At 49.3% G+C, this 141,799-nt stretch overlaps 3 protein-coding genes and 1 long non-coding RNA gene across 17 annotated transcripts in view; 2 read left to right on the top strand and 2 right to left on the bottom strand.

Annotated features, from left to right (window-relative positions):
- Nucleotides 1-4,127, bottom strand: part of LOC103557505 (uncharacterized protein C2orf72-like) — a 10,407-nt gene extending 6,280 nt beyond the window's left edge. The window contains exons 1-2 of one of the 2 annotated variants that reach the window (XM_070620144.1): nt 3,466-4,127; nt 412-525 (exon numbers count right to left, since the gene is read on the bottom strand). In XM_070620144.1, coding sequence (XP_070476245.1) covers nt 412-525; nt 3,466-4,054 — 703 coding nt within the window. In that variant the 5' untranslated portion in view covers nt 4,055-4,127. The remainder of the gene's footprint in view (nt 1-411; nt 526-3,465) is intronic. The other variant, XM_070620143.1, reaches the window with a different exon arrangement.
- Nucleotides 4,128-22,507: 18,380 nt separating this feature from the next.
- On the bottom strand, nt 22,508-43,630 carry SPATA3 (spermatogenesis associated 3). Of its 4 annotated transcripts, XR_546490.2 has the most exons (5): nt 38,355-38,817; nt 34,240-34,414; nt 31,959-32,101; nt 28,885-29,025; nt 27,133-27,236 (listed from the first exon to the last, which is right to left on the bottom strand). XR_546490.2 is itself a non-coding variant. In XM_008530048.2 (4 exons), exons 1-3 carry the CDS (start codon nt 38,686-38,688, stop codon nt 31,996-31,998), a joined length of 615 nt encoding a protein of 204 aa, XP_008528270.2. In that variant the 5' UTR covers nt 38,689-38,816; the 3' UTR covers nt 26,031-27,236; nt 31,959-31,995. The 4 variants fall into 4 exon arrangements, 2 of the variants coding, with proteins under 2 accessions (XP_070474633.1, XP_008528270.2); XM_008530048.2 differs by lacking the exon at nt 28,885-29,025 and having other exon boundaries at nt 26,031-27,236; nt 38,355-38,816; XR_011539822.1 differs by lacking the exons at nt 34,240-34,414; nt 38,355-38,817 and adding an exon at nt 42,759-43,630.
- Nucleotides 38,868-120,997, top strand: GPR55 (G protein-coupled receptor 55). 10 transcript variants are annotated; one of them, XM_070618526.1, is made up of 7 exons: nt 38,868-39,055; nt 39,541-39,655; nt 65,810-65,928; nt 67,483-67,563; nt 67,679-67,788; nt 67,883-68,082; nt 117,323-120,997. In XM_070618526.1, exons 6-7 carry the CDS (start codon nt 68,064-68,066, stop codon nt 118,321-118,323), a joined length of 1,020 nt encoding a protein of 339 aa, XP_070474627.1. In that variant the 5' UTR covers nt 38,868-39,055; nt 39,541-39,655; nt 65,810-65,928; nt 67,483-67,563; nt 67,679-67,788; nt 67,883-68,063; the 3' UTR covers nt 118,324-120,997. The 10 variants fall into 10 exon arrangements, 7 of the variants coding, with proteins under 7 accessions (XP_070474627.1, XP_070474626.1, XP_070474629.1 ...); XM_070618525.1 differs by lacking the exon at nt 67,483-67,563 and having other exon boundaries at nt 67,911-68,082; XR_011539821.1 differs by lacking the exons at nt 65,810-65,928; nt 67,483-67,563; nt 67,679-67,788; nt 67,883-68,082; nt 117,323-120,997 and adding exons at nt 49,981-50,135; nt 51,809-52,536 and having other exon boundaries at nt 39,541-39,651.
- On the top strand, nt 74,618-99,440 carry LOC139083258 (uncharacterized). The gene is made up of 3 exons (XR_011539823.1): nt 74,618-74,861; nt 88,717-88,874; nt 97,569-99,440. It is a non-coding gene; the product is annotated as an uncharacterized lncRNA (long non-coding RNA).
- Nucleotides 120,998-141,799: the final 20,802 nt, after the last annotated feature.

Below are 141,799 nucleotides of genomic sequence, written 5' to 3'. Positions count from 1 at the left end.
TCATGCAGTCAAGCCTTTGTTCATGTCACTGTTTCTCCAGGTCTTCCCACTTCACCTCAGAAAAGCCCCAACCCCAGTTCAAATGTCACTTGCTTCGTGATACTCCCAGGATCCTCAGGGGAAGATGGAATGTGTTTGGTTCCATGCGTCCCACCACACACCAGGCTGACACCTGCATCACAGCCCCGCCCACACCGCCTTCATTAATCAGACTCCTGGGGCCACAGCCCTGCTGACCCAGCCTGTGTGCTGGCTGCCTGATGACAGGAGCACCTCACATTGCTCATCCGGCACAAGGCAAGTGTTTCATGGATGTTGGTCCACTCTATCCCCAAGGTCCCTGTGTGCATGTGACCCCTCCCATAATCCCAAGCACCAGGGTCCAGGAGGTCAGGAAGGGGACACACTCACCCTGAGCTGGGCCACTGGGGGAGATGGCATCTGGGTCCTTCCCCCGGCTCCAAGGACCCAAGGAAAAGCAGGCCAGCAGTGCCAGCAGGCCCGGTCTCTCCCAGGCTCCTTCCGCTAGAAAGAACACCAAGTCCCAGAGGCAGCAGGTCAGACGGTGCTTGACACGACTGAGAGATTTTCTGTTTAGTAAACCAAGAGCTGCAACTGCCAACTGCCCTACTTTCAACAGTCTGATTAAAAAACCAAAGATTCTGATGTACAAAAGGGGGTGAGGTTTTGTACTTAAAATAGAACAATAACAACAACAAAAAGATTGCTCTCTATATAGTGACTTACTTAATCCTCACAAAAACCCTACTACTATGTAGGTACCATGTTGGGAAAACCATAGTAACAAAAAAAGACATGAAATTATGTGCAATTACACAGCACCAAAGAAAGTACTCAGAGAGCAGTAATTTGCCCCTGATTTTTAGTTCAAACTATTTCTTAACAGAAATAGATTGAATCTTTTTAGATAATCACACACAAAATAATTACATGTTGATTCTGGTTTCCTCATTATGGTACCACCTCAGTTATCTGGAGATCACTCAAGAGCCCCCAAATTCTGGAATCAGGTCAACTGGAGCAAAGTTTAAAAAAAAAGTAAGACTCTGAGAAGCCCAAACACAGAATATCCTGGTTCATAATTCTTTACTCGGGGTTTATTTACTCCTAATTTGCATCCAATCCTAACAAGACTAGATTCTTAGTTTTTCAATCCAAAGGCAAGTGGGTTAGGCATAAATTGGATCAAAGGACACTGCCAAGAGGCAGGCAACCTAAAATATAAGACTAGCTATCAGGCATGGAGCAAAAAGACTGGAAAACTTTAAAAAAAAAAAAAAATAGCCATAACTGCTAGCAAAACCTTAGCAACACGAATCCCTTTGGTGTGATGTGAGGGTCATGGTGCAGCCCACCTCAAGAGCCCCAAAGAAATCAGTGGATGTTGAATTATAATTACACTCATGACCTTGAGCCACAAATGAAAGGTTTCATGTTGTTCAGTATGCTTTTATAAAAGTAGAAGCGAGTTTAACAAGTGGAGAATGATTCCCTTGCAAAATGTTAAAATTTCCTAAGTGTTAGGGATTAAAAGGAGGCACAGATTCTGCATGCCAGGCAGGGTGTTGGGAAATGGGAATAGAGTCATGCACCGCGTAACGATGTTCTGGTCAACCACATCGCATATAACGACAGTGGTCCCATAAGATTAGCACCATGGAGTCTACATATGTAGTAGCCTATAACACCTAGGCTTGTGTAAGTACACTCTGTGATGTTCACACGACAAGAAATTGCCTAATGATGCATTTCTCAGAACATATCCCTGTCGTTAAGTGACGCATGACTGTACAATGCTGATGGAACTCACAAATGAAAGTGACAAAACCATGGGGTAAGAGCTTAGAGGGCAGCAGCGGGTTCTGGGATTTCACTTGTGAACCTGCAAACAGGAATGGGGAGGGTCATGGAAGGCTTCCTGGAGGAGGAAGTCCAGTTCTGGAAATGAGATGGGATTGGTCAGGCAAAGAGGAGCATGGAGGAAAAAGATTTTCATTCCGAGGCAACTGCAATGTGTACAAAAGCTTAGGAGGCCAGAGCAAGCTTGGCTCTGGGGAATTAAAAGTTGTTCCTTGGGAATGGGAGCCAACTAGGAGATTAAGGGCTCAGAGAATTTCCCAGGCACCAGTTCATTAGGGGGCAGAAAATTTTCCCCCTTGGGGCCAGATCAGCAAAGGGCCTGGCATCAACAATCAGACGGACAATCCACCTCGAGCTATTCCTGAGGTCTTTCAGGATGCTGGTTGTTGAGTTTCAAATTTAGCCAGCTTCCTTACAGACTCCACAGAAGGGTGTTGAGGGCTAGGAGGGAGAGGTTAGGACATTCTCCACAGCTTGACAGGGATGGCCTTCCCCCAGGCAGGCCAGACTGGCAGGTGGGTCTGTGACATCAGAGGTACCAGGCCTCCTGGCTGGAAAAGGCTCCCCTGCAAGTCTGGCATCTCCCATTTGCTGTTAACACATCAATGCCTCAGGGAGGTAGAATACAGCTTCTGTCTTCATTAACTCTTTAGCGAGAAGAGCTGGCAGCGCTTGGAGGCGGGGCTGGTGCTGACAGTGGGGGCGGGGAGGGAGCGGGGAGGGAGCTGGGAGGGTAAAGAACGCTCCTGCATCTCCCACTTTTGCCAGATCCAGCTACACTTGAAGTTCATATTCTAATCCTGGGACACTGGAAAGCTCCTGTAAAACCTGTGTACCAGGATGCAGGAGATTCTGACCCTTCTGCTGATGGCAGCAGTCACAGGGGCTGGAAAAAGATCCTCACTCCCCTCCCCACACTTTAGGAGAGTGTGACGGAAAAGGTGGTCTCAGCAGACCATGGGGGAGGGAGGGAGACACAGCAGTGGGTACACAACCAGGTGGGTAACCAAGAAGGACCTGAAAACTCTGTGCCCTCAGCCCCTCCAACCCTTTCCTCTAAGTCCTCTAAGCATCTAAGTCCCTCTAAGTCCCTGGTATCTGTTCCTTGCCTTCTTCCTCGCCTCGGCACTTCCACAATGAGCCTCCACCGTCGCATCCTAGAAGTTCCGGGCACCCCCAACTCCCTAGTCCCAGTTCTGCCCCTCTCCCATGGCAAAACTTGCGCATCCCAAGACTTTCGCCTCTCCTTACCTTCCTGCCCCTCGCCTCTGTCTGGCTCCCAGATCTTGCCCAGCCCAGTCCCACCCTTCTCTCCACCAGCCTCCCCCCGCCTTCTGCACGTCCCCTCGGCTTTCCTAAGCCCTTGCATCTCCCATGCACTCCAGATCTTCCCGGGACAGGCTCGACCCCTTGCCCAGATCCTGCTGTGCACTAGCTGGGAGGCCCAGTGCTAGGCAACTCCCCTCTCTGGGCCTCAGTTTACTTCGGTGCACAACGAGGGGCGCTGGCCTAAAGAGTTCCAACTTGAGGGCCTTCCCCCAGCCGCCGCCCGCCCGCGCCTTCCCGGGCCTCGCGCCCCCTCACCTGGTCGCGCGGGCCCGACGGCTTGCAGCGCCCTGCAGGCGGCCGCCTGGACGGCCAGGCAGGAGGCCGGGCGGCCGGGACAGTAGACGGCCGCCTGCACCGGGCCCCCAGCCTGGCGGCCGAAGACGGCGCGCAGCAGCGCCTCCAGCAGCCGCAACCCCGGCGCCACCGCGTCCTCGGGCCCGGCCTCGGCCACCAGCACCCCGACCAGCGCCGCGCCAGCCCGCCGCCGGCCGCGCACGTCCCGCAGCATCTCCCGCAGGCGGCGCCGCGGCTCCCGGGCGGCCAGCGACGCGGCGCGGCACAGCACGAAGACGAGCGGCGAGCGGATGGCGCGCGTCTCCGCCGTCCCGGGCGCCCTCCGCGCCCCCGGCGCCCCGGGCCCCGCGCGCTCGGCCGCCGCGCCCCCCGGCTGGCCGGCCGCCGGCTCGGCGGGGAACAGCGCCCGGGCGAAGTCGCGCAGCTGCGCGCGGCTCTGCTCGCGCTCCCACAGCTCGCCCACCAGCAGCACCTGCCCGCGGCCGCCCGCCGCCTCCACCAGCGCCTGGAAGGGCGGCTCGGCCGGGCGCGCCTCCAGCTCCCGCTCCATGCTCGCCGCCGCCCTGCCGCGCCGGCTGCCGGCCTCTCCCGGCGGCGGCGCCCGGGTCCCGGAGGACACGCCCCCGAGGGCTGCGCCCCGCCCGACCCCCGCGTCCTCTGAGGGTGGCGCCCCCCGCAGCCCTTCTGGCAGACTCGGGGAAATTGCCCTGTGGCCGTTCGTCCATCCATCCATCCGTCCAGCCAGCCAGCCAGCCAGCCAACAAACGCTTATTGAGCACCTACTAGGTACAGAGCAGCCGAAGGTGGAGGAAGACAGAATTATTATGTGAACAAATATACTGTCACAAATGAGCTCGGTTTGAGACCTGAAGCAGGTATTTCTGAGGAGTCCGTGTGGTTCGGGGATAGGGACTTTTGGAGGCAGGGCCTGCCCCTAACTGTGCTGCTCTGGAGTGAGAGGGGGGCACCAGAGAAGGGGCTGCAAAGAAGGGGGTAGGAGAAAAGAGACGAAGCAGGGATTTCTTCCTTTGCTTCTGTCACTTAACTCACCTTTTGTGCCTTCGGCGTTTAACAAAAACCAACTGAGCGCTCATTCTTGCAACATACACTTATTACCTGCAGGGCACTGGTGTCTGCACTGGGGGTGAAAACCAAGAAGGAAGACAGTGCTGCTCCCTGGGGAGCAGAAAGTCGAGGGCGGCAGACATGGGGCATGGTGGTGCTCTGATCTGTGTGGGCCCCTGGGGACAAGAGGATGTCAGGAGGCCAAGTCAGAAGCAGGAATGCATTTCCTTTCTTCTAACGGTCTATATAGAACATTGTCCGATAGAACATCGGTGATGTTGGAAATGTTTTATATTGTCTGTACTGTCCGATGCTGTAGCCACTAGCCACATGTGGCTATTATCGAGCACTTGAAATCTGCCTAGGGCAACTGAAGAACTGAATTTTACATTTTATTGAAGTTTAATTAAATGTAATTAGCCTCATGTGGTTAGTGGCTACGTTATGGGACAGTGCTGGCCAAGGCTCTTTATTTCCCCTCTGTTACACAGTATAGACCAAAGGCCCCTTTGGGTCAAGAACATGTTAATACTCAGCTCTTTCCTTCACCATATAAACCCCAATCTACTCTTCTAGTTACCCTATTCCCTGCCCCCTATAACTATGCTGAACCATCTCCTCCTGGAGAGTTCTAATGTCCAGTCAATAAAACAAACCTGTTTTGAGTACCTACTATGTGCAAGCAGCCCTGCCCTAAGTCTGACCATCCAGCAGTTGTTTCAGCCAATGCTAGGGGGAAGGGCCCCATATCTCTGTTGGAGTCCTAGTTAATACGACCTATTGCCTCTGGGTACTATCTTTGCCCAGGGCAGAGATCCAGGGGCTTGGGTGGGAAAAGCCCAAGATTTGGAGCAAGAAGCTCTGAGCTGGAATCAGGTTTGGTTCCTGCACCAGCTCAGTGACATAGTCATTCAGCCTGTACTTATTGAGTATCTCCACCATGCACTGTGCCCAGTGCTGCGGAGACAGCTGGGAATGGGACAAGTTCCTCCCTTCATGGAGCTGACGTTCAGGTGGCGGCTGGGAGAAAGAGAAACAAGTAAACACATACATAACAGCTTCAGATGGTGATTGGTACTATGAAAAAAATAATGCTTCGATGATAAACAATATCATCAAACAGATGATATTGTCCTGGAGATGCGGGCCGCTTCCTATGAATACAATCTTGAAGATGTCACAGAAGCAGGGGGAAGGTTGAAGAGGACTGAGACACTAACGTAAAAACCATGAGAAGCATCCTCCGCCTACCTCCTTGGAGGCAGCAGGTGGTTGGGTCGTGGTGTGTGGGAAGGAAGCAGAAGCCCCTTGCAGATGAAGACTGGGTGCCATGTATGAGAACAGGCTGAGTAAACACCTTGTCATGTGCTCTTTTCTCTGCCCACATTGGCCTTCATAGATCATTGCCCAGCCCCAGCTCATTCCCACCTCCACCCCCACCACCATTGCCATGATGCTGGGAGGCAGAAAACAGCTGTGCCAGCCAGTGATGTTAACATCAGGCTGAGGAAGAGGAAGGAGGAATCATTATTTCCCCTTCGCAGCTTCATGATCTAAGGTGGCAGCTAAATCTCCAGCCATCACATCTGTTTTCCAGGCAGCTGGATAGTAGAAGATTGAGAAAGAAACAAAAATCAAATTGACTTCAGATTTCTTAATAGCAACACTGGCTTTAAGAAGACAGTTAAATAACATTTTCAAAGTATCAAAAGAAAGAACTTTGAAACTAGATTTTTATTTCGAGCTAAATTGTCAGGTATGTAAGAGATCAGAGGGTCCATCATATATAGCCCTTCTTTGAAAACACTGTGAAAGGAGACACTCCAACCAGAAGCAAAATAAAAATAGGCGTGCTCAACAGCAGCCAGTAAGAGGGATGAAATCACCTGTATAAATTATTCTCGTCTAAGTGAATGGCACAGGGCAATGCCAGCAAATCACAGCCGGCGTGGGCATAAGTTGAGGGGGTGGCAGAGCTAGTGGGAGTCCTACCAAGTGAATGGAAAGGAAATTTACCTCATCTAGGGCATCTCTTTGAGGAAGACATAGCAGCTGACTAGAGAAGAACCCTCAGATGGCTGGTATTTTTGTACTTTCTTACAAGGCTTGCCTGAAAGTGACATGCTCTGCCTCTTGACCTATTTATTCCGGGGCTCTAAATTTCCAGGTAACAATTCCAAACTTTCCAGTGATGGGCTGGAGGATGGATCAGAGAGGGGGCGGGTGTTAAACAAAGGTCAGAGTCCAGGGCCAGTGAAGTTTATCTTTACCTGTGTTATTTACATGGCAAAGGTTCAGGTATTAAATTAACAGGAAACTACGAAGACCATAAAAAAAGGCAGGGTATCAAAATCTTTCTTCCTCTTCTCTGTCCACGCCCTAGAAAATATCATAAAACAAGTAGGCTTTTTCTTATTTCCCTGGTTTTCTATGGAGATATAAAGTGAAACTAGGATTTCTGAAACTATTTGCTTCTTCACGTTCGCTCAAAGCCCAACTTGGTAGAAAGAGTGACAGAAAAGTGCTGATTTGGAAAATAAGGAGTAAACCTGGTCTAGTTGCTGGTACGCCCTTTCTCTTCTTTTCTCCTTCTCTTTCATCCTATTCTCCTTTCTTTCTCTTCTCTCCTCCCCTCTCCCCTCTCTTCCCTTTCCCTTCCTCCACTGACCTCTTCCCTTCCCCTCCCCTCCCCTCCATTTCCCCACCTCTCCCCTTTCCCTTCCTCCCTCATCTCTTCCGGTCCCCTCCCCTCCCAGCACTTTTCCATTCTCCTCCCCTCCCCCACCCCTTCCCTTCCCTGTTCCCCTCCCCTCCTCCATCCCTTCCCTCCCCTGACCCTGACCCCACCTTGGGCTTTTTTCCTTTTCCATCACTCTTTTCTCCCTTCTTTCCTTCCTCTCTTGTCTCCCTCCACACTCTCTCTTCTCCCCTAAGACAATCGTTTTGGGGGCGATGAGGAAGGTGGGATCTGGGGAGATTTTATGGACTTCCTGGGGAGCCAGATAGAGAGAAAAAGATCTTAAATGTTAGGAAGACTATGGAGGGGAAGGAAATTGGGGGAGCCCCCCAGGACCCACAGAGCAATGAGGTTAGGGTGGGAGGAAGTTTTAAAGACTGGGTCTGACCAGGGGCTGTTATGTCTAATAATTAAATAGACATAAGACAAATTCACAGGAGAAAAACAAATTTAATTGTGTACATATGGGAGCCCCACAAAGACATGAGACTCAAAGCAGTTGGGCAATTGAGGATCCCACGCTCTCCTGAGCTGAGGAAAGGGATAGGGGCCTGGGGCTTCTAAGGGGAGGAGAGCCTTTCACTGGAAGACAGAAGAGCAGATGTTCTGTAATCAGATGTTTACCCTGCCTTGCAGGCAAAGTCTTTCAGATAAAAAAAAAAGTTATTTTTGGTAATAGCTCTCTATCTGGTACAGGCCCCTTATCTAAATTCCTTTGGGCAGCTAAGGGATTAGGTAAAAAGCTTTTCCTAAATTTGCTACAGCTTGACTGCCTTCTGCTCAAAATAATCCTCATGCCAAAGTAACGCATTTTGGGGTGGCATATTCTGTTTCCCCTCATCATCTACTTGGCCAGGGCTGGTTCCCACCAGGACACTGGGAATGCAGATGTCCGTGACAGCGGTCTTCTTATGAGGGTCAAGGATCTCAGTTTCACCTGCATTTTAGGGGGTCTAATGAAGATTTGTTAAGAAGGCTGGGAGGAAATGCTGTGAGCCAGAGGCATTGGCTTGAACCCCTATAGTACCCCTGCTGGGCCAGGATGGGTCAGCAGTGTTGGGAGGAGCAGAGGGCAGGTCCCCCAAGGCCAAGGGAATCCTCCATCAGCAGAAACTTGTACTCAGATTGCCCTTGAGCCATCCCGCCAATATCGCAACCCCACCGTCCACTGAGGGCCACACAGGGGAGGACCTGGGAGGATGAACTGAAGGAGCATCTGTGTGAAGCAGGGGCCCCAGCCAGCTGTGCTTGGCATCCAGGAGCAGGTGACAAGCTCACCTGAGGAGAGCCAGCACATCTGCATCTTCAGTCCAGTGCAATATTGGCAAAGTACAGCTTCAGTATGCACCTCGGAGAGAGTGTCTACACCTGCTGTGCCAGCCATGGCTTCCAGGTGACTTCATGAGATCTGTCAGCATCTGAGCCTCCAGCAGGGCAGGGAGGGGAAGAGCAGCTGATCTGTCCTGTAAGGACATATGGTGACTTTGAAGCCATTCAACTTGGTCATCCTTTAAAATCCACCTGGCCGGATCAAGTAACGCTTGAGCACGAGTCTCCCAAGATCCACCCTCGCTGGAGAATGGCGCTGGCCAAGAGGAGCCAGGAAGTGGCCAGGATCTTTAAGAGCTGGATGGGGCCTTTACTGCCCCCAGGACATGAATGTACCAACCTCACCCAACTAGGCACCCTTAGCTGTCCGATCCCTCGAAGTTAGAGTGGGTCAAAGGACAGCTATCGTGGGATGCATCCCCATCCATCAGGCAAGGCTCAGAGCAAGCACCCCTTTATAGACTATCAGATACAATGTCGGCTGTGTCCATGGGGGGAGCTGAGAGCCAGTGCTCACCATGGACTCCCCGGCCCTGTACCTAAATGTCTCATTCTGTGCCCTTTCTGCAGTCCCTTAGTCCCCGGCTGATGAGATGCAGGAAGTGTGTTTGGAGAATATGGGCAGTGGGTGACGTCATGATCGCTGTTCACAGGGGGCCTGGTACAGGATAAGGTGGCCATTAAATATTAATCTTATGATAGCATTTCTTGCTCAGTCCAGCTCCCGGCCGGCACTTCTCCTGCCCAGAAGGATGGATCAAGGATTTAGTCAGGATGGGCTTAGTGAGTGCATGGAAACACAGGTTTCATTGCCAGATCTGTGTGTTCAGTGGCCCCCACAGGTCAGAAGGCTTCTGGGATCTCTGGCTTGGAGGCTGCTCAGCTCACCAATCTCAGGCTGTGCTGGGTGAAGGCCATGGCAGCGTTGCCAATGACGTGATGGTGGCATGGCACTGAGAGGACAGTGACACTCTCACCTCATAACTTTCGGAGAAGCCTCTTAACCCTGGTAGTGGCAGCTGGAGAAGCAGTGCACGCCAATAGAACTTTCTGTGCTGATGGAAATGTTTTCTGTCTGTGCTGCCCAAATCGTAGCCACTAGCCACATGTGGCTGTTGAGCACTTGAAATATGAGCAATTGTATTTAAAATTTTATTTAATTTTAAATTAAATTTAAATAGCCACATGTAGAAGATACACTATCACCATTTCGTATAAGGATGATTTCCATGGCTTTATTGACAACTGGACTTAGATTGGTTTTCAACATTGGACGGTGAATGGATGGGGTACTGGCTGTGACAGACACTGTTCGTTCCCTCCTCACTGACACTCATGCTTATTGAGCCCTGATTTTGTTACAAAGGCAATGGGCCCAGCCTCAGAGGTTGAATCACAAGTAGATTAAACCACCTAGGACACTCCTGTTCCTATTTGCCAGTAATTGGTCTCGGGGTGGGCATGTGACTCAATTCTAGCCAATCCAACACAAGAGGAAGTCCCCTGCGGAGACTTCTGGGAATGATTTTCTTCCCTGACTGTGGAAGGTGAATAGTCCTTTTTGGCCCCTCATCTTCCTCCTTGCTTGGGACACTGTTGCGTGGATTTCATATTTGGAGCTGTGGCAGCCATCTTGTCATCACAAGATGATCCACATCTTTCTAAAAGTTGTTGATGATCTTTCTATGAACTGTTGATGATCTCTCTATGAATTGTCGATGACTGACAACATTGTAGTCAATGGTTGATGACAATATTTGGCAAAACTCAGTGAATCCATGTACTCAGGGTGTCTGAGGCACCTCACCAAGTCTAGGCATGCAGCGGGCCAGCATGATGTCCTGTAGGATGGTGAGGTGGTCAAGGTCCATGCAGCACAGAGGTCAGAAGCAAACCAGAGGAGATGTGCTGCTGTCGTTTCCCTCCCCACCCTGCTTCTGCACAGGCCCAGTGGGAGAGTTACATAGGGCCGTGAGAGGAGCCACCCCCATACACACACACAACTTCACCTTGCTCACAGCAACACTAACACCTGGGCTCCCTCCTGGGACGTGGTTTTGCTTTAGATTTGCTCTTTGTTGGGGAGGGGGGCTCGGAGGGCTTCCCCCTCACCTTTCCTGTCCTAACAGCCTTTACTGTGTTGGGTCACAGAGCCAGTGTGGGGATTCTGCCTGAGGTTTAGGGTATCTGTTCCAACCACACCCAGGCCCTGGAGAAGAAGTGGGTTCAGGAGTCTGCCACTCCTACACTACCAGCAGGACTCCAATCACAGCTCCGTTTATCTCCCAACCGGTGGTGTTCTGTCCCCCAGGGATGAGAGTTAGTTCAGAGCTAGTATCTCAAATCCTCCTAAAGGTCTGGATCATCCCTTTCCCCAGGGCACAGTTTCCCTGACACATGGTCACATCCCCTGCTGGAAAAGCAGGAGTGAAACAGACAGAATATATGATGTTATCAACTGGTCCTTTCCTAAGGGGACCCAGTCTCCATTCACTGCAAGGGGCTGTGAACTGACACATCACAGAAGCCACTCTGCCGCTCTGGGATCTTCTGCTGAAATCAGAGAGATCATTTTGAGGGTAGTGTCTCCCCAGGAACATTCGGCTTAGGACGCTGGCCCTGGCATCATTGCTGCTGGCCCCCCAGGATTAAGCTGTTGGACTCTTGACTCTGCTGCAGCCACTGTGTATATTCTCTGATTGACCACAGGGCCTTTGTATCACTTCTTCACGATTTGAAGTTCTTGGCAAGAGCACCTAATTAGCTAAGTTTAGGTACCTGACCACTACGAGTTATAAAGAAGCTGGGAAAGAAAACATTTGATTCTCTTTTGGCTTCCACAGAGGGGACTAGATAAGAGCCTTGCCTTCCACCTGCCCTAGGGGCTGGGCAGCCAAAACATTGGTGACTTTTACCTTCATTTTTTGCTTATCTACATGGTTGGGTTTTCCTTCTTTTATTGAGGTATAATTGATATATAACATTATATTAATTTCAGTTGTACAACATAATGATTCAACATTTGCATATATTGCAAAATGATCACCACAATAAGTCTAGTTAACATCCATCACCATACATGGTCACAAAACTTTTTTTTCCCTTCAATGAGCATTTATGATGTGTAATTTTTAGAAAGGAGTCTGCCATTTTGTATATTTTTCAATCAACCAGTCCTAAAGTTACAATCATTATACACGTTTGGGAAGGGGGCATTAAAAGTGGTTCTTGGACCTGAAAAGGTCAGAAATACTAGCCTAAGAATTTGGAGCCTCAGGGCCGGCCCTGTGGCCGGGTGGTTAAGTTTGCATGCTCTGCTTTGGCGGCCCAGGATTTCGCTGGTTTGAATCCTGGGCGCCGACACGGCACCGCTCATCGAGTCATGCTGAGGTGGTGTCCCATATGCCACAACTAGAAGGACCCACAACTGAAAATATACAACTATGTACTGTGGGGGGGTTGGGGAGAAAAAGGAAAAAATAATATCTTAAAAAAAAAGAAGAATTTTGAGCCTCAGTCATTTGTGTGTGGGGGGGTGAAATTGAAGTGGCCTGCATGGGTCCTGCCTGACCCCCCTCTGGGGGGCCTTCTGGTAGCTTCTATTCAGGTTTCTTGACTAGAAGGGGTTGTTAACCCAGCTCCCAGCTGGGCTGCCTGTTCAAACTTTGGGGTCTGCACTTAACCAGCAACATAGAATATTCTGGGTTCTTGTCAGCTGGAGCCACAACCTCAAACTCACTCTTGTTTGATACTTAGCAAACATTAGGTTGAACTAAAGAATATTTAGGAAGACTTGTCTGAATGGCAGTCACACATTCATCCATGCTGAGAGCTCTAGTCCTTGTCAGCATTTATTTTGGGATTGAATGCTACATCTTGGATGATCACACGCTTTCTGCCCCATTGGATTGTTTTATTTGAACCCAGGTGGAGTCATGCCGTTGACTTAAAGAAGGGAGATTATCAACACCAACCCTCTGGCACTCATTGTTTTATTTGCTATAAGAATGTTTTTAGGGCCTTGTTCATTATATTACACAGGCCCTTTGGATGAAAACACATGGAAGAACTTCCTTTCTGGTCTTGGAATTAAGCACTTGATTTGTTTTTATCTAATGGACCTTGTGAGTAATACAGCTGGTCTTGTTTCTTTCTTTGCATGGGCTGCTAGGAAGCTCAAAGTCAAATTGTGGCCCATATCTAGCAACTATGGAGAACTTTCATGTATATTAATCTCATTGTGTATTGTATAAACTTTTTGTGTATTAATCTTATTCCTGGCTTCGCACCATTTCTCCTGACCTAATTTTCCCTTCTTCCTAATGTCCTCTGGGACTTTTTAGAAAGTATTTTATTGGTATATTTTGTAAGCAAGCTTAAATATTTTTTCTTTATTTTTTTAGGCAGGGTGAGATAAAAGTAAAGATACACACAAAATATTTAAAATGTTATATTTTCACTTGGACTCTTGAACTCTATGCTATTCTCTAATCTGGGAAGCTTGAGGGTTTTATTGGGTTTAAAGTTTTCACTTCAGTCTTTGGGAATAATCATTTTGTCACCACTTCTGTGATTATTGTGGTGGAAAGAGTTTGCATCCACTTGCATTCTTTCAAAACTCCTCTTCTGCCGTCTAACGTTTCTTTGATACTTGACGCAATAGTTGTGGACTTATCTTTATTCTCTGGACAGTGGAATGAGACTCAGAAACTCATAACCTTGCACAGTTTTAGAATCCTCTAAGAAGAATTCTAAGAATTTTGAGTTTTTAAGCTTGTTTTTTTCCTTTTGGGCATGGATCTGGGACATCAGAAAGTCACTAGTTTGTCTTAGAGGCAAAACTGAGAAGACCATCTACAGTCAACGTGGCTCAACAGAGCCTTCATTGGCCTCCAGCTCCCTCAGCCACCAACAGATACAATAGGGACCTAAAAATCCAGTGCTTGCTTACAGAAGAATTTATGCATTCATTGTGGTGTAATTCTGAAGGCAGCATCATAATCCTCTTCTCAACACATTTCTTGTAGACAAAAAAGAAAATATAAACAACAACAAAAAAGAAAAAATATTACCCATCTTCCTATTGTTAGCAACCAAGGGGTTAACCTTCTGGGTTTTAAACAAAGTATTTATTATATTCAACAAATCCTTGTCGAGAGTCTACGAGGTGTGAAATTGCTGTGTTATGTCCTGAAATAGAGCAGAGTTCAAAACCAGACACAGTCCCCGCTCTATGCCTCCTACATAGATCTCACAGCCCACAACACATTTACAAAGGGCACCACTCAGTACATAGTGTTCTGACACCTGCTTCTCTCCCTGGACCATATATTCTGGATATCTTTCCAATGTCAACACCTACAGACTGATACCGTCATTTTGAAAGGCCAAATAGTATTGTGTATATGATTAACCCTACTTTATTTGAAGGTACCCTAATGTTGTGAACTTTTATGCAATTATAAAAGGCACTTCTGTGCACAACCTTACCCATACAGACTTGGGTACCGGTCTTATGATGTCAGGATGTTCTTAAATCATCCTCAGATGCACCAGTGTGGAAAATTGGTCCCAAGTCTCCCATAATCTTTCTGGCTTTTCTAGTTCAATGACTTCAGCTGTCCCTGGGTAATCTTTTTGTGCAAGAAGCCCGACTTGCTCACATTCAGGTCTAGCTGACCAGGACTGATTGTGAGATGATTGGAGAGAGTATCTGGCTTCATCTCTACAATGACCTTCCTTTCTACAGTGGCAGCATCATCTCACTTTGGTCTTATAGTTAACGATTGCATTGCCTCGTTGCTTCTGGTGGTGGAAGAAGCTGACTCCCTTTCTATTTATGCCATGCTTGAGACCTGGCACCCTCTTCCTGCATTATCCTGGTGCTCATTAAGTGTGTATCTGATAGATGAAAGCAAGAATGAACAGAGTCCAGGACTGGAGAAACCATGTGGGTGAGGGACAGACAATTCACAGGTGGGAGGTGACATGTGGGGGTGGTAGACAGTCTTGAATGTAATAACATGGATAAGCTAAAGATGCATGTTTCAATTTCTAGAAAAAAACAAAACACACTAGAAACAACACCAAGAAGCTTAGCTAAAAAGCTAATAGATGAGGGGCTGGCCCGGTGGTGTAGTGGTTAAGTTCGCATGCTCTGCTTTGGTGGCCTGGGGTTCGCTGATTTGAATCTTGGGCACGAACCTACACACCACTCATCAAGCCATGCTGTGGTGGCATCCCACATACAAAATAGAGGAGGACTGGCACAGATGTTAGCTCAGCGACAGTCTTCCTCACCAAAAAGAAAAAAAAGTTAATGGATGAAATAAATGACATACTAAATGATATTCAATTCACCCAAAATATAGCAAAGAAGGATGAACAGAGAAAAAAACCATATGGGACAAAAAGAAAACTAAACCAAGATGGTGGACTTAAACCTAACTACCTTAATAGTTATTTAATATCAATGAACTAAATACTTTTATATAAAAAGCAGAGACTGCCAGATTGTATAAAAACGCATATGGAATATTCAGCAAGATAGACCATGTGCTGGGCCATAAAACAAGTCTCAATACATTTCAAAGGATTGAAAACATAAAGGCACTTTATCTGAGGTATTAAATTAGTCATCAGTCACAGGTGTTAAATTAGTAATAACAATAAGATATACAGAAATTCCTCAAATATGTGGGAATTGAGCCAAACACTTTCTAAATAATCCGTGGGACAAATGAAAACATCACAAGTGAAATCGGGAAATGTTTTTAATTGAATAAAAGTGAAAATAAAACACAAAAATTGGTGAGATGCAACAAAATCAAGATGTAGGAAGATTTGTTTGTTATCACTATGGACTAAAGATTATTCTGTGCCCCCCTTTGCCCTCAAAGCTTTGAATGAGAGAGTGTGTATTGCTTTTTCTGTCTCTGTCTCCCTAGTATTTGTCACCGTTCACAGGCCTCTGCACCTAAGGAACCATACCCCAGCAGGTGCATCTGAGTAACCACGCCTGGAGAGCATCATGCCCACCTGGATCCGGTTTTGATGGTGAGATCCTGGACTTCAAGCCTGAGTGTGATGCTAGAGTGGAAAGATACTTTGGAAGTTTTCTTTTCTTTTGAGGGGCGACTCTATTTTGCAAGTGGATATGAATCCTTAGGAGTTAGAAGGCAGACTGTGGCAGATCGTTACACTGACGGCCCCCAGTGAGCCATGCCTTCTGGTATTCACCTCCTTGTGGAGTTCCCTATTGACTCAGGGCTTGGCTAATGTGACATTAGCAAGAATGATGCAAGCAGAGACTTGATGCGTGCCTGCGCAGTGGCGCTTGTCCTCGGGGAAGGCTCCTTGGATTCAGCTGTCACGTGTAAAGAAGCCCATATTAGACTCCTGAAGGGGGAAGGCAGTGTGGAGAGAGACCCAGAGGATGAGAGGCAGTCTTGGTGCTCTAGCTCCCACCGAGCTCCCCGCTGAATGCACCTGCATGAGTGACCTCAGCTATACCACGAACCACCCAGCTGAGCTCCGTCAACCAGAGATTCATGAGAAATAACAATCATTGTTTTAAGCCACTTTGTTGTAGAGAGGTTTGTTACGTGGTAATAGATGACTGGAACACATAGGAAGCTTTGAAGCTGGGATGGTCTTTCAGAGTTGTCTCAAAATGAAACAGGAGTCCAGGTCCTTTTACCCCCGCATGGACCTGAGTGGGAACAGAATATGCTACCCCAAAGTGTGCCACTTTAGCATGTGGATTATTTTGAGCTGAAGGCAATCAAGACCCAGTGGACTCAGGAAAAGGTTTTCCCCTCACTCCTTAGCTACCCAAAAAAATACAGATAAGGAACCTGTACCAGAAAGAGAGCTATAACCAGAGAGAAGTTTTTTTTTTAACTGAGAGACTTATCCACCAGGCAGGGCAAACATCTAATTGTCAAACATCTGCTCTTCTCATTTTCCTGTGAATGGCCCTCCTCCCCTTAAGCCCCAGGCCTCTCTCCCTTTCTGTATCTCAGGATAGTATATAATCCTCAATTGCCTGACCATTTTTGAGTCATATTTTTATGGGGAATCCATTAAGCACAAAATTAAATATGCTTTTCTCTTGTTAATCTGTCTTATGTCAGTTTAATGATTAGACCAGCCAAAGAACCTAGAAGGAAAGAAGGGAAAATTTTTCTGCCCTTACGGACCTGTCATCAGGTTTATGTTGCCTCTTGGGAGGTTATATGATCTTGGTTGAGGCAGCATTTTTTTAGCCAAGGGCAATTCCTGGAGATGGATACAGCTGTGAGCAGCCAGCAGCCAACACCTCTGAAATCTGGGGAAATGAGTGTTTGGATATGGGTAGCAGAGAAGAGCATTTACTACAGTCATATTTCTATAGACTTCCACTGTTTTCCCACTGGTGGGATACAGGAAGGGGGCTACAGATAATTTATTTGATGCCAAGACAACCTCCTGGCAGGATGTGCCTGGCTTAAAAGAAGGAGTAAAGAATTAATCTAAAGACACATGACAGGTGGGCCAGTGAAGGTATCCGACCAGGATTTCTGGCCCTAGGGGAATATTCTCCAGCTGTAATTGGCTGCTGCGCAGTGAGAATTGAGTATCATATTTCCCAACCCTAGAAGGCCATCCTGACTCATTTTTATCTTCATTATTTTGGCTGTTGAGGTCATGATAAGTGACAATGTCAGGCAGCTTGTTCTTGGGACCCCAAATATGGAGAGAGAGGTGTAGGGCAAGTCTGAAGAGGGGATTGCGGGCCTTGGAAATCAGAGAATGGCATTGAGAAGCAATCCTATGTAAAAAGGTGTGTATGTTTAAGGATGTTCATTGCAGCACTGTTTTTTTGTGTTTATTTTTTAGGAAGATTAGCCCTGAGCTAACATCTGCTGCCACTCTTCCTCTTTGCGCTGAGGAAGACTGGCCCTGAGCTGACATCTGTGCCCATCCTCCTCTATTTTATATGTGTGACACCTGCCACAGCATAGCTTGCCAATCGGTGCCATGTCCGCACCGGGGATCCGAATCAGTGAACCCCGGGGCACCGAAGCAGAACGTGCGCACTTAACGGCTGCACCAACCGGGCCGGCCTTGTAGCACTGTTTATAAAAAGTGAAAGATTGGAGAAACTTATATATCCATCAGTAGGCAAACTTTGAAAAAGGAAAAACCAAAAACTTTAAAAAAGGAAAACCATCAAGGATGCAAGTGTTGATCACCTTCCCAGCATTCCATGCTTCCTTAGTAAAATTACCTAATTTTCATTTAGATATTCTGCCTCCCTCAGGCAGCCTACTCAGGGGAAGCTAACCCTAACCCAACTCATGCATGGGCCCTGGGTGGTATAAGCCAATCAGCACACTCCACTCCCCTGGTCTTAATCATTGGTGGTCATGTGACCTGGGATGGTCCAATCAGAGTGAATCAGAGGACTCTTGCTTGGAATGCTGGGAAATGCACAGATTTGTGGGCACTCTCTCTGGACGTGGACAAAGACTCATTGCAACTCTAGGGGAGGAAACATTTGCCTTCTGTCCTCGTAGGGTTTTTCAGCTGGGCCTGAGAATTAAACTGACATAAGACAGATTAACAAGAGAAAAGCATACCAATTTATATCAATTTTACATAACATGGGAGCCCTCATAAGGAAATGAAGACCCCCCCCTAAGAAATGGCAAAACCTACATGCTTTTATATTAAGTTGAACAAAGAGAGGCAATTGGGGGAAAGTTACTAAACTGTGTGGGGAGGCTAAAGAAGAGGAGAATTATTTTAACAAGGTCTGCTTGTATAGAATTCTCTTACTCTCAGCTTCTTGCCCTTGGTGATAAGAATTTACTTTCCTCCTGGTACAGGGAAGGCATCTTCCACATGAGAGTGTTTATCATGAAGAAAGGAGGAGATTAGAATGCCCTTCTTTCATCTGCTGTTTTTAAAGTGCTGTTAGCTCAAAATAATCCTTGGGCCAAGTAGCATATTCTGGGGTGGCACATGCTGCTACTCTTCATAGCCCTGGGTGCTGTTGGCAGGCATCTTACACCACAAGCAGAGTCAGTCTTAGTGATACCAGCTCAATTAAAGGTTGACATAAGGGAAGCCATATTGTAGAAAAGAAACTATATTGTAACTTTGAGTGACCTCTGATTAACCAACCCTGACATGCTTTGTAGATTTTATGGCCCTTCCCAGCTGCTATAAGTTGATAATTTTGTTGTTTTGAGTTCCTTAGGAATGTGATGACCCCCAGGAAGAGAGTCTATGCTGGTAGCCATCATCAATGACAACTGAAAGATCAGGGTGTGGGGCATTGCTCCAGTCTCTGATGCATATCCAGTAAAACAAAAGACTATCAGGAACTGAGACCAGATGTCTGCCCCCTCCTGGAGATCAGATAAGGCCCCACTGGGATTAGGCCTATTTTTCAGGGACTGTTAAAATTTGGGTTGTCTGTACTTCTTATCCTTCTGGTTGGATACTTGGTTATAAAATGTGCCTTTAGATGTTGTTCCAAAGCTGTTGAGCAAGGTACAAAATTCTAATAATGCAAAATGTCAACCTGAAGCCAGGAACAAGAGAAGATTTCCAAATGAGTGCTAAATGGTTTTATTCCTCTAACCCAGATCTACACTCCAATTCAGGAGGAAGTAGCTAGATCAGTCATCACCCTGAATCCCTCAAGAATGAGGAATGACCAAAGAATTGGGGGATTGCAACTGGAAAACAGCCATTGATGATTAAGCAGCTAGGAACTAAAGTTTTTTTTCCTTTTTGCAATTATCAATTTATAGCTTTTAGCTGTTTACCCACCAATTGTTAACTGTGCTGTTTAGGCAATATGCTATCTGACTCCCACTAGGTTCCTATAGATGACACCTCCCTGGAGCCTGGATCACCATGGTGATGGGTTATGAGCTGTTTTTCAGGAATTAGAAACCCTTGTCCACTTCAGGCCAGTTGAGACCACCAACTCATCAACTGGGCCTATGCAGATGTCCAATAAGTGACCTTTTGACATCAAGAGGCTAAAAACTCCACACTCAGATCATATTAACATCACCATTTTGTGAGCATGTGCCTTATAAGAGCCAGGAAGTCTGACTGCACTTGCACAGATCATCGATTACTTTACCTCTCCTCACCTCCAATCACCTATCTCCACATCTCAGACCACCTTGTCCCCTATCCCACAAATATCTCTGAGTCCCTATTTTCAGGGAAGCGCATTTGAGACTCATGCTCTTGTTTCCTCACTTGGCTGCCTTGTGAGTATACCCTCTCTTTGCTGCAATCTTGTCATCTTGGTGTTTGGCTTTTCTGGCAGTGGGCAAAATGGAACCTGGTGCAGTAACACCTGCAGAGACTCATTTGACCAACTATGAAACAGTCACATGATGTGACATTACGCAGCTATTAAAAAATGAGATCTCATGTGGAAAGATTTCCATGAGAAGTGAAAAGGGCGGGTATCAAACACATGGCATGAAATCCCATATAATCAGGGGAAAAAATATGCTTTTTAAACAAGTGATCTCTTGGCGGGGGCTGGGGTCAGTAGTGGCAGGAGAGAAGGAATCCTGTTGTCCTCAGTTATCTCACCTTGAATCCCACCTGATGCCTGGGGGGGAAGACCACCTCTTCCTCCAGGGAAATCTGACTGGAGGTTGAGCTGGAAGCATGGGGAAGGGACCTAGTCTTTGAAATGCCAAGGTAGGGGAAGCATAGGTAGAAATACAAGGCTTAAAATGCCCAACACTTATGGACACAATGTTCATTCCCCTGGGGATCTGCTTCTCCGGGGAGGGGTTGAGACCAGAACCTCCTGGTTCTATGGGGTGGAAAGGAGCAGGCAGGCCCAGGGCCACTGCAGAGGGGAGAGTTGGCTCATTTAGAGGCTGGTCCAGCACCCTGGATTTGAGCCTGCGGTGGGCAACAGCTCTCTTGCTGAGTCCCCAGTCACCCGGGACTAACGGGGGCACTGGCACAGGGCAGTAATGAATGAGGAGGCAAGGCCAAGGTGGGGGTGGGGCACAGACAGCAAAAGTGAGGGTCTTCACACCTTTGCACTCCTCAGTGAGATGAGCAGACTCCTGCCTTTTGTGGTCAAACCCACAGTTTCAGAAGTTTTTAAGGAGCCTCCTGCCACATGGAAGTCTGCTTAACTGCTCTCAGTGGGAATATGCAACTTTAAAGTGCTTGAAAAGAATCCGCTTCTGAGGAATTTGCATTTTCAGAAAGCTTTCAATAGAGGGCCAAGCCACAGAGCCTGTGAATAAAGTCTTTCTGTGTTTGCAGCTCCATGTGAACAGTACAGGAGGAGTAAGAGAAAGGAGGCACATTGCATTTCCCCCAGCGGCTGTGGCTGAGGGGGTGGGGGAAGGCGCATTCACGGAGAGCTTGCGAGGATTCTGGAATGCGTGTTGAGTCACCTCTCCCCTGCAGGTTTCCAGGGAGCTGGTTTGCATGAGGTAGACACGCGACCTGATTCCCAGTTCCAAGGGCCACTGTTCATGCTCTGCAGCCTCCTCTTGCCTCAAGGATATGGCCTTGAGGGGAGGGGCAGGGCAGCCCAATGGGCAGCGCTGAGGGGGATGGAGCTGGGCTGTATGATATTTGTATGGGATTCAGCCCCACACTCAGAAGGGGTCCTTTTCCATCCCTTCTCACTTCAGTGAGGTCCTGTGATGGCCACAGCAGTCATGAGATTGCGCCTGTGTGGTTTGCTAATGCTTTTTTTGGCCCCATCTCTCATTTGCCTTCAGGCTCAGGAGGTGGAGAAAGCCTTGAGAAGGAAGGAAGCTTTAAAGCCCCACCCCGCAAGAGTTGGCCAAAGCCTTCAGGTCCTGGTACAGGAGCCCAATGTGGCTCCTTGGCTCACCCCAGGGAGCTCCCCCTAGAGGTCACAGTGAGAAAGATGGAGGTGTTTCATCTGTTCCTCCATCTCCTGCCTCCCTGATATCACATCATTTCATCCATGAGGGTTTCTGTATGTATCTCTGAATGATAAGCACTTCTTTCAAGCCTAACATAAAATCATTTTCACACCTAAAAATTACAAGAATTCCTTAATACAATGAACTATCCAGTCATTAGGTCATTAGAGGGTTTTGTAACCGCAGGCCCTCCAGGACCAGTGCAACTGACCCCATCTTATCAACAGAGAAATTCAGAGTGGTTTCTCAGGAACTGAGACCCCTTGTCCAGTTCAGGCCAGTTGAGACCACCAACCCATCAATTGGACCTGCGCAAATGCTCGGTAAGTGAGCTTATTGACGTCAAGGAGCTAAAAACTCCACCCTCAGGTCATGGTAGCACGCCATTTTGTGACCATGCGTCCTAGAAGAGGCATGAAGCTTGACTGTGCTTGCACAGATCATCAATTACCTCACCTCTCCTCACCTCCCATCATCTATCTCCACACTTCAGACCACCTACCCTTTATCCCATAAGTTGTGCTGCAAGCCCTGGATCGGTGAGACAGATCTGAGATCATATGGCCCTGTCTCCTTGCAGATGGGTTTCGCAAAAAAAAAAGCTGATTTCTTTTCCCAAAAGCTGATGCCATAATTATTGGCTTTTTTAAGCGCATCAGGCAAGAGAACCCCAATTTTGTGCAGTAACAGTTTCTTGCAGAGGAGTGACATGCTCTGATTTTCTTCTTCAAATGGTCAGATTGTGTGGCGCACCTGGAACTCTCACCCTCTGGTGCAGGAGGGTCAGATGGTGCAACCGCTTTGGAAACCAGCGTGTCACTTTCTTATCAAGGTACACATATGCCTGATGACGCAGCAATCCTCTTCCTAGGTATTGACCAAAGAGAAATGAAAGCTTCAGTCCACAACATGAATCACACAAATATACTCAATAGCAGCTTTATTTAAAGATTCCCAAACTGGAAACAATCTGAATATCCATTAACAGGCAAGTAGACAAACACATGAAGGCATGGTCACACAAGGAAACACCATTCAGAAAGAAAAAGGAATAAATGGTAGATATTTATGGGAATAAGAATTAGGTTCAAAACGTTATGTTGAGCAAAAGAAGCCAGACACAAGAGTGCATGCTGGTTGATTCCACTTCTGTGAGTTTCCAGAGCAGGCAAAACTTTGTGTCTATCTGTCTACTCCGACAGAAATCAAACCAGTGGTTGTCTTGGGTGTGGATATTGACTAGAGAGGGGCTGGTAGGTGGGGAGACTTGGTGGTGAGTCTTGGAAGTCTTGGGCGGTGTGTGGGAGGTTTGAGGACAGAGAGGAGTCCTGATGAATGCCAGGTGATTCGACTCCCGCCAGCATTGAGGCCCCCTTAGAGTTCGAGGTCATGAATTTAGAGTGAGGCCATGGCCATGGCATGCATGGCTGTGCTTCCCCAAGTTCAGCTGCACAAGTGCACAGGCGTAGGATGCAGGATTTAACCAGGGTGTGGTTTTGCCAAGTGAGTAAGAGGAAGGGAGATGGGCGAAGGAGTTGAAGTTTCTTATACCAAATTATTCCTTATTCCCATCAGAAGGAAGACTTTCCTTTTGCTGCCATAGAGAAAGCAATGTCCCCGAATATGTACGAAACACTAATAGACCCCTAACAATCTTTCACCCCACTTCTCCTAGTCAGCTCTGTCCAGCTCCAGGGGTTCAGCTGGGGCCGCCGGGAGCCCTGGGCTCTTTGAGCAACTGGAGCCTCTGGGAATCTTCATACACACTACCTCCTTGAAGATAGCTCAGCAGCACATTTAAAGCACCTCCTACCACACCCACAGCATAGAGCACCGTGAGATAAAACTAAACCCCAGTGCTGTTCTGCAGCCGACTGCAATCCAAACATCAATGTCTCACCTACATGCGGATTCCCCAGAATATGGCACAAGCAGTTCACTCTTGACCACTGGAGGCGAGCAGGCAAGAAAAGGGTGGAAAAAGTGCAGGGAGAAGAGGAGGAGGGGATAAAGAGCAGTCCTAGGGGTTCAGCGTCTCCATGGGTTTTCCTACTTGACAGTCAATGATGTTACATTCCTAGCAAGGAGATGCCTCAAGGCTCCTCGGTCCCAGTCCTTTTGCCAGCTCATGGCTCAGTTCCTCCAGGCTTTGGCCAGCAATGCATCTTGGGATGCTGACAAGGGCACTTTACCAGTTCAAATCCCTGCTCTGACTCTCTGTGACTGGCCATGTGAGGTGTGACAATGTATATTACCTGCATATTATTAATGCATATACTGTCCCTATATACAGACAGGAGGAGTTGTCTGGGGACAGATGGTCTTCCTGAGTCTCCTGGTGAAGCCAGAACTTGCAACAGCAGCAGGAAGAGCTGTCCTACCTCTGATGGGTTACCAGTGGCTGCAGGCCTGGTTTACTGCCCTGCCCAATATGGCACGGAGCCTGGGACCCAGGCAGGAGACAGAAGAGGCTGCACTTAGGTGTTCCACCTGAGTTTTATGACTAGATTTGTCAGCTCAGTTCCCTGAATCCTGGTTACTCAGTCTACCTGTAACCCACCAGCCTTCATGGTCAGTGGGAGAGTGGTTGTCCTCTGGAGGTGGGGTTAGGAAGGATGGAGACCAGCATCATATCTGAAAAGCTCAAGACCTTTCAGCTGGTCCTAGGCTCCCAGCACCATTGGGCTGGGTGGACCAGATGGGCAACTGCAGGAGGATGGGGCATCCTGGACTTGGCTCTGCCCTTTGTCTCTTGTACCCTCATCCTGTGTACCTCTCCCACGCTTGGATGGACTGCTCCAGTGGGACAGACCTGACTTTCTCAAGAATAACCAATCTATGGTCTGGAGACCACGTTCAGAGGCAAGGTTGTAGTCCAGCCTGATGAAGATGCTAGACATGCAGGCTCAGCCAGTCTGTTGCCAAACTCACAGCCATGGAAGATTTAGTTATTGTAAGGTGTTCTGAAACATACTTGGTCATGCTTCTTTCTAGCTCTAAACTTTCCCTCAAAATCACCTATTGGGCTATAGCTTGAAATTGGTTGAAATCAAAATAGTTCAATCCAATGATCACATTTATAAATCATTCTGAATACAGCAGCCCAACCTAAATCTCAACTTATCCAAAAATCATCTCCATGGTGGCAGGCCTATTCATTCCTAAGATTCCATTATGTGCTGGGAAGGATTCGAGAAAGGAAAAACACCTGGTCTCTGCCTCTGGGACCTAACAACAGAGGGGAGAGGGGGACACGCCAACAGAACTGCACACAGCAGGATGAAGAATGATGAGGGACTCTCGGCATGTGACCCTTTAGCATGCACGGTTTCCACTCTGCAAGAGGGATGCCTGTGGTCCATGACAACTACTGTGAGACCTGCTGCAAGGCCAGTGTAGCAGAGTATCCACAGAAGAACCCAACAGCAGTGGTTACTAACCAGGATGCTATTGGCATTTGGGGTGGGATGATTCTTTGTGTGGGACCGTCCTGTGCATTGCATTCTAGGCCTTCACCACTAACAGCCCATGGTAACTCTCAGTCTCTGTGACAACCAGCACCGCCTACACACTTCCCTGGGGGTGGGAAGGTAGTACTGACGAGGTCACCACTGCCCTGGGGAATCCAACCACCAGGGGTCCATGGCTCAAGGCAATTGTGAATTCTCGGCTCCTAGCTACTCGGGCTTTCATTCTGGTGAAGTGGTGGGGGTGGAGAGGAAGGGGGCAGAAGTGGAGGACAGCACCCAGGCCCTGGTTGCAGGCCCAAACCCACCTGGAGTGGACCTCTGCTGTCTTTAGCCGCCTAGCCATGCACTCTCATTTCCTCTAGCAACAGGTTACCAAAATTGCCGTTTGTCTCTTCCCTGCTCTCAGTCCTCACACCTTCCGTGGACTTGACCCTCAATTCCAAAGATGGTTGTGCAAGCCAAAAGTGGCCAATCAGAGCTGCATTCCCCTGCACAGAGCCTGAGCTCCGGGAGGGACACAGCACCTAATCAGAGCCCCATCAGAGGCCTTTCACCGCTGGGAGACAAGCCGCCTTCCCTGCCAGACTTGACCTTCAGAGGCTGGAGGGCTGTTGCTGCCGCAGCCATCTGGTGGGAAGAGCCTGAGTGAGAAGGGAACCTGGGCTGCAGAAGCAGATGGAGAGAAACAGGTTCTGGGGGCGTGGCCTGCGCCCCGGAGCAAGCCGCGTCTGAACCGGAACTTTCTCTTGACTCTTACAGGAATCAAGACATTCTCCCTTCGCTCAGGCCGGTTTGGTTTAGGCTGTCCAACATTTACAACAAAAGGGGACTTGCTATGCCGGAAAAAGGAGCTAAGCGTCTTCAGTCAGAGGAGCCGGGCTGACGGGAGGCAGCAGCCATGGCCTGCCCCGTCCCCTCGGCTGTGTCTACGGACCCCATGCCGCGCCGGAGGTCAACACTTTTCCTCAGAAGGCTGGCTTCCCAGAGAAGGTTCCTGTCAAGCCTGTTTAGGAAATTCTGGGATTGGGAGGTGATAGGTGGGCACTGGGGTTCCTGGTGACTGATCTGGCCCGCCCTGCCCAAGCCCGCCTGCCCTATTGCAGGTAGGCCAGCTCCCTGCCTCCCCAGGGGCTGTCCTGCTGGGTCCTAGCCTGACCAGCTCTTGCAGGCACAGCAGGTCACCTGGGCATGGCTCTGTGCACTCTACTGCGTGAGTTCAGGGCTGTCTTCACCCCCCTGTGACCCGCCCCCTCGTATCCTCTGGCCATTACTGCTGCGTCAGTGCCTTCTGGACTCCCAGGCTCTGCCATCTGCACTTCTTTGCCTGGGGGCTTTCTCTCTAGAGTGGACAAAAGTGCAAGGGAATTAACCACCTCCCTCCCAGCAGCCCTTAACCCATGACTGACAGGCTGGGTGTATAAACACCCAGCTTTCCCCCTTCAAGTAGGATTACTCTGAGATGTGTATTCTGTTTCCCAGAGTTGTCCCAGCAGGATTAAACTTCAGTTGCCCTGGGTGGCCACTGGACCCGTATTGACTGTGCTCCTTTCCCTGTTTCATACCTCGTTCCTCTACTGGTGTTTCCTGGAATCACTTGGAGTTAGGATCTTGGCTGCTCAGGAGCTAGATGTCAAAACCTACGAGGCTCTGGCTGGGTGAAGCTAAGTCATCGAGGCAGACCACAAGCTTGCAAGCCATGCCTTGCCCTGCCCCTCCTCCATCACAGGTGAAGCTAAATGAAGCCATTTCCCAGAGCCAGAGTGTTCCTGGGCACACGGCCTCAGTCCTCCAAGGTGCAGGCCTGGAAAGGAGCCAGCGTGTGCCTCTTGTTCCCACTAACTGGGATCGCCACCTGATGGAAGTGCAGTTGACTAGTCATGTTAGGTAATGAATTACGTTGTATAATTCCTGCTTTTAAAGTGGGAAAATCTGAAACAATTTGTTCTGCGAGCATGTGTGGAGAACTTTGCCCCCACCTTGGATCCCAACAGGAACCAGGGCAGGCTCCCACCCTGGTTGACCTGGGGCTCACAAAGTCACCAAGGTCCCCCACACTTACCTCCCAACCCATTTGCCAAGTCCAACTTTTGTGTCTCTGGGTAAAACACATTAAAGAAACAGAATTCTTTTTTTTTTTTTTTTTTCTATTTTGGTGACAAGAGAGATCCTTGATGGAAACTGGATCTGTAAAAAAAAAAACGAAGACGGAGTCATTAGTTCAGACAATACTTCACAACCCCCGAATTCTGGTGGCTATGCAGTTTTATGGCCTCAGGGGTGAGGGTTCAGCAACTAACATCCTCCTGTGGAAAAATAAATTATTTAGGATTCAAATTTCTCCTATTCTCATGTCTGCTCTTCCTTTCTCCCCAACACAGCCAGACAGAAGCTGTTTTTTCCCTTCAGGCTGTACTGCGTTTATGCAAAGTGCCTGGCTTGTACTTGGCTCAGTCAGTGTTGGCATCTTCTGCTTCCTCTCCCTCCTCCAGGGCCCCCGGCAGCTAAGATGGAGCCTCGCTCCCCAAGAGCTAGGCTGTGGGGGTGAGTTTTATCAGTTCAGTGCCCAAAAGGAGAGGGGAAGCAGCCTTTTCCTTTTAGTGTCTTCTCATTTGCTGGTAGGATGCTGGGAAACCACGTTTTAGAAAAGAAAATTCTAGAAACGTCTTTTCCCAGAGAGGAGGCTTTGCCATTGTCATCAGATGGTTCTTCCCTCTCTGAACTGAGGACACCTATCTGTCTGTTTCCCTTCCACAGGGTCTAATTTCTGAGCCTATGAAACTCAAGATGACCTGGCATACCCCCACAGTGTGTACCCCCGCAGCGTGCACGCACACGGACCCACACACACCCTCAGGGAGGCTTTCAGTGGCTAAAGCACTTCACAAACCTACAGGTCTGTGTATTGGAGCTCATCCTGCACACAGCTACCATATCCCCTTCTAAACCCATTCCTGCCCGTTGTAGTGGGTGCTACTGGCTGCTCCCCGCAAGTCCACTCTCATTTCTTCCTTACTTGCAGGGGCCCCATTTGGTTTGGATGCCCCCACTCCTTTGCCCAGCAAAGGGAAGCAACCTCAGCCCCAGCCCTGGGGGAGAACGTAGGGATAGGTCTGGAAAGGTCTGATCCAGTCATGATAATTTAACCCCCCTATGCTATTAATTTGCTTCGGAAGGCCCATGAGACCCAATTCAGGGGCATGTCACCCAAGTGAGAGGGCAAGTATGCCAGGGGAGGGGGCTTCTGGGAAAAGTTTCTTAACTCAAGAAGAGACACAGGAGGAGGTGGGCTTTTCTGTGCTTCTGGCTGTCAGGGTCTGAGGGTGTGACTCTGGGAGCTCCTCCAGTCATCCACCCAAGAAGGCAACTAGCCTCCCCCATCTGCTGAGGATGGCAGAGCTGAACACTGGAAAACTCTCCAGGTCTCTGATGACTCTGTTGAGTGAACCAGCCCTGACACTTCCCAACTGTTCTGTTGTCATGTGAGATAATCTCCTTATTGCCATTTTGAGTTAGGTTTTCTGAAATTTGCAGCACCAGGTAGTCTAACTCATAATCCACTTATCAGATCAAGTCTTCAAGTGCCTGTGGCGTTTGGAAACCTACCAATTCATTCTTTCATGTTACAACTGAATTAAAAAGACAGGAATCAGAGTAAAACACTTTCCAGTTTACAAAGCACCTTAACCATGGGAGGGAGGTAAATTTCATTCAGCTGTCAAGCTAAAGACTGTTTCTCAGGAAGCAGTGAAAACTCTGTGCACCCGGAAGGGTTGGCATTGAGAGCAGTGATCGCAAAGGCAGGATGCCTGGGAAGGGGGAGCTCAGTAAGCACCTGGATCTGCCCATCCAGTCAAAAGCTGATGAGGCCATGAACCTGGGTGCTGGTGCAGGGTCCTTCCTCTGTTCACTTTACAGATGGGTATGAGTTCTGGCACCAGGAAGGGGAAGCACACATCTGTCTGTCCACACTCAGCTGGAAACAGAACAACAAGCAGAAAGGAAGCAGCTGGATCCTTATGTTCAGAGGCCACAGCCCTGCTCACCAGCCCTTACCACTGAGATACTTGTCTCTGGGTGGCCTTTCCCTACCTGTGGACGCCACCTGTTGACCTGAGCCTATCTGTTCTCATCACCTCCGGGAATTTCCTGGGACCCCGTGTGCTCACCTAGACCCAGAGTGGACCCACAGTAGGTGTCTTCTCTGCATGCACCTTCCTTCACTACCAGAATTCTCAACACTGGCACCTTCCAGGCCTGGGTTCCTGGCCCTTTGCTCTATCCATGCTCTCCCCGTAAGTCATCTCAGCCACTGCCTAGGGCTTTAAAGCTCAGCTATTGCTAATGACTTCTATGTTTATAGCTAAGACCTGGCCTGTCCTGTGAGCTCCATATATCCACCTGCCTATTTGACATCTCTGTCTGACTAACATCCCAATATTAACAACAAAACAGAATGCTTGATTTCCATCCTTTCATGTATCTTGCTCCTCCAGCAATGAGGCTTCCCTTTCTCTCATCTGTCTCATCCAATCTATCAGCAAGCCTTGCTGGTTCTACCCCCACAGTATACTGTTCACTGTCCCCTCCACTGCCATCACGTGTTCCCAGCACCATCTTTGCCGGCCTAGATAGAGCAAACCATTCCTTACCCCTTACCCTGTTGTCCTCCCCACCTTCCCATTCTCAGCCTCCTGTGATTGTTTTGAAATCTAAACCAGCAGTTGGAGATACTCCCCCGAGGCGGGGATGAAGGAGTTCATTTATGTGAAGCACCAAGAACAGCGCCTCCACACAGGAAGTGCTGTGTAGGAATTTTCTATTGCCCTGCTCCAGTGGCTTCCCACTGCAACTAGAACACAATGGGACCCCCAAAGCCCTACCTTACCTGACCTTGCCCTCCCCTCCAGTGACATCCCGATGACCCCAGCTCTAGCCATATTGGCTGCTTCTCTGGCCTCCAAACATGTTAGGCTCCTTCTTGCCTCAGGGCTTTTGGATTTGCTGTTCCCTCTGCATAGAACACTCTTCCCCCAGATTTGCACCGTCTGGCTCCTTCTGCCACCTGTGCCTCAGTTCAGAGAGGCCTTTGCAGACCAGCCTGTCTCCTGCAGCATCCCCTCCTGATCCCCCCTCCTCCCTGCCTGGTTGCTCTTTATCAGATCAACGTTATATCGTTATTTCCTTGATCACTTTTACCACCAAATCAAATGATCCCATTTATTTGTGGACTTGCCAGTTGTCTATCTGTGCCCACTAGAACCTAGGCTCCCTCGGGGGAGGGTGCTTGTCTGTCTTGATTTACTCCTGTAGCGCAAGGGAGGTGCCCAAGAAATATTTAAGGAATGAGTGCATAATTTAATCAACAAACACTCCCCATCTGGATTCTGCCTCCTGGCTTCGCTGTCAGGTAAGTGTTTATGTCTCCATCGGGGTTATTACCCCATTCCTGTGCCTGGGAGCCTTGGCTACCCTAGATCCACAGACTCAACCAGACCTCAAAGTCCCAGCCTAGCCTCAGCCTGTCGGTGGACTTGGCCGTCCACTCCCCACTGGCCACCATGTCTCACAGAGTCTATTGTGGTGTGGTTGGTACTGACATGTGGCAGCTGGGCTGACCCGCTTGTCCATTTACATCTTCACAGGGGTGTGGGGAGATGGGGGAGTTGGGGTGGGAGACACCAGACTGACCAGTGTCCAGGAACTGCGACTAAAACTTCTGGGCTTCCAGAAAGGTCTTCACTGACCCCTGCTGGTGGTGCCTTAATTAGACCTCAGACCCACAGGGTCCACTGAATGACGTGGGGAGATGACACAGCAGCCTGGGCTCTGGCAAAAGCAAGTCTGGAAGAAGTAGGGCCTGGTCACTTAAGACACATCCAAGCACCTGGATGCCAACGAGCATCCATCCCCACACTGGTTCCCACACAGTCTCCAGAACAGCCATTCAACAAAAGCAGTGGGTCACGTGGGGAAAGGCCATCTCATCAGAATCTCCGGGTGTGGGCTGTGGGGCCTGGGAAGGACCCTGCCTCAGGCCACAACATGGGGGCGGGGTGGGTGGCACAGTCTCCCTCTCCTTCCAGGGAAACCAGAGCGGTTAGAGGACAGCTCGGTGTGGAGAGGCAGTCTGTTCTGGAATGACCCGCCTGTCAGGATGAAGTTCTGTCCCTGGGTGTTTTCGTTTGGCCCTGAGAAAGCTGCACCCTAACCCTGCAGCAGGCAAGGGGTCCACCCTAAGGAGACAGAAGGGGTCACCCCCAGCGCAGAAGAAAGAATCGGAGCTGCGTGAAATCCGCATAATGCACGGGTTTGTAAGCGGTGTCAGCGATGCTGAGGCCCCAGAACAAGCCCCACCGGCCACTTGAACTGCCACCCCCAACACACACAGCTTTGGGGGATGTAGTGAAGACTGGATTCAGTCTCTGGGGAGCCTTGTTGACTTAGCCACCAATTCAGACTCTCAGCTAGTCCCTGAGAAGCAACCTACTCCAGGCCCAGGGCTTTCTGGACACAGAGAAAGTTCAAGGAAAGGCCCTGAGATGAGTAGCAACCTCTGGCCCCACTGCTCCCACTGCCTCCTGTCTGGTACCCATGACTAGGGGAACCTCCCAGGTCAGTGGGGGTTTGGGGAACTCTGGGTTGACAATCCCAATAATGAGTCTGGCATTGTCTAAGAGCGTCCAGGGATGCCCGAGAGAGCCATGCCGGATGACCCTGCATCCAGGAAGGAGTCACTCAGTTCTCAAGCTTTCCCTGAGAGGCTGGGGGGCTTGGTCCACCAGGAAGACCTCTTCCGTTCAGAGAAGGGACAGACACTCCATCTGCCCTGCGCTGCAGGGATGGCACGTCAGTGGGCTTGAGGATGGCTTCCGCAAAGGGCAGTGGGCACGAAGCGGGGCCACATACCTGCCGGGCTGCGGGCCTGGGGGTTGTTCACAAGGATTCAGTGATGTAGTAGGCAGCTCCCAGGGCCCCCAGAGCCACAGCAACAGTCCTGAGGGCTTGGAGCACGTGAATTGCGGTGAATGGAGAGTTTTCTTGTAGGTCTCCTATAAAGCAAAGCAGAAAGCCCAGAGCTTGGGAGAAGTTGAGTTGCAGTGCCTATCTACAGGCAGGGGAAAGCAGAAATTGTGGGGTCCCCTCAGGATGGCAGGAATACCCATCTCCCCCTACCAATCCTTCTCTCAAGGGAACACAACTCCCACCACCCCTTCCAATAAAGCTCTCCCACAAGACCCCTCGAGATCTGAGAATGGGCCAGCCTGAGATGCCCGCTCCCCTGGACAGTCAGGGAGCAGGTTACCAAGGTGGTCAGGGCCACTGTGAGCCAGGCCCTGTGCTAAACACCTCCCACTCAGTGTCTTCCTCAAGCCTCACCACAACCCCGTGAAGGAGGGTCTATCACATAGTGCCATTTTGGAGATGAGGAATCTGAAGAAATGACATATTAAACCCCCGACAAAGGCAAGGAAAAGATATGATTATGTTAATAATTGTGGAGGCGGCTTTCACAAAATGTAATATCCATTTTGACAAAAATTCTACTAAAGTAGGGATTCTTATTTAATGTGAACGTGTATTTAAAGCCAAGAGCCAACATGCCACTCCACTGAGAAATGTAAAATTATGGAAGCAGGAGCTAAAATTTGAACAGAAGGAAGACTACAGGTCTTACCCTGGCCACACTGGATCTCTGCACCTTCCCCCCGACTTTCTGAATTCTGAGTCTTGCTTTTGCCATCTCCTCCACCTAGAATGTTCTTTCTTTTCGTGTTAAGCCATGGAGGGTCACAAGATCTTTCAGACTCAGCACGGATACCACTGACACTCTAAAGTTTACCTGGACCCCAATTTAGGAGACAGCACTCTCCTTGTCTGAAGCTCTGTGAACATCCCCTACAGCAACATCACCTTCTGGCTTACATCTTAGTTTCTAAATGTACATGTTTTAGCTTACCACATAGCCTACACTTTTTAAGGGTAAATTTCCCTGTTCTGGTTTCCCTCACAGCGTCCTAGGCAGAGTAGGGTTTCCCACTTGCTGGTTTTAAAGTCATACGAATCCATGGCACAATTTGGTACAGATGGATGGATACACTAAGCGCGTGGAAGGACAGTCGGCAACGGTGAGTGGCGGGCAGGCCCTTCCTTGATGGGACTTACCAGGTAGTGGAGTATTTTTAGCTCTAAGTATGTTCTCCCAACACACCTGGGTATCTGTTTCTCTTCCTTTGTCTGAGAGATGGTGCTTTTCAAGGATGGACAGGAGAGGAGATTTGGTGGGGGAGGGGCCGGGAAGAGGAGCAAGATGGGTTTGGGGGATGGGTGGGCTCTGTTCCTGGGTTAGGGGTCTGAGATCCCCAAGTGGAAGGCCTCTTCCGTGGACCTTGTGAGACCCCGAGTGCAGGTGGAGCTGCTCTGGGGCCCAGAGCTGGGGGTGGGCGGAGGCCCCTCTCCCACACTTGCCCCTAGCCCTGCCCCCCTGCATAAATGGAGCAACATCTTCACTCCAGTTCCCCCAAAAAGAGGTCTTCTTATGAGGGGAAGTAGCAGCCACCAGGTTTCTCCTGGTGGCTTTGTGGAAGAGAAAAAGAAGGACAGATAGTGGGGATGATTCTGTGGGGGGCTGCCCTGCCGTGGACAGACCAGCCTGGGGACATCCTTGGTGGGGACTGCCAGAAATAGCCTGAGACCCTCTGAAGGGGGTGGAGGTCTTGCTATCACCAGGGGGCATGTGAGTTACAACCACATTTATCACTAAATTCTGAGGGAAATTCACATGCAGGTCAAGAAGCTAAAGCGCATAGCTCCAGGATGGGCCCCAGAAGGAGCCCAAAGAGAGCGTTTCAACACAGAGCTTCCGAGTGACTCAGAATTTCTGAAGGCAGTGTGCTCTAAGGAAGGAGGGTGCCTACAGAGAAGAGTAAAGTGGAGCCCCTGAAGAAGCAATTCCCCATAAGGAAGAAAACCGGCACCTCTCTGTGCAGGTAGGGACCGTGGGGGGTGGGTCTGGCCAGAAAGGGCCAGGCACCAAATCCCAGGAAGTGGCCTCCCCGAGGGAAAGCCTTTCCTTTCAGCCCAGGATTCCCAAGAGGAAGTTACACACAACTGCTAACGGTGTCTCGAGCAGAGCCTGGCCCTGGGAACCGCGTGCCCTGAGCGTCCAGCCCTCCACTCGCTCCAGAACCTGTAGAACGTGAGGAGGTTTGGGAGTTCTCTTCCTGGGATGGTGGGCCAGGCCCGAGGCAGAAGGACATCAAAGATGTGGCTGTGACACAGGCCCAGACGACGCCAGCAAGCAGACCTGCTGGGGCAAGCAGCACAGGAACAGAAGGGGTGCGGGCCCGCACGAGTCAGAGGCCCTGGGAGAAGAGAAAAAGAGAGAGATGAGGGACCCAGCTGCCCCCAGGAGGTGTCGACAGGAGAGGAGGCGTGTCTACAGGAGAGAAGACTAACTGCCTGCAAAACTAGTTGTTTGATAGGCTGGTGCTACCTGAGAGTCATAAAAATCATCATGATGTCATAGCTCACGCTTGTGCGGTTCTCCAGGCTTCACGTCATTATCCAGCTTATTTGTCAGAACAATCCTGTGAAGTGGAACATTGTTATTCTCAGTTTACAAAAGAAGGAAACTGAGGCTCAGAGAATATAAAGGATATGCCCTGAGAGCAAGTAGATTGAAGAAGCCAGCTTCAACTCAGGATTTTTTTTTTAAAAGATGGGCACCTGAGCTAACAACTGTTGCCAATCTTCTTCTTCTTCTTTTTTTTTTATTGCTTTTTCTCTTCAAATCCCCCCAGTACATAGTTGCATATTTTTTTCAGTTGTGGGTCCTTCTACTTGTGGCACAACTCGGGACTTCTGTCAATTTGGTGCTCTTTCCATGGAATTCTCAGGAAGCGATGGCAGCAGGTGACTGTCTGCCCAAAGAGGCGACAAGGAGATTCCTGCTACTGGATCTGCCACGTTCCATTTTTCCGGGATTCACTGATTCATTCGGAAGACAACCATTGCTCCAGGTTACAGTCCTTGAAATACTTTCCCAAACTTATCTCCCATTTCTGCCCTCCTGTGCTGTGGATCCCAGCAGAACTCGCAGATGGCGCCCTCTGCTGCTACACGAGAGGACATCTTGCTGGATAATTCGCTCTTCATGCAGCCTCTTCTGTCCTGGCTTCTTGAGAGAGCTCTAGATTCTTTTCCTTTATTTTTTTAAAGTATGCTTTTTTTGTTTTTTTTTTGGTAAGGAAGATTGGCCCTGAGCTAACGTCTGTTGCCATAATCTTCCTTTTTTTTTTTCCTCCCCAAAGCCCCAGTACATAGTTGTGTATCCTAGTTGTAGGTCATTCTAGTTCTTCTATGTGGGATGCTGCCACAGCATGGCTTGATGAGTGGTGTTAGGTCTGGGCCCAGGATCCAAACCAGTGAACCCCAGGCCATAGAAGTGGAATGCGCAAACTTAACCACTCGGCTACAGGTCTGGCCCCAGAGCTATATATAGATTCTTCAACCAAAGCTCCATGAAGCCAGTGACCAACCTTGGCAGACTCAGTACACTTCCTGCTTACACCGACCCATGACAAATATTCTTCTTGAAATGGGGAAAGAGGAAATTCTAAAGGCAAGACACTTTTTTGTTTTAATTAAAAAAGTGTTTTTAAATGGACATGTAATTTCCATACCATAAAATTCACCCCTTTAAAGTGCTCAGTGGTTTCTGGTATATCCTCAAAGGTGTGCAACCATTATCACTCTCTAGTTCCAGAACCTTTTCATCTCTCCCCAAAAGAAACTCCATACCCTTTAGGAGTCACTGCCTCTTTCCCCCTCCTCCCAGTTGCTGGAAATAGATTAGCCTACTCTGGACATTTCATAAATGGAATCATACAATATGTGGGCTTTTTTGGGAGTGCCTTTATTCAGCCTAATGTTTTTAGGGTTCGCCCATGTTGTAGCATATGTCATCTCTCTTTATTGCCAAATAGTATTTCCTTGGGTGGATGTATCATATGTTGTTTATCCATTCATTGGTTGATGGACATTGAGTTGTTTCCACTTTCTTTTTTCCCCCTAACATCTGTGCCAATCTTCTTCTACTTTGTCGCTGCCACAGCATGGCTGACAAGTGGTGTAGGTCTGTGCCCAGGATCCAAACCCACAAACCCAGGCCGCTGAAGTGGGGTGTGCCAAACTTAACCACTATGCTATGAGGCTGGCCCCCAATGCTTCTAGTTTTTGGCTATGATGACTAATGCTGCTGTGAACATTTGTGTACAAGTTTCTGTGTGGATGTATGTTTTCAGTACTCTTGGGTATATACTCAGGAGTAGAATTGCTGGGTCATATGGTATTTTCATGTTTCACCCTTTGAGGAGCTGCCAGACTGTCTTCCATGGCAGCTGCACCATTTGACATTCCCACCAGCGGTGTATGAAGTTTCGATTTCTCCACAGCCTCACCAACACTTGCTAGCCTCCGTCTTTTTGATTATAGCCATTCTAGTGGAAATCATGTATTTTCTTGAGCTAGAATATTTTCTGCGTACAAAAGGGTTTGGATTTTAGAACACGGTGTCCTTTATTTAAAGGCCCTCATCCCTTATCTCCAACATTCCTTCCCATTCTGGCTCAAAGAAAGAAAGGTCCTTTGGAAGAAGAAGAGTAGGGTCACCATTGATGAGCCACCACTGTTTTCCTGTCTTGTTTCCTCAGTAAGCAGAGCTCCTCCCCATGGCGGGAGCCGCATGCGTTCATTAAAAGATTTGGGAAGGAAAGTTTTGCATTCTTTAGATGTCAGTTCTGAAGGCCATAATCCAGAAATGTTTATCTCAGTGGTTGATAAACATAATATACATAATATATAGTAAAACACTCGAATCCATTGCCGTATATTAATAACAGATTGATTCCTAGCCGCAGAAATATGGTTGTCACTGCGATAGCATGGATTTAACACTCATGCTCACACCTCTCATTTATTTTATGTCCATACCATCCCAGAGAAATAAGCTATGGCCTGGGGAGTGTGGCCGGCTCCAGACCACAGAGCCGCGGGTACCGGCTCACGGTGGATCCAGGAGAAGCTCAGAGAAGGGTGTTCTCCTCCTGGGGAGACCCCCAGACCTCTCGGGATGGGAAGGTCAGTGCTGCAGTTAAGAGCAAGGATTCTGGAGTCAGAATAGACTGAAGATCCCCTCTTCACGCTACAGTGCCTGCTTGAGAGGGAGCTGTTTGACTTTGAGCCTCAGTTTCCCCATCTATAAAATGGAGATGATGAGACTAGTACCTCCTTCACAGGAGTGTTACATGAGCTCAACCTAGATGGCTGAGTCGGAGGCTGGGGGTGCAGCAGAGGCTCGGTGATAAATGTTGGTTAGCTATGCCCACCATTATTGGTAGGAGGATTAACCAGCCCTCCACTCTAATTTCCTCTACACAACCCAATGCTCATTCAGACTGCCTACCTGAGGAGATGGGACCACTTTTCCTGGACAGCCATTCCATTTTCAGACAGAGCTAATTGTTGGCAATTTTTTAATGTTGAGCACAAATCTGCCTGTCTATAGAGTCTTCCATGGGTAAGGTTGCCAGATTTAGCAAATAAAAATACACGACATCTATGCAATATTCAGGACACACTTATACTAACAAAGTATTTATTGTTTACCTGAAATTCAAATTTAACTGGGTGTCCTGTATTTTATCTATCCATGGCCCCTAGTCAGACATCTGAGTACAACATGGAACAAACCTATTCACATCTTCCAACTGATAGACAGATATCCTTCAGTTCCCTTGACCAATTTTCATACACCAGATGGTTATTGCCTCTCCTCACCCCTCTCATCCCCCATTAACCTGGACTATCTTCTTTGGACTAGATTGTTTGGCATCTTTTACAGCACACAAGAATGGCCTGATGAGGACAGACTATGGCAGTATGATCACCTCCCTTGTCCTAAACCACATTCTTCTATTAATGCATCCTTTTTTTTTTTTTTTTTTAGGAGCAGCCACATGGCACTTCTGACTCCTAATGAGCTAGTATTACCACTGAGCCAAGTTAAATGTTAATATGTATGTGTGGCTGTCTTCTTCAGTGAGACTCAGGATGGTGAGGAGTGACAAAACCCAGGAATCCTGGTCTCTTGGGTAAAAACAAAATTCTCCCACGCCACAAGCACGGTTCCAGAATACACATTAACCACGCATCACTACCCGATGAGATCCAGCCACTGCGGTAGCCCTGGGACTCCGTCAGCAAGAAGGCTGGAACCGCTTGAGCTAGAAGATGCCAGCCCACCTGTTTTCCTGGACCGAGAGGATGCTTTTGCGTCAGTGTCCTGAGGCACTGGGCCCCGAGCCGAGGTGTTGACTTCAGGGGCTGGGATAGCCTGGGGTGCAGGCTGCGCTGGGGTGGATTCAGAGCTGGGCTGCGGAGCAGATGCACTGACGGGCTGCTGCTGCTGGGGGGCGGCCCCGGGGGCGGGCTGTTGCAGCGTGGCTGCAGAGCTGGGCTGTCGGGGGCTGGATTCAGAGCTCAGCTGCTGCGGGCTGGATTCAGAGGAGTGGCTGGTATGGTGGGAAGTGGAGCCATGACGCTTGGTCTCTGTCTTCTTCCTCTTGCCCTTCTTCATGGTGGACCCTCCCTACCTAAAGCTGGACCTACATGGAGCTGCCTGATCTCCCGGCTCCCTCCTGGAGGAGCCGTCTGCCCCTGCCCTGGGGGAAGGCTCCGGCCTCTGGCTGGACCCAGGCCCCCAGAGAACAGTCACTCACACCCCTCCTGTGAGGTCACAAAAGCCAGGTGGCTCCCATGGTGGGGCTCTGGGGACAGTCTCTGCCAACCCCAGCCTGCTCCTCCCTCCTCCCCAGCTACTGGGATGGGCAGAGGGCCGCTGCCGGCCCCTCACGGACCTGGTTAAGCCCGGCCGTGGAGCCTGTGACAACCTGGACCCCCGTGATTCTGCGACCGGAGCGCCTGCTTCAGGCACCTCTCCGCTGGTGTGTTCCTGGGTCCCTGTGTGCCATCTCTTTCACTCTAAGACACCCTGGTTGTGACACTTAGCTGTGTCACCGGTTTCCACATGCAAAAACCAAAAAACCCACAAGAAACTGCTTCACCATGTGTTCTGTGAGTTTTAGGTAACTTTACTGAAGATTTAGGGGTCCATGGAAGACCCAGAAGCCTTCTGCCATCTCAGCTGTCCCCCGAATCTGGTTATCTTATATAGAGTGGCTTCCCCCTTCTCCCAAAGCCTGCCCTCCTCCACTGTGGGAAGGGACTTGGGGGGCCCCCACTTTGATAAGAACCCTTGCATTTCACAAAAGAACTTCCCCCCAAAATATAACAGCTCTTTGCAAAGCTATACTTTTTCTCAGACTCATTACACTGGCAACAACAGACCACCTCTCCAACCCCAAACTCTTCGGGTCAATTAGGGGACTATGCGTCTTTCTCAAAGTTAACCAGGTGATTTTCCTTTTAGGATGGAAGAGGAAAAAGCATTTGTAAAAGACAACCTTAACCTTCACGCTTGGATTATGACATAAAATGTTCACCTTAGAAGACTCCACTTCCGCCACCGCTGCCTCACGAGGTGGGTGAGTATTAGACTGTTAGCCCCATGCGCCTGGGAGGTGATACTCCTGCCCTAGGATAAGATTTAGGGCAGACCCAGCTAGAAGGAACCCCCATGCAAGGCTAGACGGGATGTGAATTGTGAAATGACAGAAAACATTTTAGGGATCCTAGAGCCCGGAAAGACCTAAATGATTCTCTTTTTCCAGAGCAGAAACAGGTTCAGAGAAGTTAAATTACTTTTCCAAGGTTACACAGCTGGTTGGAGGCATGGACAGGGTTAAGTTCCAGTTCAGGGCTCTTTTTTTTTTCCATGACTCCAGAAGGCAACTGGGAGTCAGATCGTTATACAGGCCTTAAAATGAATGAATTAAAAAAAAATCCCTCCTGGGGCTGGCCCTGTGGCCGAGTGGTTAAGTTCACCCGCTCCGCTTCAGCGGCCCGGGCTCGCAGGTTGGGATCCTGGGTGGGGACCTACGTACCGCTCATCAAGCCATGCTGTGGTGGCATCCCACATACAAAATGGAGGAAGGTTAGCACAGACGTTAGCTCAGCGACAATCTTACACACACACACACACACAAATTCCTTGAGTGAGAGGATTGAAGAAAAAAAAGGCATGCAGGATTAGAAGCGAAAGGAAGCTCAGCTCAATAAAGTCAGATTGAAGTTGGTTGAGCCCTGGAGTCAGGAGGTTCAGGGAGGAGGTGAATCTATGAGAAGGTGGTCATTCCATGAAGTCAAGAGCAACAGACCCCTCGGGGGATTCAATTTAGAATCAAAGAGACTGGAAATCGGGTCAGGAACGCGGTCCAGAGTCAGCAGTCGGGTCAGGAACCCCTAAGACGTTTGTCTTTGCAAAATCAGATTTTCAGGCACCAATGGGCTTTTGACTGAGGGCCTCAGGATTTAAATCAGAGTTTCTCAACCTCAGCCCTATGGACATTTTGGGCCGGATGATTCTTAGTTGTGGGGCTGTCCTGTGCACTGTGGGAAGTTTAGCAGCCTCTCTGGCCTCTGCCCACTAGAGGCAGTAGCAACTACCCCTCCCCTCAAGTTGTGACAACCAAAAATATCTACAGACATTGTCCGTGTGTGTGTGTGCGCACGCGCTTGTGTGTGTGAAAATTGCCCCTGGTTGAGCACCACTGGTTTAAATGAATTAGATGAGGCAGACACACATGGGTAGGATTTCCTGGTAGCAATGAAGGAAACATTCCTTTTCACACCAAGGAGCCAAACAAGGCACAGAAAACAGGTCCCAGTCCCCGGGAGAGCGATGGAGGAAACACAGAAGGTCAGGCTTCGGGAGGAGTGAGTTTTCTACGGCAGTGGAGAAAATATGTGTGGGTCCTTTAGTAAGGATGGTCCTAAGAAGCACAGAAGGGCACTCGTGGAGTGAGAGCTTGGCCCAGAAGGATGAGGAAGAATGGACTGCAATGGTTCTTGGCTAGAACATCTTACCTCTGCCTTCTGGCTTGAGCACAAGTTCCTAGCCTGGCAGTCAGACCCCTCAATTACACTTCAGAGCCCGCTGTCCCAGCTTCTCAGCCAGCTCACTGCTCGCCGCTCCAGCCAATGGTGAGCCCCGGAGGTCTGAACATGCCTCACTTTCCTGCATTTGTGGAAGCCCTTCCCCTCAATCAAGCCTCTCTCCTCCCTGTCAAAACACATCCCATCATCAAGATCCATGTCATGTGGAGCCATCTCCTCATGGAGCCTTTCTTGAGATCCCCAAGTGGAAGCGATCTCTCCCCTCGGAGCCCCGGATCACACTCGGCATGGCATTAGAACGATTTCTATCCTGGTCTTCTCTCGAGTTCCCCACTCCCAGACTGTGGGCGCCATGGAGGCCCAAGTCTAGAGAAGGGGCCACACAGAAGATGCTTGACGGGGAGGGTGGGAGGACAAGGAAACCAGGAAACTGTTGGAGGCGGGGTGGGTGTGGATGATGGGGACAAGGATCCTTGGAGACTGCGTCACTAGAAGTTTCAAAGAGGAACTGAGATTTTTCTGGCCTTTGCTGAGGATTGTGGTTGGAACAGTCCATAGCCAAGAGGCTTTCCTAACCAGGCATGCCAGCCGCGGGCAAATTTCATGGACTATTTAGAAGAGCAAGGAGAATGAGTCTAAGGGGATGCAAACTCAGGTAGTCAGGATAAGGGCCTGAGGGTGTTAATAGCCACACCTAGAAGGTCCCTGGTGGTTCTGGCCCTCTGGATGTGTCCTAGGCACCCAGAACAAGTGTGTCAACCTTTGCCCTGAAGCTAGCATCTTAGAGCCGGATGGCGCCTCAGACACTAGCTGGCCCTTGGCCACCACATGTCGGGAGGGCTATTAGTCCGCAGAGGGGACAACTTGCTCTGGTCACCAGCAGGAGGGTGGCAGTGCCCAGAGTGACTAGCCTTTGAGTTACCTGGCCCAGAGCACTTTCTTCTTCCTCACTGCCGCCCCAGGAGACAGAAGGCACTGGGTGCTCATTTAGAGCCCACTGCCCGGAGCCCTAAGACCCATGGATTTACCCTCTGCAGCCACAGGCCTGGATTCCCCCAGGAAGGGTCTCAAGGGCTGTGAATAAGAATTCTGCAGTGGGCCAGCTGCTTGAACACAGTCCCTCCCTCCCAGGGTTGTTGTGAGGATGGGATGTGAAAAGCCCTTAGGACAGTGCCTGGCTCACAGTAGGCAAGTTTTTATTACAATTATGATTCCCTTGCAGGAGAAGAGTAAACAATGAAGCAAGGAATAAGTTGGTGAGGAGAGGAGGGGGTGGGCCCCGGTCCTACAAACTCCCAAATCTGTCCCTTGCAAAAGCTGATTCCGAGTAGTGGGCAAAGGGGAAGAGGTCAGGTGGCTGGGGGGAAGGGTAACCCTCCGAATTAAGTTAGCTCGAACACTTCTGACCCTAGATTGCCCCAGTGAGCACCCCTGGGGGGAAGAATCTAGTTCATTTTCACCCAAAACGGTGTGAGAGGAGGCGCTAGGGGAGGGGTCCTGACATCAGGGATTTGTCCCCTACTCGGGACCAGCAGGGCCAGGGCAGAGGACTCCCTCCGTACTTGACGTTTCCCCACCTGGGGACGCCCCCGGCAGCCTGGCGTTCCCACACCCCGCCCTGGGGCCCCTCACCATCCGTCTGGGTCTCCCGATCCACGAAGGGGACGCAGCCCCGCGCCGCGCCCTTAAGCCCTCGGCAGGTGGCGCGCTGGACGTCCAGGGTGCCCTCGGGGCGGCTGGGGCAGAACACGGCCGTGTGCACCTCCACGGTGGGGCTGTGCGGCGCGAAGGCGCTGCAGAGCAGGCTCTCCATGCGGCGGCGCGCGTCGGCCTCCTCGTCGCGCCGCGGCTGCACGATGATCCCGACCAGCGCGGCGGGCGGGCTGCGGTCCCGGGCGTGCACCTGCTGCAGGAGCAGCTGCAGCCGCGGCAGCTGGGAGCGCAGCGCCGACGCGCGGCACAGCACCAGGAGCAGCCGCGCGCCCTGCTCCGGAGGCGCCGCGCATCCCGCCGCCGGGTCCTCTGCCGCCCCGAGGCCGGGAGTCCCGGCCGGAGCCGGAGACACCTCGCGCTCGCGCTCGCGCTCGCGCTCGGGCGGGTCTGCAGCCTTGCCCCTGTCGCACGGCCGCCTCTGGGTGGAGCGCTTGGACTTGGCGGCCGGGCAGTCAGCGTTGTCCGACGAGATGTCGCCGGAGCGCTTGGGCCGCCGCCTGGCGCGGTTGCTGGTGCTGCTGTGGCTGCTCGTGGCTCGGATGGACGAGGGCCCGGCGGGCTGATCGGTCGAGGCCTGCTCCAGAATGTTCTGCAAGGTCAGGCAGCACTCCTCCTGCTTCCAGAGCTCGCCCAGCAGCAGCACCTGGCCATGTCCCTCTGCGCACTGGGTCGGAGCCTGTTGCTGTGGCTCGGCCTCCCCGTCCTGCGGGGCCACGAAGGGCTCGGCCCCAGGCTCCATGCCCGGTCCGGTTCTCTTGCCCCTCTGGGCCTGAGCCTCCGTTGGCCAAGGGAAAAGCTGCCCTTCCCTGAAACATGTCACAATACCCCTGCGCCCTACCTCTTCCTGTCCTGACCAAAGGCCTCCATGCCGGTTATTCCTTGGAACTCTTCCAACATAGGGAAGTTGCTGGTGGGCGCTGGTGTTTAGTTTCTCTATCATTTTGAATGTCTTTGGTGTTAAAAGGACAAATCCTTTTATCCCAACGATGGACCATTATGCCCAAGCCTCCAAGTAAACTGGATTTTTGTGTTCCCCAGAGCATTTAAAAAGGAGTGGACCCAGATGCTCATTGCACCTGGGACCTTTGGAAATCAGTGAGGAAAAGAGAGGCTGGTCCCAGACGGCTGCTGTGGGATGCAGGCCTTACCCAGCTCAGGCGTCTGCTCCCTGGGTGGTCTGGGAGCCAGAGTCCTGGGCTGTTCTAAACTGATGGGGCTTCAGGAGACGGTCTGGGGTGCCTTCAGTTCCAGACTTTCATGAGCGTGGGTGTGAAAAATCGCTGCATCCTCTGTGTCTTCTTTACTACTCAGGCAGACCACTTCACTTCTGACGCTTCTGGTCACCAAATGTGGGCGGGTTTCCCCCACACCAAGCAACTCTGTGACACCAGCTGGGTGTCCTACAATCTCTACCTGGCTAAGGGCAGTGTCCCATAAGACTGCCAATTGGCTATAAACCTGAGGTTCCCATGACCGCCTCCTAGGGTTTGATTAATTTGCCAGAGCAGCTCACAGAACTGAGGAAAACAGTTTACTTACTGTTTATTAGTGCATCGTAGAAGGATAGGATAAAGGATACAGAGGAACATGCAGATGGAAGAGATGCAGAGGGCAAGGTGTGTGGGAAGGGACATGGAGCTTCCATGCCCTCTCTGGGCACCCCACTCTCCCCCAGCCTTCACGTGTTCACTAGCCTGGAAGCTCTTGGAACCCCATCCTAGTGAGGTTTTATGGAGGCTTCCTCACGTAGACTGATCAATTATTAACTCCATTTCCAGCCCCTGTCCCCTCTCCGGAAATGGGGGATGGCGCTGAAAATTCCAAGCTTCTTATCCTGTCTTGGTTTTTCTGGTGACCAGCCCCCATCCAGGAGCCCAGCCAGAGTTGCCTCGTAAAACAAAACATACTCTTATCATCTGGGAAATCTGAAGGGGTTTAGGGGCTCAGTGTCAGGAACTGGGGGCAGAGGCCAAACATTAGAACAAAAGATGCTCCTAGTGCTCTTATCACTCAGGAAATTACGAGGGTTTCAGGAGCTCTGTGCCAGGAACCAGAGGCAGAGAGACCAATATATATATTTTCTGTTATTTCATAGGATACCGGAGGTCTGTCAAAGTGCCAGAAAGATCCTCAGGAAAACAAAATGAAACAAAAACATAAAAAAACATAAAAACTCCTTATCTTCCTGGCACACAAGGTGTGCAAAGAGAGCTCTGTGGAGGGGGGACAGAGGTACCCAGGACAGCCACAGTAACTGGGAACTCAATGGTGGGGAAGATTTCTCCCTTTGTTATTATTGTTTTTTTAATGAGCTGTAGCAGGTTGTTTAAAATGATTTTGAAAAATACAAAATTTAAAGACTCTGGAAAGCAAGCCGTGAAGCAGAAATCCCCGTGTTGGAATCCCGCTAAAAGCTCCAGGAGCCCCAGGCCAGGGAGCCTCAGGAAGACCAGGTAAAGGCAGAAGGTCCCAGTGGCTTTGCAGAGCCAGGATGGACAGTGGTGGGGGACTCTGTTCCTCTGTCCTGGTTTTTCATCCTTGGCCCAAAGAGACTCAGCTCACCCTCCATCTGGACCGTGTCGCTGGGAACACTTCCAGCCAGCTCCCCCTTTCTCAGCAAGTCTGAAAGGTCAGAGTCAGAATTCATTGGTGGACTTTCTCTTGGGCACAGGGTCACTGTATTGAAAAATGATGCTAATTTCATCCAGGATGAATGAGACCTGCCAACCCCACCGCAAAGGTGGACCCGAGTGTAGGAGTCTCGATTTAGATTACCTTGGGAAGTAGGGACCCCTACCTGGGCCTGGGCTTGACCTGTGCTTTCTACAGCAGCTTTTATCAACAAGTCTTGAACTGGCGAGTACCAGTTTAGGAAGGACTAGAGGTTCCACACTCCCCAAACACAGATGAACTGACCTGTAAGGAGGGCAGGGTGCTTCCCTCTCCTGCTCTGTCCCCACTGACTGGGGGCAAAAATGGCTCAAAGCCCGCCAGTGGTCAGCACCGTGTTCTTCATCGTCAGTTCTATCTGATCTGGACAGCGCTATCAGAGGACCCTCGTATTAAACTGTGTGACATAGTGGACTGCTCTTCATCAGAGGGATAATTCAAGTGCCATGGACAAAGCATCCCACTGAGGCCACGCCCCTGGGCACAGTGAAGCCACAGCATGGGGAGAGGAGCAGGGAGGTGGCAGAGCTACCAGCTTCCGTGGGACCTTACGGAGTGGGAGGACAGAGGCTGGAGTCAAGCCATCTCTAGGTTCTTTGAGCTTTTTGTTGGGAGAGAGAAACTTAGGGCAAGAAGTGGCCCTAAAGTCAGGAGCTCTATGAGCTGGTATTCAAAAGTGAGTGCTGACTCCTGAGCATATACTTTGAAGGGGAGCAGAATATGCCACCCCAAAATGTGCCTTTTTTGCATGTGGATTATTTTGAGCGGAAGTCAATGAAGATCCAACAGACTTAGGAAAAGCCTTTTTTCCTCTCTCTTAACATCCGTGAAGAATTTAGAAAAGGGACCTGTACCAGAAAGAGAGCTATCACCAGAGATAACTTTTTTTTTTAATCTGAGAGACTTGTCTGCAAGGCAGGGCAAACATCTGATTGTCAAACATCCTCTCCTCTCATCTCCCTGTGAATGGCTCACCTCCCCTTAGAAGCCCCAGGCCCCTATCCGTGTCCTTAGCTCAGGACGGGATCTAAGCCTCAATTGCCTGACTGCCTTAGAGTCTCATGTTTTCATGGGGCTCCTGTATGTGTGAAATTAAATTTGTTTTTCTCCTGTTAATTGTTCTTATGTCAATTTAAGTATTAGACCAACCAAAGAACCTAGAAGGGAAGAAGGGAAAATTTTTCCTCCTTGAAAACTTTAAACTCCTTCGCAGCTCATCTAAGTTGATTTAATTAAGAGACTCAGATATATTGGCTTAGAAATGGCATTTATTTCTTCTGAGGTCAGTGATCCAGGTGTGGTGGGGAGGCTCTGCCACCCTCAACAGGTGGCTTCCTTTCCTACCTCCAGGGCAGCTGGCCCAGGACCCTTCATCTCCTAGCCAGAGGGAGGACAGAAAGGCAGAAGGGAGGGGAAGGCAGTGTCTTTTCTTGACTTGGAAGTTGGGCACGTCATTTCCACTTACATTCCATTGGCCAGAAGTAGCTATGTGACCACCTTGGCTGCAGAAGAGGCTGGGAAATGTGGCCTCTGCTTGGGTGGCCAGGCACCCAGTTAATCCTATTACAACGAGGAAGAAGAGGTGAGCAGATATTGAGGGACATTTAACACTCTCTTTTGTGTCTAATAATAATCACTCCCACTAACTGAGGTCCTTCTGTGTGCTGGGTCTTTACATATGTCATCTTTACTGCAACCCAGCAACAGAGAGGGCACCATCCCCAAGTTATAGCTGCAGAAACTGAGGCTCAGAGAGGTTAAGTAAGCTGTCCAAATTCAATTAGCTAGTGAGTGGTGGTTTGGGATCTAAACCCAGGCCTGACTGGCTGCAAATTGTAGGTGTCTGCCAGGACTCAGTAAGTACCACCATATCCTGAGGCCGAGAGGTGGGGCTCATGCTCAGTCATACCAGCTTCTGGAGGCTAATCCTGGCTGGGATTGGGGTGGGGGTGGGGGATAGAGAGGGAAGCGGAAAGGTGGGTGAGGGGAGAAGGGAGAACCTGGGACGAGCCCCTCACCTGTTTTAGGCTCTTGGGTTGCAAATCTTTCTGGGTACAATTTTTTTGTTTTTATTGCGGTCATGATAGTTTATAGCATTGTGAAATTTCAGTTGTACATTATTATTTGTCAGTCACCATATATATGTGCTCCTTTCCCCCTTATGCCCACCCCTCCCCTTCCCCTCTGGTAACCACTAATCTGTTCTTTGTCCATGCGTTTGTTTATCTTCCACATATGAGTGAAATCATATGATGTTTGTCCTTTTCTGTCTGGCTTATTTTGCTTAACATAATACCCTCCTCCATAATACCAGCTCTCAGCTACGACTCCAGATTTTTCTTTCTCTCATTCATTGTGTTTTTCATCTCCAATATTTCTGATTGGTTTTTCTTTATAGTTGCAGTCTCTTTTGTGAAGAATTCTCTCATCCCTTAGTTTTATTCATGATTTCATTGAACTGCATTTCTGAATTCTCTTGTAACTCGTTGAGTTTTTTTTTTAATGATAGCTATTTTGAATTCTCTGTCATTTAGATTGTAAATTTCTGTGCCTTCAGGATGAATTTCTGGGTGTTTGTCTTTTTCCTTCTGGTCTGGCGTATTAATATACTTTTTCCTATTATTTGATGGGGTGGATTCATGCTTTTGCCTAGTGATAGTATGTGGTTGCAGATTCCAGTTTCCGCCATTGGGGGTTGGGCAGAAGCTGTGTATTCTGAGCCCACTGTGACCCCTGTCAGTTGTGCCTGTCCAAGCCTGGGTCACTCCTTGGGACCACAGTGGTCCTGTGGGCTGCCCAACCAAATGGGGAAGCCATCATGCGGGGGCTCATGGCTGCCACTGCCTGCTCCCACAGTCCTGCTGAGACACACTCCCCCTGCAGGGCTGCAGTGGTAGTATGGGTGTTTGTGGCATCTTGGAACTCATTTGCCTTGGGGCACAGATCTGCTGCCATCTCCTCCTAGGTCACACCAGCCATTGTGCTTGGTGGGTGGGGCCTCCCCACTGAATCTGACCCTGGATCACTCCCCGGGGGCTGTGGTGGCACTGTGGGCTCTCCAACCAGGTGGGAAAGTGACCATGTGGGGGCTCATGGCTGCTGCTGCCTGCTCCCACAGTCCTACTGAGACACGCTAACTCCTTCAGGGCCACAGAAGTGCTATGGGCATTTGCAGCAGCTGGGAACTCTTTTACCCAGGCATGCAGATCTGCCACCATCTCCTCCTGGGTCATACCAGCCACTGTACTTGGTGAGCAGGGTCTCCCCACTGAGTCTGAGCCTGGGCTGCTCCCTGGGTTCTTTGGTGCTACTGTGGGCTCTCCCACCAGATGGGAAAGTAATCACACGGGGGCTCAGGTCTGCCATCACCTGTTCCCACAGTACAGCAGAGGCGTGCTCCCATCCTTGGGGTTGCAGTGGTGCTGTGGGCGCTCCAGCTGGGAAAGCAGTTGCATGCATGCACAGGGCTGCCAGGGGGCTGGAGAGTGCTCACCCAGCTCCACCACCTCCCCAGGGGTAGTCCATCCTCCTTCAGATGTATAGCTGCCTGGGTCTCTCAGGCGTCCTGTTGTGCTGTGTGGGTGTCCTCCATTGATCCACGAATATCTGCTTAGTTGTAGTTTGGAGGGGGAGAGATAAAGGGAACAGCTCACTCCACCACGGTGCTGATATCACTGGGTACACAGTTTTAAGGGCACTGTGAGAAAAAGTTGAGAATTTCTGTTCTAACCAAATGACTAATTCTTCCTTCCTTCCTCTGAAGGTTGGTAACTCTCTGACTAAAAAATTTATAAAATGCAATGTTTTCATAATAAAGGGACATTGAGAAGAAAAGACTACAGGCAGAGGAGAAAATAGTCTTTTTACCGTTTCAAATCTCACGAAAGCTCTTATTTCCAGCTTTGAAAAGTCAGGAAGATCCAGCTCAGAGAAATGCTTAAATCGAGAGGTTTGTAAACTGAGGAGTGAGAGGTGCATAGACGGTCCTCAGGCCTTGCCCCCATTGGAGACACTTGCCCTTGTATCTGGCTGCTATATTGAGATTCCCTGTAAAATTTCAGCTCGGGAAAAGATTCTGCTGATACTGTTTGGAAGCTTCAGAACTAGACCAAACTGAGTAATGTTGTGGGCAATTTTTATTTATTTTGAAAAATTAGCTAATTACTTTAAAGATTTTATTTTTCCTTTTTCTCCCCAAAGCCCCCCTGGTACATGGTTGTACCATTTTTACTTGTGGGTCCTTCTAGTTGTGGCATGTGGGATGCCTCCTCAGCATGGCCTGATGAGTGGTGCCATGTCTGCGCCCAGGATACGAACCTATGAAACCCTGGGCCACTGAAGCAGAGCGTGCAAACTTAACCACTCAGCCACGGGGTTGGCCCCAGTTAATTATTTTAAATAGGTAATGTATGTACATGGCTAGGTAAGACACTGTGGCTTCTGTTTTCCTCTCTTGGATCACTCTCTCTAGGGGATGCCAGCTGCCACATCATGAGGACACACAAGCAGCCCTGTGGAGAGGTCCACGTGCGAGGAACTGAGGCCTCCTGCCAACAGCCACTGAGGGAACCATCTTGGAAGCTTTTCAGCCCTGGCCAATCTTTCCAATGACTGGAGCCTTGGCTGGTATCTTGACTGAACCTTACGACAGTCCCCGCACTAGACTACTCAGCTAAGCTGCTCACTAATTTCTGACCCTCAGAAGGGGTGTGAGATAATAGCGTTTTATGCCACTAAGTTTTGGGGCAATTTGTTACACAGCAATAGATGACTAATATAATCACTGGCCCTGATCCCTGCTCCCAACATTGAAGGAATTCAGCTTTATAAAGAAATGGACTCTTGGGGGTTATATAACTACTCTGGATTTGTGGTAGGCAGCATAATGGCCTCCCAAAGGTGCCCATGTCCTAATACCTGCAACCTGTGACTTTGTTAGGTCACCTGGTGGAGGTGAATTAATGTTTCAGAGGGGATTATGGTTGCTAATCCCTGACTTTAAAATAGGGAGATTATCCTGGATTATCCAGGTAGGCCCAACACAATGATAAGTTCCTTAAAAGGGAGGGGAAGGAGTGAGCCAGAGGGAGATGTGACTATAGAAGCGCGTCAGAGTGTTGGCTCTAAGGATGGAGGGAAGGAAAGCGGCTGTGAATCGAGGAACGTGGGCAGCTTCCGGAAGCTGGAAAAGGCAAGGGAACTGTTTTAGTCGGCTTGGGCTGTGATAACAAAATGCCATAGACTGGGGGCCTTACAAACAACAGACAGTTGCTTCTCACAGTTCTGGGGCTGGGAAGTCCAAGATCAAGGCGCATGCAGATTCAGTGCCTGGTGAGGCCTTACTTCCTGGTTCGTAGATGGCCATCTTCTCGCTATGTCTTCACGTGGTGGTGGGAGAGGTTGAGGGTATCTCTTATAAGGGCACTAGTTCCATTCGTGAGGATTCCACCTTCATGACCTAATCACCTCCAAAGGCCCCACCTCCTAACACTATCACCTTGGGGATTAGGTTTCCACATGTGAATTTTGGGGGACACAAACATTCAGTTGATAGCAGAAATGGGTTTTCCCCTCGAGCCTTCAGAAAGGAACACAGCTCTGCCAACACCTTGATTTTAGCCCAGTGACAGCTGTGTTGGACTTCCAACCTTCAGAACTGTGAGATAACCCATTTGCATTGTTTTAATTTGCAGCAATAAGAAACTAATACAAGGTCAACAGCCAGAAAATGGCAGAGCAAGGATTCAAGTCTGGTCTGTCTGACCGGAAGCTCATCCTCTCCCCTCCACCCCACCCCCGCTTCACCCTGGCTCCCAGATATCGGAGAGACTTATCTTTGTTGCTGCTCATGACGCTAATGACTGAATTCCCAGAGCAGCAAGTGTGGGGAGCTGTGTTACTGTGGGGAGAGGGCAGGCAGGCTGATCTGGCTGCTTAGGAGCATGTGGTTAGAACCCAGATCGGATCTGGTAAATTAATTAAACAAGGAAACCATTAGATGAGGTGGCTGTAACTGTGGTGGCCTACGTAAGCAAACCAAAATCTAAGCCCACAAATGCCCCAGGGTTACAAAATCAAAATGCTAAGGACATGCAGTCACAAGCAGCTAACTAGGCTTTAAGCTACAGTCAACCAATGATTTCCTTTCTCTGCTTCCACACGGCCTCCATGTGTCTTTCCCCTGGCTCCTACTGGCTGAGCTCTCCTAAGCACTTCCAGTTTGGGGCAGCCCAACTAGAATCCATTTTCGCTCAAATGAACTCTTAAAATCTTTAATATACCTCAATTTATTTGAACAGATCCTGACAGCGCTGCGCTATCTCCGCCAAAGTGGGCAGTCTGTGGAAAAGCATCCATCATTTGGTCATTTCGTCAACAAGTATTTCTGAGTGCCAGTGATGTGCAAGCATTGAGCATCTTCTATAAGGATTTAATGGCGACCGTGATAGACATGGAAGCTTCTTGCCCACGTGGAGGTTGCAATCTAGCAGGGAAGAGAAAGTCTAATCCTCACAATAGCTCTGCCATGATCGCCAGCCCCATTTGCAATCAAGAAGGCTGCGGGTGAGCAGTTACAGGCCATGTCCAAGGCCATGAAGCTAGGGAGCGAGGAGCAGCAGAGAAGGTGTTTGACCATGCAATCTAATTCCTGGGCTGGAGCCGTAGTGCTTCTCCGAAGAAAGTCTCAGTCATTGCTTACTAGTGTTGCAGAATTCAGAGTGGTACCTGCTCCATGTGCTACCAATGGCCTGCCTGGTGGAGAAGCACCGGAAGCCATGAAGGATTCCAGGCAGTCAGGCCTGGAAAAAAAGAATAGGGGATCAGGAAGCTGTAATAATCTCCAGATGTTTAAGAGTCTTACATGATGTCGGCATGGAAAACGAGGCTATAAAAGAACATTCGATGCCATGAAAAGATGTTCATGGGATGTGGTTAAATGGAGAAATCGGGTTGCAAAAGAGTCTACCTTATGAGCCTCTCCTCCTTTTTGGGTAAAAAATATACATGCAGGGATAAGAAAAAAAAAGCCTATATAAATACACTTCAATGTGTTAACTAGAGTGTAACTAGGTTGTGGGTATAGAGTTGCCAGATTTAGCAAATAAGAAGACAGGACTTCCAGTTACATTTGAATTTCAGATAAACTGCGAATAATTTCTTAGAACAAGCAGTTATTCGTTGTTTATCTGAAATCCAAATTTAACGGGATGTCCTGTATTTTATCTCGCAACCCGATATGGAGGATTTTTCTTTTTGTTTGTGTTTTTGATAATAAATGTATGTTAGTTTTGAAATAAAAAGGGGCACCAACTGGAGTCCTGCCTTGTGTAAGAAGGATTAGTTATTGGTGTGCACGGTGGTCCCACCGGCCAAGTCAGCTAAAGTGGAGCATAAGTCTGCCCTCCCACTGGGACCCTGGCCAGGGCCGTGATTCCCGGCGCTGGCTGAGCGACGCTGGCTGCCAGGTGGCGCTGCCGGGCTGCTGGTCCTAGTCGCCAAGGCTCGCAGCGTCAGGGGAGAGGGACAACAGTGCCCCTCTGGGATCCAGCTGGCTTTCGGATCCAGATGGCCCTCAGCAGTCCCCAAGGCCAGAGCCAGAGGTGCAGGAAGAGCTGGGTGCAGAGTTGGAACTCTACCTCTAAAACACACCCCAGGCCCCTTTCCTCTGCAAAGCTCTGCAGCTGCTGGGACTGTGCATGAGTCCGCACAGGGCTGAACAGCGTGTCCACTTCCCTTTCCTCCACCTAGACCCCAGGCATCTCCTCTTTGACTCAGCGCATACTCCTCCCGGGACTGAAAGAGACTCAGTTCCTGCTCTGGGACGCTCAATTGTGGGCAGACTCCGGGAGCGAGGAGGGAAGATGACTCCTGTCCTCGTGGAAGGGAGGGTCTAGCTCCCAAGGAGAGAGAAGTGAAGTGTATTCGGCAGGTGTTTGGAGATGCTCTGAAATTGTAAATTGCCCGCTGAGTTTATGCCCACAGCTTGGCACAGCACGTGCTGAGCAAAGGAGAAGTTCCATAAATGTTTTTCATCCAGTCAACAAATTCTCTGAGCCCCTCTGTGCCAGACGCTGGGCTAGGCTCTGGGGATGAAGTCCCTGTCCTTCTGGAGCTTATGATTTGGTGGTAGAGAGACAAACAATAAACAGGTAGAATAATGCTATAATTTCACATGGTGTTAAACTCTAGAAGAAAATAAAACGAGGTATTAAGCTCCTAATCTTGTTTCCTGCTGGTCCAGGCTGGCCGTGATGCAGGGGAGGGAGGAACAGGAGGAGGGGGCCAGGGAGAGCCACTCCCATCCTCTGGGCACAGCCGTCAACCCTTGATTCCATCTGGAGGGACTCTTGGGGAGAATATTCTGGGAGCTGCCAAAGTTGGGGGGGGGGGGGGGGGAGGGCTGCCTGGCTGGAAAGAGAAAGATCCAGGAAAGAGGAGTTCAGGTTGCTGGGGTCTCTTTGGGTAGAACAGGGCAGGGGAGAACCTCAGGGTCAGCCCAGCCTGGAAGGGAGCTGGCAGAGCAAATGCGAGGGAGAACCTGACTCTTCAAAGAGCCCCAGAGGGCCTTGGTTGGGCAGGGGTGGGGGAGTGTGATGGCTAATTTTATTTGTCAACTTGGCTGGGCCATGGTACCCAGATGTTTAGTCAAATAGTACCTTAGATGCTTCTTTGAAGGTATTTTTTTGGATAGGCTTGAATTTAAATCGGTAGACTTTAAACAAAGCAGATTGCTCTCTACAATGTGGGTGGGTCTCGTCCAATCAGTTGAGGACCTTAAGAACAAGACTGACCTCCCTCAAGAGAGGGGGAATTTGTCAGCAGACTGCCTTTGGACTCCAACTGCAGCATCAACTTTTCCTTGGGTCTCCAGCTTACTCTGTGGATTTTGGACTTGCCAGTCTCCAAAATCATATGAGCTAATTCCTTAAAATAAATCTCTCTCTGTATATACACATCCTATTGGTTCTGTTCCTCTGGAGAACTCTGACTAATACAGGAAGCCCCAGGGCCCCGGCTGAGATTGGCAGACCTGAGAATTCTCTGAGGCAGTCAACATTGAGTGAACATCTACCACGTGTTGAGCTGTGTCAGGCACTGGGCACAATGACTCTCTGCACATGGCTGCCACCTGAGACTTCAGAAGTGGACGGTGTGGCCCTTTGTCCCTGTTGTGGCTTTGGATGGATATTTGGCCCAGAGGAAGTCACTGGACCTGTGCAATGAGGTGAGAAAGTCCTGTCTTAATAGTTCTGCCCAGAATTCCTCTTGTTGGGAACAATCTCTTAGAGTCACTTGGAGGAGTGAGACCCCCGTCACTACTCGGGTGATGGCATCACTCCCCCTTCCAACCCTACTTTCCCTCAGCGACTTCATTTGGCACCTGCTCTGCCCAGCCTTGCGCAGCCTGCCCTGTGGCCCCCTCAACGGGAGGTGAGGGCATTTCCTTCTGCTGTCAAGTAGCTTGTTGTCAGGGTGGCTCGTCCACGAGGAGAACAACACACAATAGGTTGGCACACACGTGCCCATAATTTAGGAAAGCCAACTATACAATCTGGAGATGGAGAAAGAAAAGAGGAAAGCCTCGATAACTCATTTCCCTCTCCTCCCCAACCCACGTTTTCACACTGACTCTGCCGCAGGGCAGGGACACCTCCCTACATGTGAGGGAGCAGGCGGAGTTTTGCTTTTGAGCCTCAAGACCTGCCTCTTGGTGCTTTAACGGGGATCTTTGAGGGCGATTTTGGCTTTAGGGAATTTAGCTTCTTTACTGCTTTTGAGCCTCCCACTCACCCCCCAGGAATCTGGGATGTCCCAGAACCAGTCCAAGGCTAGCATCCCAAAGCAATTAGCAGGATTAATTGCCAGATGTGTTTCCCCATAAGCCTGGGGTCCAGCATAGAGTAGGCAGGCAGCAAATGCTTGTCGAGGGGTTTAAACAACATCAACATCCAAGGTTGCTGAGTCTGATGGAGGGTGGGATAGTGGGGGCCTGGGGTGGCCAGCCAAGGGACCTCAAAGCAGGGGGCTTGGAACTTGGCCGTGAAGAGAGGTATCATTTGCATAGCTGGGAAGGGGTTTGGGGCCCTCCAGCATTTCCCAGAATGCCTTCTGTTTTCTTGTTGAGAAGCGGTGAGTGCCTGCGGGACCGATGGGTTTCTCAGCGCAGTTCTGGTATGAGTGGCCCTCACCACAAGGAGCCAGCGCCGAGTCAGAAGGAAAGAGAGCTGAACCGCTGCCTCTGTCCCCCATGTTCTGTGAAAGTTGCATCCTGCAGTGGGTTGAAAGGTGGCTCCCCCCAAAAGATATGTCCATATAAGAATTCTTGGGACCTGTGAATGTGCCTTATTGAAAAAAGCAGTCTTTGTAGACATAGCTGAGAATCTTGAGATGAAGACATTTGTGGGATCATTATCTGGGTGGACTCTAAATCCAGTGACAAGGGTCCTTAAGAGAGACACACAGAAGAGGAGAAAGCCGCGGTAAGACGGAGGCAGAGGCTGGAGTGAAGCAGCCACGAGCCAGGGGACAGCTGGAGCCACAGAAGCTGGAGGATTCAGAGAACACAATGTCCCCTAGAGCTTCTGGAGGGAGTGAGACCCTGCTGACACCTTGACCTTGGACTTCTGGCCTTAGAGCAGTGACAGAGTAAGTGTCCATTGTTTTGGGCCACGAAGTTTGCGGTAATTCATTGCAGGAGCACCGGGAAATGAATGCACATCCAACCCACATTTTCTACTAATTCCCAAGGCTTTACACTCCTGGAACTTCTTCCACACATGCCCTGTTTTGCTCAATGTTCATCTGGAAGTGAGGCTTAGTCCCCTTGTCTCGTTCCACGTAAAATGCACTTGCACCAAGAATTTCTTGTTTTTAGGAAATTGTGGGTGATGGCGGTGGGGGGAGAAGGGTAGCAGAGAAGGGCTCCATTCTCCAGCGCAAATACTGGGTTTTCCCCTAACCAAACCCTGGCAAATAAAATGATCTTCAGTCTTTACAGAGCTAATCAAACACCTGAGAGACAGAATCGTGCTTATGAGTGTGTGTTTGTGTGTGTAAGAGAGACGGAGAGAATGTTCGTGCTTGCATGTGTGTGCATGTGAGCTGCTTCCCTCCTCCACACCGCCCCCTCCTTGATTTCAGGGGTGAAAGGAAATGCACCATCCGCTCCAGCAAGCCAGAGGAGCCTTGTGTCCTGGGATGTGAGATGCTGCCCAGAATCATCTTCTGAGAACAAAGAAGAGCAAAGTAGAAGGAGACTGCCCAGGATTGAAGACTTTCATGGGTGGCCTTCTGGGAGCAATGGAAGCTTCCAGAGGAGATGGGCAGGTTCTGGCCACGTATGGCCTCTGTGACGACTCAGAGACCCACAGCACAGCGCAGGCCTCTCCTCTGTGTGCCTGACTGTCATGCAGTGGCCTGTGTGGATTTCTGTCACCCCCTCCACTGCAGGCCTCTTCCAGGATGTCCCGCTGAAGGCCAACACTGTCTATCCAGTGACACAAGCCAGAATCCTGGCAGCATCCCTTGACACCCCCCTTCTCATCGCCCCTCAAATCCACCCATCCCCAGAGCCTGTCGATTGTATTTCCTGCTTGTCACTCATATGTCACTCCAGCAGTTTCCTCCACTACCAGCTCTGTTGGCACCTTGTTCCTCCCCTTCGTGGCACTTGTCACGGTTGCAATGTGCCCATGGGCTCCGCAAGGGCAGAAACCACGGCTGCTTGTTCATCAAGGTGCCCCTACTGCCCAAAACAGTGCCTGGGACTCAAGAAATACTGGTCACATAATTGAGTCACAGTTTTGAGTCAGGATGGTGCTGGAAAGGAATAGGGGGCCTTCCTCACCAGAGCCCGAGGTCCACTTAGAAATAGCCCCCCGTGTCCTAGAGGATAAGAAAGGAGAAACCTTGGTATGGTAGGTGGACCACTCCTCCCAGTCGAGCATAGGCCTGGGATCAGCCAGAGGCCTCACCAGCCAGGAACCTGGCCGGGGCAGGGGGTGGAACCCCGTCCCAGAGCTTGGGATACAGGAAGACTCTTCCTCTCCACCTGTGTGGTGTTTGCAAGGTGTGTTTTCCATTGATTACACTTTTCCAGTGGGTGTTTGGTTCAGAGTGTCTGCAAGTGACGGGGGTTTTACCAGGGGCTGAATGGGGGCCCGGGGGTCCAGGGAATGCGAAACGTAGGCCTTCCCCTCTTTTAGGAAGACTCAAAGGAGGTTAGTCTAGTGTAACGTGGGGAGCCATTCTGAACTTCCTGTGTGGGTGGCGGACTGCCTCGGGCCTGGCAGCAAGCTCCATCACACCTTCTCTGTCCACCCTGCAATGACCCGCTCCCCACGTTTTATTCTGAAATTGTCAAACCTACAGAAAAGTTGAAAGAGGAGTGCAATGAACACCCCTATACCTTCCCCTAGATTCTCCAACTGTTGGCGTTTTTGCCATGTTTGCTTTCTCTTTCTCTCTCCCTCTCTCTGTATATTTTAGATACTTTTATTTTGCTGAATGATTTGAAAACAAGTTGCTGACATCTTGACGCTTCGCTTCGAAATATCTCAGCATCTCCTGATAAGGATGTTCTCCCACAAAACCACAAGACCATTATTATAACCATAACAGCATCCAGCATACCAACTGTACTCAAATCTCTAAATTGTTCCCTCAATGTCTTTTATAGCTGGATTTTTTTTTCCTATCCAGGATCCAATCAAAGTTCATATATGATCATTGGTTATGTCTCTCTAGTCTCTCTTAATTTAAAACAATCTCTCACCTTTTTGTTGTTTTCATTGCTATTTGTTTTCGTGACATTGGCTTTTTTGAAGAGTCCAGGCCAGTTGTCTTGTAAGATGTCCCACGTGCTGGATTAATCTGGTTGTTCATTCATGATTAGATTCAAGGTTAATATTTTTGGCACGAGGACTACCTGGTGAAATTGGGTACTTCTCGCTGTGTCACCTCAGGGCAAATGATGGCAGGTCGTGGTCCTCTTGGTGACGTAGTTTGATCACCAAGCCTCTCTACATTTTCCCCTTTGTAATTAGTAAGTCATTTGTAGGATCGTTACATGGTCACAGGATCAGCTGCCTATCCAGTTCACCCAGCAGCTTTAGCAATCATTGATGAGATTTGCCTGAATCAAGGACTACATTGGGGGTTGCAAAGTGGTGGGTTTTCATTCTTTTATTTCTTCCACACTTACTAGCTGGCATTTTTCTGTAAGAATTTGCCCCACTCACCTTTTTTTTTCTTTCTAAAAATCACTGTGGATTCATGGATTTTTTAAAAGTGTGCTATAATCTGATACTATCATTATTCATTTGGATGTTCACATTGTCCCACGTTGAGCAGTGGGAGCTCCTTAAGTCACCTCCTGTGTCCCTTTGACATGGTCACATTTATCTTTGTGTGCCTTTTTGCTTTGTGGTGTGACAGATAGTCCAGGCTCATGCTGTACACTTTCAGCCCCAGCCTGAGAATGAACCATTTCTCCAAGGAGTCCTGGTTCCCTTAGTGGTGAATGATATCTAGAAACAAGAACCCAGTGTTACATATGTTCATTGCTACCGGGGTGCAGCTGCTTCTAGACTCTTCAGGGAACAGAACTAGGAGACTCAGTTTTTAAAAAAAGAATCATGTGTTCAAACTGATATTTCCACCTCAAATTTAACATTATAGGGTTTTTCTTAACTCCTTTTACATATTACTAGTATTGTTTTTCTTTTACAGTAAACTATGTATTTGCTTAATTCTACATTATACATAAAAGAGTTTCAGAATTACAAGGCCAATATTACTACTAACGGCATACCTACAAAGTCAAGAATAAGATTCTTTTTTGGAGTTGTTTTTGTTCTCAGAACAGATCTCATTAGGGATGTACAATCAGAATACCGGATTAATTCCTTGTTCTGTGTGGTTGTGTTATCAGTGTGATATGTAATCAATTTGTTTTGCTCCCGTTTGTACTCTATTGTAGGGTTTGCTTTATCCTATCCTTTTAAAATTTAATTTTTTTTTTTTTTTTTTTTTTTTGCTGAGGAAGATTTGCCCTGAGCTAACATCTGGAGCCCTGTTGCTAATCTTCCTGTTTTTTTCTTTTTGTTTTTTTTCATGTGGGCCACTGTCACAGCATGGCTGCTAACAGATGAGTGGTGTAGGTCTGCACCCGGGATCCGAAACCTGGGCTGCTGAAGCAGAGCATGCCGAACTTAACCACTAGGCCACCAGGGCTGGCCCCTAAAATTTAATTTAATTTTTTTAATGCATAAAACATTCATGCGGCTCAAAGTTAAAAGGATATAAAAAGGTATACAGGAGAAGTCTCACTGCCACCCCATTCCTTCAGGGCTGTCCCTCCCACCTCCATAGTTAACCCTTTTCATTAATTTCTATTATCTTTCCTGTATTTCTTTGCATGAAAATAACACACTCATATTCTCATTTTCTCTTCTTCCTTATATAAAAGACAGCATAATGTATATCCTCCTTTTCACATTATGCTGTGCTTTATTACCCATTTAATCGGATCTCTGGTGCTCACTTTCATTTCTTCCTGTTTCACATTCTGCCTTCACGTGAAATCTGTTCAGTGTTGGCTTTTGTCTAATCTATGGATGCTGGCTATTTGGGAGGACCATGGGACACTCTGGATGCCAGGGCATCGGGAATACCCGGGTCCTTCTGGGGCTGGCGTGACCTCCAGATGCGAGAGCGATGAGAAGGCCATAGGACTAAGGTCCCAATTAGGGGGAAGATCACACTGCAGGCTGTCCTCTCCTGTCTGGCTTCTAGTCCGTGGGCATCTCTTGGGATGCGGGTGACTTTGGAGACGGGTTTTGGAGGAGGGGCTTTGACGCCGGAGGGTTATGAAATGCTGCAAGGAGAGAAGCAGTTTCTGTGACAAACATTTTCCTAAGTCAAAGCACACAATTTTTAAAAAATTCAGGTAAAATTCACATAACACAGTTTAACACTTTAACCATTTTAAAGTGTACATTTAGCGGCTTTTAGCACCTTCGCAATGCTGTGTAACCACATTTTCATCACCCCAAGAGGAAACCTCAGGTGCATTAAGCAGTCACTGTCAATGTCCCCTCCCCCCAGCCCCTGGCAATCACTAATCTGCTCTCTGTCTCCGTGGATTTGCTTATTCTTGACATTTCAGGTAAATGGAATCATACAATATGTGCCCTTTGTGTCTGGCTTCTTTCGCTTGGCGTATGTTTTTGAGGTTCATCCGTGTTGCAGAGGTATCAGTATTTCCTTCCTTTTTATGATGAGATATTCCGGTGGAGGGATACGCCACAGCTCACGTATCCGTTGATCAGCTGATGGACAGCTCGGCTCTTCCTCCTTTTGGCCACTGTGAACGGTGCTGCTGCAAACATTTGTATACAAGTCTTTGTTCAACACCTGTTTTCTATTCTCTTGGTCACAGACCTAGGAGTGGACTTACTGGGCCGTGTGTAACTCTACATTTAACCTTTTTGAAGAACCCCCAAACTGTTCTCCACATCAGCTGCACCCATTTGCATTCTCGCCAGCCATGTATGAGGGTTCCAACTTCTCTGCATCCTCGCCAACACCTGTTATTTTCCATGTTTTGATTATAGCCATCCTAGTGAGTGTGACGTGGCCGAAGTTTATACCTTTTGACACAAGCTTCAGATGTCAGGTTAAATGTTCTAATGTTGCCCTGTGGTTTTATGAGGCTACTTAAGGCTTCCATTTTCCTATCAATAAGATTAGCCTTCGTTGTGTTTGCCTCGAGTTGGTGACCCCAGGGCTTCACGGCCATAAGAGGGGAATCCTGGTATACTAAGCGTGATGTTAGTTGAATGTTTGCAAAAAACCTCAAAGAAATCAGCTTCTTATAGCAGGTAGCCGCATTCACAATGCACTAGGGAGTTTAGAAAAACAGAGGAGATATTATTAACTGGGGGAGGGGTGTGAAACACTTAACGAGACAGGCGACCTTTAGGACTCTTTTTAAATCTACGATGGTGTGTGTGATCAAGAGAACATGGCCCAGGCCTACGGCCTTCAGTCATCCTGACGAAACCACATGAATGGGAGAGTGGTCCTTCTCACGATTAGCCCCCTAGGGGAATTTTCCAGCCACGTACCTCATTGAGTTGCTCAGAGACTTAGCAGCACAGAGGCCAGGCCCTGGGGTGGGGGGACCCCAGTGAGTCAAAACCTGAGACCAGAGAGGTTGAGAATTACCACTTCCTGTATATGAAAAACATTGAGAGGAATGTCGATTCCCACCACGTTCAAGAGGCAAATCAGACTCTTTCTCCACGCCTCAGCCTTAAGACCCCCAGAAAGTCCTGGAAAACCCAAGACATTGCCCCTGGAGTTTACATGTGGAGGTCCAAGGGAATTTTTTTATGGCTGGTTAATGATTTTAATTTGGTTATTTTTCAGAGTTAGCAGCTAAGCAGATGTCAGTAACATTCATTCAATAATCGAGGTCTTATTCAAGTTATCCTCACGTCAAGTAAAGTACCACTGAAGTTTGGAAGTGGAGGAATTCCACTTGGCGGATCAGAAAAGGCTGGACAGAGGAGGGGGCGTTTGTAGGAGACCTACTTGAAAGGATGGATACGATTGAAATGGAAGTACATAGGGAAGAAAGATGGGGACAGAGGCGGGAAGGTAAAGATGCATCCCACGTATACGTACTGACGGCTGAGCCTGGAAACCAAAGGTGACTGTCCCAGCATAGAATGGACTTCTGAGATAAACCCATAAATCTGAAAAGTATCCAGAAATTATCATGATAATTTTATCTAAAAAGTTTGAACCATCAACAAAATGAAAAGACAACCTAAGAATTGGGAGAAGATATTTGCAAATCATAGATCTGATAAGGGGTTAATATCCAAAATATATAAAGAACTCATACAACTCAACAACAACAACAAAACAACCTTATTAAAAAATGGGTGGAGGACCTGAACAAATATTTTTCCAAGGATGATATACAGATGGCCAAAAGGCACGTGAAAAGATGTTCAGCATCACTAATTACTAGGGGAATGCAAATCAAAACAATGAGATATCACCTCACGCCCGCGAGAATAGCTATTATTAAGAAGACAAGAGGGGCTGGTCTCATGGCGTAGTGGTTAAGCACGTGTGCTCCGCTTCAGTGCCCCGGGGTTCGCAGGTTTGGATCCCAGGGGCGGACTTACATACCACTCATCAAGCCACACTGCGGCGGCATCCCACATAAAATAGAGGAAGATTGGCACAGATGTTAGCTCAGGGTCAATCTTCTTCACACACACACAAAAAGACAAGAAATAAATAAGTATTGGAGAGGATGTGGAGAAAAGGGAACTCTCGTACATCTCATACACTGCTGGTGGGAATGTAAACTGGTGCAGCCACTATGGAAAACAGTATGGAGATTCCTCAAAAAATTAAAAATAGGACTACCATATGACCCAGCTATTTCACTTCTGGATATTCATCCAAAGAACATGAAAGCACTAATTTGAAAAGATATATGCACCCCTATGTTCATGGTGGCATTATTCACAATAGCCAAGACTTGGAGACAACCTAAGTGCCCATCAAGGGATGAATGGATAAAGAAGATGTGGTATATATATATACAATGGAATGCTACTTAGCCATAAAAAAGATGAAATCTTGCCATTTGAGACACCGTGGATGGACTTTGAGGGCATTAGGCTAAATGAAACAGGTCAGACAGAGAAAGCCAAATACTGTATGATTTCACTCATATGTGGAAGATAAAACAACAACAACAAACAAACACATAGAGACAGAGAACAGATTGGTGGTTACCAGAGGGAAAGTGGGGAGAGGGGAGGGTGAAAGGAGTAAAAGGGCAAAGGTGTACAGTGACAGATGGCAACTAGGCTTGGGGTGGTTAACACGATGTGGTCCACACAGGAGCTGAAATACAATGATGTACACCATCTTTTAAAACTGTTTTAGCTTGCGAAATTCAAATTCTGTGCTCATTAAACCTAATTCCCCATTCCCCCCTCCCTCCCAGCCCCTGGAAACCACCATTCTACTTTCAGTCTCTATGAATTTGACTACTTACCTCATGTAAGTGGAATCATAGAGTATTTATCTTTTTGTGACCCACTTATTTCACTTAGTGTACATAACGTCCTCAAGGGTCATTCGTGTTGTGGCATGTGTCAGAATTTCCATCTTTTTTATGGCTTCTATCCCTTTAATCTATCTGTATCTTTTATATTTAATAACTTACAGTTGGATCTTGGTTTGTATCCTCTGTGACAGTCTCTATCTTCTAATTGGTCTATATAGACCATTGACCTTTAAAATAATTAGTGCTATAGTTGGGTCAATATCTGCTGTGTCCGTAACTGTTTTCTATTCATTGCACTTTCTCTTTGTTTCTTTTCAAAATCTTCTGCTCTTTTTCTACCTTCTCTGGTTTTACTTGAGCATTTTAAATGATTTCATTTTCTTTCCTCTTTGAATGTACATCATACTTTTTTAGCGGTTGCCCAAGAGTTTTCAATAGATGTTTATAATTAACCTACGTCCACTTTCACACAGCGTTATATGCCTCACTAGCAGTGCAGATGTCTTATAACACAGTAGTTGTGCGTCGCTTAACGACAAGGATACATTCTGAGAAATCTGTTGTTAGGTGATTTCATCGTGCAAACATCATAGAGTGCACTTGCACAAACCTAGATGGCATAACCTACTACACACTCAGGCTATATGGAACTAGTCTTATGGGACCACTGTCGCATCTGTCACTGACTGAAACGTCGTTCTGCAGAGCATGACTGCATTCCCAATTCCTCCCTCTTGTCCGGTAATAACATCTGTCGTTCATTTCACTTACCCACAAGCTATAACCACCCAATACATTGTTGCTGTTATTACTTTGAACAATGATCTACTGGATCAATTTAGAATAAGAAAAATAAAAGATTTTATATGTCTGTCATTTATTCCTTCTCTAACTCTCTTCCCTTCTTTACATAAGTCTGAGTTTTGACCTGTATCATTTTCCTTTTCTCTGAAGAACTCCTTTTAACAGTTCTCGCAAGGCACGTCTCCTGGCAACAAATTTCCTCAGTTTTTCTTTGTCTGAGAAAGTTTTTATTTCTCTTTTTTGCGTGTGTGTGCTTTTTCTTCCTGAATCCCCCCAGCACATAGTTGTATATTTTAGTTGTGGGTCCTTCTAGTTGTGGCATGTGGGACGCCACCTCAACGTGACCTGATGAGCGGTGCCATGTCTGCGCCCAGGATTCGAACTGGCAAAACCCTAGGCTGCCAAAGTGGAGTGCATGAACTTAACCACTCGGCCCTCTCCTTAGCTTTTGAAGGATAATTTCACAGTATATAGAACTCTAGGTTGGTGGGGTTTTTTCTTTCAACATCTTAAATATTTTGTTTCACTTGCTTCTTGTTTGAATGGATTCTGACCAGAAGTCCAATGTAATTCTGATTCTTCTTCCTCTCTTGTTAAGGTATTTTTCCCTCTGGCTTTTTTCTCAAGATTTTCTCTTTGTCTTTGGTTTCTGGCAGTTTGAATACAATATGCCTAGGTTTAGATTATTTGGTATTTCTCCAGCTTGTTCTCTGAGCTTCCTGGATCTGTGGTTTGGTGTCTATCATTAATTCTGGAAAATTCTCAATCATTAATACATCAAATATTTCTTCTGCTGCTTTCTCTCTTCCTTCTCTTTCCAATAGTCCCATTATGCATATGGCACACCTTTTGCAATTATCTTTTTGTTCTTGGATATTCTGCCCCATTGTCTTTATTCTCTTTTCTCTTTGCATTTCAGTTTTGATTTCTTTTATTTTTTTAATTAATTAATTTTTTTTTTAAAGATTGGCACGTGGGCTAACAACTGTTGCCAATCTTCCTTTTTTTTTTAAGGATTGGCACCTGAGCTAACAACTGTTGCCAATCTCTCTTTTTTTTTTTTTCTGCTTTATCTCCCCAAACCCCCCTGTACACAGTTGTATGTCTTAGTTGCAGGTCCTTCTAGTTGTGGGTTGTTGTGGGATGCCGCCTCAACGTGGCCTGATGAGCGGTGCCATGTCTGTGCCCAGGATCCGAACCCTGGGCCGCCGTAGTGGAGCGCATGAACTTAACCACTCGGCCACGGAGCCAGCCCCTTATTTTTTTAATTTTTATTTATTTATTTATTGAGAAAGATTAGCCCTGAGCTAACATCTGCTGCCAACCCTCCTCTTTTTGCTGAGGAAGACTGGCCCTGAGCTAACATCCATGCCCATCTTCCTCTATTTTATAGATGGGATGCCTGCCACGGCATAGATTGACAAACAGTGGGTAAGTCCTCACCTGGGATCCAAACTAGTGAACCCTGGACCACTGAAGTGGAACTTGTGAACATTACTGCTGTGCCACCCGGTAAGCCCCTCAGTTTTGATTTCTAGTATCTCCTTTTGATTCCTAGTTAGAATTTCCATCTCTCTGCTTTCATCACCCATCTGTTCTTGCATGTATGTACTTTTTCCATTGGAGCCCTTAACGTATTAATCATAGTTATTTTCAGTTCCCTATCTGATAATTCCAAAATCTGTGTCACATCTGAGTCTGGTTCTGCTGGTTGCTTTGTCTCTTCAGACTGAGTGCTGCCTTTTAGCATGCCTTGTAATTTTTTTTTTTTTTGGTGAGGAAGATTGACCCTGAGCTAATGTCTGTGCCAGTCTTCCTCTATTTTGTATGTGGGATGCCGTCATAGCATGGCTTGATGAGCAGTGTGTAGGTCCACACCCGGGATCCAAATCGGCAAACCCCAGGCTGCCAGAGCGAAGCACACAAACTTAACCACTATGCCATTGGGCTGACACCTGCCTTGTAATTTTTTGTTGAACCCTAGATATGATGTATGTGATAGTAGGACTTGAGCTAAACAGACTTTCAGTGTGAAGTTCTATGTTAAGTTGACTAGGATCTGGGCTGTGTTTAATGTTTGCTGTAGCTGTAGGTGCCAGAGACTTCAGTTTCCTCATTTTATTTTTTTCTGTTTGGTTGTCTTGAGTTTTTCCTAAGAGCTCCACCTTAAATGGCTTCTGTGCCTTGCAGCTCTCTCACTTGTAACCTACTTTTGGTGGAATCTATTGATGTGGTGGTAAGTGTAGTGGGTTGAATAAAGTCCCCCCAAAATTCACGTTCACCTGGAACCTCAGAATGTGACCTTACTTGGAAATAGGGTCTTTGCAGATGTAGTTAGTTACATTGACATGAGGTCGTCCTGGATTAGGGTGGGCCCTAAATCCAATGACTGATGTCCTTATGAGAAAAGGAGAGGACAGACAGGGATACACACAGACACACAGAAAGGCCACTCAATGATTGAGGCAGAGATTGTGTCTGAGTAATCGCCCCAAGGAGCTCAAGGGAGGTTTGCGAAACATTTGACTGTTTAAAAGATGCAATCTGCAACCACTCTGAGCCAGACCAAGCCCCACCACAACAGCAGCACCTCCGGCCTTGGCCTTATTTGTAATGCTAAGATCTCCTCCCTGGGAGGAGCTTAGGCCTTATTACCAACACCTGCAGTGTATGTGGAAGCGTGTTTTCCAGCTGAGTCTGCACAAGCAAATGCCCACCTCTCCCTTTTGAATATTCATTCCCCATCCCAAATGAAAGGCCCCTGCTTGCCCGTGTTTGGGGACACCAGGACTTTGGCAATGATTTCACGTGGCCTCCTATTTGCTGCAAATAAGTTCTGCTTTGTGTGACAACTACTTCTGGTCAAGAGTCTGAGTTTTAGCTCTTCTAGGAGACGAACCCACCTTTGGTTCAGTAACCATCGGAGGGAGGCAGTCACAAGCCAAGGAATGCCAAGGATTGCTGGCGACCACCAGAAACTAGAAAGAGAAGGAAGCCTTCTTCCCTCATGCCTTCAGAGAGAGCACAACCCTGCTAACACCTTGATTTTGGACTTCTATCCTGCAGAACTGTGAAAGAATAAATTTCTGTCGTTTAAGCCACTCAGTTTGTGGTGCCTGCTTACTGCAGCCCCAGGAAACTAACACAGTAAGGTGTTGGGAAGGGGAAGTATTCCATAATCTTATGATTAAATCTCAGTGGGCCTGAGACCCTGGGCCTGGCCTTCAACAGTTTTCTTGGCCTTTCTTCTTCTCCCCTACAGGCGACCAGAAGCTGGAGAGGTTTGGAGTTGGGTGGCCGCCCTTCCCCCACAGCAGATAAGGTTCTGGTGAAACAGCTTTCCTTGCAACAGGCCTTGACGACAGGTCTTCGGTAAGGGGAACACAATGCTCTGGGCTTTTAAAATGGTTACATTCCCCCAAACTTATTTTTAAATGGTTACTTTTCCCCCTCCCCTTCTCTGAAGCGTGGGGATTTTTTTTCCCACCTCACAGTAAGAACCTGGTGGGGCTCCTGGAGGTAAACTCCAGGAAAGTGTGGGGCCTCCCCAAGACTGAGACCCCAGGAGTTTTAACTCAAGCTCGGCCGCCCTCAGCCTCCAGCAATCCATCACACTGTGTCAGTGTTCCCACCAGTTGCTGGCTTCAATGGCGGCTCCTGCTCCCGGTAAGTTGTGATTTCTCCGTGCTCCCGTCTCTCCAGATTTCAGGGTGGTGGTTTGCTCTGTGACCTCAATTCTCCAATGGATTTAAGAAAAGTTGTTGATTTTTGGTTTGTTCAGCTTTTTCTTGTGAGGATGGAAGTAATGGCTTCTGAGCTCTTTACATGTAGGAGCTGTCTGATGGTGACTTTTGATTTTTGATCAGAATTATGTTTGGTTTGGTATTGTGATTCAATCTCCCTACTATTTCTTCTTTTTCCTTTTTTTTCTTTTGTGAGGAAGATGGTCCCTGAGCTAACATCTGTTCCCACCCTCCTCTACTTTGTATATGGGTCACCACCACAGCATGGCTTGATGAGTGGTATGTATGTCTGTGCCTAGGATCCGAACCTCTGAACCCTGGGCCGCTGAAGTGGAGCACATGAACGTAATCACTATACCACGGGGCCGGCCCCTTCTTTTCCTTTTTAGAGGCATTTTTTTCTTTCTCTGCTGAAGACTATTGGGAAACAGACATGGAAAAACAAAAATAAGAAACATGGAAAAGTTACCAAGGTCCAAAATCTTATAAAATCTCTTGGAGCAATGACTTTCTGGTCTGTAATTCTTACTTCCCTTCTAGAAATTTCTTGAAGCCTCATAACCTCTCCTGTATCTGACCTTCACAGATGATGGTCACTCTTACTCTGCCACCAAGCATTCCTTATCTTGTCATTCTCAGAAATTGTTTCTTGTGTGTTTCCATGTCTTGCTGTTACTTTGGAAACAATTTGAGGTCCAAGGCTCGGCCTCCTCTGTCCTTGATAGCTACCCGCAATCTTGCACAAACCAGTCTGCGATTAGGACTCTGGGAAGATGGACCATTAGTTGAACTGGATTCTTTCCCCTGTTGGTTTGGTATAGAATGAATCATATGTATCACTAAATGGCCACTTAGTAGCACATAGCCCAGGCATGTGCCCATGTGTCCATCATTATAAGCCAGGCTCTAATAGGGACAGACAAACCACAGGAAGGGCCTCTCTGAATCTGACAACTGGAAATTTGCCCAAACCATCAATGCATGTTCATTGTAGAATACTTGGGAAATACAGGTAAGTATAAAGAGGCAAATAAAAATGATCCACGATCCCATAGTTACTATTTTAGTTCAGTTCCTTTGGGTTTTTCACTATGCACTGCTCATACTCAGGGGGAAGAATGAAAGCTCTCTAGGGATCCATAAAAATTCAAAGATTACTATCGCTGTGATTGGTATATATATCCACAAAAAGGGATAACACAGGGGTTTAGGAACGTGATTGGGCAGGAACGTAGCCTCTTCTGTCAAATGTGTCTGTGTTCAAATCCCAGGTCTGTCCCTTACTGGATGATCTTGTGGAGGTTGCTTCTCTGCATTTCAGTCTCCTCCTATGCAAAATGAGACTAGTACCACCCACCTGCTAGAGTGGTTGGGAGTAGCTGAATGATCCGATGTACATAAAGCCCTTAATGCTGTGCGGAGAAGACAGTGCTCAATAAGGGGGGCAGTTGGAGGGAGAGAAGCATGCGAAGCAAGTAGAGACCACATAGGGCATTGTGCTCCCCATTGTACTGCTAGTGGACGATTCCTGCTGTTGTAAATGTGATTTATGACAGTTCAAAGCCCAGGTTCCAGCTTGTCTTCACAGAAGAATGCCAGCTAGTAATTAAAGAAGGAGTGATTAAATTGGATCATCACGGTTTTGCAAAGACCCCCATAATAACTATTTCAGTCAATGTCATCAACAGAGGCTCAAGTCATTGGTTGGAAGGTTGTTGAGTACAAAATATTCATATAGTATCAAAGGATCACTTTGCAGATGGTGTATTAATTAGAGTGGAGACATCTGTCAGACATCACCCTAACTAAATGATCAAAATTAGACTCATAAATAACAGGACAAACTAACATTATGTGTCTCCTGATGTGACATATTAGGAAGGACACATCACTGACTAGTATTCTTGCCAAAAAGAGTTAATCTGAATTACCTCATGAGGAAGCAATTAGGCAAATAGAGATTGAAGAATAGTCATAAGACTCTTAAAAAATGTCAGTGTCATGAAAGACAAAAAAAGGTGGGGGGGACAGCTCTAGATGAAAATATATTAAACAGTCAAATACAATGTGTGAACCCTGATTGGCAGGGTAACAATTTTTTTAAAAAAGGATATAAAGGACACTTTGGAGATAATTGGAGAAATTTGAATAAGGACTGCATATTAGATAATATTATTGTGTCTGTGTTAAATTTCATGGGTGTGATGGTGGTATTGTGGTTATATAAGACAATCTTCTTTCTTTTAGTAGATGCAGGTCAACTATTTAGGGGTGGAAGTGACCTTATGTCTGCAACTGACTTTCAAATGTCTCAGCAAAAAAGATGTGTATATACGTAGATATACACAGGTATACGTATATACATAGAAATATATAAATATACACATGCATTTATAATTGGTAAAGGGTAAATGAGTATTTATTTAATTGTCTTTCAACTTTTCTGCAAGTTTGATATTTCAAAAAATGGAAAGTTGGAGATAAAACCCAGCTTTCAGATGAAAGCTGACAAGACCTCCACCAGCCTACGCACTGGGACTCCCTCCCAGGGAGAATTAGAGAGCCTCTGGCTTAAAGGCACTGGCGTATTCTTTTCTGGCTGCATTTTACTGTCTGGGTCTCCATTATGGACAGTTGGCCTACCAAGGGGAAGTGTAATTATTTTCTACACTTCAATTGTATTTGGTTTCGCTTTACAGTTCTATGAAAGTGTCCACTGAGCTGATGTTTAATAGGCCCCTGAGTAGTGATACTACTAATGTGAGACTAAATTTAGACTCTGGGTCTGTCTTGAATAGGCTCAAGAGAAAGTGCAGTGAGAAAGAGCTTGTGTTCAGGTTGTTGGAATTTCACAATTATGTAAGGAGAACAAGTGACTTTCTGTGTGCAAGCCGCTTTCTTTCCTAAGAACATCTGATCCATTGTCACACATGTCCATAACACAGACCCAGACCTGTTGTCACATCAAAGAAGTATAGACAGGAGGAAGTTAAGATCTTTTTACTGGGTGATCCCTAAAGAAATAATGTGTGATCATTAGACAACTAACAGTGCAGGACGGTTTGCATCACCTTACATAGTCTTGGTAGAGGACCGTGAATTATTCTTTTCTTTGCCACTCAAAGCAGATGGAGATTATCATTTCACAGAAGGATGAATGAGTTAGGATGCCAGCTCTTGCTAACAGAGCAAATTACTGTCACATAGTAAATGGATGAGAACAGTGGGGGGAGTTGAAAAGATGAATCTGCCCTTAATAGCAATTATATCAAGGGATGGCATATAAGTTTCTTTTCTCCTGCCACTTCCAATTGTTTGATGTGTACTGCCTAGAGGACTGTCTCTCGGCTCAGGGAGAGAGTGCAGTAATTGATTAGTGATGTCTGTTACAGTTTTTGGAGACAGCACAATAGCATGCACGCCACATTTGCCGTCTTTGAGTTCCCAACACAAACTAAACTGGATGCTTGAAAAACAGTAGGGCCTTCAAAAAAGCATTTATTAAAGTAATGATTATAACAATAGCTAATATTAATTAAGCACTTACAATGGGCCAGACAGTAGCCCAAGTGATTTTTATGTATTAACTCACTGAATCCTCACAACAATTCCATGAGGTAAATAATATTATTATTGTCCCCATGTTACAAGCGAGGAACTGACGTCATCTTCCTCAGGTCTTTGCTCACCTTCTCCCTATGGCTGTTTCAGGCTATTTCAAATATTCTGGCGTTGCAGATTTCATCCCTGTCCCTGTTCCTCCTGGTCCCCCTTCCCTGCTTTAATTTCCTCCTGGGTACCTGTCACGACCTGGCCTTCTGCGTATGTTAGTTATCTGTTTATTCCCTGTCTCCTCCCACTAGCGTGTAAGCTCCGAGGGGCAGGGATTTTGTTCATTTTGCTTACCGCTATATTTCTAGCAACTTTCCCAAGTCACGGCTTGGCACTTAGTTGGTGCATAGTAAATACTCGTGGAATGAAAGCACGAGGCTTAGAGGAATCAAATGTGTCACCAAAGATCAGCTACTTAGTGGTGGAAGGCGGGTGTGGAGGATCTCGTGGTTGTCTTTCTGTTGGGAAGTTGAAAGGATGTCAAATATGACAAAGAGCCCCAGAAGCCACAGAGAATCTGAGGGTTACAGATTTTGAGAGTGAAACGGAAAGGGAGGAACTGGTCTTCAAGGCAAATAGCCTTCCAAACTGACAAAGTAGATGCAACCTGGGTCTGAGGTGCCAGGTCATCCACACTCGTGGGACTCCCATTGATGGGGGATGAGGTGGGTAATTGCAGCCTGCTGGAATGGAGACAAAGAACCAAAGGCTGCCTCCCAGAGGGGTACCCAGACCTATTTCGGGGCCCAGGCTGGTCACAGTCACACCCTTATCTCCAAGGATGTTTGGTCTCGTGAACAAATAAGTTGCAAGATGTTGTAGAACGTCTACCAAGATGTAGAGATGTTTGTTTTCAAGAACAAATAAGTTGGTAGCACAGAAGCTCCTGGAAGCTTTTGCCAATGACATGGAAAGAGGGGACATAAGACTGTTGTCTGAAAGCTAAGCTTTAAAATCAACAGATAATGGACCAGAAGATTGATAAGCTGAGTCCCCTTCAGGAGACAGAATGGCTCCCGGGCCAGAGTAAGGGCTTGGTTGTCATTGTGGAAACACTGAAAAAGAATTGTCAGGGACGGGGCATTGGCAGTGCCATCTATACTGTGTCAGGGGCTGGGGCTGGGGAGGACAGGCCCCAGGACACAGGCAGCCTACCTGGTGCTGGGAGCAGCTGTTGTGGACACAAGTTGGGGACTGTGTAGCAGGGGCTGTGAAATATTCGAGTCACAGAACTTGCTCTGAAACCTTCTGGTTACGATTTGGCTCCCTGGGTATCTAAGCTCAAGTGAGACAAGGTCCTGTTGATAAGAAGCTGGCAGGCCTGCAGCTGTGGTTCTCAGAATGAGCTTGGCGAATGGGAGATCTCTCCACGAGACCCACCCATGAGATCTCTGAGCCTCCAAGACGAGGACCTGCCCTGGGAATCCCCCGAGGGCACGTGGTTCTGGGAGTCCTGGGGGACTGCCAGCACTCTCTTCCTGCTCCTGTGCAGATTCATACTCATCTCCTCATGGTCTTTGACAAGGTCTACACTGGACGTATGTATCCTGGATGTTCCCAGCGTCTACAGCTTCCTGGGTGCTCCTTCCCTTTAATGTCCTCGTTACGATCGTCTGAGGCCCCATCCCAGGGTGCCAGGATGTGCAGACTTTTACCAGGTTCTCTTCCCCTGATAGCATCTGGGAAACTATATTAGTTTCCTGTGGTTGCTGTAATAAGTGACCACATATTCAGAGGCTTAAAATACCACAAATTTATTAGCTTACGGTTCTGTAGGTGAGAAGTCTGACATGGTCGCACCGGGCTAGAATCATAATGTTGGCAGGGCTGCGTGCCTCCTGGATCTCCAGGGGGGATCCTGTTTCCTTGCCTTTTCCGGCTTCCAGAGGCTGCTCTGCCAGCAGCCCTTGGCTCCTGGCCCCTTCCTTCATCTTCAAAGCCAGTTACAGTGGGTGAGTCCTTCTCACATCGGATCCCTCTGACTTTCTCTTCTGCGTCTCTCTTCTACTTTTAAGAACTCAGGTGATTGCATCCGGTCCACCTGGATAATCCAGGATTATCTCCCCCCTCCTTTTTTTTTTTGAGGAAAATTAGCCCTGAGCTAACATTGGCTGCCAATCCTCCTCTTTTTTGCTGAGGAAGATTGGCCCTGAGCTAACATCCATGCCCATCTTCCTCTGCTTTGTGTGTAGGATGCCTACCACAGCATGGCTTGATAAGCAGTGCGTAGGTCTGTGCCCAGGATCTGAATTGGCAAACCCCAGGCCACCAAAGCAGAGTGCACGAACTTAACCGCTGTGCCACTGGACCAGCCCCTTTCCCTATTTTGAGAGCAGCTGATTAGCAAGCTTGGTTCCACATGTAACCTTAATTCCCCTTGTCATGTAACTTAACACATTCACAGGTTCTGGGGATCAGTACGTGGACATCCTTCGGGGGGTGGCTGTTATCCTGCCCATGCTAGAAGCCCTGAGGAATGTTCCAGGATCCACAAAACCTTACTGGTTGCTTCTGGTCACCTGGTCACTGACTGATTGCCCTGTGGAGCTCAAGGGTGGGATCAGAAGCATTTAACTGTCTAAGAGATGCAGTCATCACCACCCTGAACCAGACCAAGCCTCACCACAAGAGCGACACTTCTGACATTCGCTTCATCTTTAATGCTAAGGTCTCCTGTCTGGGAGGAGCTTAGGCCTTGTTACCATAACCTACAGTGTATGTGGAAGCATGTTTTCCAACTGAGTCTGCGCAAGCAGGTGCCCGCCTCTCCCTTTTGAATATTCATTCCCCATCCGAAATAAAAGGCCCCCGCTTCCCTTTGTTCCCGACGCCATGACTTTGGCAATGATTCCACATGGCATCCTCTTTGCTGCAAATAAGTTTTACGTTGTGTGACAACTCCTTCTGGTCGAGAGTCTGATTTTAACTCTGCCAGGAGACGAATCCACTTGTGGTTTGGTAGCAAAAATGGCGACCACGAAGGGACATAACCTCTTCTTGGTGCTTGTGCCGCCGGCCTGGTGTCGTCGCTGCCCCATCAGGAGACCCAGCGGCCACCCTGAGGACTTTGCTTGGAGGATCTTGATGGAAGTGAGTGGTGCCAACCCTCCGGCACAGCTATAAGAGTTATTTTTTTAAAGTTGTCTCACAAAATATGTTTAAGCCTGGCTCTGTCTTTTAGGGGTTCGAGTCCCCTCTGGTGTCATTAAGGGATTGCACGACCTGGCCATTGGAGAGGCCCAATGCTTTGGGTCTGGCGAAACTGGAGCAATCCAACCTTTGGCTAGTCGTTAATGGGGTTTGAGTCCCACACAGAGTCACTGAGTCTGTCTTTTGAGGGTTCAAGGCCCCTCTGGAGTCACTGAGTCTGTCTTATGTGGGCTTGAGGCCCTTCTGGAACGTCTCAATTTGTGTAGTCGTCTGTGTCTGTGGGAAAAGGAGGGGTACCCGTAGGTGGGGTTAGAGTCTCTGTGGCATTGCTGAGTCTGTCTTTGTGGTTGGGGACACCTGACATTTATCTCTGAGTGTGAGTTCGAGCCCCTTTTGTGTTTGTGTTGTGTAGCACGGAATGTGAGTTTGAGACAGATGGAGGGGTCCCCTAGGTGGGGTTAAATTCCCTCTGGAGATGTAGCTGCATGGCTTGGGTCTAGTTTCAGGCTACTAGGTGCTAAACCTTCTCTGGGCAAAATCTTGATGAGCTGCCCCTGGGAGGTTGGAAACAGACCCTAAGAAAAGACCTTAGAATATGGGGGAGGATTTCAGCCTTTCTCCAGACTCTCTCTGGCCGTGGTGCTCTTGGTTGGGGGTGGTGGCAGCAGCAGAGACTCAGCACCCAGTCGCTTTGCTGTGGGATGGACGCCGAGACCAGGCTGGAGCCAGAAGAGCAGTGGGCATTGTGCCAGTGCATACAGGCTTCTAAGCCAGGGATGGTGCTGGCTCTTTCATTTACAGTTGGAAAGCACACCCTGGAGGATTGAGGGCTGACCCAGAGGCCTGTTATCTACCCTCCTCACAGTCGAGGAAAAGCCAGCCATTCCGTTAAAAGCCAGGAAACAAGCGGATGATGAACAAATGCCCAGGTCAGAACTTTGCAGGCCTAGTGCACCGGCTGTGCTGGGCACTGACCCTGGATGGAATCCCAGTGACCCTGATGATCGAGAAAAGCTGGGATATTTTCAGGGTCTCCTTTTGAAAGCCATGCAAATAGTAAGCCAGTCACCTCTTAACTGGTCTAAATTCAGAGAGATCTAACAAGGCCCTGAGGAAAACCCCTCTGGTTTTTTTTAGAGGCTACAACTGCCTCATGATATACAAATTGGGACCCTGAGGCCCAGGACAGTACAGGGGTTCCTAACACCTATTTCATATCTCAAAGTGCTCCAGACATCCTCAGGAAGCTCCAAAAGTTGGCCACAGGTCCTGATACTAATTCTGCACAGCTAGTAGAGGCTGCCTTTAGGGTACTTAACAACTAGGATGTAACTGAGGATGAAAGAGAAGACAAAAAGATGAAAAGGCAAACCGCCCTGCCAGCTGTGGCCCTCTAGACTGCTCAAGGGAAAGGAAGACACCATGGGTTAGTGACCCTGGTCACCACCAAGGGACCAGAAAGCCACCAACAGAACTAGGGGCTAATCAGTGTGCATACTGCAAACAGGAAGGGCATTGGCGGTGGGACTGTCTGATCTTTCCCCAGAGAGGGAGGGGATGGAGCAGGACCAAGCCATGGCAACTTCCCTTGACTACAGATGAGATGTGACAGGGCCATGGTGCTCCCCATTGGCTCTAGGAGCCCTGGGTGATCTTGGCAGTAGGAGGAGAGCATGTTGCAGTCTTGCTTGATCCTGGCACCACAGTCTCTGTGCTGAACACTCAAAAGGGAAACATTTCTAAAGGAAAGCGTGACATGAAAGAGGTATCAGGAAGAGGAGAAACCAAAAGGCTTCTGGACCCCTTGATCTGTGAAATAGGATCAAAAATGCTGAAGCGTTCTTTTCTTATGTCCCAGAACGTCCTGTTCCCCTTCTAGGGAGCGACGTGCTGCCAATGCTTATTGAGGGGCCTCAGTAAGCTGAGAACAAGATAAAACAGAGATGTAAGTCCCCAAAAGTCGAGGAGTTGAGCTCATGGCACTAGGCTCTAGGCATGTGTGAGGTACCAGGCTGCCGAGATGAACACAGACAACACGTGTTCAGAGCCAGAGCTTCAAGGTTATTTGGGGTGCATGGCCGTGTGCAGATGTACACATGGCCTGCTTGTCTGGGATAGTCCTGACTTATGCCTCTCATTCCAGAACGATTACTAGTAGCAGCCTGTCCTTCTGTTCACTCTTAAGCATGCAAGCTTTGGAGTAAATTAAACAATCAACTTGTTTAGGGCGAGTAGAGAGAAATTAGGCTGGGAAGGTCCCAGGGGCTTGACCCTGAAGTGCCTGGGGTGAGGGGGGGGGGGTTCTCCCTACAGTTGGAAGGGCTGACTTAGAATGGAAGGAAGGGAGCTAACAATTTAAAGAGAAAGAAAGAAGAGAAAGGCAGAGACAGAGACAGAGAGAAGATAATGATGCATGCACGTCATTGTACATTTATCCAAAAGCATAGCGTGTGCAACATCAAGAGTGAACCCTAATGTAAACTGTGGACTTTGGGTGATTATGATGTGTCAATGGAGGTCGTCAGTTACAGCAAATGTACCCTCTGCGTGGGGATGTTGATAGTGGGGGAGGCTGTGCGTGGGGGGGGACAGTGGGTGTATGGGATACATCAGTTATCTTCCTCTCAATTTTTCTGTGAATCTAAAACTGCTCTAAGAAATATAAAGTAAAAGATGCTTTTTGATCCTCATCCCCCACCCCCACCCCCAGGCGGTGTCTGATCACCCTGCCCTGCCTTCAGCAGGAATCCTGTTAGGTTGGTATAATATTGTGATTTAAATATCTTCATTTTGTTTAGGCACAGAGCTCCTAAAACCCTTGCAATTTCCGATAGAAAAACCATAGGACCATCTTTTGTTATAATTACTTTTGTCCTCAGTTCCTGAAATAACTCCAGACCAATAAAGGTGAAATAGACGTCTTTCTTTATTAGTAACAAGCTCCTTACAACTACACCTGAATTTATGTGAATAAAGTGACTTTTGGAAAGCCCCTATGGGTGGGGGCTGGTTGCCAGGGAAACCAATTGTGTGATTTGAGGATTGGAACTTTCAGCCCCGTCCCGTTCCCATACCGCTGGGGTGGGGAGAGGGGCTGAAGATGTAGTTCAATATGTTATATGTGTGTGATATTTTACCTCCGGATGGTATAATTTCCAAAAAAAAAAAAAAAGAGCTATGTTCAGTTGGCTTAAAGTAAACGCTTATATAAATTATTACCACATGTAATAGAAACTAACCCAGATGTCTTTCAAGTTGGCATGACGAAAACTTGTTTAGGTTTATTGGTTTGATTGAAATGGGCGTGTCCTCATGTTACCGAAACCAAAGTGGGTTCCCTCTTGGTGAGTTAAATCTGTCCTCTCCACCAGAAGTAGTTGTCTCACAAAGTAAAGTATATTTGCAGCAAATAGGAGGCCATGTGGAATCATTTCCAGAATCACGGCGTCCCTGAACAAAGGGAAGCAGAGACCTTTTGTTTCCCACGATGGTAATAAGGCCTAAGCTCCTCCTGGAGAAGAGATCTTAGCATTAGAAATAAGGCAAAGGTCATAGGCATAGCTCTTGTGGTGAGGCCTGGTCTGGTTCAGGGTGCTTGGTGATTGCATCTCCTTAACGTAACAAAAGGAAACAAAAACAATTTGGAAAAACAGTTAAATGCTTCCAAACCCATCCTTGAGTTTCTTGGGGCAAGTAGTCGGTGACACTCGGAGTTATCAACATTGTGTATAACACAGACATGCAGAAACATAATTATTGGGAGCAAATGATTTAGATGTAAGTGAGAGGAGAGTTTGTAGATATACTTTTAGCAATTATTATGTTTTGTAGCATGTGTTTCTGAAGCGACTCCCAGAATCAATTTGGTGACTTGAAACTTTGAAATTTTACTAGGTTAAAAACGATGAAGGATTCATTGAGTATCTGCATCATCTCTAAATAAGGTAGAACATTGGATAATAGTTGATAGATATGGGTTTGTCTACTTTTGGCTTCTTATTACAGAGAAGCTAAAAGACGTTTGGTTCTATTGGTAAACATGTCTTATATTCTATTAAAAGATTGTACTATGAAGTAGCATGTTTCTAGAAATTTATGAAAAGTATTTAAAATTTGCCAAGCCACAGAATGCTAATGTAAAAGATAGTTTATAATTGCTTACTTCTTAGTTTTCACTGAAAATTAAGGAGTTAAGAATTATGATTAATATATGTGATTAAAGCTACTAAAAATTAATAAGGAAAACATCTTTGTATTCAAGAAAAGTAAGATGTATGTTTTCAGTAAAAAAGGTATAAAGAATGGGAATATTTTTGTTTGTTAAGAAAGATAAATTCATCTTAAAGCACTAGAAGGGAAGAAAGAAGGCATGGGACCAGATTCTGATTGCAAAAAGAAAATTATAGAAGGTTTGTGAAAGAGAAACCCTGAGGAGTTTTGTGCATGGCCAAGTTGGCCAAGATTAAAATGAATTTAATTAAGTGAATGAGTTTAAATGTCAAAAGGAAGCTGGTAAAAATTAGAATTTGGTTTCTCCCCTCTCTTAAAAGGATAATTTTCTTAAACTTTTAGTCTGCTCTTGACAAAGAGATCATGATAAGTCGCTCCTACTCCCAGTAGGAACGTTAAAAGTTAGAATGGCTAGCTTACTGAGAATGTTAGAGATAGCTATGCAGTCATCGGTGCTGTGTGTCCTTCTGTCCCCTCATGGCAGACCAGGGAAGAGTCTGTGCCTTGGCCAATACGTCTTGCCATCTCTGTGTTAATGCTAGTGGCACTATAGAAGAGAGTGCAACCAGGGGAGTGGAAAAAGCCACTTGGCCAACGGAAAGGAGCCAGCCGGACCTCCTGCTCTTGGGCTTCTTAATAGCCATTCTTCTTCTCTTGCTCTTGGGATCCTGCACGTTTAACTGTCTGGTACAGTTTGTGACTAAACACATTGAGGCTACAAAATTGTAGATGGTTGTTACACGAGGATACGAACAACTCGGAGCTGTGTGCCTGGTGACCCACAGACCTATCTTAGATCAGCTGGGGAAAAATTCTGCTTCTCTCCTGGTCCCTGTGATGATAACCATGCTCACCAGGAAGCAGCCACAGAAGATGGACTTTCAACCTTTGCCTCACAAGAAGGAGGAGCAGGAGGAAACTAGAGCGGGGATGTTGTCACCGATGGATTGCCCCGAGGAACTCCAGGGTGGGTTTGGAAGCATTTAACAGTTTAAGAGATGCAGCCACCAACCACCCTGAACCAGACCAAACCCCACCACGAGAGCTACGCCTGTGACCTTAGCCTTGTTTTCAATGCTAAGATCGCCTCTCTAGGAGGAGCTTAGGCTTTAGTACTGTAACCCGCAGTGTATGTGGAAGCGTGTTTTCCAGCTGAGCCTGTGCAAGCAAATGCCCACCTCTCCCTCTTGAATATTCATTCCCTGTCCAAAATAAAAGGCCCCTGCTTGCCCATGTTCAAGGACACCAGGACTTTGGAAATGACTCCACATGGCCTCCTGTTTGCTGCAAATAAGTTCTACGTTGTGTGACAACTGCCTCTGGTGGAGAGTCTGATTTCCCCTCTGCCAGGAGGGAGCCCACTCTTGGTCTGGTAACGGCCTCAGCCAGCATCTCTCCTTCCTCACCTCAGAACTAGCCTCCCTGGGTGCGCATTCTCCCTGAGCCACCGCGCTCCAAGCCTGGGCCGCGGTATCACACTTATTCCCCAAGGCCAAGTCGAAACAGGATGAAGGCATCATTGTCACACCTGGCAGTGGAAGTCCTCTTAGCCGGGGAAACATCTCGGTAATTGTTAGGGCAGAAGGCGGAACTGAAGGCTGTGGGCGTCACCATGAACCTGGGCCACATCTCAGAGGCTTCAAGTGCTCTGTGAGAGGTAAGAGGAGAGGAGAGAGAAGGGTCGGGAAAGCAGTGGGGTGAGAGGAGCCTGCCCGGAAAAGACTAGCCTCCATGTGGGGTCAGGCCAGGCTGTTCCCTAGGGACAGGGTAGCTGTGGAGATGCCTGACTGACAAGCCGAAGTTTGTGTTTCTGTGATGTGAATCTTCTTGTCTCCCTGTAGCCCCCTAACTTCAAAACTGCCCAGGACACTCTTGACTGCCTGTGGGCAGGGGGTCCTGGTGGAACTCTGGGAAGAGGCTAACGTGCAGGGTGGCCAGAGGGAGCCAAGGAGATATCAGCCAGCCCTGCCCTGGGAACTCGCAGGAAATTTGGGAGGGCTTTGGCCATCCCCGGTCCATGGAACAGAACATCCCAGGAAGGGCTTTGTCCTTCTCCAGCCCCTTGAGGTCCAGATAAGCCATCTTGTCTAGAGCTCAAGGGATGGCAAGACTCCAGCTAACTTCTGGATCTCAGAGCTAAGACCAGGCTGTACCTTTTAATCATAAATTGCTAGAGGCTTGGGGATAACAGGGGAGCATTCCAACATGGAGAACACTCAAAGTGGTCCCCATGTTCGCATGCTTCCAGTACCCAAGCTGTGCCTCCCTTGGGATCCCCCTCCCTCAGGCCCTGGCCTACTGCCCACTGGAGGATTGGCCTTTGACTGTGTCACCTGCAGTCCAGTAACCCCGTCGTCCCCAATTTAATCTTCCCTGGGCCCAAAAAAAGGGAAACAAAATTCCTTCTTAGTCTCTATTCTCAGGATCCCAGGCAACTCCAAGTGGAACTCACAGACATGTCCCTTCCTCTGGTCAAAGGGTAGGCTATTTTTAAGCCTCTTCATTGATGGTGCCAAATTGCCTTCTAGAAACCGCACGAGGATGTCCTTCTCCCTAGACTTCTGCCAGCACTAAGAATTACCATTTAATAAATCTCTGCCAGTTTGATATGAAAAAAATCTCATTTTCATTTTCAGTTCTTTGATTACATGTGAAGATATGTTTTAAAAATATACATGTTACCTCTTTTCAAGGAGATGAGTAATAACAGAAAGCCCATTTCAAATGTCACTAAGTCTCTGTTTAGAGAAAAAATTTCAATTTTTATGACTAAGGGAAGGTATCATCATCTGTGTAACTTTTGTTATGAGAGTTGAGGCTGGGGGAGGGGAAAGGAGAAAAACAAGAGAAAAGCTAGGAAGAGGAGAAACGGAAGAGCAGAAGAAATAAAGCAAGAAAGAAGAGAAACAAAGGAAGAAAATGAACACTTGCTTTGCATCTTGTTCCAGGTGGCTCTCCTGGGAGACAGACTGGTAGGTGATGGTCAAAATGAGCCCCACTCAGCTGACCTTGCCCTCTGCCACATCACATCCCAGCCAGCAGTTCTGAAACTATGTGACCTCAGGACCCCTTTACGCTATTAAAAATTCTTAAGGACCCCCCCCCCAAAGCTTTTATTTATGTAGATGATATCTACCAGTATTTACTGTGTTCGAAATTAAAACACAGAATCTTAAAATATTTACATAAATAACATTTTTACGAAAAACAATTACATTTTCCAAAGCAAAAAAAAAAATTGTAGTGAGAAGAGAGGCATTATTTTTACAGTTTCACAAATGTCTGATGTCTGGCTTAATAAAAGATGGCTGGCCTTTCCTTTCTGCTGCTGTACTCAATCTGTCGTGATACCCCATGTCATGTAGGCTCCGGAATACTCCCCTGTACGCTCATGAGAGGAAGACTATGGATTTCCTAAAAGTGTCCTGGGAACCCCCCCAGGGGTGCCTGGACCACACTTTGAGAACCACTGATCCAGACAGGGGAGATGGATACAAACCTGCTCTCCCTTCCCCAGGAAGGGATATCTCACAATATGTATCAAGGGCCATAAAACACTAATGCCCTTTGACACAGTGATTCTCCTTTAGGGGACATGTTTTGTTTTGTTTTGTTTTTTTTTAAAGATTTTATTTTTTCCTTTTTCTCCCCAAAGCCCCCCGGTACATAGTTGTGTATTCTTCGTTGTGGGTTCTTCTAGTTGTGACATGTGGGACGCTGCCTCAGCGTGGTCTGATGAGCAGTGCCATGTCCGCGCCCAGGATTCGAACCAACGAAACACTGGGCCGCCTGCAGCGGAGCGCGCGAACTTAACCACTCGGCCACGGGGCCAGCCCCTAGGGGACATGTTTTAAAACAATAATCACCCAAGAAGGAAAAGCTGCCCAAATGGTCTACAGCTGGGGAATGATTAAATAAGTGCTGGTATATCCACATAATAGACTCTTTTGTGGTTCAAAAATTGTAATTATGAAGACTATGTGCTAGCATGGAAAGAATATATATAGCCCTAAGTGAAAAAGCAATTATCAAACGGACTCTTCACTCTGCCTACCAATCTCGGAAGACTTTGGCTGCCTGGAGGCAAAGCCTGGAAGGAAGAAAGGGAGAGTCAGGTCTGTCCCGCGTCTGGGGCAGGGATTATGGGGGAATTTATTCTTTTCTTTTTTGTCTTTTTTTGGTCCTTTTTTACAACCTTTGGTTATCAAAGGCCTGCGGGGAGGTGACAGAGGACCGGCTGTGGGGGGCAGTGCTTCACTTCACAAAGGGAAGGAAGAAGCTCGTGAGGGCAACTTCAGAGCCTGAGACATATTGGAGAGAACCACGGTCTGGGGGCCACACATGACTGAAGGAGCTGGGTGAGGCCAGCTGGAAGGCCGCCAATGCTGGGCGGGTCTTGGCCTGGAAGGCGCATGGATTACAGGGCCTGTGAACCGCAGGTGTGACGGACACCAAAGCTGCCTGGGCCGGAGAGCTAGGATGCAGAGACTCCGTGTGGGCAGAACCAGGGCCAGGTCTGTATTTTTGGAAGCCCTCGCTGGTAGCTGTGTCCGGGCTGTGTTAGGCCTGGAGAAACTAGTTGAAGTTGAACATAACGGTTCTTAAAAGGCAGCACTGAAGTCATCATGTCTAGCAACAGACTCAGAGTTAGTGGGAAAGGGGTAGGGAGCCTGGAATGGGTTCTATTCCCCGGAGCTGAATATACAACAAAATCCCTAATTACACCTTGTAACTGACGAGCGATGCCATGTCCATGCCCAGGATCCGAACCAGCGGAACCCCGGGCCGCTGAAGCGGAGCCCGCGAACTCAACCACTCAGCCACGGGGCCGGCCTCACCCCTTGTAACTTAGACCCACTCTTCTGTGATCGTGTGTGGGCTCTCTGTGTTCTTGGCCTTCCCAGTGGAGCCCGATTGGCCCGTGTAGGTCCAAGGAGCAGCTGACGGAGCCTCAAGGTCGGCTGCTTCGGCACACCTCCCCATTTCCATCTTTGTCTCACCTGCACGGTGTTAAGGTCATTTCCTAGGGCTAGTATCAACACTTTCATTTTTCTATTTTCTATTCACAGTCATAAAATAGTAAGGACTAAACTCAGTAAAACAGTCCCATGACCAGCAAAACTATGGTGCAACAGACCAAGAGGGGCAGGTGTACAAACAGCTGTTGGCTGCCAGGCAGGTGCTGGAGGCCATAGTTCAGAATGTCAATTTAACAGCCAATGGATCTCTCTAGATTGGGGGTGTGAAAAGGGTGGAGGGTGTGGGTCTTTATTGTGGCCAAGGTGATGGGTGTGCTGGAAAGTTGAATACACTAAAGTCAAGCGTGGGGAAGTTGACAATGGGTTAGGTCAACTCAGGTTCAGCATGAACCTATGACAATTCTTACTTACTTTTTGGGGTTCACTAGCATATGATATGGCTAAGATGTTCTGCTCTCCAGTTTGGGGGCGTGTCTCAAAGAATCTCAGTAGTGTCCAAAAGAACCACATTGAGTACCCAGCTGCCATGGCCCTGGTATGCCACGTGGTCTCCAAGGGTCCGATGGGCCAGTCTTGCATGCTTCTATCTCTGTCAGAGCAGACTCGGCCCCAGCTGCAGCCTGGTCCAGGTGTGGACCACTGCCCCACTGGGACCCCCTGCCCAGCTACCACCACAATCAACTCCTGCCAACCTTGTTTCGTGGATCTCTGCCTCATGCCCTCTCCCACTGACCTCATGGCATCAGCCTAATCCTTCAGGGTGGATCTCTTCTGTTAAGGACACTTTTTAATGCAACCCCCACACCATCATCACAGCTAACAAAATTAAAAGTCAATCTTTAATATCATCTACCACCCAATCCATACCCAGATTTCCTCAATTGTCTCAAACCTTTCTTTTTACAACTGGTTTGTTCGAATTAGATCAGGATTCAAATGAGGGCACACGTTGCATTTTATAACAGACTGGCATCCTTTTTTTTTACCTTTCCTTTTCACGGCATTGGTTTGTTGAGGAAACTGAGTCATTTGTCTGGGAGTACATTCTTAATGCACAGCAAATAATTGAAGTCTTCTCCTCAGCACCCCCCTTGAAATATACTCCATACAGAAGCAGCTGCCTCCCTGAGCTCACTCTCTTTCAGTCTTTCTCTCTTTCTCAAATCCCAGCCACCTGATCCTTTCTCCCCCTGGTTTGGTCTGTAGGACTTTCCTCTCCTACCCCCACCGTCTTTTGCACAGATCACCTGAGCTTTCTGGTCTTCTTTAGTGTTCTCTCTGCTTTGCCCATGACCAGGATTTGTTATCACAAAGGACAACCTGAGACCTGAGCCAGCGGGCACACATCCTTCCCCCAAGGGGCTGGAGGAGGAAGGCATGCAGTTTCCAGGGACACAGAGAGAATCCCTGCCCCTGCCTCGCGGAGGGGGATCTGGGGGCATTGTCATCTGTTCATGTCTCTGCCTTCTTCAGCAGACAGCACCTGTGGTTGGGAATGACATCTTAATTCATTGTTGCACTTGCAGGGCCTAGCGCAGTGTCTGTCACTTGCAGGACATCCAGAAGGATTCCCTGTCGTGAGCACAGGCAGTGGGCCTTCTTTGTTGTCCTTGGGACAGTGGCCTGTGCCTGGTGGTGATGAACAAGCTCAGTGTCACATTGTGACAGAACGTTCAGTTACAGTCCTTCCACTCCTGAAAGACTGTCTCATCCTCCCGCTCAAGCCTTGCATGACATCAGTGTTGAGTCATCCTCGGGTCCTCCCACACACACGGCATTCTCATTTTCACTCTGAGAATTAACTCTCGTGCCGTGTCACAGTCATCTCGCTGTGGATCTTTCCCTCTGAACTGACTGGCAATGGTTACTGGAATCCAGTCCCCTCCAACCTCCTCCGCAAGCTTTCTTCCCTTCCCCTCCAGACTTGTGGGGTTTGCCCCGGGATCCGAGTCTTCACGCCGATGAGGCTGGTACACATCTCAGTTCATAAACTCAGGTGTAAAGGGACCGTAGCTGCTTCACTTCTTCCAGGACTTAATTGCTGGTTGGAGGCCCCCTAGGCTTGGTGAGCTCAGGATTCTCCTCTTTTCCAGGATTGCACGTGCATGGCGAGTGGGGCCATGTAGGAAGTGGGGGCGGGGTCAGCATCAAGTCCTCCTGGGCTTCTTTGATCCGCACTGAGTGACATCTGCCGAGAAGCCCTGGCCTGACATGGCCTGGGCCATCAGCCCCCACAGGCTGCTCTCACTTCTCCACGGGCCTTCCTGTGGTGCAGCTGCTTCCTCTCCCCTCACAGGCTCAGGGATCAATCTGTGGCCCCTGATGTAGAACCCTCTGGGGCTGACTGGAGGAGCTACCTCATGGTTTCCCACCACGCTTAGGTGTGCAGGGGTCAGACGAGTGCTCCCATGACAGGCTGGTCACTGGGGTCTCTGGGAGGCACTGTGTCACTGCTCTGGTCTCCACCTGGGCAGGGGGAGCAGTACCACCCCCCTCCTCGCTTTCTGATCCCACATCCTGTCTAGGGCTCTGTCATACTCTCGTCATGCCTCCCTCGCCATGGGGCTGTGAGAGGCAGCACAGGGCCCTCTCTTAACAACCCACCAGCATCTTGGGGTGTTTGCAAGGGAGCCAGTATAATGAGGGTAAGTAAGGACAGGAAGGGAGTGGAGGAGCAGAGCTGGCAGAGTGACGGATGGTGGCCCCAGGGCCTTGAGAATTGTTGGAAGGGAGCACTAGGGGGAATGTATGAGGTGATGCTCAGAGAGAGGAAGCGGAGATAAGGGAGTGCTGTAATAGGATATGACCCCGGATGGCTTGATGGGGTTCAGGATTTCTTGGGCGTTTGCTTGGAGACAATGGAGCATCTACAGGAGAAGTTTGAGGGTCAGGTGGACTTGCAAGGTGAGTCCATTAGAACCCAGAAACCCCAGAAACTCAGGTTCCTTAGCCCCGTTTGCTAAGCTCATGGAAGTTCTAGGGAAAGTCATTGTCACACGTGGGAGGGAAGTGACTTTGCCCTTTTCCACGTCAGGTTTGCCCCAGTCTGGTGTCCAGTCTTAGGTAATTTCCATCACTGTCCTAGGAAGTGTCCTCAAGGCCCTTCCCGGGATCCAGAGAGCACAGGGATGTTACTGAGAGAATGACGATGACAGAAGGTGTGTTCACGGAAAGGTTTCTTATCTGACTATTCTCACTGGTTGTTACTCCTGGGCCTGGGAGAGGAAGCCGGGGAAAACAGGGGCAGCCCTGGGGCCCCGTGGCTGACTCACCCCGTCCTAGCAGAGCCCTAAGAGGACTCTTAGCTCTCCAGGCAGATGCTTCTTGACCACCATGCCAGGGTCCGGCTCTCTGCCCACTGGCAATGATGAAGAAAAAGCAGCCCTACTGTTATTCTGCAGCCCCCCGCCCACCCCTCCTGTTCCTTCCCTTTCTCTTCCCCCTTACCTGCTGCCCTCCACCCCTACCTTCTGCAGCCCCCACTCTGGGCCCTCGGCTGGGCCCCCTCCTGCTCGCCCACCTCACCCAGCCAGGCTCTCCTCTCTCACCAGCGGGCCTCCTCCTCACTTTGGAGCCCTCGAGGGCCCCTGGAGTCCCCTGCCCCCTCCTCCACCCTTTCTGCCTGGCCTCCCTCTCCGCCCCTCGCTCTTCCTCTGCCCTGGACCTCCCCCTGGCCCTTCTCTGGCCTCCAGCCACCTGCCCCTACTCCCCTCCCTCCCAGTCACCTCCTCCCGCCATCTCACCTCCCTTGGGCCAGCCTGCAAACCATCCCCCGGGCCTGGTGCCCCTGCCCGTGGGCACATGGACCTCTCAGAGCTTCGTGAGTGAGGCACCTGCTGGGTGCAGGGAGCAGTACATGGTGGGCAGCTGAGGGCCAGCCTGGTGAGCCCTTGAATGCTCCAGGAAGCCCCCATCTCCACAGTGAGCTCTCAGCCATCTGGGGGTCTGGCCTGTGTCACTGGGTGGGTGCCCCTCCTTGGGATTGGTCCGCAGGCCAAAGAAAGTGGAACAAGCTCCTCTGTGTCCATACTCAGGCCCCTCCAGGCTCTCCAAGCCGCCATTGGAAGGGGGTGGCTGGGCTTTGTGGACCCAGGGCATCTTTCCCTGCAGGCCCGTTGCCATGTGTGGCTCCCCCCACTCAGAAGGAGCAACAGTGTCCTGTGCCTGGTACATACCCCACTCTCCAAACCAGCTTCCCCTGGGGACAGCACCTGGGGCTCCCTTTGGCAGAGCAAAGGCCGCCTGGGTTGGGGAGGCTGGGCGGGTAGAGGGTGAAACCCTGCTGTGAGGGACTGGGGCATGGAGGCTGGGGGAGGGCTGGGACCCCTCTGGGGCAAAGCGTCCTGCTCACTGTGGGTCCTGGGCCCTCAGACAGCAGCTGCTTAGCTCTGTAGTTGTGACTGACCATCAGCGTCCAGCTGGGTCAGGATCTGTTCCTACAGCCTCCCTGGGGGCAGCTGTGGGCTGCTGGGGGGCGTGAGAGAGACTTCCGGCTGGAGGTGCAGGCTGCCAGGAGGGGCCTCTCTGAGCCTGGAGGCTCCTGGACCTCGAGACCTTCACAACCTCCTTAACTCCTTTCCCCACAGGCCCCACTGCAGCCAGGTTCCCACCCATGATGGAAGCAGAGCAGGACTGGACCAGCCAGAAATAGGGGCACCCACGTTTATTCTCTTCTGTCTGCCCAGCTGGGCTAGACAGCTCGAGTTGGGGTGGCCAACCATCGACAGCCTGTCCCCCTAGGAAGGTGAGTCCTGGAGTGCTGACTGCGTGTCGCGAGGGGTGACCCCTGAGAACTCACAAACAGAGCACAGGCTCCCTGCCCCCTCCAAGGCAGGGGCACATCCTGGGCTGGCTCTTTCTGACCACAGCCTGGTGTGGTCAGGGTCCAGAATGATGCTTTCTTTTGGCCCCTGTAGACCTCTCAGCCTTGGTATCCACCTTCCTGCAGGGCGAGAGTTCATGCTCTGAGACATACCCTCCGATCGATCTCTTCTCCAAGGGTCACTGCATTTGTGGGCTGCGGAGCCCAGATTCTTCCTGCTGATGGCTTCGAGTTTGCAAATGATTATGAAGTGAATGCAGTCTGCCAGGAAACCCCAACCTCGAGCTCTGAATTCTAATGCCAAGATCAGGCGGGGAGGTGGAAAGGGTGTGAGGACGCCCTCCGCAAGACCCTTGCTGAGAAGTTCCTTCCTCTCTCCCTCCATCTGCTCGGGGGGTAGGCCCTACCCCGAGTGGAGCCTCAGCTGGGCCCTGGTCCAGGCACAGGCCCAGGAGCCAGCAAGAAGCTGCTCCCGGAGGTTCCAGCTTCTTCAGGGCATTTGCATGCCCCAGGCCCAGCGTGGCAGGACTCCAGAGGTGCCATCCAGATTGAGGGTAGGAGGACTGGCTCTTTCTGCAGCCCAGCAGGGCACTTTGGCCCTGGGCCTGCTGGACATAGCTCTGAGTGCTGCTGGGAGCGTGGTGGCAGGCCAAGGAGATGTCTGGTATGGGGGGAGTGGTATACCCTCCCCAGACCCACCCCCACCCCACAAAGACCTGATGTCCCTTCAGCGTGTGGGCTGCCTCAGTCTCCAGAGTCTCTTAGCTGCCTGGACAGGGGCTGAATCATGGCAATGACCCTGCTCTCAGAACAAGGGTCTGGCCTGCCCACCGTGCCTAGGCTGGGCTGTGTTCAACTTCCACACTCACCCCTTCACCTGGCTCTTGAGCCCCAAATTCATCCTGTCCGTTCTCTTTCTTTGCACACACACACACACGCACACACACACACACAGCAGTCAGACACAGAGTCCTCTTTGCTCACTTCAGAACACACTCTGGTCTGCACCCTGTCCTTCCCTCTTCCTATTGGCTAACTGGACACATTTGGGCCCCGTCACTGCCAGAGACCCTCAGACATCTTTACTTTGAGGTCAAGGGGCCTTCTAGCCTCCTGCTCAGGTGCCCTAGAAGATACTCCCCTGAATGTCTATGGAGCCAGCGGTGGGAGGCCAGACTTCTGCAGCCTGGGGGAGAGAGGCAGCCCGGAGGATACCGTCCTCTCAGGGCAACTGAAGTGAACCGCTTCTATGAAAAACACCCTGGAGCACCTCCACCGTTTTTGGTTTGGAAACTTCTCTGGGAAACATTTGGGACTCGTCATTCCCAGGCCCCAAATTGCCCCTGAGGACTCTCCCTCCTGTCCATGACCTGTGACACCTCCGGGCTCCCCCAGGCACCAGCGTCTCAGACAGGGCTGACCCAGGACGGAACTTGCAATGTCCACCCAAGTAAGGAAACCAATGAGTCGGCTCCTTCGAGCCATGGGACAGGAACCCCGACCCTTAGAGTCCCCTAGCCTACCCAGGTAAACACTGGGTCTCGGGGGCTCGGCCTGGGCCCTTTGGCTGCAGGACGATGGAGAGGTCTGGGGAGGAAGGTTGCGGGGAGTGTTCCTTGTTAGCCAGGCCATCGCTCTCCATCTTGCGTACTTGCCTTCTCAAGAGAAGCCTCGGTGCATGATGCTCCCCGCCCCCAGGTGGGGAGGTGGGAGCCACGTTGTAGCTAAGTTTCCTCCCCAAGTGCTACTTGGAGGCAACTTTTAACGAGCTCTTAAGAAAGTCCAGGCCTTCCTACTTTACCTGGGAGTTGTTTCCTGAGACCAGAAGAGATGCAGCTGGAATCAAGCTTCTCACTAATAAAGAATTGGACTTGGAGGCCTTATTCCCTCCCACCCAAAATGGCATCCTTCAATTTCCTGAGGGCCATGAAGAAGAGGTAGGGTCATGAGACCCATGAACAGCTTGGGGCTGCCCCAGTGCCGTGGAGAGTGGCTGGTGCAAGGACCCAGGGCGCCAGGAGCCTTGTCTGAGCCCTTCCTTTTGCCTGCTGCTTGGCCTTCCTGGAGAGTCCGTATTTCCCAGAGCTAGTAGAATTAAGCCAAAAGAGAACCTGGAATCTTCCTCCCCCATCTTCCTGATCCCAGATTCCTCAGCACCAGTCAAGCTGTCCTAGCCTTTCCTTCAAGTGAGAAGCCATCAGGAAATAGCAAATACTTCTCAAAGTAATATAGAATACTTGTTAACAACCATTTCACGGAAAACAGGGCAAAAGACCAGGCTATGTAGGGCTGGCTCAATTACTTTTTGGTCATCTGGTTACAGAAAGAGAACTTTGATTATACCTCATATATTTTAGAGGAACCAAGTGGTATTACATAGTCTTTTGTAAAGAAAATCAATTTTGTGGGAAGCCCATCCTGATGGCCTCTCTTCCTCAAGTGGCAGTTCAGGGGGTCTTTGCCTGGCCAGGTTTTTATGTGACATTTTACACGACTCCACAATTATTCGTATGAGAACTACTAACTAAATTTTAAGGGATTCAAATATCTTGCTGTCCTTGGTAAATTTTCTCTATTCTATTTGGTGATTCTGACAGCATCTGTGCCACAGAGTTTATAGATTTTGAGAAATTATCATTAATGTTCTCCTACATGAGGCCTTCACTGCGTGATTTTTTTTGAATGAGGCAGGGCAAGGGTTTTTTCAATGGCTTACATTTATACCCAGAATCCACAAAACAAGTAATTGCAAATTATTATACACTACTTTTTTTTTTATTTTTGCTGAGGAAGATTAGCCCTGAGCTAAATCTGTCACCAATCTTCTTCTTTTTTTTGCTTGAGGAAGATTAGCCCTGAGCTAACATCTGTCACCAATCTTCCTCTTTTTTTTGCTTGAGAAAGATTAGCCCTGAGCTAATGTCGGTTGCCAATCTTCCTCTATTTTGTATGTGGTCTGCCACCACAACATGGTCACTGTTGAGTGGCATAGGTCCACACCCAGGAACCAAACCTGGGCCACCGAAGTGGAACACGCCCAACTTAACCACTAGGCCATGGGGCCAGCCCTATTATATACGACACTTTTTTTTAATGTTTCCAGTATATGTCATAAGGCCCAACCTAAAATCAGAGCCATCTTATTCAAGGAAACCAATTTAAATTTTGTTAAGTTTGTGTTTAATTTGTTAACATGTGTTTTAAAATTTATTAATAAACTTAGGAGACTAGGGAGGCAAAAGGAAGACAAGGGAAACATTTTTTGGCGCAGGAGATCTGGCTTGGTTTAGACAGAAAGAGTCACTACTCGTATTCCTTTACATAGAAGCATAAGGAATCATCACAAACATCGATTACTTGCCACTTGTTCCTCAGCCAAATAACTTAATAAGCCTATGATAACTTGCGTGATAACTCAAATAATATTCTAGTAATTTATTTTGTATTATGACAAGCTTCCACAAGTTACCTTTGGGGATTATCCTGGACTCGAAGTTTTTCGTAGACAAGTGATTTCCGTGAGGTGCAATCCATGTTTCTGTGCTCTCCTGGTCCTCTGAACCACTCCTGTGGGGTGGCATCTGCAGAAATTGCTGCTGTCAACAAGGTGCTCTTTGTTTTCCCTCACTGGCCACTGGCCCCCTTCAAGGCTCCATCACGTATCGGCTTGAACCTTCCTTTGGTGGCTTGTGGCTCTCCTGCCCCTGGCCAGCTCCTCTCCGTCTTCATGGGTTCCAGTCTTTCTGCCAGTGCTTTGATTGTGCTCTTCCTGAGTTACCTCCTTGAGTATTTTCTCACTCCATGCATTATTTCCTATGGAGCCACAAGCCTCCTCCACTATCCTTATGGTGAGGACTCCCCACTCTCTGTCTTCTGTCTCTGGGACATCATCTTTGGGGCCTCCAAACCCTTGGGTCCAAAATGGAACCACTTCCCTTCCAGCCCTATCCTGGAGCCTTTCGCTGCCTCTCCTTTTGAATTCCACTGTGATCCATCTAGTCCCAGCATCAGAAACCTTGGAGTCACTGTTGACCCCACAACACTCTTCCTCTCACCATACTTCAGGTGGTCCCTTAGCCCGTCAGTCCCCCAGTCACCCACGGAGCACACATTTCCTTCTCTGCGTCTCCTCCACCCTCAGTTCAGGCAGCATCTCCTCCAAGAAGCCTTAGAGTATAAAGAATGTTTTATTCATCCTTGTGTCCCAAATGCTTTGCACCTAGCAGGTACTCAATAAGTGTTTCTTATTAGTGAACTGAAACATAATACTTAAAGTTGAACTCTTCTGAGATGGCAAATGAGCAAGAGTGGATCCTCAGTGTTGAACTCAATAAACCTGACTCATTCTGCTTCTACAAAATTCCACCTGCTTCTACAAAGAAGATACTAAATTCTTGAGGTAGCAACTTCATTCTCTGTGGCCAGGTAGGTTTTGATTATAATATACCTACCTGGTTATAATTTTAATTTTTATTTGCCCATTTTACAGAAGTATTGGAAAAGAGAATTTCCCACGATGCCATTTTCCTCTTTCCACAGCATTTTCTTTCCTGTGTATTTCCCATTAACGTGTCAAATGCGTGTTTATTGGCATAGTTGTAATCAGAGTAAAAAATTCCCTCCAAATTAATTTTCTTAAAGTTATGTTATAACTTATGTATTACTCCACATAGCTAAACATCTAAACAGTTCTTTCTCGCGGGATACACATAGTTAACCAAATGTTTTACTTTTGTAAGCAGTGTGTCTTTCATTTCTCATACATCATTCTCCATAAAATTCATTCCTTAGTTGTTTTTATTGGGTTTGGGACTCTGAAAACCTTTTAGCTTAATGACTTGCTGCATGCAAACTGCAAGAATAATTTTCAAATTCTTCCTCAATTGCATGCGGAAGTGGTCAAGAGGACAGAGGCCCTGGCCCGTGGGCGGCCATGAACACAAGGACTGTGCCATTTAGTAGGAAGGTGACCCTGCTGTGTGTCACTGCCAAGTTTGCCCACACCCTGGCTCCGTCCTCTCTGAGTGTCTCTCTTGAACAACCTGCCACCATCTCTCCCGCTAAGGGCTCTTGGTGAGGAGTGCTGGGGAGCCCAGGACTGAGCCTGCAGGGAGGGCAGGAGGTCAGGTACCAGACAGGAGGCAAGGGAGCTGCACAGGACCTGTGGGAGTTCCAGGGGTGTGCCTGTCTGAGAGTGTGTGGCTGTGTGTGTTTGTGCAAGTATGTATAGCTTTCTGACTTTAGATCTGTGAGTGTGTCTCCTTATGCATTTGTGTGATTTGTCTGTATTATAAATACCTGTGTCTTTGGGTGTGAGTGTGTCTCTGTGTGTGTGTGTCTGTGGGAGCATAAGAGTGTGTGAGTGTCCTTGGGTGTGTGTGTGGGTGCATGAGCATGTGCGTGTGTGTATGTGAGTGCTTGTGCCTCCATATGTGTATCTTTGGGTGACTGTGTGTGTGTGTGTGTTTCTAGGTTAGGGTATGTCTCTGGGTGTGTATGTACGTGTGTGTTTAGGTACATGTGCAGGACTGTGTGTGTGTGTATTCCTTTCTCTGTGTGTCTTTGGAGGGGTGTGTGTGTGTATGTGTGACTCTGAATGTGTTTCTGGGTTAGAATACATGTCCCTGGCTGTGTATGTGTGTGTATGTACATGTCCACATACGAGTATGTCTCTGAGTTTGTCTATGCACGTTGACGTCTAGGTGTGTGTGCATCTCAGGGGGGTGTGCACGCTTCTGGCTGTGAGCCCATGAAGGCCTAACAAAAGACCACAACACGTGGCACAAGTATTCTGGACCCTGGGGCTGAACTAATTGGGCAAAGCCCCTTTATGGCAAGGTGGTCTGGTACCCATTTGAGGCACCCTGGAGCCAGTTAAGAAGGGAAGACTGCCTGATGGAGAAAATAATGAGTAGACCTGGAGTCCGGTCATCGTCATCTGTCGCTCCCTGGGCCCCTCATCCGGACAGGAGGCTGGGGCCGGGGGTAGCTGCTGGGCCCGGGACCACACACTCTAGTTTCCTGAGACGAGCCTGCTTCGTGTAACCTGAAGCCCCTTCTCTGATATGTTCCAGACGTTTCCCGCTTGCTGGCCACCAAGAGCAGCCCAGTAACACACAGCCCCTTTGTCTGACCATGGTGCTGGGAGCCTGTCCTTGGAAACATGGTCACTGTGGTGTTGAAACCAGGGTGCGTGCCAGCCATCCCTGAGGGAGAGAGGAAAAGTACCCGCCCCACCCCCGGGTGTTTGCTCTGAGGCCCAGACGTCTCCGCAATGAAGGAGGCTGTGTTTGCCCTTTTGTCCAGGTGGAGGGAAACAGGGGGACCGTGTGCACCCCGAGAGCCAAGGAGGATCTGTGCATCTTGGGCACAGCCAGCTGGAAGCAGGGACTCTGGGCCAAAAACCCAACAGGACAGTGTCCTTCTCTGTGGGCTGGACTCAGGAAGAGAAACCCTCAGGCTGAAGACAGGGGCCAGTTCCCAAAGCCCCCTCACCCGCCAGCAGCTGCCAGCTTACCCACGTTTGTCAGGGACTGTCCTGGCTTTAACACTGAAAGCCCAGTGTCTCAGGAGTCTCCGCAGCCCTGGGCACCAGGACAGTTGGCCACCCGAACCCCACTCCAGGTAGCCACTGGGGCCTCCTGAGGGGAAGCTGCCTCCTGCCCAGGAAGTGACCTCGGGCCCCTGAGTGCATTGTCTGGGGGCCAGGGGGAGTCTGGGGATTTTGCTCAGCACCCTCGGAGTGGCCAGGCTGGGTTTTCCCATGGCTGCTGGCCTGCGTCCACCTTCCCTGCCACCAAGAGCTCGGGGCTGGGGCTTTCTGCGGAGATTCGCTCTGTTAACAGCTGTTGCTCACCTCACATTTGGTCTCCAGATGCCCCTCCCTGAGGTCCTGGGGAGGAAAAAGCTGGCACAGACAGGGAGCTGCGAGTGCAGCTGGGGCCCCTTAAACCTTTCATTCCAGCTCCTTCCACTGCTTCTGGTGAGAGAGGTGCGGAGAGGTCATGGCCCTCATGCAAATGGAGGTTTTGTGATTCCAGAGCCAGGACTGGGTTCTGTCATCCAAGGAGGGAGGCAATCAGCCCTTTGTGTTAAAGGATGCAGAGGAGAAACAGCCAGAGCAGTGAGGGGTCCCCTACATGGGCAGGGTGAATGCCAAGGCCAGTGCCCTGTGGAGGTAACTGAAGTGTTAGCATTGAAAGGGAGCGTTTACAAGGTGGACAAGGAAAACACCTGAGCCCAGGTGACAATATGGGCAGAGCAGGTGGGTGGGGGCGAGACAGGCTGACTGGAGCCTGGCCCAGCACCTCTGGGGTCGCAGGGTGCTTTCGGGGAGCTGTAGATGTGACCTGGGAAACCTAAGTTGGGGACTTCTGAGGCCAGGCTTGATATGGAGGGCCTGGTAATGCCCCCCTTGAAAGACCCCAGCCCCGCCTTCCCTCCCTGCTCCCTCCAAGCTTCCATGCCCAACCTCACAGCAGGGCTTTACCCTCCTCATCCTGCCACATCCTGCCCCACCCAGCGGCCTTTGCTCTGCCAAGGGAGCCCCAGGTGCTGTCTCCGGGGGAAGCTGGTTTGGAGAGTGGGGTATGTACCAGGCATAGGGCACCGTTGCTCCTTCTGAGTGAGGGGGGCCGTGCTTGGCCACGTGGAGGGAAACAGGCCTGCAGGGAAAGATGCCCTGGGTCCACCAAGCCCAGCCACCCCCTTCCGATGGCAACTTGGAGAGCCTGGAGGGGCCCGAGTGTGGACGCAGAGGAGCTTGTTCCATTTTCTTTGGCCTGTGGACCAATCCCGAGGAGGGGCACCCACCCAGTGACACAGGCCAGACTCCCTGATGGCTGAGAACTCACTGTGGAGATGGGGGCTTCCAGGCTCCCCTTCAGCTGCCCACCATGTGCTGCTCCCTGCACCCAGCAGGTGCCTCACTCACGAAGCTCTGAGAGGTCCATGTGCCCACGGGCAGGGGCACCAGGCCCAGGGGGTGGTTTGCAGGCTGGCCCAAGGGAGGGGAGATGGCAGGAGGAGGTGACTGGGAGGGAGGGGAGTAGGGGCAGGTGAGCAGTCTGCCCAGGTGGCTGGAGGCCAGAGAAGGGCCAAGGGGAGGCCCAGGGCAGAGGAAGAGTGAGGGGCGGAGAGGGAGGCCAGGCAGAAAGGGTGGAGGAGGGGGGAGGGGACTCCAGGGGCCCTTGAGGGCTCCAAAGTGAGGAGGGAGCCGCTGGTGAGAGAGGAGAGCCTGGCTGGGTGAGGTGGGCGAGCAGGAGGGGGCCCAGCCGAGGGCCCAGAGTGGGGGCTGCAGAAGGCAGGGGTGGAGGGCAGCAGGTAAGGGGGAAGAGAAAGGGAAAGGAGGGGTGGCGGAGGGGCTGGGGGCCACAGGATAGCAGCAAGGCTGCTTTTTCTTCATCGTGGGCAGTGAACAGAGAGCCGGACCCCGGGGTTGTGTTCTGCCTCTGTTCCCTCAGACCTTAGGATCAGGTAATTCTAGAGAGAGAGCAAGGTCGGTGGAAACTCTGCCTGCAGCACAGCTGTGCCCACTGTAGAGATGAGAAAACTGAGGTCCACATGGAGCCGGTCAGAGGAGGTGCTTGGGCCGAAACCAGGTGTACTCTTCCGCAGGAGAGCAGAAAGTGATGGGATCAGGCAATGGGATCCAGAGGAGTCCTGGATCAGGGTGGAGGGCGGGACGAAGCCAGAGACCCAGGCTGCAGAGGCACGCGGACAGCTGGAAGACGCAGGACCCACACGCAAACCTTCCTGTGACGAATGCCGTCTTGAGTTCAGAACTTGGAGGGTGTTTAGTCAAGAGGCCTCGGGGCTTTCAGCTTATAAATATTCACACCATGTTCTTTTGATTTAGAAGAGGTGTAGATCCAAATATTGTAATGAACACTGAGAACTTTTCCTTCCGTGATAGCTTTCCCTTCATATAACGTCGTGTGCATGATGTAACAGAACTTAATGTACCATTAGAGAAATCTAATTTTAAAATTATATAATACATAAGTTAAGATTTCTGGTTAAGCTTATAGAATAGTATCCATCCAATTTGTGAGTAATTTTCTACCTTCAAAACCAATAAGTAGGCAACAAAGTTTTGGTCTTGTGACATCCTCCAACATTTTCCCTGCCCCATGGACATCCCTCATAAACACCAGTGATAACTCGATAGAGCAGGTTCCCCAAAAGCAGGTGGGATGGGCTGAAGGTGGGAGGTGAGTTTGTTGGGGCAGGAGAAACACCTTGTGGTCGTTGGCTGGGTGCCGACAGTGGTTTGAGGACAAGGAGCCAGAGATTCACACCTGATAAGCCATATTTTCTCTGTGCATTTGGAGGCAAAGGCATCTGGATGGTGGGGAGCTGCGGAGGACCCTGAATGAGACGTGGAAGAGGCTGGGGTGGGCTGAGCTCACACCAGGAAGGGATGCTGGCACTCCAAGACCGCCATTTTGAGCAGCTCGGTTTGGCCCGTTGGAGCCTTTTCCATGGCTCAGTGGCCTGGGAGGGAGTGGGGGAGGGGTGGGGGCTGACCCAGGCTGGGGATGAACTGGGCAGGGGAGAGGTAGGGAGTAGGGGGTGGGGGCACCACCCAGAGGGTGTATAGGGAGGGCTGGAGTCGGGGGAGCTTTCAGGGGCTGAGGGATTCCACCATGTTCCTGTGGGGATGGGGGGTCCAAGGGCAGGAAGTGAGAGTAGGAGGAGGTCACGTTGTGAGGCCAGAACGTGGAGGGTGGAGTCTCTGGGGAAAAACAAAGACCCGTCTGGAGTCAGGTGTGGTTTGTGTTGCTGTGCAGCTTCCTAATAACTGGGTCATCTCGGGTAGGCTGTTTAACCTCTCAAAGTCTCCGTGTCCACACCCATGAAGTGGAGGCGCTGCCGGGCCCTAACCCGTGGGGCTTTGTGAGGACTCGATGACGGGGGCAGGGTTGTGCTCAGCGCCAGGCCCGGCGGGTTCAAATCTGGACTCGCAGCGCCATCGCCCACCCAAGCCCAGCTCTGCTGTGTGCCCCTGGTGCACACGTGGGCGTGCGACTCAACCTTGCTGGACTTCAGTTTCCTCGTCGGTAAATGAGGTTGATGATAGAAGGGGCCTCAGAGGTTGTTTGGAGGATGAACCGATTTTATTTATAAGGTGCCTAGCCCACCGTCTGGTCCTTAGGACCCTGGGTACAAATGGGGCAGGATGCCATTGCTCAATGATGAAGTCTCCATGAAGGGTTGGGGTGTCCAGGGGTGGAGACTCAGCCAGGAGTGGGGTGTGACAGCAAAGATATTTGATGACAATAAGGAGCAAAGATGGAGGACTCCAAATCTGGAACAAGAGGCTCTGGGGATAAAGAGTTTTTGCATGAGAATAGGAATGCTGGCCTCACCGTTAGTGGGGGTGATGGACAGACAGACACAGACGGACAGGACAGGGGGACCTCCCCTAGCCCTGACCTGCCAGGTCTTGTGTATTGAAGAAGCTTTTTATTCTCCAACCCAGGATTTAAAAAAAAAAAAATCAGAATTAATTCGAAGGCTTCCAGGAAGGCGGTATCAGCCTTGCTCTGTGGCGGGGTGGGGACGCTCCTGGTGTTAAGGTGCTACAAGACAGTTCATGGGAACAAAAGGACGCACTGTGACTCTCAAATTAACAATTTCCGTGCAACAGAACAAAGATAAAAATGCGTGCCTGTCGGGGAGGGGTGGGAAGGGATGAAGTGGGGAGAAAATGCTCACAAAAAAGAAGTAGGACAGACATTTAATAACTAAAGTGTGGAGGAGACCATTAGGCTCCCACTGGAGCTGTGGGCTGAGGACACTACACTTCTGGCAACAGGAAACATGATGAGAAAAGAAATATCCTGAAAAGGCCCACCATTCCCCCACTGTGTAAGTACACAAGTGTAGCTCAGTAGCTGTGACCTCTGGCAGGTGTCAAGAAGCTGGGGAGACCAGAGGTGACAGCCCCCGGGACTCAGGCAGGAGGGGCCCCAGAGCCCTAGTTGCCAGGCTGGAGTGGAGAAAAGGCCAGGAAGCTCCCTTGATGGTTCAGCCCAGGACGCTGCCCCCTGGAGGGCCGGATCTCGAAAGGGCCTTGGAGACCTGGACAAGACAAGCCAGGTGTGTCAACTTGGGGCATTTCCTTAGAGTTCTGAATACGTTCTGCGGCTCACTGAAAGAGCTGGCCCCCTTCAATGATTACAGAACCTTTCTTCCCTGGCACTCAGCAGGAGGGGACGTTATGGAAGTGCATCTTTTCCAGAACCTTGTGGTCTTGATAACCTCCATACTGAAGGGCCCCCTCTGCACGTTGGGGAATTTCAGCATCCACTTTGGTCTGACTCCTGCACGCTCAGGGCCACCCCAGGCCCCACTGGGGCCATGAGAGGCTGCAGACAGGGCGATTGTGGGGAGCAAGGAGCTCTGAAAGAATGACCAGGGTCATGGCAGGAGCCAAAGGAAAGCCCACTCCCAGATGTCTGAGCATCCAGAACTTTCTGCCTTAACCTCACTGTTACATTTCCAGTGAGAGCTGGAGGGGGCATGTGGGAGGGGAAGAGGTGACTTCTAAAGCTTGCTGCCCCCTTGCGTATTTTACTCCATCCTGCCTTGGTATGAAGGCTCCTGACTTTGAGGCTGTCAGCCGCCCATGTGCCCACTTCCAGGGGGGCTGGACATTGAAGGTGTCTGCAGGTGGCTCAGTGGACAGCTAGGGGTCAGTCCTTGGGGACCTGGTTTGGATCCCAGGAAAGGGCCTCGTCTGTGCTCAAGTGGAGTCATGCAGGCTCAGTGCGCAGGTGGAGCTTGGGGACAGAACCGCGGCGGAGCCTGGCAGGTTCAGAGCAGAGCGTGGGAGGGTACAAAGGGGACTGGGCCTGTCTCCCTCCCCGTGCCTTTCCTTTCTCTTCCTCTCTTCTCTTATTTCTGGAACCCCACCCCTTCAATCAGGAAGTTTCCATTCTCCAAGGTCCTCCTTTTCCTTTCTTCTTCAAGGCAGACATCGCGGGGACTAGGAATCTCAGTGCCATCCAGTATCAGACACTTGCTGGGTGCTGTTACCCCTGTTGTCACCCCAGCTCCTGAAAACAGTGTTTTTGAGACAAGTCCTCTTGTCTGTCTTGACCACCACTGCCTGTACAGGGTAGATGATCAATGGACATTTGTTGATTGAGTGAATGTGTGACCCCCAATTCACAGAAGTTAGGCAACGAGCCAGGTTTACAGAGTGGCTACATGAAGGAGTGGGTGCCTGCACCCGGCTGGCCTGGGGCTCTCATTGGAATCAGGCTGCCTCAGATCACAGCGGCCCTTCTCTGAGACACCCCGACACCCCCTTCCTGTCCTGATTCCTTCCATTATAGCTGTTGCCCTCATCCCACGCTGACCCTGCCAATTGAGTCTGTCCTGTGTCCAGTCCTTGAACTGCCCCATCCCACTGCAGCTGGTCCTGATTTGGATGGTGTTAGAAGAAAGACACTATACTGTCTGAGGTTTCTCTTTTATGGGATGGCTTCCTGTCCCAGGTAGGTTCCCAGGGACCTCTGAGCACCCCTGATGCTGCTCCTGTCTGGCCAGCCCTCCAGCCTCAGCTCTTGCTATCCCACACATACCCTGGCCTTTGGCTGCACAGTGAGACCCCCGGGCCCCCCCTCAAAATGCTGAGCTCCTCCTTCCTTGTGTCTGCACTTAGGCTGTTCTCTGTGCCTCTTGTCTCTTCTGTCCTCACCTTGTCCCTTGCCCCTGTGCCCTGAGCAGCTCCCCCACGCTGGGTTGGGGGCATCCCGCATGGCTCTGGTCAGTGCTTACACTCTGCAATGCCCATGGTGGGCAGGTCTTCCCTTCTGGAGGTGATGCTAAACGAGCAAATTTCAGGAGCATCAGGAGAGGGTGTGGGGAGCCCCTGGGTGCTGGGGAGCCGCTTTTTGGCAAATACGATCAGAATGGCTTGTTTCTCACCCTACGGGGAGCTGGCTCCCGGAGCGCAGATGCTGCCCAGAACGCTGGTGGGATTTTAGGTTTGAGCTCCACTGCCGCCCACTCTGAGCTCCCCAGCCAGCAGGCAGGAACCCACCCAGGTTGCCAAAGCCTCTGATTTGTGCTGGATGCTGGGACGGTGGGCAGCACCATAGTGGCCAGTTTGAGGAGGTTTATGGGAAATTCTCTGAGAAAAAAATCTTGATATTTATGACTCCCCAGGGCTGTGGCAGAGACAGGAGAGGAGGAAGCTGGATGGACAGGCCTGACCCATGGGCGGGGCCTTGGGCAAGTCCCTGCCTAGCCTGCCTCTTATTCGTGAGCACAGCGCTCTGAGTCTGGACCACACATTCCTCTGCCAGGGGTCTACCATTACTCCCTTGATAAGGGTTATTGGCAAAGCTCTTCCAGAAAGGGAGGTAGGAGACAATTTGTATGCAGAACAGCCCATGTAGGACTCAATCTTTTGTATCAAAAAAGGGAGAAAACAGAACACCTATGTATATATGTTGGTATAGAAACTCTGGAAGAAGCTATTGTCAGTGGTACCCTGAGGAGTAGGTGGGTACTGGATTTGGGGGGCAGTGGTGGGACAGAGACGTTTTACTGTATGTGTTTACATATGTATTTGAATCGTGTGCATGTATTTGAAATTTTAAATAAAAAGCAACAGCAATAAAACAAATTTTTTTTTTTTTTTTTTGGTGAGGAAGGTTTTTCCGGAGCTAACATCTGTTGCCAGTCTTCCTCTTTTTGCTTGAGGAAGATTATCCCTGAGCTAACATCTGTGCCCATCTTCCTCTATTTCATATGTGGGTCACCACCACAGCATGGCTTGACAAGCATGGTTGTAGGTCCACACCCAGGATCCAAACCTGCAAAACCGCGGGCCACCGAGGTAGAGTGCAGGACTTCACCACCACATCACCAGGCCAGCCCCAGAATATTCATTTGAAAAAAGAAGATAGCCAGAATGGGAGGTGGGCGAGGCTCCCTCGGAGGAGGAAGGGGCTGAGCCCCAGTCACTCTCTGCAGGCCCCTCCATGCTGACTGTTTCCCGGGGCTCCCATGCCACAGGCCCTGGACACCTGCGTGTCTTGTTTCTGCTGCTGTCCTGACAGTCTCCTGACCTCTTGCACCTGCACCCAGGATGCCCTGGCCTGGCCGCCTCACCTTGGCTTAGGTGGGGCCAGGGGTCTGGGGGGGTGGGTCTTGCTTGGGGAGGGACTGCCCAGAACCCTGTCTTCAGGCCCAGGCCAGCTTGGACCCCATGTCCCGGAGCAGGGACTGAACTTGCATCCCCACAAGCACAGGTGTGATCAGGTGAAGATGGTGAGAGCTGAAAAGGCTGTCCCTGTTCCATCAACCTCTTCACTGAGCTGGGAGAGCCCATGCTCTGGAGGGCCAGGTGACTTCCCCACAGTCACCCACAAGCTGTTATTTGTACCGAGATGACCTGTACGCTGGGACGAACCACCCAGATCCATCTCGGGGAGTTTCTATTCCTGTAGACACCTGCAAGTCCCAGCATGCCTGGCCTGTCAGAATAGCCCGTGCCTCAGTCTCTCACAGGATCTCCTAGTCACTCCAGGCTGCAGTTCAGCCCCAACTTTCCTGAATGGCCGGAATCTGCAGGGGGTCCCCGCTGAGAGCCGCCCAGGGCCCATGGGTGAGTCTCAGCTCTCCTGGCCCTGGAAATGGGAGGATGTGGGGAAATCTCTTCTCGCAAGGCCTTCCGGAGCTATTTGGCCCAAGGCTGACCCAAACCGCTATGGAGAAGCCAGAGCTGGCGAGTGGCATTGGGCCCAGCATAGCGGGGTAGGGGGTGGGGGAGGCCCTCCTGCTGCCCATCCTCGAAGACACTCTGCATGAGTGCCCCCTGCTTGGGGCTGAGGCATCCCCCAGGCTGGGCCCTGAGGCCTTCCCAGCCCATGAGTCCTAAATAGGAATGTGCCAGCATCACGCTTTTTTCTGTGGGTGGTAGTTCTGAATCCTAAACCCCAGGAGCGCTGGAAGTCTTGGTGGCTTCTTTCAGATGCTGGTGGCCCCTGTGTGACACCCAGCCTAGAACATCTAGTGTGTGACCTGCTTCCCTCTCGTCCAAAGGCGTCTCCTGCCTCTGCTCATGCGCTGGTTCTTGTGCAGTGCGCAACCTCCAAGAGGGCACGGAATGCAAATCCCCTTCCTGGAGAATGTTCCCCACTTAGACAGAGGGGACCCCCACAGAACCCCTCTCTAGACCTGATAGAAAGAGCCCCCTCTGCCAGATCAGGCTGACACTAGAGCCATTTGAAGAACATCTGGTCCCACCCCCTCATTTCACCAATGAGGAAGCTGAGCCCCAGAGAGGGAAGTGACTCTCTCCAGAGCAGGTTGGTGAACAAGCTGGGAGGAGAAATGACATCTCACAGCTCGCTCAGCTGTGCCACACCACCAACAGGTAACAGCCCCCGGGCCACTTAGAAAACCCAAGGCACAGAGCCATGGACTGACCTGGATCTCGTGAACTGCAGGTGACTTTCCTGAGGTCAGCAGGGCCTTCACGGCCGGGGCTCTATCCACACCTGCCCCGACTCTGTCCACACCGTCCCAGATGGCAGGGGCAGCGGCAGCCTCCGGCAGCCTCCGTGACAACAGCAGCAGCAGACGGAAAGCTGGTTTGTCCCTGATTATCGGTGACATTTTCTACGAACCTCAACTTCCTCCTGGTTTGACTCAAGTTTGAGCATCTTGCCGGGGTGGGGAAACCTCACCATAGGCAGCCCAAGAACCTTCTCCAGGGGAGCTTGGCTTGCGTGCCACCACCCTCGCTGGCCCGGCTCCCTGCTCCCCCAGAATCTGGCTGGGAAAGCACCAAGAGCCCAAGATGACACATTCTCAGGAATCGCCTTGCAGCCCCTGAGCAAGGTGCTGGCGGCAGACCAGGGCCACGCTTGGGAGCCCAAGCTAGCCGCTTGCCAACTGCATAACTTCCTGGCCTCAGTGTACCTCTCTGGGGAATGGGAGCAATAATGATTTCTTCCTCACAGGGCTCTTGGGAGCAGTAAGTAATGGGGATTGCTTGCCCCCAGTAAGTACCAGGGAAGCTTGGTTGTTATATATTATACTTGGATTATTCTCGAACCCCAACCAAGTGTCTCTTGGATAGGCTGGGAGGGAAGATACAGTAGCATGGAGAACCCTAAGAATTCTAGATTCTTTCTTGAGAGTGGAGGTGGAGAACAGGAGGTCAGGAAATGTCCCAGGATCAGCCTGGGTGAGGTTGGTCTGCCCAAGGTGGTGGGGCTGGGGGGCGGGGTGTGCAAGGTGCTGCCCAAGGCTCCGTGGAAGGCTCGGGGCTCCTCCAGTTCTGACCAGTTGTCCCCACACCAAAGGGAAACGCCTGTCACTCTGGAGCTGCTACAGACCAGGTCCTTCCCTCGTTCCTCCTTTCATTTAATAAGATCTTCCCCAGGGCCTTTTGATGAGAGACATGGTGATCTAAGGGTGTAGGAGACCTGGTCCTTGTCCTGGGGTTGCTAAAGGACAGCAGGGACACTCCCCCCGGTACACAGATGTCCTCCACTTGGCCACGGCAGGGAAATCACATCGGATGATGTAGGTGGATCAGGAAAGTGGACATTTGAAGAAAGGGATGGGTTTCTAGGAGGGGAAGTGACAGGCTGAGGGAAAAGAGTATGTCAAGCAGCGCCAGGCACGCAAAGGAGTGAGGAAGCGGGGCTGGGAGCTCCTGGATACACCGGGTGCTCTTGCTGGTGATGCTTGTGGCAGCCTGGAGTGGGGAGAAGATGAAGGCGAGACTCAGAATGTGAGTTCCAGCGAGGCCCCTTGCTACCTGTTTAACCTCGGGTAGACTTGCTGCTTTCCCTGAGCCTCACTCTCCTTCTCTGTAAAATGGGCGTAATTATCACAACATCCCAGGGATGTACTGCGGTCCCTCCTGCAGGGCACTCGGCACCAAGCTGGCCACATCTCAAGTCCCTGAGCTGGCCTCCCCTACTCCCCCAGCTCCACTCTAGCACGACCAAGCTTAGGATGCAGCTCCAGCAAAATTCTGCGGTCAGGGAGATTCTGTCTACGTGCTCTGTCACTGCTGTGTCCAGTTCCTTCTTGCATCACATCCCCCAGAAGCCCAGCTCAGGTGCAGACTGATGAATTTATTGGCATTATGGTGTTAGTGGCAGATAACTACAACCAAGCAACTATTTATGTTCCAACTATGGCCTTCAACCCAGCCCCTCAGAGGAGACCGGGATTTTAGGTGAGGAGCCTGGATGGGGACGACACTGGTCTGGGGATTGGGGACCACTCCTCCTCAACCTACGCCCCTCAGGCTGTGCCAACTCTGCTCAGCCATGGGCTGGCCCTCTCATGTCTGGGTGGCACAGACCACAGAGTTTCGTGCGAGTGAGGGGTTTGGCAGCACACGAGAGGGGAGCGCCTTCTTAGTCTGCAAACCTTCCAAGGTTGCATTCTTTCTGTTGCTTGTGTTGTCTGGAAAGTCCAGTCCTTCCACTGGAGGAAGGTTGGCTTGGTCTAATCGACAAGGAGTTTAGATGCCCCGGTTGTGCAGGCACAGGCTCAGGGCTGCCCGAGAAGGAGGCTGGATCCTTGAGGGCATGGAAGGGGAGGGTACCAGGGGGCGCAGGCAGCTGCAGGAATTACAGCCCAGAACGAGGTCAAGTTGGCAGTAAGAAAGCCAGCTCCGTGAGGCCCTGGGCTCCCCATTCACAGGGCTGAGCAGGGCTATTCAGATGAGAGAGCCCAGAGAGAGGCCCTACAGCCAGCGACAGCCAGGAGCAGAGCTGCCGCCTCTGGGCACCCTGCCCTGTCTTTTTTCACATATGGGACATTTTCTCTCCTCTTCATAAAACACTAAAAAATATTAATATATTGACAGAAAGTTCCATTTCAGGGCTAAAAAAAAAAAAGAAAGCCCTCCAGTTGCGTGAATTCCCTTGACAACATTCTGGATAAGTGGCTCTCCTGCTTTTGCTTGCATACCTCTGGTGACAGAGAGCTCACTATATGGCATAGCTGCTGTGTCTGCTTTCAGACCCTCCAGTGGCAAGACAGGTCTGCTTTCTGCAGCATCTGGAACCCATTCCTTTTACAGGCCCGCGGAGTCACAGTGGAGCAGGTCTTGAGCACTGGAGGATGCTAATACATCTATTCTTTTTCTGGCTTCCTAGCCCCTCCACATGCAGCCCCAGCGGACAGACAGCCTCTGGTGCGCGGGTGACAGAGCAGTGCAGGGCCACTGTCACGCCATGTTCCTCTTCTAGATTCTCCAAACGCAGAATTGGGTGCACCTCAATTCTCATCTTCTCTCCTGTTTACAAGACTCCTTAGGCATTCCCATTTTCCTTGCAGCTGTGACTGCATCCGTGTTTTGTGTGTAAATATTTGTTCCTTTCCAATATTTCAGGAGTGCACTTCTGATCTTATCTCTGACTCACACATTGTTCAAGAGACTATTGAAGAGAATGCACAGTAATGTCTATCATACATTTTTAATACCACTGTGCTGCCGCAGAGCTGTGATTTCTTTGTGGTCTGAGAACAGGAGGGTAGAACCGCCATTGCCTTGCAGTCCTTTGCTGTGCCCAGGGTGGGATAAATTTAGTGAAAAACTCTTTCCTGTCCCAAAGAGACTGTGTTCCTTTGATTTACGGCATAGCCCTCAATGATCTGCTAGTTTTACCTTATTAATAGGGCTGTGTAGAGCTCTCAATTTCTCTGTCTACTTGATGGATGCTATTCTAAGAAGCGAGCATTAAGATCTCTACAATTATATTTCCATTTCGACTTCTCTTTGCAGTTCTGGTGTGTTCCCATTATGTACTTCTTTGCTATGCTCATTGGAACATAAATTGAGTGTTTTATGTTTTAATTATGGTTTGTTAACTTTTACGTTGGTAGAGTTTCTGTGTTTCTCTCTTAATTCTTTTCACTAAAAAAAATTACTTTGTTATATTTCCTTCTTTTCCAGGGTTCCGTGTGCCTGATAAACTGTAGATAATCCTATCATTTTACTGTCTACGCCTATTTTCTCTGGGTTTCTTATCCGCAAAAGATGATTGGGTTTTGAGTTTTTAATGGATGCCCCTTTTTATGGGGAGTATTAGAATTATACTATAGTTGTTACATCTGTGCAAGCCTCCGGGGTTGCCCTCTCCTTTCTATATTGAGACATTACAATTTTTCACTTTCAGTTTCCATCGTGAATTTTCTCTTCCTTTTTGTCCCTTTAAAATAGACAAGATAATTTAACCTAAATGTGCAATTTAGAACATGGTCAAGTTTTAACATCTACGTTTATTTCTATTAATAGCTCTCCAAACTGCCCGTGAATTATTCTTAAATATCTTCCCTTCCTTCACCCACTCTTCATTGTTAATGTGGCATTTTGGCTTTCTTTTATATTCATCTTTACTCTTTATGTTATGCACACTTTTTATGATGTGATGGTTGACCTGTGAACTCATGAAATTTTTCTGTTTATCCTGGATCAGGGTCTTGTCATCCTGCTCTCATCTCTTAGGGGCACCTGCTTTCTCAGCTGTCACTTCCAATTCTCTGTCACTTCATGCTTTGTTCCCAAGTCCCTCAGATGCTACATGTTGAAGTGTTTATCTTTGACCTGGCAAGATTTATGCCTCATCAGCTGAACACTGGTTAGCTTATGCGTTTCTTTAAATTCGGTGTAAACTTGCCTCTTACCCACACAGTGCCTCAAACACGCTCCTAAACTTTTCTTCTTTTAAGGGAAAGTCAAAAGCTATTCTCATTTTTCTCCTTTTTTCTCTAGCATTTAATACAATTTTTTTAAAAAAAATTAAATTGTTTTTATATTGTCATTAATTAATTGGAAAAATATACCAAAAGAAGAGAGAGAGAGAAATAAAAATAAATGATTTAAAAATCTGCCACCATCTAACTGTTAGAATGCAACCGAGGTTTGGAATATGGAAATTTTTTCTAGGTTTTTTTTCCCTAAGCGTGGGCTTTTGAAAATCATAGTTGAAATCGTTGTGAATGTATAATCCTGTAGTTTGTGGGGTTTTTACTTAACATAGTCAGCATAAGCATAACATAGTCAGATAGAAAAATTTTCCATTGAGTAGATTTACCGTAGTGAAATTAAGCTCTTGTTGGCATTTTAATGCATGTATTTTTTGCAATGAGAAAAAACGTGTTAAAGTGAATATATTTCTGTACACAACTTTTTTTTCATAATTTACTTAAGCTAAATTTTCAGAATCACTGGATGAAAGACCAATAAGATTTCTGTGGCTTGTAATATAAGCTACAAATCTCCAAAGTTGTGTACTAATTTGTGTGTTCACCAGCATAGCGGTGACTGTTTCACGGAACCCTTGCCAGCTTCTTCATTAAATCTGATGAGCAAAAATTTTATCTCTTTGTAAATCTTCTTCTGGGAACTGCCATCTATTCGTGTCCTTTGCCTGGTTATCTATTACGGGTCTTGATTATACATTTTTAAATATTCTTCGTAAGAGAGATTATCATTTATCTAACTATATGTTGCATTTTCTTTCCTCCAGTGTATTATTTGATATTAAAATTTTTTAACAAAAAGAATTTTCTAATTTTGTGCTGTCAAACCTGTCCTATTTTCTGATTTTTGTGCTTTTCAGTCATTCTAAGTTGAAAAGAGCTTTTCCTTCCACTGGCTTTTATAAGTTCTCTACTAAATTTTCATCTAGTTTGTCTATGGTCTGACTTTTTTGAAGTTTAATTCATTCATAAATTTGGAATTTCTTTTGCTATAAGGCATGAGATGAGGATCTAAGTTGGTTTTTACCCCCAAATTGTTCACTGATGTCTCAACATCATTTCTTGATGAAGGCTTCTGTTTGTATTATTGGTTTTTGGGAATGTCTCATTTAGTCTTATTTCTGTTAATTGTCTTAGTGTAGTATCTGGACCTTCTGTGTATTGACAAGTATCTGATTTCAACAAAGTTCCCTTTATTTTTTTACCATTAAATACAAAGTTAGCCGTTGATGTCAACAAGTTACTCCATATCATGTGTAAGAAATATCCTTCTATTCTTTCATTTAAGTGACTTTTGTGGAAAAACTATTGATACAATCAAATGGCTTTTCATTTTTGCTTTACACGATATCAATAGATTTCCTAACCCTGAAATGGTCTTACATCTCTATAGTAAGCCTGATTTGGTCAATGATGATTTATAATTTTAGTATACTGAGTTCTACCTGGTAATATCCTAATTAGGATGTTTGCATCTATATTCATAAGTGCATTTGAGCAGTAGTTTTTCTCTTTTGTGCTACTTATGTCAAGTTTTGGTGTTTGGGTAAGTTAGTTTCATAACAGAAATTCACTAATATTATCTTATGTTCTGAAATTGTTTGTAGAGCATGGGAGTTATCTGTTTCTTGAAATTTTAAATAAACCAGAGCCTGTTTGAGTAATTCTTTGATCGCATCCTCAGTTTCTTTCATGGTTGTTGGTCTAATCAATACTTCTTGTGTCAACTCTTGTATTAATTGTGGTAAATTATGTTTTGCTCCTGAGTCGTCAATTACATCAAGCTTTTTAAATGGATTAGCCCACAGGTGATAAAGTAGTGGTTTCTTATTTTTTTCCTCTCCTTTCCATCTAAGTTTAATGCCTTGTTATGATCAATGAGTCTTTCTTCTCAATAATAGTTCTTAGAGATACATGTATTGTTTTGTTTACTGTTTACCATCCCCCCTCCCCGCCCCCGCCCCCTCTGCAAGGAACCAACTATTAAATTTATTGATTCTGGCATTTTCTTCTTTTCTAATTCATGTATTTCTGCTTTTATCTTTATAAATGTTTCCCTGATTTCTCTATGACCTTTTTGTTCTTTTTTTCTAAATACTCAAGGTGAGTGCTTAGTTCATTTGCTTAGTTGCCTTTTTAAAAAAAAGATTAAAGCTGTTAAGGCTGTTTATCTCTGAGAATAGTTTTGGCAGCAGCCTGTGAATTTTTTTTTAAACAACCAATCCAGAAAGGTCTTGTCATTCTTGATTATATCCTGTGTATTTTGTTTTGTAGTTCTGACTTCACTTATTTTTAAATAGATAATTCTATTTTTCATTTCCTAGCTTTCTGTGTATTGTGGCCAGAGAATAGACCCAACATAATTTCTGCTTTTTTTTAAGTGGAAAGTTTTGTTCTTACTAGGCAGATAATTCATTTTGGCAAATGTTTCTTGGATATTTGAGAAAAAAAGTGATGACTTATTTGTCTAAAACCAAATCCTAAAGCTATTAATTAAATCGTATTCATTGTATTGTTTACATAATTCTGTATCATGATTTATATTTTGCCTACTTGATCTGTTCAAATCTATAGTATATTAAAGTCTGCCCTACAATGCGAGTGGCTCTTTGAATTCTAACAATTTTACTTTATGTATTTTTGTGCAATGCCATTTGGTGCATAAGATTACTATATTTGCCTTTACAATTTTTCTTTTATTGATATACAATGACCTTCTTAATCCTGATGTGTGGCTTTATTCTTAATTTCTACAATGCTAGGTCTGAATATTTTCACTTTGACTTTCTTTTCATGTATATTTATTTCGATATCATTGAAGGACTTGTACATTGAACATTTCTCTATCATTGTGTCCTTCATAAACAACAAAGAGTTGAATGTATTTCATAACTGAACTGAAAAGGTTAGTTAATAGAGGAAAGTTGGAATTTTTCGTATTTATTGCTCTAATGTCTATGCATAGTTTCTTTTTCCATTCTGTTTACTTCTCTGCTATATAGTATGATTTGTTTGTTTGTTTCTTTTTGTCTTCGGCGATTTTGAAGATAGACATCCTGCTTTCAATAGTCAGTGGTTACTTCAAGGTTTAAAAAACTATGTTACAGTTTCCGTAGTTATTAAAGTAAAAAAGAACCCAGCGCAATAACTTACTTTTCTTTTATGGACCGTCTGCTCCGTCCACGTCCTGTTACTCTGCACCATCCTCCCCCCTGCAACCCGAGAACATTCTTCCTTCTGTGTTCATTTATCTAAAGTGTTATATCTTTTTTTTTAAAAGGACAGGAATGATCTCTTATTTGTTTTGTAATTTTAAATTTGTAACTACATTCATTATAACTTAAGTCCTTTTCCATGCTTTTCTTGCTTTTAATGCTCAGCTCCAAGCTTTTCCACCTTGATGTTTTCAGTTTTCATTGTTGCTGTCTCTCGGAGGTCTAAATTTTTGCCTCTTGGAGACGATTCTTTTTCTGGAAGCCACACATACCTGAGGGTAGCTTTCCCTGCTCTTCACACCTGAACAGCACCCAACTGGGCATAATATTCATCATCCAGATTTTCTTCATCCAGATTTTCTTCCTCAAACCTCTTCTGGTGTTAATTATTTTTTTTCAGAGACATTTCCAAGGAACTTGGTGTGTTTATTCACAGATGTTTGTAAGGTTCTGTATTAATGACATTTAAAGATGAAAGTGGAACGTCTAGGAGAGGCTCTGTCTCCATAAATTTTGCATGAAACTTGGCTCCTTTAATCCAACTTCTCGTCTGCTCTGTTGTTCAGTTCAGCCCTGCCTCTCGGGCATCAAGCTTCTGATGACCAACAAAGGTCATCCTCGTCCCTTCTGGTCTGTTCACAGACACCATTTGCTTGACCCATAACCTACCCCCATTCAATTCTATTTCCTTCCTGGTACGAGACTGGGACCAAGGCCCATTCAAATCCTCTGTGAGGCAAAGGGACCCACCATCCCTGCCGAAGAAAGATAACACACTACAGATGGGCCTGCTGGGAATGGGAATCAGGAATGGCCCCACTGTTGCCTGTGACACACTCCCCAGATTCCAACGTAAGTGGAGGCGTCGGGACAGCCTCTGCGCTGGCTATCAGGTGCAGCTGGGGGCTCCAACCTGCCTTCAGGAGAACCTGGTACCTGCCGGGAGCGCTGGTGACTGACAGCCCAGCTCTGCCCTTTCAGCTCTAGAGTGATGTTGATGCCGGGGCCACACTTTCCTTGGGCTGCTTCCAGCTAATGACTAAGCTCGGCAGAGGTACCAGCCCTGGGTGATTCCTGCCCCCCCAGTGGGCAGCCTGTGCTTAGGAACTCCCCATCGGCCTGGCTAAGACGTTCTTAGAGCTGCACTGTGGTCTGAAGCTCTTCCTACCAGGTCCTTCCTTCCTGCTCTCCTTCCACGGGTGTCAGACCTGCTTTGTGGTTTGAAGGCTCTCCCTATCTACTCCTGCTCCCTCTCCCCTTCATTGAAGACATTTCCTCCAATAAATCTCTCAAACGTCTAACACCATCTTAGCATGTGTTTCTCAGGCTCTCACCCACCCACCTTACAGTGCCACCGATGGACTGGTTTGGATCCTGGGTTGGCCAGAACAGGAGACATCAATGGCCCCAGGCAACAGGTCAAGTGTGGGGGAATCGCTGGCCCCCACTACAATTGGACTGGTCTTTATTGGCAACCCATCTTTGAGAAAAGTGACCGTTTCAACCCTTACTGCAGGCTGGAGCCTTTTTATCTTAATCCAGTGAAGTTCCTGATCTTTTCTTTAAAAAGATTTTTAAAAAGATGATTTCCTTGAACTTTCAGAGGAAATTCAGAGGATTAATTTTTCAAATGCTCTGCTCACTGTGCCATGAGCTGGAAGCACTTTTTTTCAGCCTAATTTCTTTTTTGCCAGCCGATAGAGTGCTTCCTCTGGCTTCAAAGATTGCCATTTGAAAAGTTCCCATTTGAAGTCTGTCAGTGTTCCAGATGTGACCTTTAGGATCAACCAACTGGAGAACACTGATAGCTGAATGGTGTCTATTTCCCACACATACACCTGGGACTGTCAGTTCAGACAAGCCCCGGCATCCTAGACTGTGTGCTTTCCGCCAGACCATTTTTATCCCTTTGTTTTTCATTGGTTTGTTCAATTCAGCCATATTTGGGTTTGAGTTTATCTTTGAGCACGACTGACTTTTTTTCTTTTTGCCTACTTTAGTTCTGTCTTTGATCATCAGCAGTGTGCTGGGTCCATCCATGGAGTATGCCTGAGTGATACCTAGCCCCAAACGGATGCCTTAAGTTCCTTTTTTGAAGCTCTTTAAATACAAACACGTCTTCGCTGTTATCTTTGTGGTTCTTGGTTTTCTGCTGTTTCTGATGTTGGAGGTGACTTCCGTAAGCCAATTAATTGAGTCCTCCCCTTTACTGTTGCGGCACTTCTCAGTCAGAAATGGATTGGGTTTTTGCCTGCTTTTCTTATCATTTCTGAAATTGATCTTGGTTCCAAGAAATTATCTTGTTGGTTATTCTGGCTATTTTTTTAGACAGGCCTGTGGATACGCTGGCATAGTCAGGAGGAGACAGCCTGCCAGCTTGCACGTGTTCTAGGCATTTTTGGGTAGAAAGAGTTATACCCGGGGCTCTACACTGTGCAACTCCAGCAGGCGCCATTCACACAGACCACAGGAATCTAAAGCTTTGACTATGAGCAAATACATTTTCCTAGATCTCTTATGACATAAACCAGTACGGAAAGTTGACACATAGGAAAGCCACCAAATCAAGTAATGTATGTTTAATGTTTATTACATGGCGCTCAATGGGTGATATATATATATATATATATTTTTTTTTTTTCTTTCCCCCTCTCTTTCCCTAGCAGTTAGAGAGGATTTGGGAATGACATTCTATATAGAGTCTTAAAAATATCCAAATCCTTCCTTCCAAAGACTCCCAAGGGGACTGCAGTGATGAGAAACAGTAGCAGAACAGGAATTCTCTCAGCAATAGCGGTGCAGCAAAGAAATAAATCACAGTGATTTTTTTGTGGAATTTTTTTGTTTTCCAGTAAAACTCTAGGAAATCTAAGTGTTCATCAAGAGGCTACCAGCTGGATGAATTATGGCCTATCCATGCAATAGGCTGCAATGGCGCCATTGCAGTGTTAGAAAGAAAAAGTCAATTCATAGATGCTGACGTGGAACAATTTCCAAGAAGCACTGTAAAGTGAAAAAGCAAGAACAGAGCTGTGGGTATAATATTTTCCAAATTTAAAGAAGAGTCATGCATACATATGTATGTACATATATATATATATATATGCATATACTTAGAAATTTTCTGGAAAATGTATGGACAAAACTGTTAACCATGGTTACCTCTGGAAAGGACATCTGAGACCCTGGGGTACCATGAAATCTCCTTTCTTTTGTTATTTTGTACTGTTTGAATCTTATTGAGTGCATGGAATACTTTTTTAATTAAAAAAACGAACTATGGGCTGGCCCTGTGCCGAGTGGTTAAGTTCGCATGCTCTGCTTTTGCGGCCCGGGGTTTCCCCGGTCTGGATCCTGGGCACAGACCTAGCATCACTCATCAGGCCATGCTGAGGCAGCACCCCACATGCCACAACTAGCAGGACCTACAACTAGAATATACAACTATGTCCTGGGGGGCTTTGGGGAGAAAAAGAAAAAGAAAAAAAAAAGAAGATTGGCAACAGATGTTAGCTCAGGGCCAATCATTAAAAAAAAACAAACAACTAGTAGAATAACATAAGCTCAAGGAGTAGCTGCACTGGTCACAGCACGGGATTCTCTGTGAAAGACTGTGTTCGTGCCTTCTCCCTGCCACGTCTGCGTCTTGGATCTCAGCCCCCGCTGCTGGGACGTCTCTGAGGGTGGGAACTCGCTCACCCAGCTGCCTGCTGGCGAGGCGGGGAAGGAAGAAGCCAAGTGTGAGTGATCTCTCATACGCAGGACCCTGTGTCCTCGTGGACGTGGCATGCTCAGTGTCTAGGACTAGTCACGCCAGCAGATGGGCCTCATCTGGGCGGAGGAAGCATGGGTGAGAAAGGAGGGAGGTGGGTGGAGGTTTGATCATATGTGAATTCTCTGCCCAGCAGCACTGGTTCTGGAGGCCTGGGTTGAACATCTCCTGGTTTTGATCTGCTCCAGGGCCGCTGCTATGGACTGAATGTTTGGGTCCTCTCCCAGGTTCACACACTGAAATCTAACCCCCAACTGACGGTGTGAGGAGGTGTGGCCTTTGGGAAGTGATTAGGTCTTGTGAGTGGAACCCTCACAAATGGCATTAGTGCCCTTAGAAGAGAGACCCCTGAGAGCTCTCTTGCCCTCTTTCTGCCATGTGAGGACAGAGTGAGAAGTCAGCCACCTGCAACCTGGAAGAGGGCCCTTGCCAGACCATGTTGGCCCCTGATCTTGGACTTCCAGCCTCCAGAACTGTGAGAAACAAATGTCTGCTGTTTATGAGCCACTCAGTCTATGGTATTCTGTAATAGCAGCCCAAACGAAGACAGCCCCCTATCTTGGTATAGAACTCCACCATAACATGCACCCCCCAACCCCCAAATTGGCCAGGCTCTTAAGTAAGACCCGGCCAGGGCCTGCCTCAGACTCTCATCTTGGCCTGACTTGTGACCCCCTCCTTGTCTGCCGGCACCCAGCCTCCCTGTGCAGCCACACCTGCGGCCTTGGTCCTCTTTTTCCTGAGACCAGTTCTAGCTTTCTACCTGTCTGAAGGCCTTTCTTTGCCCTGTGGAGACCTCAAGCCCTCACTTCCTTTCCTCTGCAAATGTCTTTTCTTCCATGTTTCTCCATTTTCTGTCTGGTTTTCTCCTTGGGGTAGCACAAGGCTGCAGCAGCTCCAGACTTTCTGTCTTTCCAACTTCAAATCCACAGAAAGAGCCCCAACCCACTTCCTGGTAACCCAAGCAAGAGTTTTGTTGCCTTTCATTGCCTCTGGGTGGTCAAATGTCCATCCTTGAACCAATGAACGAACCAATCACCAGATACAGGGGAATGTTATGTGCTGATTGCCGCCAGCCCTTCAGTCAGGGGTGGGGCAACTCTGTCCAGTCTTCAGGAATGTAGGTGGGGGAGGGGAGAAGGACAACGTATAAGGAGGAGCTGGGTCCTGGAAACAGCGTTTGAATCCCTGATGGAGCGGCAGCTCAAGTCAGCCCTGCCCTAGTTTTCAGTTACAAGAAATTCTCTCTTTGCTTAAACTGGTTTGGGTCAGGATTTGTGTTTTTGTTACTACTTTTGACAGAAGGCGTTCTGATTGAAAAAAAGGGGCAGATGTTCATACGCAGTTCTTTTTTGTAAAAGAAAAAGGCACACGTGTGTGTGTGTGTGTGTGTCCAGAAAGAGAGGGAGAGTGCGTTTGGAACGAGACACATAAAAAACTAACAGTGGTTATATCTGGGCAGCATTAGAGTAATTTTTCTTTCCTGTGTTTTCTAATTGTTATTCAATGAGCACGAATTGCTGTGTGATAAAGGGGAGGTGTTTATTATTCTTGACAAAGTCGTTTGAAACCATCACTTTCAGAGAGTGAGAAGAACTCCAGCTAATTTATTTTTGACTTTGTAGGAAAGAACATGAGCCAGGGCAACAAAAGTGAAGACTGCTCCTTCAGTGACGTGGATGAGCTGATGAAAAGCGTGCAGCTGGCAGTCTATGTCCCCACCTTCCTCCTGGGCCTGCTCCTCAACGTGCTAGCCATCCGAGGCTTCTGCACCTTCCTGCAGAAGAGGTGTCTGGATTACGCTGCCACCTCCATCTACATGATCAACCTAGCGGTCTTTGACCTGCTGCTGGTGCTTTCCCTGCCATTCAAGACGGTCCTGAACCACGTGCCGACACCCTTCCCTTCCTTCTGTACCTTGGCGGAATGCCTCTATTTCATCAGCATGTATGGCAGTGTCTTCACGATCTGCTTCATCAGCCTGGACAGATTCTTGGCCATCCAGTACCCCATCCAGGTCAGCCACCTCCGGTCCCCCAGGAAGATCTTTGGGATCTGTTTCGTCATCTGGGTCCTGGTGTGGGCTGGGAGTATCCCTATCTACAACTTCCACGGGCAAGTGGAAACCTACAAATGCTTCCACAATATGTCTGATAGCACCTGGAGTGCCAAGGTCGTCTTCCCCCTTGAGGTGTTCGGCTTCCTTCTTCCCATGGCCGTTATGGGTTTCTGCTCCTCCAGGAGCATCCGCATTCTGATTGGCCGTCGGGACCATAACCAGGACTGGGTCCAGCGTAAGGCTTGCATCTGGACTATCGCGGCCAATCTGGCTGTGTTCGTGGTCTCCTTTCTTCCAGTCCACCTGGCATTCTTCTTGCAGTTCCTGGTGAGGAATGGCTTTATTGTGGAGTGCAGAGCTAAGCAGAACATCAGCTTGTTCGTGCAGTTGTCCATGTGTTTCTCCAACGTCAACTGCTGCCTGGATGTTTTCTGCTACTACTTTGTCATCAAAGAATTCCGCATGGGCATCATGGCCCACCGGCCTTCCAGGGCCCAGCTAATCCTCCAGGATACCCTGACCACAGGGGCTACCAAGAAAGACCTGATCAAAGAAAGCAAACCCTAGCCCTAAATTCCAGCAGCGGATATCCTGTTCCAAGGTTTGGGATGTGACAGGATGATATATGGCACATTTACTAATGCGCTTTCCATTTTGATGCTCATTAAATGCTGTCTTTGCTAGTTACGCCCCAAAGACCTTTCCGCAGCACCCAGACAGCTTGACATAAATCACGCAGTGTTTGGGGATCTCTGAAGAACCTAAGAACCAGGTGAATTCTTGATTTTTAAGTCCAAAATCATGAGGCAGAAGAATTGAGAAAGACAATGAGACCATCTGAACAAGGCTGTTTCCCAGCTCTCCCTGTCCTTCTGTAGACTAGAAGATTCTGGAAGGGACGAGAGGAAGGAGTTAGGAACGAGAACTAAGAGGGTTGGTCATGGTGGAGTGTGTCCTGGGTAGAGATGGAGCCGTAGAATGGATCAAGCTCCTTTTTAGTTTGGGGATGCCGGGTGGAGCAGACTCACACTTTGCTATCCCTCTGGGCTCTGTTGGCCAACAACCTCACAGAGATGACAGCAAGTGGGGGTAATCGAGGCAGAGCAAGTACACACAGAGAGCCCCAAGTTTCCTATTGGCCTTAGAAAGGTCTGGGAAGCCAGCCAAACCTTTATTTGCTCACAAGAAGGCTACAGAAGGATGAGGGGGGCTGCGGTGAAGCTGTGGACACTTTGTGGAAGCAGTGAGGACAGTGTGGAAAGATGTTGGTGACACCTGAGAGCCATGAGGGGACAGGATACACCCGGGGAGGGAAGAAGGCCAAGGGCTGGAAGTGGACTGCCCCTCCCCCAGTGCCATCAGGATGTCACGGCATGGAGTTTTAGTGCTCGCCCAGAGGGAGGTGAGGCGGTGGAGAAGGGAAATTCCTAGACGTGATCAGCTTGCTGTCTGGAACAGCCTGGGAAGTTGTTAATTAGACTTGGTTTCCTTGAGAACCGGGAGAAAGAATCAGGTCTAATTTAGTTCAGCGAGAGAAGAATAAGGAACATGTGTTTGTGTTGCCCACCTGAATCCTGGCTGGGCATCTGGCCAGGGAGGCACTGTCCACAGAGCTGTCCCCCTCCAGTGGTGACAGGGAGAAACTGAGTCAGGCAGGAATGGAGCCACCATCTCAATGGCACAGGGCTCTTGGCACTTCCTGGTTGGAAACTCTGAACAATTGAATCACGGCTTCGATTGGGCTCCTCAATGATCCAGAGAAGGAGCGGCAGCGACAGCCGAAAGCTTCCGGTGACTCAGCTGCTCCAGAGAGTAAAATGATTATAAGGATAAACGTGGGGCAGTTTTGCAAGACAGAATGAGTGGGATGAGACGTAACAGATGAGACTTACTGTAAACAAGGGGAAGGTGTTTGGGAAGAAAAGCAACCACCTTCTACCTGTAGGATAAGAGGCTTCCATGGCCAAGTGGTGGATGGAAGGGAGGGGTGACTGTGTGGCGGGGGAAGGGACCTATTTAGATAAAACCCTGAAGGGAGGAAGAGGTGGAGGTTGGGCCATTGCCCAAGGCTTGAAGCGATGGGGCTCTGTGAGGAGGTGGGGGACGGGCAGGAAGGATGGAGGGCAGAGCTGCTTCCTGCCCGAGAATCCCCAGCTTGACTGAGAGCCATCAAAGGGCAGGAGCCCCGCCTTCTCCTCCTTCCTCTCAGCTGACTCAGTGGTCAAGTGGTGTTCTGTGGGGCTGGAGGGAAGGGTGAGGAAGAAGGTGTCAATGAAGGGGTAGAAATGGGTGTGGAGGAGTGATCATGACCAGGACCAGAGGCTCTTGTCCCTCAGACTGGCCTCCAGGAACCAGCAGCCAGAGTCAGGGGCTCTGCAGACCAGAGATGAGTCCTGCCCGTCTGCCCCAAGCCCTGGACATCCTCCCCCCTACCTATGGGCTGGCTACACTGTCCCATGGCCATCCTAGACAGAAGCACACCTGTGTTACTGTTGGAAAGCCAGAAAGCTGCCATATGCAGCAGGACATTTGGGCTGAATTGGGGTCAGAGTCCATGGGTGGGTGGAGATATGGACCACCCCTCCTCCAATTTCTCTCTTTGCATGAGTCTAGACTCATGAGCTGTGTGACTATAAGGTGTATGTCCTTGGAGGGGTAGAGCAGTCCTGGGTGGATGTGACAACTGTGGACCTGTCTGTGGGTGAGTCTTGGAAGCCTGACCAATCCCAACACACTAGGGGGAGGAGAGGTACCTCTTCTCTCTCCCCACAGGGACCCATCCTGGCCTTCGAGTCACAGGGGACTCATCAGGGTCTGTGGGAGTGGCTACAGGCCCAGTGCAGCAGGCCAGGCTGCTCTGCAGAGGATCCAGCCTCTGGGCCCAAGCCCAGCCCACAGTCAGCGGTCAGGCATGGAAAGGGCAGAGGGTCAGGGACACAGGGTCAGGGTCAGGGTTAGGGTGCTGATGCATGCAAGTGCCAATGCCCACAGCAAGTGGCAGCCAGTGAGTTGGGGAACGCTGAACTTTGTCACGGAAAAGGCTGAAATTCCTGCTACTAAAGCCGGTGGAGGCTTGGAGACATTGTTTGGCCATAAACGTGACCTTATTTGTACTCCTAGTCTGGAAAAACCCGAGACATAGCTGTGATGTGTACCTGCATGAAACTGGCACAATTAATTGGAAAAAATGATTTGATTAAGCTGACCTGTCAAATAAATAGACTCCTATGATGCTGTGTGACCTTGTCTTAGGCTACACTTACTGGTTCCAGAGAAGAGCTGGCTCCCGATGGCCCTGGCCAAGTGATCTAACAATCTTGGTCAAAGGGACCAAGAAAGGACCAGGTCAAAGTAGCCACCTGGACACTGAGTGTGAGAGCCCAGGGAGCTGCCCTAGGCCTGTCCCAGGAGCACAGCTGGGGCCTGTCCCAAGCGGCTGGGAGCCAGACCCTGCATGGTCTACTTGAGACTCCCCACATCCACACAGGTACTTGGTTCTCTGTGGTCCCTCCAGCACTGAATCCACCTCACCCTGCTCCCTCCATCTTGTCCCACCACCACCATGACACTGGAGTTGCTTCCAGAGGCCCTGGCTCTTCTGCACACCCCATGTGGTCCAGCATAGAGACCTGCTTACGGCTGATGTGCTGAAGACACAGGGCCAGTTCTCTGGAAGTCCTCCACTGGTGACTCCTCTGTCTCTGACCACCTATGGAGTGAGTCCAACTCTCCCAGGTGAGATCTGGGTTCTTCTTCATAGCTCCTCGCACGTGAATCCTGCTAACTTATCCAGAGCTCCTGGACAATGTGAACTGCTGGCTGCTGGCCCAGCCACCCCTTTCTCCTGAGTTCCCCACAATCTGGGCAAAGACCAGTCATGGCCTGGGTGCTAAGGGCTGATGGGGACATCCTTGTTCCTTGATGGTTGCTATGGACTGAATTGTGTCCTCCCCAAATCCATGTGTTGAACCCTACCTGCCAGTGTGATGATGTTTGGAGGTGGGGCCTTCGGGAGATGCTTAGGTTTAGATGAGGTCCTGAGGGTAGAGCCCTCGTGATGGGATCAACTCCATAAGAACAGACACCAAAGCACTTGCTTCCTCTCTCTCTCCACGTGCACACAGAGGAAAGGCCACATGAGGGCACAGGGAGAAGGGGGCCATCAGCAACCCAAGGAGAGAGCCCTCAGCAATCATCGACCCTGCTGGCGTCTTCATCTTGGGCTTCCAGTCTCCAGAACGATGAGAAATAAATTCCTTTTGCTAAAGCCATCCAATCTGTGGACTTTTCTTATGGCAGCCCGAGAAGGGTAATACAGCCAGCTCTTGCTAAGCCGGGAGCCGCTTCATATCTGGGCCATGTCTCCTCAGGGCCAAGGACTGACCCTCCTTTGGGATACTGGCCCCCAGGGAGACTTCGATGTAGAGAATGCTAGTCCACAAACTGCATTTGTCAACTATATTCCTCTTGAGTCCCTCTCTGGGGACTCTATGGAGCTGAAAGTCATTATTTTAATGCTGTGTAGCTGCCACGGGATACTAACGACATTTGGAATAGTAAGATAGCAGCCTCGTAGCAAGTTGCCACAAATAAACAGTAATTGCAAAGACGCTTGAAATGGCTGAGACCTGGTAGGTGACTGTGGAGACTAATAGAGGTTCAAAAGGATTTTGTTAATAGATCAGTGAGGAGAGAAATTGAGAAGAGCAATCTGTGTGGGAGTGAGGAGAGCCTGGTGTGCAGAACAGTCAGGAGGCAGGGACAGAGGCGTCCCCGCATAGGAACCATGTGGAGATGGTGGAGATGCCCACACCAGACCGCCCTCCATGGATCCTTGAGGGTAAGCTGTGCCAAGGGCAACGACCTTCCAGAGAGCCAAGGAAAGACGGCCAAGGCCACCGTGAGAACCCTACTGCTGAGGGGACAAGGAACTCAAGATCCACAAGAGTGGAGCTTTATAGAGGGATGGGAGTGCCCCATGAAGCTACATCGCAGCCACCTCGTGCTTTTTACACCTGGAGCTGGCGTCTCTACCAAGCCTAGGACACAGAACCATGAATGGGCGTCTCAGGGAGCATCCATGGCAGGTCAAGGTGAAATCCAAGAGCTTGAAGTGGAAGGACAAGTGGATATCCCTCTACCTCAATTCAGCCTGAGCCTCCTGTCCCCTGCCAAGAGCCTGTGAGATTTGTTCTTCTCAGAAAGCTGCTGCAGAAGCGGCCGCATGGTGCTCGATCGTGAGCCGTGACCTAACGGTGACCCTCCGTACTTTGAAGTCTCAGAGGTCGGATCCGAAACGCTGTCACTTCAAAGCCTGACGTCGGTTCTGCTTGGTGGAGGGGCCCTGAGTGCACTTTGAGACCTCAGACAGTCTTTGTTCTGGGGGCCTCGCTTGAGTGAGGGTAACCAAGACAGCCCCTGCGAGGGGAGGCTGTTGAGACCTGGGGCTCCACGGGGCACCCACAGTCACGCAAAAGGCACCTGAGGGTGCAGCTGTGTAACATCTCTGCAAAGCGTGTTCCTCTGTGGGAGACTTCTTCTTGAAGGTCGGCTTTGGGCTGTAACTTGTGCAAGCGATGGTGAACAGACACGCATGCTTGTGTTTCTCGTTCAAGGCATGTGTTGTAGAGGCTAGCCAGTGGAGGCCGCAAAGAATTTAGGAAAGACACGCAGGAATCAGACCAGCCCTGGCGAAATGCAGGTGATCCAAATAGCTGATTCTCATGAGAGGGAGAGAGCTCTCTGGCGTCTCTTCTTGTAAGGACACTAATCCTTTGGATGAGAATCTCACCTTGATGACCTCATTTGACCTTAATGACCTCCTGAAGGCCTTGTTTCCAAATACAGACACTTTGCAGGTCAGGGCTTCAACATGTGCATTTTGGGGAACACGATGCAGTCCATTGTATTCGTGACCTGGCGTAAAAGAAGTGTGTGCTTCTAAATTGAATGTAATCTGCTCTGCGCTCATCAAGCTTTGCTATAGGATATTCCAGCTCCATCATTTGGGGCTCCATCCCTCTCCTGGGACCCTGCATAAGTCCTAGGGGCGGTGTCCCTTGATGGCTACACTATTTGCAGAGACCTCTGGGTCTCAGCTCACACTCACAGCCACCTCTTGCTTTTTACACCTGGTGCTCACAGCCACCGTGTCCATTTATCAGGCCCTTCGATGAGGTGTCCGTGTCACACTTGGGCCTGAAGCTCATTCTGTAGCCCCTGAGACTTCAGTGTTAAGTGTTCTCTCTCCTTCAGGCCTGAGGCTCCCTTCAGTGATCCTGGCACTCTGTGGGGGAGCAGAGTCTTGTCCTGTCTCTTCTTGGGAACCGTGACCGCCCTGTACCTTCCCAGGCTTGGGGGGCTGGTGCTCCCACCTCCCTGAGTCTGGTCACTCTCCTCTATATCCTCCCCGAACAATCCCGTGGGGTTTTCTTCATCTGGCCTCTGGACACACAAGCTCGCTTCCTTTCCAGGCAGGTGGAAAGGAAGTGACATCTTCCCAGTGGTCCCTGGTACTTGTGGTCCTGATGGCAAGTGCCCTGTACTGTCTGTGGACAGAACCACTTTCAACTTCAGTTTAACTGGCATCGTATTTCTGAGCAACCACTGTGCGTCCACTGCTGCGTGGGACAAGAAGGACAGAAGAGGGGCTCGCAACCTCTCTGAGAGACCCGTGAACACCTGGGGAGTGGAGAACGGGGCAATTCATGAACCCACACCAGCTGCACGCCTTGCATGTGGTGTGTGGTTTCTAAACTTAAAAAAAACTACAACAGCAATTTACATGGCAGGCATGGTGGTCTGATAGGTAAAAGGATAAAGGAGGAGTGACTATGGTGAGCGGGTCCCTTGAGCCCCTCCTTAGAAGCACCCCCCCTTCCCCCCACCATCAGCTTCACTAACCCGTGGGTACACAGGGGCATCCTGAGGCCTGTGGTGTGAGTGGCCAGGACTGTGGGGTTCCAGTGGTGCTCACAGGCCCTCCTGCCACCCACACCTCCTCCTAACACCACTCTGTACTCTCAAGAAGTCCTGGCTTCCACCCCAGGCTGGAGCCACAGAGCGCCCTGCAGGTCAGGTTTCCTGAAAAGCTGACCCTGAGATGGAGCTTAGCATGTGGGAAGTTTATTAAGAAGTGCCGTGGGGACCAACACCTGTGGAGAGAGGGGACGGATGCAGTCGGGGCAGGGGGAGAACATGAGCTGGGATACAGGACCAATGACAGCTTCAGCCAACCCCAGGAGACCTCTGCAGCTATGAGGTCTGTTTGGAGTCAGCCCGAGTTAGAATGAGACCCCAGGCTAGCAGACCCCACGTGGCCCAGTCTCAGATGTAGGCCTGGGAAGGGGCATGACCTTGGATAGGGAGCTCCCTGTGCTGAGGGCCTGAGGGCAGCTGGGCAGCACATCCTCCCTGGAGGCGGGCCTGGGCTGCGCCTCACAGGGTCCACCCAGGGGTGAGCAGGCACAGTGTTTGGTTGGCAGCTCAAACCTCTGGGCTGGATCTACTCTGGGGGCCAGCTCGGCCCTGGGAGGAGTGGTTGGGAGTGCACATGTGGCCAGCCCCAGGACGCAGGATGGCCGAGTCTGAGCAGGGTAGGAAGCTGCAGAGGGTAGAGCAAGTTGCCTTGTTCTGGGAAGGGATACAAAGTGGGCAGCTGGACAGAGAAAGTTCCCAGAAGCAGAGGCAGTTGGAGACCTTGGTTCCCAGATGCAAAGTCTTTAGAGAAGTCAGACCCAGCATCTTAGCCTTGGAATGTCTTTGAGACTGTTGAGGGCACGAAGTGTGTTCAGGGCAGACCCCCACTTTGAGTGGCAGGTGCATGGAGCTGGGGCTGGGCAGTAGGCTTTCTAGGCACCCAATGCTGCTTTGTGGCTCCTGGTACGGGGTGCACAGAGGACCAGCTGAGAAAGCCTTGGGCACCTATGACGTGAGTGAACGATGTCCTATTCCAGGGATCAAGAGCACACATCACCCACCTAGGGCTCCTTCCTCCCTCATTTGGGGTACTTGGGGCCTCTTATGGACGGGATGCTCATGTTTCCCCCAAATTCATATGTTGCAGTCCTAACCCCCAATGTGATGGTGTTAGGAAATGGAGCCTTTGGGAGGTGATTAGGTCATGAGTGTAGAGCTCTCATAAATGGAGTTAGTGTCCTTACGAAAGATTCCCCAGAGGGCTCCCTTGCCCCTTCCTCTGCATGAGGACACAGAGGGAAATCAGCTCTCCAGGAACAAGAGGAGGGTGCTTACTGGAACCTGACCATGCTGCGCCCTGATCTTGGACTTCCAGCCTCCCGAATTGTGAGAAACAAATGTCTGTTGTTTAAGCTCACCAGTCTGCAGTCTTCTGTCATAGCAGCCTGAACTGACTAGACAGGACCCAGTTCAGTAACTAGTTGTCAGTGAGATTGAGAAAATGCTATTTACCAAAATTTCCCTTCTGAAAGGAAAGTATTTGGGAAAGTCCTTGGGGATGAACGTGGGAGGAACTCTTCCAAGAGAGAAGGGGGCCGGAATCCAATGCCTCAGAAAGGGAGGAAGGAGGAAGGGAGACCAGAGAGGTCAGGGAGCTGGAAAGAACCAGAAGGATGGCAGGGGGCATGTGTGACCTGGAAAAGTTCTAGTGAGGGATGGAAAATTGTGAAGTGCCTGGCGTGAGCAGACCTTCTGGAAACAGAGAAGGGAGGTTTGGCAGTCTGTAGCCCAAGGCAGCTCCAGGAAAGAGAGATGCAGAAGATGTCTGCCCCATAATACATGGTTGTCCTGGGGAGGGCTCTGTTGCTCCTGAAGGCTGGGACATTGGGGTTCTAGTCAGGCTTATCCAGGTCTTCAAGGGGTAAGGAGTGGGGGTGACCCTGGGATGCTGAAGGTTGCTTGATGTCTGTGCATCAGAGCAGGCCACGGCTACCCTCAGTGGGGTGAATGCAGGACTCCCCGAGACCTCCTCCCTCCCTGGCCTGAGCTGGCCATGGCCCCATGAGTGTGAGCTATGCTCAAGTCGGGCTCCCAGGGCCTTAGAGGCAGCCTGCCTGAGAATGTTGAAAGCTCAGGCGCTGGGCCAAAAGGTCAAGGCTGAGTCCTGGCTCTAACCCTGACTGCTGTGTGCCCATGGCTAAGTGACCCATTTCAGGGTACCGGCCTCAGCTTTAAACAGAAATGACAGCTCTACCGACAATGCGACAACACATAGAAAATGTCTGGCAGATGGCAAGGGCTCAGTAAATTTTGACTCTTAGAATTGTGGTGAGCTGCTTTTTAAAAAAAAAAAGCAAAAGAATTGGCCAGTGGCTCTCTGTGTAGGTCACAGGTCTTAATCGACTTTGCGCCATGGGAAGCCTGTGGAATTCCCCCAGCATAATAGTTTTAATGGCATAAAGTAAAATACATAGGATTATAAAGGAAACCAAATATACTGAAATACAATGATCAAAATTTAGAAATTGTGATATCGTAATATTTGTCCTTCTTCATTTCTTCTATATAAGAAGGTCTAGTGACAGGTTTAATATCTACCGTAATCTTGAGCTAGTGATGAGCTGAGTTAAAATGATATTTGAAATATCTGCAGGAACTGCGGTGTGATATGAAAATAGCTGACGTCTCTTGGTGACAGAGTCCCAAGAACCATCTATATTACTGTGGTGTGATACACACACGCACAATGGAAAGAAATGTTAGTTTCAATTAGCAATTAGTGAAAATAAGTATATAATGTCTTTTCCCCAACCAGTTTGAGACCCCTGAATTCCACTCCTGAACCCCAGGTTAACTCCTGGTTTAGGCAGAGACAGAGGGATATCTGGGAACAATGTGTGCCCTCTTGGTTACGTGCATACGGGCCACCAGGGTGCCAGCCTCTTCCTCTTGGGGTGTGGGTTGTGGGGCTTAGCAGAAGCTGGCCCGCCCCTGCTGGCTGCAGCCCGATAGGGTGAGGCTCTCGGAGGCTCTCTGAAAGCAAAGACACCCGCATCCCAACCCTGATCTCTGAGATGCAAAGTCAGGCACACCTGTCCAGGCATGCTTGGGTGTGATCCAAGGAGCAGAGGCAGAGAGGAGCAGAGAGGCCCTCGAAGTAAATCACCTTGAGTGATTGTGGGCCCCGGCTGATGTGCTGTCTCATTTCAAAGGGGACGGCTGGGGCCAGCACGCAATGTGGCTGATGCTGGATGCCCCTTCCCACCCAGCCACCCTGCCCCAGGGGCCGTGCTTAGGGAAATGATGGCCGAGTGTGGGAAAATGCACTAAAAAGAGCTGTAGGCCTGAACCTAGACCACCAAGGGCATCCCAGCCTTGGGGCCGCAGCATCCTCTGTGAGAGAGTAAGCTTCAACAGTGACACCTTGTGACAGGAGGAGCAACAGTAGCCGTGGACTCTGGGGACTCTGGTTCTTCTCCCGGGGAGGGGAAGCAAAGCTGACTTTCCCTTTGGACTAAGGAGGACCCTGGGGGGCAACCCTCCTGCCCAAAAGACACGAGAGGACTAAAGCAATGAATTGGGGCGATAAGAGAGATGTGAACACGTTTGTAATCTAAGTTGTGGAGGAGGCCATCCAGCGACATCATCCTCATCATATTATATGTCATATGTTATTATTATTCCTGTTCCTCCACTGTGTTGATATAATAAGTTCAACTCTCGGAGGATGACCTTACCTAACCTTATGTGAAAGTTCTTGGGGGCACATTATTGTCACCCCATAAAGCATCTCCAAGGCCCAATCACCAACAGATCCAGCCTTTGGCACGACTGTGAATTCAGTTTCCCAGCTCCTAATTCTGTTCTCCAGTATCCGCCCCTCTCTCCCCCCAAGGCTGTCTGCTCTCTTCCTGCTCTTCATCATCTGTCTTAGGACTCGTTACTACTGATATAAGTGCTTGGTCACGTGGTTCTTCTGTCTTGGGACATTTTCAATGAAACCGAGAGAAAGCTGTACTTCAAAGGAGGAATCGAAAGAGCAAAGGGGAGAAATATCCCCCATGCATCTGAAATTGCAACCAACAGCCTGCACAGGTGGGGTGCTGCGTGGACTTGCCAAGGCTGTGGAGCATCTGGAATCAGCAAATCTGGGGAGGGGGCAGCATAAGGCAGATGAGAAATCCCTCTGCAGAGAAAGATACTCGGGTGCATTTTAAGTTGCTGTGTGTTGTAATCCATCTCCATTAGCCCCGGCCTTTCATAAAGTCTCCCACACTCAGTAGCCTTGTGGCAGTTGTCTTTTGTGGGAGAAAAGAATCAGGGAGGTGTTCCATGTGGGGTCAGACAGACAGACGCATAGGACCCGGGCTAAGACGGAGAATTGGGGCAGTTTCCCCTGAGACCCCTGGGTCTATTGCAGGAGATGCCACTGAATGTGGGATGAAAGCCTAAGCCGTTTTGTTTGGAGATTAAAGAAAGGATGACTCCATAGGGATTAAAGAAAGGGTGACTCCATAAGCTAGAAATAGCTATGTTCAGGACTTTGCCTTCCAAGGGAACTGTTTTACAGATGTGGAAACAGATGTGAACGGAGGTACCAGTGACACCAGCTCTCTGACTCCCAGGTGAGTGCTCTTTGCAAGACACCACTCCGGGTCTGTGTGCCTGGCTGTCCCTCCCCACTCCAACATCCTCTCCAGGCTCTTCATAGACCCTGAGCCATCACAGGGTGACCTGTCTGCTCCCTAACAGAGATTGGTACAAGCCCAGCCGCCAGCCTCCACCCAATCTGCACCTGGTCGAGAGTGGACTTATTCTCTCCTTTCTGTTCTACCTCATTTGGCCTTCCATTGCACTCTGCACCAGGCATGGCGTTCTAAATAGAAATGGTCCTTCTTAATGGTCTCTCACAGCGAGGACTCACATCCCCTGTTTGTCCCCAAGTAAATACCTAGTGCTTGACAGCTGCGCTCATCACCAGTACCCCAGCCCTCGCCTCAAACCCGTGAGCAACTGGAGGCTTGACTGCCCCCTGGATCCCGGGCCCCACAGCACCTGCTGGAGATAACAGAGGGGCGGAATCCTGCCCCAAGCCACTCATCCCCGACTGAGGACAGGGAGCCTTGGTCACCCTGATAGGAGTGGTGATAATGCTGGGGTAACTGATATGTCCCACATCACCAGTTGCCAATAAGGTCCCATTTCTCTTAAGGTTCAAGCAACAATTCTAAGCCCCCAACGTTACGGGAAGGGACACTTAAGACTTGGGATAAAATTCCCAGTGATGGTGTCACGCAGGGATTCAAAAAGTGGTGAATCTGAGTAGCAGACTCGAGGGCAGATCACGTGCTCTGGAAGCCCCTGGTGACTTAAACTGTGGCCCAAGGGATGATGAAGACACAGACACTCAAGATGCTGGTAAAAAGTTGAGATAAAAATGCTCCAAGAAATGCGAAAGTGGAAAAGAGCACTATTTCCAAATTAACATATTAGTAACCCGCTATGCGATTAAAATAGGTCTTTAAAAATGAATACATGAATTACTACATGAAACATTTAAACAATTGCATGCACACCCCTAATAGTCTGTATACTCAGGTCAGATCTTCTCATTCAGAAAAATGATTTCTTTTGTGTGTGCATCTTCTTAATGGCCAAGTGGGAGGTGCCTCATGCTCATACATCATACATCAACTCAGGGTTGCCTTAGGTTTGGGCATATATGGCATGTGCTCCTGCTTCTGGGAGAAACCCCGGCCTGGGGAGGTAGAGCAGGTCCAGATTCTTCTATGGGATTTGGAAGCAGATTGGGGTGGCGTATCTCTGGAGGCAATGTCTGGGCCAATGTCCTGGGTCCCTGCCACAACTGAATGATCCAAGGGCCCAAGGCCAGGGACTCCAGCACCCAATTGTCATCTGTTCTTTCTCTTGGTGGGAAGCCAGAGGAGGCCCAAGGTGGTTGGAGTTACCTGGAGAGAGGGGCCTGAGCTCTGGGTCGGTCAGCACCTCATTTGCAACTTGGAACTGCTCTGTATTTACTTGAATCAGCTCAGGGTTAGTTTCTCTCACAGGTAACCAAGAACCATCCTGTTAGGGGGATGGCATTTCCTGCTCCAGAACGAAAAAGCCTGGCTGTGGGGAGAGGGGAGAGCGGGGGCTCTGGGGAGCGGGTGAGACTTGGAGATCTTCTCTCTAATAGGGGCTGGGAGGGGGGTGTTGGATGGACAGGCCCTTCCCGCAAGCCTCAGAGCTACAGGTGTAAGTCTTTTTTGATAATCTCACCTCAATTCCCTGGGAAACTCCGAGTTAGGGTCTTTCCTGGGATGAAAGCTCTCTGGGTGGTGCAGGCAGCACAGCGACCATAGGCTGCCCAGGGGCACGGGTGCAGATTCATCCTTTTCCTGGGAGGCAGAGGCCTGAGGTGGGGCTTGGGAGACCTCCCAGGGCCCTGTCCATGGAGCCCAAGGGGTCTCCACAGGAGGGCGTGGAGGGAACAGGGAAGCTGCTCTGAGTCCGCTGGGTGCTCCCAAGCAGCATCCGATGGAGAGTCCTGTCTAAACCATGACTGTTGTAGGGGGCACCTGGTCCAGATGTTGACACCTGGCAACTGCCAGCTGAAGTTCGAAGAGGTGATGGGGATCTCCCCCTCCCCCATATCTCCTGGGAAATTCTCACCGCCCTCAGTCTCTGCTTAGACGCCCCTCTCTCTGGGAAGCCTTCCCTGACCCCCACGCCCTGGTTAGGCCCTTCCTCTGGGTTCCTGTTGTATTCTGGTTTCTCACACAGAACTGGAGTGTTTGAGGTCTTTTGGTTGCAGGGAATTCACTCCGATCCCTTCAGGAAAAACAGATTTATTACAGAGGCTGGATGATAATGATGGTTACATAGCTTTACAAATTTACTAAAAGTCACTGAGTTGTTAAACAAGAAACAAAGAAAGAAAAAGGAAAGAAGAAAGGCACGAAAGAGGAAAACCTGTTTCATTGCAAAGATGAACTGGAAATAAAGACAAGACGACTCTCAGCTCCATTGCAAGGTTGCCTGGGAGGCCCGGACGGGCCCACGGCAAGGCATCCCTGGGCTGGGCCTTCTGAGGCCTGGAACGTGGCTTGGTGCTTGGAGAGGCTGGAAGGCCCCACAACATCCGCTGACTCTGCTCTCCCTTTCCAGTCCTTCAGCTCCGTCTCCTGCCACCATTGTCCCAGCTATTGGTCACTGTCTCTGCTGGCCAGTCCACCTCTGTTGATCACTGGCAGCCTGAGGGTGGGCTCACTAGCTCACCGCTGGTCCAGTCAACCATGGTGGGGGCCATGAGCCACACAATGCACCACTTGGCCATCTACAGAGCCTGATGGGCGTTCTGAGGCTTTGTGTGTCTGTTTCTACCTATAAGCTGGGGCCATGCCTGTGAAGGCTACTGGAACACAGTCATGCCCATCTGGACTGTGTGTGACGGCCTCCGAACTACAACCGCAGAGTCGGGTAGTTAAGATTGACACTGTAGGATCTGCAAAGCTAAAACTATTTCTGATCTGGCCCTTTGCAGAAGAAGCTTCCTGACCTCTGCTCTGAGCTGTAAGCTCTTGAGGGCAGGGACTCAGTCTCGTTCACTTGATCTCCGTCCGACACTTGGCAGAGTGCCTGACGCACAGCGGGAGCTCGGTACACTGTGCTAAAGGAATCAGCAAATGGTGTCTGGGCTGAATCTCTGCGGGGTGTGCCCCTCCTTTTAGAATGAAGCTTCACCTAGACAGCACCCTTCACGCACTTCTGTCCGTCGAACAGAGTAACCGACTGTGCCAGCTTGCCCAGGACTGTGGGTTTCTCAGGACAGGGGACCATCAATGAAAACTGGGAAAGTCTTGGGCAAACCCAAACAATTTGGTCACCTTATGCTGAACAGCTTGGCCTCTTTCTACATGGAAGCATCTGCCTGCCCCATTTGGGCCAATGAATCCAGCACGGGTTGCCATGTAGAAGTGTGTGCCCAGCAGTAACAGGCACGTACAAAAGCAGCTGCATAACAGCCACAGAGTCAAAAAACCATGTCAAAGAGTGGCTGTGCCTGACAGCAGCAAGGGGGCTGGAGAGGCGCTTGCCATGGGGATTCGGGGTGCTACCCTGGAAGGCAGCTGAGATCTCATTGGGCCTGGAAGATGAAGAAAGGCTTCCTGGGGAGCTGGCATCCAGCTGGGACGCGATTGAATGAAGAGGAGTCCATCACTGGCAGAGAAGAAGGAAGGCAGTGACTTTATTGGTGTGTGAGGCCCTCAATGTCCATAAGCCAATTTCCAGGGAAAACTCAGATGGGTCACATGGCCATCCCTGAGCTAATTTCTGTGACCAGGGGATGAGGTGCTGATCAGCCAGCCTGGGTCATGTGCCCATCTCAGAGGGCGCAGTGGGGTGCCAACGGTGGCACGAAGAACATCGCATGGCGTGGAAGAGGAGCTCTGGAAGGGAAATCAAGGGGGCTTGGTTTGGGTTCCCTGGAAAGCAGAGCAGGAGGCAAAGGCTCAAGGGCCACTCCTCGTTTGGGGTTGGTGACCACAGGGAGCAGGAGAGTGGAAAAGGGGACCTGGAAGGAGGGGAGCCAGTCCTAGAGTGGGTTATGGAGCCGGCCCTGGCTAGGCAACAACGTAACTGGTTGCTCAGTCTCCAGGGACCATCCTCCTAGAAGTTGTATAAATAACTGTTTCTCAGCACAGTGCTTTGGGGGAGAAAGTGAGAAGTGTTTGTCCACAGGCTCCCAGGTTCACCCATAGGCCGTTAATTGCCCGGAAATCACGGTTGTGCATGGGTGGATGCACCATCTCATTCTCTAACATCCGGGGAAGCCCCAAAGGCAAGAGATGCACAGCCTGGACCCGAGGCCAGAGGATGCTGGCTTGTGCAAGGATGAAGCCAGTCCACGTCCTCACAGAGGTGGTGGTCTCAGCAGTGGCTGGGGCTGGGGGTCAGTGACCCAAAGATAAATGAGAGGGTCCAAAGTGGCACATAGAGGTGTCTTACACAGAGGGAACTTGAGTGTGGGGCGAGAGGAGACTAGAGTGGCCACTGTCCTCCTCCAGACCATCCTGTCTCCTGCCTCTAACTGAAGCTGTGACCAGGACTGTCTGGCATTTGCACAAAGAGATACCCAGGGCTGGGCAGTCACTGGGTCACAGGAAGACCAGCTGTCACTAGTGAGAACCAAGGGACAGTCTTGCATCCCCCGAAAAGAAATGAGCTCCTCTCTGTGGAGTCCAGAGAGGTCTTAAAAGGTTGCTCAGCAAATATCTAATTCAGCTAAAAGAAGGAGTAAGCACCAGGACCCTTGCCTTCCTGCGTGTCTAGAGAAGTTCTGAAACAGAGCGCTTAGCTGTGGCGGTGGGGGAACCCTAAGTTAGACGGCCGGCTGTGAAGGTTTGCCAAAGGACCTGGAGGGGCGGCAAGCAGACGGGCGGCAGAACATCCTGAAGGAACCAGGTCCCCCAGCCCCAGCCCACGGCCTCAAGTCTCCACTGTGCAGGAGTCTGCTCATCTCACCGTGTCCTGCTCACACCCAGCCCTCCTCTCTCTGCGGGAGCCAGAAGGTCATGGAATCCAAGGAATTGGGTTCCATCCCTTGGCCTCGAGGGGAGGGGAGGGAGAGAGTGGCCCTTGGTGGCTGTTTGTGGGGCCCAGTCACCATCTACCTGTGCAGGGATGATCAAGCCTTCTGTAATTGGATGCGAACTTGGCCAACGTCAAAAAGGAAAGTGGAGAAGTGAGCTAGGGGCATCACAAAACTGTTAAAACGTGTGACCTTGATGACAGAAGATGACATTTAATATGAATCCAACACACAGGTCCCCAGCTGTGCTTGTCTGGCCCAGACACCCATTCCCCCACGGAGCCCTGGAGGACCTGTCAGAACGTTTAACCCACCATCCCATAACTTCCGGTTTCTTCTTCTGAGCCCCTTGACGGTGATCTTGGGAGGGCAGGGTCCACTTCCTGTTCCTGTCACGGGCCTGCCATGCTGCGGGCTCTCAGCCATACTCCAAGAGCCCCTGTTTCTTATCTTGGTCTACATGTCATGTCTACCCAGGCCAAGAGGCCGGCTATCAGGTCTGTGAGCTCCTAAAGGGCAGGGCTGGAGTCCTGCCATCTCTGTCCCCATTCCCGAGACAGGACCCAGCACATAGTAGGGCTTAAAACCACTTGTTGACTGAATCACTGACATCACCTCCTCACTCACTGCCTTTTTGGTTCCAACCCAGTCTGCAGCTGGGATGAGCCCAGTGATGTGCAAAGGAACTTCTCTTAACAATCTGGGAAACTGTGACGACAGCCTCTCTGAGCAGAGACAGGAGCAGAGGTGGTGAAGAGGGGGCTTCCTCATGGTTCCCGCCTCCCCAGGACACAAGTGTGGTGTTTTCACATGCTGTACAGCCTCTGCCCTGAGGAGGGGCGGCCGTGTGGCTGCCCCATGACACTGGGGGAATGCAGACTTCTGAGCCAGGGCATCTCATTCCTCAGGCTCTGGGCCACCCGAGAGGGCCACTGAAGCCCTGGGACTCGGCACAAATCACTGAAAACCTGTTCTTCCCCCCCAGTGTTTGCCCCAGTTCTGGCAAATGCGCGTTTTATCACCAGCAACACAACAACAGGCAACAACACAAAGAGAGTCGGAGAAGGTCCAACTGGAAACTTCCCTGCTCTCAGAAGCACAATCTCTGCTCGGCGGCTCGGCAAACTGCCCCGGGCGCCTTGGTGACAGCCGTCTCCTGGCAACAGTGGGCCAGATGGGGAGCTCAGGCGTTGCTGGGGGTCTCTGGAGTCAGCTGGGTGGGCTGTGTGGGGCAGCTCCACTGAGGGGCTCACCTAGGGGAGAAACGACCTGGGTGGGCGCTGGGGTCCACCACCATTGCAGGCCAGGGAGGTGGGTGCATCTGGGCTGGTCAGGGGCGAGGACGCCCTGTGATGCCTGGGAGAAGAGGGCACTCCTAAAGCAGGATGCGTCTCATTGCTCCAACCCCATATTGCGAGGCGCCCAACCACCATAACCCAGGCTGCCCTGCCCTCTCTGAACTGGGCATTTGTGAACACTTAGAGAATCAGATTGTTCCGTCTTTTGAAATGAGAAGAAAGGACTTTGCTCCCCGAACCGGTTAGAGCTGCCTCATTTCCCAAATTACATGGTGCTCTGTCAGATGGCTGCTCACTGCCTCTAACCGCCCGAATCCAGAGGGGCCTGGGCATCCCCCAGGATCGTCAGCTCCCTCCCCTGCTTCCTGCAGAAATTCCACAGCCAGGCCCCTGCAGAGTGGGCCCCCAGGCCTGCCACGGCCGCTGCACTAATGAACTGCTGTTGCTGGGGCTGCTCAGGCAGAGGTGGGGTAGGGGGTGGTCTCTCCTCTTCAAAGCCTGGACTCACCACTTCTTTCTCTTCTCCTGCTTCACCCTTTCCCTGCACAGTGGATGTTATCATGAAGGGAAGAGCTAGAGGAGACACCCAGAGGTCGGCTACAGTTTTACAACATTAAATCGCTCCCAGTTAGTGGAAGCCGGTAGCGAGGGGCTTCATGTTGGGAGGGGTGGGCAATGTTAGCATTGTTCCTCGTGATGGGGGCTTGTGTCCCAACCCAGAGAAACTGATGGCCTAAATGGCCCTCCAGGGGTACCTGGGAAAGACTCTCGGGCACTTTGCTGCATCTCCAGAAGAAGGGGAGGAGAGGCTGGGGGCATCTCGGATGAGGGCACTAGATGCAGACGGGGAGACTAGAGAGAGATGTCAGAGGCAGATGCTGAAAGGATGAACGGTGGGAAAAATTTCCACCATCTCTGGACAATGTATGTGTTCTAGATTGTCTAATACTAATATTGAATTCTTTTGAGCCGTGGACTGTCCTTATACATTCTTCCAACAGTTGTAAGCTCAACAGAGAGCCTATTTAATCCTGTCAACAACCAAGTGACATATATATTGTTATCCTCAGTTTACAAAAGGGGAAACTGAGACTTGGAGAGGTTAAATAGCTTGTTCAAGTTCACTGTGGTAATTGGTCTCCAGAGATGGCCCCAAGCAATTTTGCCCCTTCCTGTGCACACATGCTGTTCCTCCCCTCAAGAGGTGGAACTTACACCCCCAACTCCTGAATCTGGGTTGGGCCCAGAACTGTTTTGACCAATAGAATGTAGAGGAAATGATGTACTGGGACCTCCAAGACCAGGCATTGAGAAGGGTTGGCAGCTTCGGCTTCCTCCTTTTTGGAAAGCAGCCGCCATGATGTGGGGAAGCCCAAACAGTCGAGTGGAGAGGCCCATCTGGAGGGGAATCGAGGCTCCCGGCTGACCAGCCCAGCTGAGCTCTGAACTGATGTGGAGCTGTCTTAGACGGAGATCTTCTTTGCCCCCATAAAGACAACTCAGCTGATGACACACAGGGCAAAGTCAAGCTGTCCCCACTGAGCCCTGCTCAAACTATAAAATCTCGAGCAAATACCTTCTCTTTTAAGCCACAGGTTTTGCAGTGTTTATTATGCAGCAATCGATAACCCACACAATCACACAGCCCGTACGTGGCGGAAATGGGATTCAAATCCAGGTCTGGAAGTCTGGAGTCCACTCTCTTACCACCGTCCCCCGGGGCTGAACTGCCACCACTGATGTATAGGATATGATCAAATTTCTGACCCTTCTCCCGAGATGAGGCTGTGCAACCTTCCTTTCATGTCCAAGATGCAGGCTGGGCATCTCCGTCCCCAGGAACCCTCAAGCATCAGAACATTCTTCCTCACACAGCTCCCTGAACTGCCAGCCCAGCCAGAGGATGCAGAGCTGGCCTCGGGATCAGACTCATCGCTCTAGCCCCTTCCCAGCTATAGAATCAGCTGCCCGGGATGCCCACGGGGGGCCTGCAAGGCCTAAACAATATGTAGACCTAATGAAGTTTTTACACCCTGTCCCTTCTCCCCACATCTCTCCTCAAGGTGTAGATAAAGGTCCCGTGAGCTGAGAGGAAGAAAGGTCAGTGAGGCGAGGTGAGGTCGCAGAGAGGGGGCCCTGGGTCCTCCTGTCTCTATCCCCTGAGGTTAACTCCATAGAGGAGACTTGTTAGCTCCCCTCAGGGACTCCAAAATAATGGACTTATAAAGGAGGTGACCCCAGATCCATCCTGCAACTCTTGCCCATGTCTCCCTCCAGGCTCGCCGAAAGGACAGAACATTTCTAAGGAGAGACTAATCAGAGAGTCCCCATCACGTGCCTCTGCCTTTGCCTGGTGAGAAGGGCTTCTGTGACACTGCCAGAGAGCTCGATACTTGTCCCCTGCTCTTGGGAGCCGGAGGACCCTGAGGATCTGGTGTGTGACAAGCTCCGGAGGAAGCTAATGGTGAGCATGGTGGCTGGAGCTGCCTGCTTGGACCACAGAGCAAGGAGAGGCGGCTGTGCCAGGAGCAGCCCACGCTGCTGCAACCGGTAGCATCAAAGGGTATGCGAATGGTTCAGAAGCTGGGCAGGGTCACTTAGATCCAGCTCAAGAAGACGAGCCAGTGGAGCGTTCACCTGGGTGGAGGTGCAGCGAGAGGTGAGGCTGGGGGTTGGATCAAAGACTCCCACAGGTGCCGGACAACACAAATGCTCCCGCCCCTCTCTCCTCCCCCTGCACCACCCCCAACCCAATCATCCGAGTGGCCTGCTGAGGAGGGAGGGTGGCAGCATGAGGTCGGGGAGTGGAGAAGAAGCTGGGCAAGCTCTCCTTTGCCCGGCCGGCTTCCTGTGTGGCGGAGTCCTCTGATGGTGGCAGGGAGCAGCTTCCGCTTCAAATGAACTTTGGAATCTCGACTATTTTTCATAACTAGACATTGTAATTACTGAAATCGGATTTTTGCGGCTACAAGTGACCCAAGGAATTTTTATTATCTTGGACTGACCTGAAAAATCAAGAAACCTACCTTAGATTTCATCCAAGGTCAGGGGAGAATTAACCTCACTGAGCAGGTTTGAAAAAGGAGTGAGGAAGAAAGGATTAAGTCGTTTTCTGATTATATCCTACACGGCTCTCTTGCTTAATAAAGCCGTTACACCAGCAACAGGAAGAATTCTGGCTAACTTCGACAGAAAGGGATTTATTGACATGACACTGGGTGGCTCAGAGAATCACTGGTGGGCTGGAGAAGCAGCTCCAGCAATTGGCAAAAAGGGAAAATGGTCTAAAGTAGACAACAGAACCATGGAGAGGATGCCACCACCTCCTGTCCACAGGGCTCTGTGCAATGCGGTCTTTACTGTCCCGTGTCCCCCATATTTCTTGAAATTATAATAGAAGGCAGCCACTGTCTCCCATCAAATCTGTTGAGGGGCCGGCCCCATGGCCGAGTGGTTAAGTTCGCGCACTGTGTTTCGGCGGCCCAGGGTTTCGCCAGTTCAAATCCGGGGCACAGACATGGCGCCACTCATCAAGCCATGCTGAGGTGGCGTCCCACATGCCACAACTAGAAGGACCCAGAACTAAAAATACACAACTATGTACTGGGGGGTTTTTGGAGAAAAAGGAAAAATAAAATCCTTAAAAAGAAAAACCAAAAAAACAAATCTCTGTTGATGGGGAAGACCCCAAATACAGGAACATGATTCAGATGCTGGGCCTTACGGGGTGGCAGAGGAGCTGGCAAAAATTAACATCTACTAAAAGGGTGACCCCTTAATTGACTGAGCTTAAAACTTAAGTAATGGCTGAGTTTACCCCAAAATGACCAAGATTACATTTTCTGCCACCAGGCTTAAATGGGGATTTGAAAACTAGATTGTCACACAAAATAGATTATTACAGCAAAATAAAGACATCTTTTTTTGCACTCCTGAGTTTGTGGCTATGAAAGTCACACTCACCCCAGAGATAATGCAAGAAATGAACAAAATAAATCAATGAAAGCCTGGGGCATATGCTTGAACACTGGCCCCGCTCAGTGTTGGACAAGGATGCTAGTCAAAGTCGCCCACCGCCTTCCTCCATCCCCCTCTTACTGCTCCCCCTAGTATTTCACTGCTGCCCCTGTTCCCTGTCTGGTCAGTCCTCCTCAGGTGCATAGCCCTTGCTCAGGGGGGCCAGACACTCCCAGTGACAGGACTTTTCCTTTAACAGGTGGGAGGCTGGCACAGCGACCTTCGTCTGCTCTTGTGACTCTGGCTGCTGGAACCTGTGAGACGCACAGCAGGGACGAGGAGACGCCAGTGGTGGGCAGCAGTGTCAGGGCATCACTGATGCTCTGGACTCACCACCTATCCCTGGTGCCCCCAAGCCTTGGGCTCCAAGCCTCCCTTCCAGCCCCCAAGCACCCTTAGGGGCCTCAGCCCCAAGAGGACCATAGACTCTAACATCCTGCCCTGTGTCCTTTGGCCCATAGAGGGCGTACTTCTCTTCCCTGTTGCATTTTCCCCACCTTCTGCCATTCCTCCTCCTCCTTCAAAGCTCAGGTGAATCCCCAGGAAGCCTGCTCTGGTCACTGCTCCGTCTCTCCCTGCTCTGAGGCCCATGCTGCCAGGCCACGTGCAAACCACGTGTTCTCAAAGCTGGAAAAGACCTTCAGAACAACTTAGTCCAAATTCTCCATTTTAGAGAGGGGCACGTTGGAGCCCAGAGCCCATGTTAGCCCATCACAGCTGTACAGCACACCGGTGGTCAACGGCAGAACCCAGATTCCCTGGAGCTCCAGACACAGGCCCCTCTTTTCCCTCCCGGGACGCTGCCTCAGGGGTCTGCTTCCTATGCGCTATGCCTCCCGACATGGGCATGTCCCATGGCGATGGGCGTTCTCCTGGGGCAGGCAGCTGGTGGTACCCACAGCGCACCAGGCATCCCTGGGGTGGGCAGGGGCCAGTCCACCATTTGCTCCCTAAGATTATTGCAGCTCTGAGGTCCCTGATAAGTAAGACTCCCACACCAGTGGGTGGTAACTCCTTCAGGCAGAAGGCTGAGAGCAGTTTCCATGGAGATCGCCCAGGCTCTAGTTTCCATAGCAACACTTGCAGCAGGTTACCGAGCTTCCTATTTATGTCAACTTAACATTTCCAACCGCTCCATTCTTCAGGCCGAACCTGGGCTTAACATGGGGCTTCCTTTCCAGGATGGGTGACAAACCTCAAAGGCCAGAGGGGAAATGGGTGACACTGTGGGTAGATAGCTGAAAGTGAGGACATCGCCTCAGCCAGCAGGCCCTCCTCCGTCTCGGCTGCGCGGTGTAGATGTGCCGAGACATACACATGCTTAAATTATAGAAAGAATACATCTTCATGACTCGGAGAGACACAGTCATACAGCTCCTTGCCATCCCTACTCTCCAGAGGCAACTGCTGTTGCTTGACTTCGAGCCTTCCAGAAGCAGCACATGCACATCCATGGAGCTATCTTTTAGAAAATTCACAAATGGGGGATGTATTCTTGCTCTGCCACCTGCTTCACCCTAATTATAGATCTTGGAGAACTCTACACATCAGCACAAATAGATCCACCTTATTCTTCGGAATGGCAAGGAAATATTGCACCTTGTTTAAAGTCAGTCCCCAGTTGAGGAACTTTTGTTTTCCGTTTTTTGCTGTTACAACAATAAATATCCGTGTACCTATATTTTGTATACATGTTCGAGTACGTCCATAGGACAAATTCCCAGCAGTGACATTGCTGGGTCAAGCACACTGCATTTTAAAATTTGGACTTCTGAAATTTCATTCTTGTCCAACCAGTTTACGGCCATTATTGGTACAAGCGGGTTGTACACACTTGAGACGACTGCGTATTATTAAACTGAAGGAAAACCAAACCACCAAAACAATCTCCCCAACTCATTCTGAGACCAGTAAAACTTTAACACAAAAGCCTGAAGAAGAGAGTATGAGAAAGGAAAATTACAGGCCAATCTTACTAAGAAACGTGTATCTAAAACTCCTAAACAAAATATTAGCAAACAGAATCTAATAGTGTAGAAACAAATAATACATCACGACCAAAACAGTTATTAATGTTATTCACCACGTTAACAAATTAAAAGGGGGAAAACATGTGATCGTATGGACAGATACAGAAAAAAACATTTGGCAAAAGAATTCAACATCTATCCCGAGCTAAAAATGAAAACTAGGAATGGAAGACAACTGTAACCTC

This window comes from Equus przewalskii, chromosome 5 (assembly GCF_037783145.1).
Source record: "Equus przewalskii isolate Varuska chromosome 5, EquPr2, whole genome shotgun sequence".
Taxonomy (NCBI): Eukaryota; Metazoa; Chordata; class Mammalia; order Perissodactyla; family Equidae; genus Equus; species Equus przewalskii.
This window is presented reverse-complemented; position numbering and strand designations above follow the sequence as displayed.

Coding starts and splice junctions, on each gene's coding strand:
- SPATA3 (XM_070618532.1), bottom strand. CDS start 43,578: ATGGAGCCTGGGGCCGAGCCCTTCGTGGCCCCGCAGGACGGGGAGGCC. Junction 32,102..42,758: donor TCGGGAGACCCAGACGGATG/GTGAGGGGCCCC, acceptor TTTGCTTTATAG/GAGACCTACAAGAAAACTCT.
- GPR55 (XM_008530045.2), top strand. CDS start 104,235: ATGAGGAAGCTGAGCCCCAGAGAGGGAAGTGACTCTCTCCAGAGCAGG. Junction 104,350..117,322: donor CTGTGCCACACCACCAACAG/GTAACAGCCCCC, acceptor TTGACTTTGTAG/GAAAGAACATGAGCCAGGGC.